Source organism: Furipterus horrens, unplaced genomic scaffold (genome assembly GCF_987537825.1).
Source record: "Furipterus horrens unplaced genomic scaffold, mFurHor1.1.pri manual_scaffold_1, whole genome shotgun sequence".
Classification (NCBI taxonomy): domain Eukaryota; kingdom Metazoa; phylum Chordata; class Mammalia; order Chiroptera; family Furipteridae; genus Furipterus; species Furipterus horrens.
In genome coordinates, this window is record NW_028327171.1 from 22,975,648 (window position 1) to 23,102,539 (window position 126,892).

The 126,892-nt window shown below is 39.1% G+C and overlaps 1 protein-coding gene and 1 non-coding gene across 3 annotated transcripts; both read left to right on the plus strand.

Moving 5' to 3' along the window:
* Nucleotides 1-5,794: 5,794 nt before the first annotated feature.
* GMPS (guanosine monophosphate synthase) lies at nt 5,795-56,252 on the plus strand. Of its 2 annotated transcripts, none has more exons than XM_090273123.1 (16): nt 5,795-5,881; nt 26,173-26,354; nt 31,984-32,098; nt 34,765-34,862; nt 37,042-37,145; nt 40,774-40,967; nt 41,216-41,381; nt 42,784-42,935; nt 43,415-43,588; nt 44,866-44,971; nt 45,847-45,962; nt 48,070-48,195; nt 50,278-50,393; nt 53,628-53,758; nt 54,713-54,885; nt 56,133-56,252. In XM_090273123.1, the coding sequence occupies exons 1-16, from the start codon at nt 5,855-5,857 to the stop codon at nt 56,232-56,234; spliced, it is 2,082 nt and encodes a 693-aa protein (XP_090129249.1). In that variant the 5' UTR covers nt 5,795-5,854; the 3' UTR covers nt 56,235-56,252. The 2 variants fall into 2 exon arrangements, with proteins under 2 accessions (XP_090129249.1, XP_090129240.1); XM_090273114.1 differs by lacking the exon at nt 5,795-5,881 and adding an exon at nt 11,127-11,249.
* Nucleotides 13,823-13,930, plus strand: LOC150020762 (U6 spliceosomal RNA). The gene has a single exon (XR_016513508.1). It is a non-coding gene; the product is annotated as a U6 spliceosomal RNA (small nuclear RNA).
* Nucleotides 56,253-126,892: the final 70,640 nt, after the last annotated feature.

Below are 126,892 nucleotides of genomic sequence, written 5' to 3' on the forward strand. Positions count from 1 at the left end.
GGCTTGATTTTCCCGAGTGCTGGGACCATGAGCTTCGAGGTCCAGTGAGGAGCTGGAACGCTCCCCAGGTGTTCCACCTGACTTTTTAAAACATGTGACTGTGCTTTCTGCTGGCCTGCTGCCGCCACCACTGCTGCTGCCACCACCACACCGCATCCTCTCTGCCCCAGCTCTGCCCCTTCTTCCTGTCTGGATGAGTATTTCTTCTTTATATCTTTGTTTGCTGGACTTCCATGACAGTTTGATTTTTCTGGAACTTCTGGTTGTCTCTAGTTTTGAGGTAGTTGTATTCCTTCTTAGTTGTGGAGGGAGACGCTGCGTGTCTGTCCACGCCTCCATCTTGGCCGGAAGTTGCTATTCACTTTTAATTTAAAAAAAAATCTCTCCTGAGGACATTCTTCCATTGTTTTTCAAGGAAGAGACAGGAAGGGAGAGTGAGAGAGAGAAAAACATCAATCAGCTGCCTCCACCTCCCGTATGCGCATGCACCCTGACTGGGGTTAGAATCTGCAACCTACGCATGTGCCCTGACCTGGAGTCAAACCTGCAACCTTTTGGTTTACATGATGATGTGCCAACCAGCTGAGCCACACAGACCAGGGCCCATTGCTATTTGTTTTGATATACTATCCCAGATTTGGCCAGTAAAAATCTTCTCAGAATGACTTCTGTGTCCCTCTGACATGCTCCCATTATACTTCAAACACTTCCTTTCTGGCACAAAACGAAAATGTTCCTGGTAATCCTGTCCTTGCCTCAGTCTTGAAATCAGCCATTTCTCTAAAAAGCCCTGGTTCCTCTTGCTGAAAAATGGTATTTAAAAACCAGTAATTGGGTGCTACATTTGCTTGTTGCTACTGGGATTATACTGCTTCCAGGACTTTCTGTGGACAGAGACAAGTGAACAGGTAAATGTAGCAGAGGGCAGTGAGTACTAATGATGGAGAAAGGGTTGTGGGAGCACAAAAGAGGAAGAGACATCTATCCCAAGACTGCAGAGTTTTTCAGAGGGGAACAGAACTATTCTAGACAGAAGATATCTAGGTTCAAAGGCCCAAAACAAGAGAGAACATGTTCTGTTTAAGGAACTAAAGCAGTTTAATACAGCTAGAGAGTAGGGTGAGGGGGTAGTGGTAAGAGAACAGGCTACAAGGTAAACAGGGGCTGGCCAATCTCCAAGTACTGATTAAGTAACATTAGAGGTTTGAAGTTTATCCTGAGACCAATGGGAAGCCATTAAAAGGATATAGGGCTAAATTTTATTTTTGAGTAGTTGTTTACAAATTAAAAAAAAAAATCTCACACACCATCCTGAAAAAAATTTGAACAACTAAGTACTTCCACATTTTGAGTTGATATCTAATATTTTTATAAGTTTTAAAGTTAATATTTTTATTAATGGGAGATTTAAAATAGTAAACATTTTGAAAGATGAAATGAGATGACCATGAATTATACCTAAAATAAATATTCAATAATATGATACACACCAAGTCTGGAAATTTCTGTCTGTGGATTTTATCAAATGTTCTTGACAACTGTGTTGCTTCTAGGAACCACACAATTACATTTATAAGAATAAGCATCACTATTCTATGTTACCTAAGTTGTTCTAAATTCAGGACAATCTTTACCCTGGACAAAAATATGTATAAGAAAGACAGACATTATAGGTTTAAGATGCTTCGACTAATCATTAAATACGGTTTCCAGACTTCTACTTCTGCCAAAGATGTAGTAAAAGGAACTGAATTTACTCTCCTGCTTGAAACAACCAAAATAACCTTAGACAAAATATATAACATAATGGTTTCAAAATACTGGATATCAAACTTCAAAGGACAGTGACTCCTGAGAGACAGGGGAAAAGGTGGTGGTGGGGGGAGAGAACAAGAGAAAGAGAGAGAGAGAGAGAGAGAGAGAGAGAGAGAGAGAGAGAGAGAGAGAGAGAGAAAGAAAGATGAGCCATTTAGTTGCCCCAGCCTACTGCCTTGAGAATCTCCAGATCATATGACGGGGGACCCCAAAAAACTAGGAATTATCTTCTAAAGCAGGGGCCCCTTGTAATATAGACTTCTCCAGCTAGGTGAGTGTTCTAGGAACCCATCTGTATCAGTGTACCAGCTGGTGTTGTTGTGAGAGTCTGTGTTTGGCTTCAGTGACTTTTTTTGAAGACTCTTTTAATACATTTGCCCATTTCATGATGGGTGATTTACAGGTGCATCTTCCCATGCCATGCTGAGTGTTCAGTAGTTTTTGACCAAAAATGGCATGATCCCTATGCCCCACCTTCCCTATTCACTAGATCTTACCCCAAGCAACTTTTATTTTGTTAGTTTCCCTGGGTGAAAAAAGTCCTCAAAGGGAAAGGTTTTACCAATGTGAAAGAGGTAAAACAAAAAAATGGCAGAATCACTAAAAACCAGCAAAATTGACAAGTTCAAAACTGTTTTCAGCAGTGGAAAAAATGTCTTGATAGGTGTATTGCATCAAATGGAGAGTACTTTGAAGGTGACTGAAGTTTAAACATGTAAGAATAAATACACAATTTTCTATAAATAAATTCCATTATTTTGGGGGGGTCGCCCCTTATACACATAATCCTGATCATATCAATATGACATTAAATGTAAATGATCTAAACACTCCAATTAAAATACAGAAATTGGCAGATCAGACAAAAAAGCAAGAGTCTACATATTGAAAGGGTAATAAGAGAATATTATGAACAACCTTATGCCTGTGAATTTGACAACCAAATGAAGCTAACAAATTCCTGGGAAGACACAAATTGCCAAAACTCCCTAAAAAATAAGACCCCCCCCCCTAAAGAGCCCTATATCCAACACCCCAAAGCCCTATGTCTATTTTTTAAAATAGAATTTGTAGTAAAAACCTTATTACAAAGAAAACTTCAGGATCAGATGGCCTTATTGGTGAATTCTATGAAAAATTTAAGGAAAAAATAAGACCAATTCTATAACTCTTCTAGAAAAATTGTACACAAACTCTCAACTTTATTCTTTGAGGCCAGCATTACCTTGATACCAAAACCAGTAAAAACATTACAAATTGATATTCCTTATGGACATAGATGCAAAAATTTGAAATCAAAATTTTAGCAAATCCAGTCCAATATATAAAACAGCAAATACCTCATGATTGCTTTAAATTTATCCCAAGAATGCAGGGCTGGTTTAATATTTCAAAACTGATCAATGTAATTTACCACATTAACAGATTGAAAAAACAAAACTGTATGATTATCTCAGTAGACACAAAGCATTCCACAATATCCATTCATGGTAAAAATTCTCAGCAAAATTAGAATAGAAGGGAACTTCCTCAATTTGATATAGGGCATCTATGAAAAACCTATAGCTTATGGATAGAAGACTGAATATTTCCCTCTAGTATCACAGTGACAGTGAGATTGGGCACAGAAATTTGGGAGCTTCTTTGTTGGGCTTGTTGAGTTTGGGGCCCAATACACCATTGAACATCTAACTGGGGATGTGCAGAGTAATATGGATCTGGAGCCCAGAAGAGAATTATCAAAACCCAGAGTCTATTAAGGCGGTTTGACGTTGTAGTCAACACCGGCAACTCCTGCGGCGCACCTGAAGCCAAGCTGTATTGACTCGTCTTTCCCTTGGACCCTTCAGCTGCGAAGAGAGGGGGGGTCTGCTGCATGGGCAACAGCAGACCCTCCATATCACCCTGCCCAGGCTCTGTAGCTTCAGCTTCACTGGAGAGGATACTCCAGCGTCATCGCAAGATGTCGATTCAACACGGGAGGAGACAGATACCGTGTCACTCCCGAGTCGGACTGCACAACCATTCTCGGCGGTGCAGATAGACTCTTAAGAAGCTACACCATCGTCTCTCGAGATGGACGGCTGCCGATAGTATTAAGGGTTTTTTAAAGCAAGTCTATATGTTTAAGCAAATGAGCCAGAGAACACAGATGGAGAGAAAGATGAGAAGAGGGTTAGAAATGGAAATCCTGAAGAAAACCATCATCTAAGCCTCCTCCAGTAGGATACAGGAAAAAGGGCAAGAAAAGGTGACCAAGAACAACCCTAGAGGTGAAAAGACACCTCTGTGATATATTTTAAGGAAAATCCAGTTTCAAGAAAGAGGGAGGGGTCCATACAGTCAAAAGTTGCAGAAGAACATAAGGTACAAAGATTTTGGTATGCGCTGATATCCTTAGCCATAAACAGAAGTGACTGCTAGAATATATTGAAACTAGACATTACCTCACATAGATGGGATTTAGCCATTTCTTAATGCTGGCTGGCACATTCCATTCCATTCCGTTCTGGTGAATGTTGATGCCAGTTGAGGCTCTCCTAGTGGTTACTACACTGTTCCCTGGATTGTTCATACAGATTTAACAAGAGAATCCAGTAACCATGGCTTAAGAAAGTGCAAGTATCAATTTTTAGGAACGCTTTCATTTAGAGGCCCGCTAGTCTTAGGCCTTTTGTTCCGGTAAATATTGCACTATTCAACTTTCCCAGATCAGGTACCCATTATCCTATACCAAGAGCAGAGAGGCACATTATCTCACTGAGCCTCTATTTCCTCATTAGTTTAAAAGTTGATAAGAACATCAATTCTACCTCACTAATTTCATGGAATTGGCTAGAATAAAGTGTGTTTTTGGAAGTCACGGTTATCTCCTTTGGGTCCTGAATACCCAGACTAGAGCCTGACACAGTATGAGCTGAGCAAATTTGGCTTTCTATAACTGAATATCTGTTCAAAAGCTTTGCTAACTGGAAGCCGTCCAAGTGTTTTTATTTATTCCCCAACCCCAATTTAGTCCCTCGGGTGACCAAATTCAAAGCAATACCTTGTCCTGACGGGTGCCAAAGAGTCGTTGGTCCTTCTCCACAAGCAATCCAAATAAAAACATTGTTTGCTGTGCAAACTGAGCTTCATGACTACTAGTCCCCTGGCCCAGCTTCCCACCTGATTGCCGCTCCCAAACCTTTTCCTTTTGGAAATTCTGTACCCATTGTGGAACTTTTGAGGGGCCTAACTGATCAAATCTCATTTTGACATCCCTTGAGACGTCACCACGAAACTCTTCGAAGCAGCCTGGGCCTCTCCCAAGTCGCCAAACCTGAGAAGTGGCAGCGAACCAGCTACGAGTTGCCCTAGCGGGCCAGCTTTTTAAGGTCCCCAACTAGGAGGCCTCTGGTAGCGGTTTGGGTTTGGTTTTCCTCCCGGGTAGGCCTTAACCGCTGGAAGGGGGCGGGGCGTCCGGACCCCTCCTCCTAGGGCCGGCTGCCCAGTGCGGGGAGTTGGGGGGGAGGGGCCGAGCCATATGGGCGCTACGGACTCCTCCTCCCAGCAGTCGGCTAGACGGGGGGGCGGGGCTTGGCGGCGGGGGGCAAGGCAAAGCGCTGCAGGTAGATCCCTCCTCCTGTGGGCGGGCAGGCGAGACTGGGCAGGTTTCTTATTCTGAGAGCCAGCCCCTGTGGCGGGGCGGGCCTGGAGGAGGGGCCCAGAGCTGAAAGCCCTGCCTCTTTAGCCGCGGCTGCAAGTTGCAGGGTTCCCGCGACCAGGCTGCGTGGCCAAACGGGCTCTGGCTCCTCCCAGTGGCCGTCCCGGGCGGAAGCAGGAGGGGGGTTAGCGTGTGCGCTGCTGGTCTCCTCTCCCGCGGAGCTGGGGCCCGCGCTCCGCTGCTGCTACTGCATTCAGCGCTTCACAGACAGACAGCTTCTCTCCGCGCCCTCCCGCTCCTCAACCAGGCCCTTTTTTCTGTCGCGGCCCGTGGCATCGACCCGGCCGGCCCTCTCCCGCCCCGTCTCATACTCTGGCTGCCGCGGCCCCGGCCCCGATGGCTCTGTGCAACGGAGACTCCAAGGTCAGTCTCTGGTGTGGGGGGTCCCTCCCTGACCGATGCCGCACGAAGGCTTGGCTCCAGGGCCGGAGAGCCGCTGCACGGGGCCCTTCCCCGCCCCCTCCGCCAAACCCGTCAGCGCAGCCCTGCTACCCTGGCAGCAGCGCGTCGGGGAGCCACCGATAGGGGCCTGTGGCACGTATTCTCCTCGAGAGTGGCAGGTGCTTTGTTGATTTTGCCTGCGTGTCGGGGTTCCTGCGCCCTCCAAGCGGCAGGCGTCGGGGAGGGCGTTAGCTCCCTGCGGCCGCGCTGCCGGCCCCGGCTCCCCCGCGCCGCTGTGGGGCGCCGAGCCCACGGAGCGCGGCCGGAGGGTGGGGGTAGTGAGGCGAGCGGGGGCGTGTGTGGGTTGGTGGGGGTGCTTCCTCAGCCCTCAGCCCGCCCCTTCAGGAGGGTGGGGGCCTTTTGTGAGATTCCGGGGCCCGCTGAAGGCAAGGCAGGGTCAGGGCCTCGTGTGCGACTATCGAGCTGGGCCATCCTCTCATCTTCCCGCCACCCCGTTTCCCGCCTGCTCTTGGTGGGGCCCGCCAGGTTCCCCCACGCCATCCTTGGGGTCCACGGCAGCAAGGCCGGCCCTCGGCGAGGCCGCCTGCTGCAGCACCCCACCCCCCACCCCAGCTCTGGACGGTCGGCTCGGGGGTCGCTTGCTCCTTCCCCCTCCCCCATCCTCCGAGGAAAGGAGTGTTTCCAACCCCGCCCCCACCAGCTCGCTTCTGGTTTTATATGTTCCTTTGCTGTGGGACCGGCTTGCGGTGTGGGGAGCTGTCTCTGTCTCCGGGACGCTAAACGCTGCCGCCACGGCGGCGGACCAGGGAGGTCGGGAGTCCGGGGGTGCTGGAAAAGTTGCTCACTCGACGTCCCATTGGGGGCTTGCTTGTTTGGGCCGTGCGGCGCTTCTCGCCACCTCCAGCTCACTTTTTCTGGAGACCTTGTTTCGCTTCTGAATTGAGCGCCCTCGCTTTCATTTCTGTATTACAATTTAAGTTGGCCTGGAGTCTTTCAGAGCCTCCCTAAGTTTCCTCAGAGGGAAACGGCAGTTTAGAATTAAGATTTACTTAAGTAAGTAAATCCTATACTGTACTCTGTTTAGGGCCTGGCTTTAAGAAACGACTTCATTAAATTCCATTCCGGTGTGTGGCATTTTAAACGTCAGATGCGAATTGGTGTCGTAAGTCAGGTAGTAACATCTTATTTAGGCGGTATTCTCTTCCAAAGTGGTGCCTAAGTGTCCCATTTTAGTGGCTCCTCTCCATGATGCTTACACATAGTATTTAGTAAACATTCAGCTAGTGTTGGTGGAACAAATGAGTCAAGATGGTAAGGTAGCTGATAAATACTTTTTTAAACCAAGGAAACCGATGCTCAGACTTGTTGGAGCTCTTTCTCAGGATTAAATATGTGAATGAAGACACTCAAACTTGTAGTTTCTAGTCTCATGACATAAACCTCATTGTGCAGCTCTTAACTGTACACGACTTAACACCATTTTTCTTCTCTTTTATTTTGAGCCTTACAACTCATTGGAAAGATTCTGCATTTTCCAGGTAGAGGAAATGACTGTATTATTAGAAGGACTCAAACCTAATTTTGCAAAAGTATGTGATGATTTGAGAAGAGTATTTTCACAAAGTAACAGAAGAAAGTTCAAGATTCAGTTTTCAGATTAGCTGCCTCAAGAACATAGAACATACTTTTTTCTTTTTCTAGCTGGTATTTTTTGTTTATTTTGTTCAATTTGAATTTTAGAGTATATGAATCAGTTTGATGTATTCAAGCCTCAGGTGAATTGTTAATTAACTTATTTTTACTTAAAGGTCCTTTGTTTTATAGCATATTCAAGAGTTTTTCTTTTCTTTTTTGACTTTTTGATTATACTAACATTAAGAAATGGACTGAATTTGAAGCATTTCAAGAGGAGCAATCCAGGGAAACTCCTATTTCATCAAATCTATGATTTTTTTTATGTACTCCTAAGGGGGAAAAAACCTTATAATTAAACCATGATATATACATTGATCACAGGGAACATTTCAAGTGAAGACATCTTTAAATATAGGAAATATTAATAATTAAGTAGGTGAAATAAGATATTTCTAAAAGATGCACCTGGAAATCTGAGTAGGCATCTATTTTCCATAGCTTACCACTGAACCACCTTTCCCTCTGGAGTGAAATACAAATACTGGACCCAAGCTTTGTACATCTGTTGTGCCTCTGACAGTTGTGTGTAAATCCTAGTTCATAAATTTAAGTGAAGAAAGAGCTGATTTTGATTCCTACTCTGGTACATTTCAATTTTTATCAGGAATTTCTAGACTTTTTTTTTTTTTTTTTAAATGATGGAAAGTTGGGAGAGACCTAAAATCTGTAAAAGCATTTGGTCTGTTTTCATTAGTTTTATCTGCAGAGTATCATTTTAGAGCTGGAAAGGACCTTTAGGCATTCCAGCTTCCTATACTGAAAAAACATAGCTGGGATTAGAACCTACTTTTTCTTTTTCTTCAGGGCTACTTTGGTTAACCATCCAAGGCAGATATTTTTGTTTCCTTAACAAATGTTATTTAGTTAGTATCTTAATATAAACAAGAGCATAGGCAGTCAGCAACTCTTTAAAACATTTTTACAACTATTCAGTGTTTATGAAAATACATGTATATGTCAAGTATTAGACATAATAACTTTTTTCAGTTTATTAAAGCAGGATTATCAGAGTTATGTTTTAGGGGTTACTTGTCAAGTTTCCCACATTTTGGCCCTATCCAAGCCTCAGACTCCTATTTGGTTGGAGTAGAAGTGAGACTTGCCCCACCACCTTCACTGATGTATTATTAACTAGGGTATATCATACTTGGATTAAGGTTGTTTTATAAATACTTATTGATGTAATAAATTTAAATGTGGTATTTTAAAGTATAAGTTTTTTAATTGAATGGAAATATGACCTGAGATATTTTTCTGGAATGCATTGAGAATTAACTGTCCTTTTTTGAAAATCCTGTAGTACATTTTTCCAAAGGTCAAAGATTTTTTTTTTTCCCTTCAGATTTTGTTCCATAAAGATCTTTAGAATGGAAGAGCTGTTACAAAAGAGATGACTTTTATTGTTTTTTGTTCTTAGACTTGGAAAGTTTTGAAATTTCTTCAGGAACTTCAGATGACCTTGCTTTTAGTAAGAGCCAACTTGTCACTTAGGAAAATAGTTGTCTTTCAAGAATTTAAAAAACAATACAAACTTCTCCTATACTTGTTCAAAAAAATAGCTTTACTTTAGTAATAATGTGATAGTAGTTGGTTTACTCGTTGGTAGACCCTTGCCATGGCTTTGGGTTCATGGTTTTGAGGACCCAGGAGATGCTTTATGTAATTATGGCTACACAATAATAGAGTCCATTATAATGTGATAAGAAGTAAGGTGTTTTGTTATAGTAGTGTGACCATATATTCTCTTTGTCTAAACTGGGGCACTTGATCATAAAAAGAGGTGCTAAAATAACTGAAATTTCTAATTGCTATAAAATAATGTTATCAAGCAAAATACATAATTGTGTATTTACACAATACATTAAATAAGTGGGAAAACTACTGTAGCATGAGTGTTCAGCTTACTCTCTTTGTACATTATGCACAGGAACACATAGTGTCTCTTTCCTGCATATATTTTACAAACACATTATTCACATTTCCCATTGACCCAACTGATGGTGGCCTAGCAAAATGGCTGTAACTCAAATGTCAGGTGCACCAAGTGATTGACAGGGGTAGCAACTTCAAACATTTGTTCTATCAGCACCCAATACTGCATAGAGGTAGCTACCAGTAGTTGCCACTGTGCAGGTAGACTTCATTTTATCAGAAAAGAGGGGTAGGTTATCAGTGGTTGGCTTTCTGACTGAACCAGAAGCTTAAGTGAGAATTCTGTTCACTGCACCTGCACTTCACACAGTACAAGACAAATGCATGACAGAAGGTGGAGGTATAAAGTGAATATAGAGCATAACAAATCCATCATATCTTACTTTCATGCAGTTATTCATAATATGTTAAAAATGAAAAATATGAGACAAATGATAAGCAGGGTAGGATGTGGGAATAACAGGTGTAAATTAGGACAGTCCTGGGAAAATTGGGCCATGTGGTCACTCCAGCTATAGATCACATTATGTCCTGATTTTGAATCTTGATTTTTCTGTTGATGTGTATTTAAAATTTGGCTAAAATTCAAGCCTAGTATGTATACATTAGAATAATTTTTGAATTAATTAATTATGCCAAGAGAGTTATTCTAAAATTCTTAAAAATTGAGTGTCAAATTATTTGTTTTCTAAAAGGCAAGAACTAGCAATGTTGAAACTAACCAAAAGGAAAAATAATGTGCTCTAATCTGTCATAAAATTTACAGAGGATGTTTCCTAAACCTTTAAAACTGCTTGGACATTTAAAAGTATTAGTTACTCCTGTTTGTCACGGGGAGAACAGAGTCCTACCTATCTCTTTGATTATAGATCATAGTGAGTATGAAGTGGTATCTGATTGTGTGTGTGTGTGTGTTTAATTTTTAAAAAGATTTTATTTTTAGAGAGAAGGGAAGGGAGGGAGAAATAGAGGGAGAGAAACATTAATACGTGGTTGCTTCTTCTGCACCCCCAATCAGGGACCAGGTCCACAACCCACGCATGTGCCCTGACTGGGAATTCAACCAGCGACCCTTTGGTTCGCAGGCCAGAGTTCCATCCACTGAACCAACACCAGCCAGGGCTTATTGTGGTTTTGATATGCATTTCTCTAATTATTCATGTTGAACATCTTTTCATGTGCTTATTACCCATTTGTATGTTTTCTTTGGAGTAATGTCTTCGGGTCTTTGTCTTTTAAATGAGGTGTAAAGTTCTTTATTCTGTTAACAAGTCTTTTTTGTCAAATAGGGCTTACTGATGTATTCTGCCATTCTGTGGTTTTTTTTTTTCACTTTCTTAATGCATAAACACGTTTAATACTGATGTGGTTCAATCTAGTTTTCTTTTGTCATGTGTTTTTTGCGTCATATCTAAGAAACATTTCCTAATTCAAGATCATGAAGATTTGTGTAATTGTCTATGTTTTCTTTTAAAAGTTTTATACTTTTAGCTCTTATATTTAGGTCTTTGATCTATTTTGAGCTATATTTTGTATATACTATAAGGTAAGGTACCAATATTATTCTTTTGTTTGTAGCTGTCTAGTGTGAGAAATGCTCACGATAAAAACCGGGACACAGGACTTGAGCAGCAAAGTGAGGCGTTTATTCATAAGTCTGCAGAGTCGGGCGCACCCTCAGCCAGAAGAATGTGCACGTCAAGTAGGCAAAGAAAACTGGTTTTATACTAACATGTTGTTGATGGTCATTTGTATTGTTTCTAGTTTTTGTGGACTTAGGTGTTCATTTCTTTTGGATAAATGCATAGGAGTAAAATTTCTGGGTCAAAGGGTAGCTCCTGCAAGAGATAAACCTTGGTAGAATACAATAAACTTTTAAAAATTTCATTATAATATTTGATAATAATCTTATAATCCTTAAGAATATTTTTAAAAGCACTCATTCAGCTGTATTTTAAGTGGTTTCTAATTTTAGATTGACTTTATAAATATAAAAATGTGTACCAGTAGAAATGAAACCCTTCTTTATATGACCATAGCAGTCTGAATTTTAAATTCAAAAGTAATTTGACAATAAAGCTGATGAAAATAAATCAAATTGGAAGTGTTCTGGATTTAACAAGTTGGGGTTTTTAAAAAATGCAACCTTGGTGTTGGTGCAGTACTTTCATGTAAAGCTATTTTTAGTTATTTGATAAGAAAACTTCTACCAATATGTCTGTGAGATATAGTATCATCTTGGGCTCACCTGGCCTAGCTCTCTAGAGATAATTACTAGTACCTCTAGTTCCTCTTCTCTGGTGTATTTCCTTTATTTAGTTGCCCCTTAAAAAAAAGGGTAAGTATACATTTATATTTTAATCTCTAAAGCTAAAGAATCAGTGTTATATCAATCTTAAAGACAAGATCACAGAGAACTAAGCATGATCATAGCCATTTTGTACAGTTTTGCCCTACATTCTTATATATTTCTGTTATATATGGCCAGGGAAAGCAGAATCTTAATATGTTATTAATTCAGAGCCTGCTGTGCCTGCAGTATTTTCAAGTTTTTACTTTAAGAGGTATTAGAAGTATTTTCAGAAAGGCCTGTGATAATCATTTCTTGCACATGAGTTTGTGGGTCAGTTCAGCATTGCTAAGCTCCATTACACTTTTCCTTCTCCTGGGACCAGTAGGCTCATGATGATTGCAGAAGCACAGGAGGCAAGTGGAAACACTGATATCTTAAGGCTTGGGGCATCATCGCTTCTGCCCTCATTACATTGCAAACAAGTGTCATGGTTAAACCAAGTGTGAGGAGTGAAGAAATATATTCTGCCTGTAACAGGACAAACTGCAAAGTCACATGATAAAAGGCAGGATATAGGGAATAGTGAGGAATAAGGGCCAATCAGGTAGTTGGTTACATATGGAAAATTAAAAAGATATACCTAATATAAGTAAAGCAAAGAGTATAATGTCCTTATCATTCAACTCAACATATGGTCCAGTCTTCCTTAATATGTTTACTTAGTTCCTCACAGTAAGGGTTACATGTACCTAGTCTCTATTTTTGTATGTTAAGATCGATCAGTTGATTCAGAGAATTGCTAACTTATCTATCCATTAACAGGTTTTCTCTTTCTTCTAATGATTTGAATAGCCAGTGCCTAGTTTAGTGCTTCTCAAAAGTCTGTAGTGAAAACCATTAAAAAACGTTTAAATCTATTGATGACTGCTATTATTATAAAATAAAATTTTAGACAAGTGAAATTTAAAAATCAAAGACAAAAAAATAGAAGCCCCAAATTTTTGTGGATTCAATAGAAATAAAATTACTGTCAACTTGTAATACAAATTTATGAATGCTTATATAAAATTTATGTACCTTTTCTTATTATGAAGTGGTAACAAACAGTTTGCAGACCAGCTCTCGTCCTTTTGTGGACCACAGTAGCTTTATTAGGGGTTGCAAAATGGTGATTTTCTATTTCTATTTTTTCTGGAATTCAAGTTTTATTAGTTCATGATTACTTGCAACAAAGTGTAGTTGCTACAACAATAGAAAAGGCCACATGTAGAAAGTCACCTAGGTTTATGAAGTATAGTAATAGCATCTTGAAAAATGGACCCTGTACTAAATATCTGTGAAATTGTGACATTCTGTGTTTAAACTTTCCAGTATTTTAAAAGATTTTTATATATTTACTTTTAGAGAGATGAGAAGGGAGGGAGAAGGAGAGGGAGAGAAACATCAATGTATGAGAGATATATCAAGGGGTTGCCTCTTGTTCACCCTCAGCCGAGCACCTGGCCCACAACCCAGGCATGTGCCTTGACTGGGAATGGAACCAGTGACCCTTTGGTTCACAGGCTGGTGCTTAGTCCACTGAGCCACACCAGCCAGGATTTATTTTTTATTTTTTATTTTTATTTTATTTTTAAAGATTTTATTTATTTATTTTTAGAGAGATGGGAAGGGAGAAAGAATAGGAGAGATTAAACAAGACAATATTTATTTTTCTGAAAGTATATTTTATTGATTATGCTTTTAGAGTAGTTCCAGTTTTTCCCCCTTTGCTCCCCTCTGCCCAGTACCCCCCTTCCCTTCAGCAATCCTACCCTCCTTAGTTCATGTGCATGGGTCGTGCATATAAGTTCTTTGACTTCACCCTTTCCTATATTATTCTTAACATCCCCCTGTCTATTTTGTACCAACTGATTATGCTTCTTAGTCCTTGCACCATTTCCTCATTTCTCTCCCTCCCCACTCCAAGACTATTTTTTAAAAAAATGTAATGCTTTGACTGCACATGTATTAAAGCTGCAATGATGCAGAGCAGTTTAGCATGGCCCCTACACAAGGGTAACACACAGATTCGTGAAGTGTTGCATGTTTTAAAAAGAAAGAAAAAATTAATAGGTCTCAGCTAAAATTACTTCTTAAAAGTATTTTAGAAATAATGATTATATGAGAGGCAAAACTGAGTCTGTTTACAAACTCAGTAGTTTATTTATTAAGTTTTGATTTAATCTTTATTGTATTTTTTCCATTACCATTTAGTCCCCCGAAACCTCCACTGTCCCCAGCAATTACCACACTGTTGTCCATGACCATGAGTCCTTTTTCCTTTTTGTTCAATCCCTCTACCTCCTAATCTCCCCTCACCAACTGTCATCCTGCTCCATCTATGAGTCTGTCTCTATTTTCCTTATTAGTTCAGTCTGTTTATTAAATTCCACATATGAGTCAAATCATATGGTATTTGTCTTTCTCTGACTGGCTTATTTCACTCAGTGTCATGTTCTTCAGGTCCATCGATACCGTCACAAAAGGGTAGGGTTTCTTCTTTTTTATAGCCAAGTAGTATTCCATTGTGTAAATGTCCCAGGGTTGTCTTATCCACTCACCCACTGAGGGACACTTGGGCTGCTTCCATATCTTGGCAATTGTAAATAACGATGCAATGAATGCAGGGATGCTTATGTTCTTTTGAAGTAGTGTTTTATGTTCCTTCGGATATATTACCATAAGTGGGGTACCTGGGTGGGAAGGTAGACCCATTTTAAATTTTTTGAAGAAATTCTATACTGCTTTCCATAATGGCTTCACCAATCTTCATTCCCACTAAGAGTGCAAAGGGTTCCCCTTTCTCCACATCCTCACCAGCACTTGTTTGTTGATTTATTGGTGATAGCCATTCTGACAGCTGTGAGATTATATCTCATTTTGGTTTTAGTTTACATTACATGATTAGCGATGTTGAGCATCTTTTCATATGTCTGTTGGCCATCTGTATATCCTCTTTGGAGAAGTGTCTATTCAGGTCCTTTGCCCATTTTTCATTGGGTTGTTTGTTTTTTTGGTGTTGAGTTTTGTAAGTTCTTTATAAATTTTGGATATTAACCTCTTATCAGATATATTGGCGAATATGTTCTCTCATTCTGTGGGTTGTCTTTTATTTTGTTGATGATTACTTCTGCTGTGCAAAAAGTTTTTAGTTTGATATAGTCCCATTTGTTTATTTTTTTCTTTTGTTTCCCTTACTTGGGGCGATATATCCTATAAAATTTTGCTGTCTGTGTTTGCTTCTGTGATTTTTATGGTTTCAGGTCTTAATATTTAAGTCTTTGATCCATTTTGAATTTATTCTTGTGTGTGGTGTGAGAAGGTGGTCTAATTTCATTTTTCTGCATGTATCCGTCCAATTTTCCCAACATCATTTATTGGATAAACTATCTTTAGCTCATTGTGTGTGCTTGCTTCCTCTGTTGAATATTAATTGACTTATAAAGGTGTGGGTGTATTTCTGGGCTCTGTATTCTGTTCCTTTGATCTGTGTGTGTGTTTTTATGCCAGCACCATGCGGTTTTGATCACTATGGCCTTATAGTATAATTTGATATTAGGTATTGTGAATCTTCCAGCTTTGTTCTTCTTTCTCAGGATTGCAATTGCTATGCGGGGTCTTTTGTGGTTCCAGATAAGTTTTTGTAATATTTGTCCTAGTTCTGTGAAATATATCATTAGCGTCTTGACAGGAATTGGGGCAAACTCAGTAGTTTATTTAGAAAGAGATAGCTCTTTGATTATCTTTCATCTCTGCATGAAAAATGTTATCTTGATGTCATCTTTAGTATACTGTAAGTATGGAGGGATGAACTGAAGAAAGGCTGTGAAGTTTGGAGATAAATCTATCATTTCAATTTTTTTTTTTTTGATGCTTTGTCAAGAACCTTTGTTTTGTTCCATGTTAACATGCTACACATATATGCACATTTGAAGTCACCTTCAAAAGAAATATATATTTTTTAAATGATGGATCTCAGTCACAACAGGAATGAAGACAGTTGGGAAAACTAAAGGCCAATATAAAGAAAAAACCTGTGAGATAACTGAACAGAGATTATCAGACTGAACCTAATTTAGAACTTTTCCTTCCAATGTTTTAATAGTATGAAACAGTTGTTACTAAGTGTTGTCTGTGTGTGTGTGTGTGTGTGTGTGTGTGTGTATGTGTGTACACTGGCAATGTTAGAAATAAGCAGGTTGATTTGGGCTGATTGATAGTGGTTTAGATTTACCTGAGTAACCTTGTTACTCAGTTGGCTAATGCTCACCATTGAATGGAAAAACTACTGGAGTAAAACTTGTAAGAATTTAAAAATCATGAGGTAAAGAGTAGTATATACTTAGCCAACAGTGCCAAATTTTCTTGGTTATTTAATTTAGAACTGGCTATGTAAGTACAGTTCGTCAACCAAATAACATTGCCATAACTTTCTAGGAAGACCTCTTTTAGGGTAATTGAAATCCAACTTTAAAGTAAGTAGTGTTTCAAACGGTTTAAATATTGATATTAGAATTGAGACACTGGACTATATTTTTATTTTCCCTCAATCTAGAAGAGAAAAATAATGTAGAGTTGTGGTTTTATTTTCTTACTCAGCATTCATATGTGGAAATTAAATCCATTAGAATTGTATTCAGTTTATCTGAGATGAAATTCCTCTTCCATGATTAGGGTTTGTGTATAAGGGTCTGCCTGTCTTTAAGTGGGTAGTAGAAGTAGTATTCGAGTCCAAGCAAAACTTTTAATTTATTGATTTAGATAGTAAATTCAGACTGTATTCAGTATGCTCTGGAGTGGTTTCCACTTGAACTTAAAAGGGGCTATTGACACCTTATAGATAAGGGTAGACATGGAATTCGAATGACTTTGAAGAATCAGGAGACATAGTAGGCTATTCAGAAGAAGATGAAATTCTAATCAGAAGTACAAATTGGTTCAGTAAAGGAGACCAAATTAAACTAGAAATACGGAGAGGATTGTGCATTGGTCCCATATCACATGCAGATACAAAATAGGATTGATGGATGCCTACTAGTTTGAAATCTCTTGAGGGAAATAATTTTTTCTATGTATGAAGCCAACAAACCAAGAGCAGTAAAAGACAGAGCTAACACTATATGTCACAAGGGACTTGTATTTCCCAAACCTATTAAATATTGAAAAAAAAAAAACACCCAGTAATTTATTGAAAGAATTCCAATAGAAGCCTATAGGTTGCATTTTTAGATTAAAGAAATAGAGAAAAATAAACTCAGATGAATTGAGTAATCAAGATTTTTGTTTGCAGCCATTGCTGGTTGGCTCAGTTGATTGTAGTGTGTCATCGCGTGAACCAAAAGGTTGCAGGTTTGATTCCATCCAGGTCAGGGTACATGCCTAGGTTGCAGGTTCTATCCCTGCTTGGGGTGCATAGGGGAGGCAACTGGTTGATGTTTCTCCCTTTCTCTCCCTGCCCTTTCCCTTCTTTCTCTCTCTCTCTCTTTCAAATCAATTAACATGTCTTTGGGTGAGGATAAAAGTTTTTTTGTTTACAATGTTAATATCTACAAGTTTGTTGAAATTATAATACAAATGGGACAAAAGCAAGTAATCATGATTTAGGCAACATGTTGATGATTGGATTGGTAAGCATTGCTTATACAACTAAATGTTTATTCGTATTGTGTATATTATTGCATTAGGAGATGTCTCATGACTTGTAGATTTTTTTCAGGTACAATACCATTTCCTGAAGACTTTTTATGCATTTGTTGCATTAAGTGAACAACTGCTTACCTGTCACCTGTATTCAGTAATTGCACTACATATATATAGTAAGAGATTTATTTAGACAGACTTTTTAGAATCACGTATCTCTTATTCACAAATAAATGATATTTACCCATATATGAAATAAATTAATTTTGATATTTCTAAACCTTCTTCATGTTTAGTCTGATTCTTCTAAATTAGCTTTTGACTTGAGTTGTCCAGGTCTTATTTTAAATTTTATACATCTTCTATACCGTCAAGAATTTTGATGATTCCGCATTTCTTGAGAGTGCCTAGTTACTTTTGGAAATTTTTCCAGGGCATTGACAACTTATTCTGCAAGTGTTGAAGCCAGCACTTCCTTGATCTTTCCAGATGATGTCAATGGAAGTGTTTTTTTGTAATAAACAGAACTCAATCCTCATTCAAATGGTTTTTAAATGTTTTGCTGACTGAAATAAATGTCAAGGGGTCACATTTATCCAATCATACCATCAGGAATAACAAGCCACTGTACTTTCTAGGGATCTTAGTCAATCTGAATCTACTTGAATATTCTGCAATGCAGTATAGCAAGTGTCAGTTAAATCAACAAGCAGAAGAGCAAAGAACTGGTAATATCTGTATAGCTCATCCAAGTTTACAAAGGCCTGTCAAGTATATTCATTCATCTGATTCATGCAAATCCCCAGGTGGGTGGGTATACCGGAAAACTCTGCCTCTTTAACTGGGCCTTATCCTAGCCAGGATAACCCTGGCTGGTTTGGCTCAGTGGATTGAGCGTCGGCCTGCGAGCTAAGTGTCGCTGGTTCGATCTTCCAGTCAGGGCACATCAGAGAAGGAAAACTCTGACTCCAAAAAACCTCCGCTGCCTTGCGGCATACCTCTTCAGGGGAAAGGCTAAGGGAGTAAACCCCGACAGAAAATCCGGAGCCGGAGTCCCTAAGGCGGTTTGACGTTGTAGTCAACACCGGCAACTCCTGCGGCGCACCTGAAGCCAAGCTGTATTGACTCCGTCTTTCCCTTGGACCCTTCAGCTGCGAAGAGAGGGGGGGTCTGCTGCATGGGCAACAGCAGACCCTCCATATCACCCTGCCCAGGCTCTGTAGCTTCAGCTTCACTGGAGAGGACACTCCAGCGTCATCGCAAGATGTCGATTCAACACGGGAAGAGACAGATACCGTGTCACTCCCGAGTCGGACTGCACAGCCATTCTCGGCGGTGCAGATACTCTTAAGAAGCTACACCATCGTCTCTCGAGACGGACGGCTGCCGCCGCCACCATCAGGAATAACAAGCCACTGTACTTTCTAGGGATCTTAGTCAAGTGTTCATAGAATACAGAGAGGAGTCACATAGATGGCGAGTTGCGTAAAGCTCCACCATGTTTGTTCTAGATAACTTTCAGCCAAGTTTACTTCCATTTCTTTCCCTGAACCCTTGGGTCGTTTCTTTGTTCTAAGGGAAATTTCCCGAGAGGCTGTGGGAATTTCTTTTCCATAAGGGATTTTTTGTCAAATTGCATGTAAGCAATGTACGGTTGTGTTGTTGGGCTAATGGAAAATTTAAGATACAGTGTAATTTCAGAGATAACTTTCAGCTGGCATGTTTGAAATTGATTCATCCATGTAGGGATTTTTCAGCCAGAGAGAACAGCATACCACTCTGACACCGTGTAGACTTGAAATAGCGGTTGGGCCAAAGTGTAGGCCAAAACTTCACGGGGCTTGGAAAGTATTTTGGATTTTATTAAGCTTTAAGGGGAAATTAGCTGTAGGGTTTAAAGCAGGGGGAGGAGTTGAATCAGATATTTTTCTCTTATAAGCACACAGACATTTTAAACAGTAGTGAAACAAGGTAACATTTTTCCTTATCATTATAGTACATCAAGAGGAGGCATGATAATAGCACCAGTATAAAACTGTTGCCAAAAAAATGTTTATTTGGAATGTAATCATGAGGCAACAAATAAATCCTGGTTGCAGGATATTCTAAAAAAAGCCGAACTTAAAAAAAAAAATTCAATGTCCTTAAAGACCCATAAAAAGGTAAAGAAGTTAACAGTTGTAGATTAAAGGAGACAGTGACATGACGATGTATGTGCAAAGTGTGTGGTTCCTGATAGAATTCTGAAATTAAAAAAAACCCCTAAAGGATGTTACTTGTAACATTTTGGGAAATAGTTGTAGGTACTATCAGTATTAAATTTCCTGGGTGTGGTAATGGTATTATGGTTATGTACGAGAATATCCCTGTTTGTAGGAGGTGCATGCTGGAAAATTCTTTGGGGAATGAAATAGCTACAGTTTACTTCCCAGTAGTTCAGGGGGTATGGGGATTATATATAAATAAAAATAAGCAAACATGACAAAATGTTCCTAATTGTTGAATTTAGGTGGAAGGCAATTTTCTGTAGGTTTAAAAATTTTTGAAATAAAAAAAAAAGGGTGGAGAGTATACCAAGCTTATGATAAGGACAAGAGCTCTAGAGAGTCTTAACTCTTTGATTTAACCCTGTAGTTGTAGCTCAGACTTCATTCAACGTTATATGTGAGAGGGTCTCTTACAAAAAACCTTCTGTGAAATTGACATTTCTAAAGTACAGTACTCCCTCACTTTTCTAGACCCTACCCCCACCCCCGCCGCGATAGGTGAAAATCCGCAAAGTAGGAACCTTACATTTATTTTAGTATTTATATATATTTTAAGGCTTTATAAACCCTTCCCACACACTTATAAACCGTTCCCACTCCCTTATTAACCTTTTCCACAGTTTTATAAACACTACTTATGTTCTTAAACATATTCTACACTCTTAAACCTACGTAACTTTAACAACATATGTATACAGTACCGTAAAATCCGCGATATAGTGAAAAATCCGTGATAAATAATTAAATATAATATTAAAAAAAATCTTGCGATACAGTGAGGCCATGATAAGTGAACTGCGATATAGAGAGGGACTACTGTATTTGCGGTTTCAGGTAGTTTTGTGAAGAAAATGTGCACTTTTTTTTCAAAATATTAAAAGTTTTTTTTCTTTAAAGCCCAATAATTTTGTTAAGAGTATGTCTTGGGCCCTGTGCAGGTAACTGGGTAGCTCAGTTGGTTAGAGCATCATCTTGATATGCCAAAGTTGCGGGTTACCCTGGTCAGGGCACATACAGGAATCAGCCAATAAATGCATAAGTAAGTGGAACAACAGATCTCTCCCTTTCTCTTTCTCTTTCTTTCCTCTCCCCTCTCCCTTCTCCCCAGTCTTTAAAATCAATAAATACAAAATAAAGTTAAAATGCCGCTATGGAAAAAAAATATGTCTTGTGATTGGTTATTCTGGGTTCATAGTCTGATATTGGTTCATATTCTTTCATGCCTTGTGTACTGTTTTTTAGCTCATTTAGAAATAGCGCATTCCAATTTTGATTTGTCTGTGTTTTGCTGTCTTGTAGAGATGTCACTCTATTCCCTCTTTTACTTTTAGTATATTTGTATGAGTTTTAACTTCTATACTTTTTCTTTTATGTGAATTTAATATTTCTGATTTTTTGGGAGAAATCTTGGTTTAGGTAACTTTTATGACTTTATAGAGCTCCCTCTTCTTTTAACATTGTGGCTGCTTATTATCTGAGGATTCCTGGCTCTCTGATCCCTCTTCTACCACCGCTTTAGACTGGCCCTTCTATTTTCCTTCTCCCTTGTCCTTGTCCTACTTAATTTTGATTCCACTCCCAGCAGTTTCTCCTCCTCGTGAGCCCTGCCTTAGAAGAGCACCCTGGCCTGTTAGTTTTGAATGGTCACAGGGATGAAACCTCTTCCACACCTTTAGGCCTTATCTTGGGTCTCTTGCCACCTGTGCACCATAGGTTGGAATAGGCACACCTCTTCTCAGTGTGACTGCTGTTCTCCATTTGGCCCCTGTGCTTTCTAGCTAGTACCCATTCGCAGTTTTGGAATTTTCCTGTTCTCAAGTTCTTAATGAGGCCTGGTTGCTTCCCACACAGAAGCTATAATTAATACCAGGGTTTGTGACTGGTAGTTTGTTACCACCAGCTTGAATTTTGAGTTCTTGGGGATTAATCTGTCATTCAGTTATAAGGTAAATGTTTTTGGTTTTGCTGTCTTGCTGTTAAGTGGTATGTGGGGATTCGGGAAGATCCAATGATGATGCCATCTTCATCCTCTCAGAATCTGCCAGATTCTTTTGCCTTAAATAGGGTGCTGAATATGGTTTTGTTTTTTCCTTAATATTGTTGTCTTGATATCTTCAAAAGGTATCTTTATGAATATTATTTACTTTATTATGATGACTTCAGGTCATTTGAGATCGATGTTCACCAGAAACCTTTAGGCTTTTATCTTTAGTTTTTAAATAGATTAAAAGAAATTATTTGTTTGTTTATTTATTTATTTTTAGAGAGAGGGGAAAGGAGAACGAGAAGGAAACATCACTGTGTGGTTGCCTCTCACTAGCGCCCCCAACTGGGGGCCTGACGTGCAACCTAGTCATGTGCCCTGACTGGGTATCGAACCAGCGACACTTGGTTCGCAGTCTGACACTCAATCCACTGAGCCACAGCAGCCAGGGCTAAATAGATTTTATAAACAGATATAATAGATTAGATTTTTCTGTCTTGTGGTGTTGAATTTCATTTGTCTTTACTACTGATGTGTGATGAATAACAGCTTCTTTTCTCATTAGGGTACTTTTTATAACCTGTTGAAGGTTCGGAAGTCTAAATATGAAACTTTACAATTCTGTGTGAAGTAGGAGTAAAGATCCAAGGTTTTAAAGGAAAAGAACTTCTACTTTTATTACTGGTGACCTTTTTGCTTTTCCCTGAGTTGTTGAAGCTGTGTGCTGAATAGGATAGTTAGTAGTTGAGGTGGAGAGAAGTGAGGCAAGGATTCAGTGTTTCCTCATTTGACCTCTGGTGTAATGTGATTGAACGTTTTTTTAAATTGCTAAGAAAACTTTGTATTAAATTATCTTTTAAAATACATTTAAGTAAAAATTAATTGATCTAAAGAAATATAGAACTGTCTATATCACTACACAATAGTAAAACTATCAATAAACATCATGTAAACTGAAACTATGCAAAGTAATTTTAATAATCAATGGGAAAATTAAGATATTTTAATGACCTTTAATATTGTATCGGCAGCCGTCCGTCTCGAGAGACGATGGCGTAGCTTCTTGAGAGTCCATCTGCACCGCCGAGAATGGCTGTGCAGTCCGACTCGGGAGTGACAATCCCTGCCGCACTTGTTACAGGTGAAGGCAGATGGCTGTTGTTGCTGCTGTTGACGCTGCTTCCGCCTCGATCTTTTCTGGACCGCCTCCTCGTTGCGCGCAGCCTCTGCACGTGACGTACCTTGCCTGACCGCGAGCCTCCAGGCTAGGCGGTCGTCTGCTTGAACTTCCCATGTGTTGAGATTGATGGAGCATTGTGTCATGTCCTTTTTGCAGATGTCTTTGAACCGCAGTTTTGGGCGCCCTCTCATCCTCTTGCCTTCTGCTAGCTCGCCGTAGAGGAGGTCTTTGGGGATACGGCCTGCATCCATTCTTCTGACATGGCCGAGCCACCTGAGGCGTCTCTCACTAAGAACTGCATGCAAACTGCTCATGTTGGCTCGCTTCAGCACCTCGGTGTTGGGGACCTTATCCTGCCAGGCGACATGCAGGACGCGTCGCAGGCACCTCATGTGGAAGCTGTTGAGTTTCCTTTCGTGCCTTGCGTAGGTGGTCCACGTCTCGCTGCCATAGAGGAGAGTGCTGAGTACGCAGGCTTGGTAGATGCGCAGTCTGGTTTTCTCAGTGAGGCTGGAATTGTTCCACGCTCGCCGGTTCAGTTTGACCTTAACTGTGGCTGCCCTGGCGATTCTCCGGTTGACCTCCAAGTCAACTGACAGAGAGCTCGAGATGACCTTTAAAAATTCTTGTTAAAACATTAACTCTTACAGTTAATTATAGTAAAACTACTATATAGTATAGTATAACTTAAAACATTAGAAACATTGAAAATTGTTTTAGTTCTTTGTAAAAAATTTATCGAGAGTACTTTAAACAGTGCTTCCCTTTGCATTTTTTCTATGCCTTTCATGGCTTTCACTTTGAATGTCGTGAAATATTTACAAGCGTCACTTTAATTTGAAGTATTTTCCTGGAGTCACTCCCTCTGAGACAGCCTTTTCATCACAGTGACTTTTCTCATTGATATTGATGAGTTTGCTTTTGCTAAATAAGTTCCTCTGGCTGCACATTCTAGAGGTTCTCAAACCACAGCAGCATTTACCATGGCCAGCTAGCTGTTTCTTCTGTAACTCCATTTACATTGGATTTGAATTTCACTTCCGGCACATCACTTTTTATTTCTTTGCTGCATTTTTGTCTTTGTTGGGAAGTTTTCTCTTTGGATTATCCATATGTGTAATATGTCATATGGATTTATCACTGAGTACAAGGAGGTAACAACTGGTACTCTTGTCTGATGTACAGTGACCAATCACTAACAGATTTTTTTTTAAAGAAGGGACATGACTGGGCACTGATCATGTGTTCATCTGTTATGTGATGATTTATGGACTGAAGAACTGGCGTTGAGTTTGTACTTTATGAAACTCACAGTTAATAATATATGGTAACGGAAATTTGAGCCGCCTCTTTTGGGGCTAGTCTAACTAAACCTTGGTATAAACCATGGTAACTGAAACTCGTGCATATCAGGATCATGCAAAGTGAGAACTCTGCCTGTAATGTTTAAAAAAACAGGTTAAACTTGGATTTGGTAAAAACTGTGAAGATGATAATGGGACTGAAATAGTCTTTCAATAATGCTTTATTCTTTGCAAAACAATAACTTATGGTTAAGGAATTTTAGTGTATTTCTTAAAGGGCATTGTGTGTGCATGAGTGTGTGTGTGAGCACGTACATTAAGACTAAGGACAGAGGTCTGGAAGGACAAAGTTTTAGCATTTTTTTCCACTAATATATTCTATAAACTGCTTCTTTCTCTGACCTTAGTTTTCTACAATTGTTTAATATTACTGTGATTAAAACCTTCATGTTTGTGATCTGAGCAATTTTTTCTGGCCTGTGGTTTGTCCTTTTGCAAATCCTCCTCCGTAGATAGTTGTGATTGTTGCTTTTTTCATTACTGTAGCTGAAGTGTTAGTGGTGTTGTGAGGTCTGCATTTACTTTTTTATGTAAATGGAAAGGTAAGTGGAATAGAAAGGGTTACACCAGTACCTAAAAGACCAACTTAGGCTTTATGCGCAAATTTATAACTGAAGGGGGAAAAGCTCAAAATATGTGTGTTGTATACATTTAGAACATACTGAAGAATGTAAAGAGAGAAAAACTGAAGATCGCCTGTACTCTCACTCAGATACCACCTTTTTAATATTTTGGTATTTATCTGTCTGTGTTTTTTTCATACTTACACATACACTCTTGTGCTTTTACACAAAATATTTAAAAATGTGACCATATTATATATGCTTCCTCCAAGTGGATTTCCAGGGTACATACAGATTTTAAAAGCTTTTTCATTAGTAAAATATCCAAAACAGCATAGAGACTAGATTAAAATGAAAACAATGTACCTATCATCTTTAATGATTTCAGTACATAAGCAGTTATGTTTTATCCATACCCACCTATACTTGCATTATTTTGAAGCTAGTTTCAGATAAATATTTCAGTATGCATAGTTAATTTTACGTTTTGTCAGATCACTTTATAGAAAAGTGTCATCAATGTATTACACAGAGATAAAACTTTAAAAACCTTTAAAACTTTAGTGTTAGGGTTAGATGCATATATATAATTTTCCTTAGATAATGCAGAGAATCCTAATAAAGTCAATTTTGGCATGCTTATACTCTGGCAGCAAACTTTACAATTTATCTCATCAGTACATCCATTGTAGGAAAGCCGTGAGTACTCGATAGGGTGATCATATAATTTATTGCTCAATTGGGGTGCTTTTGAGATTTGAAAGAGGCATTATTAATAATATGCCAGTATAAATGGCATAAATCGGGACTATTTTGGCGCAGCTGGGTTGTATGCTTACCATATTATTAGATAATGTATATAGGATACATTATACATAAAATGACTATATCATGTAGTCATTAAGTGGTAGCTTTTGCTCTGGTGGGGTAGCTCAGAGCATTGTCCCAATATGCCAAGGCTGTAGGTTCGATTCTGGGACAGAGCACATACAAGAATCAACCAGTGAGCACATAAATAAGTGGAAAAACGTCAACCTCTCTCTCTCTTTTCTCCCTCACCCCCCCCTTTTCTCTTTCAGATCAATAAGTAAAAAATTTTTTTAAATGGTAGCTTTTATTAAATAAAGTGTTTATGTATGTTGGTATGTGGGTATGTATAAAAATCTTCACTTTAAGTATTTTAAATTTACAATTTAGAAAGTCTGTTTCTGTGTGTTTTTGGAGCTGACAGTGACCACTGTTTTATATAATAGCTCTAATTTTTATAATTAAGACATTTGTATTAATATTTGCAGCTAGAAAGTGCTGGAGGAGACATTAAGGATGGCTGCCACCATTATGAAGGAGCTGTGGTCATTCTGGATGCTGGTGCTCAGTACGGGAAAGTCATAGACCGAAGAGTGAGGGAACTGTTCGTGCAGTCTGAAATCTTCCCCTTGGAAACACCAGCATTTGCGATAAAAGAGCAAGGATTCCGGTAGACTTTTTACTTATATTTTTCGGAGGAACTTGAGCTTACATTGTAGGATATTTTATTATTAATTTGCTTGGGCATTGAATTTTTTAAAAATAGGTATAAGACATGGAATGGCTTTATAAGAAATTTCCCATACTTCTGATTTCTTAAAGAAAAGAAAAATCTAAGTTCTGTTAAAAAAATTGCCTTATTTTAATTGCACAGTTATAAGGACTTATCATTTGAATATTTTATGTATTTTTTGTTTTTTGTTTTTTTGCCTTTTTAAAAATTGTTGTTCTTTTAAACTTGTCCCAATTTTTCCCCTGAATGATATTTTATGCTTTATAGAATTGCTGGGTCAGACTTAGATATTCATTCAATTGATCTCAGAACATTTGGTCTCAGGAATATATACAGTGCTAGAATACTTAAATGAAAAGAATTCTGGGCACAGAATTTTGCTTCCTATCCCAAGAAACTAATTTCTAAAATTTGAAGATTTCTTAAGTCTAATATAAGGGCTAATTTCACAGTTTGTACTCTTAGAACTAGTCCACACAATGGCCAACTTATATGTTGTTTCTTCCTTTAACAGCTATTTCTGGTTAATTCTATGTTTTTTCTTATCCAGAAGTAAGCAGCTGCAGTTTACATCCTTAATTAGCTCTTAAGCATTAATGCTGTGTTTCTTCCAAAATACAAAGTGTTTAATTTTTAAAAACATAACTGTTTTTTTCTAAGGGAAAAAATTAACTTTTAAAGATTCATAGAAATGTATACATGATCCTGTGACTTCTTGTTTCTGAATTAGACTGAACTGGAAATCAGAAAAGGCGGGTTTATTTTAACTCTGTTCTAGTCTTCAAATAGAGGTTAAAACAACTGTCTTTTAAACTCTAGAACTTTAGGATAAGAAGGGACTCTTGAGTTATCTAATTCACCTGTCTTCATTTTCCAGTGAGAACCAGTTTTAAGGGAATCGGATAAATTTGTGAGAAATCAGAATGGCTCTCTGTCAAATCCAAGCTTCTTCATTCCCCTACCCAAAACGAAACAACAAAAACATCCCCAGTAAACTAACCCAGATAACTGTTTTAGAACAGGGTAGACAAATAGTTTGCAATAGAAAAGTCAAATTGGTTTTCTTGTCACCTGATCATAAACAGTTCCTAGGTCCTGCTTGTGCCTAGAGCTTCTTTTCTGTGTAGAAGTGTAGGAACGATAGCATTGTGGCTTTTATTGCTATAATCTTTTCTGCTGAGATAAATATTTGACAACCCTTTTTGTAGAATAACTGTTAGTTTAATGACCTAAGAGGCATGTTAGCCTACCTGTTTGTAGAACCTTGATCTGCATGATAACATAAAATTGATATCTGAAATGCCTTATGGCTTATTGGGGCCTTATAATTGTCAGTTAGTTTCAAAATAATATCAAGATAGAAATAGAAGACTCAGAATGAGTGATTAGCTTTCTCAAGACTTACTGAGATTAGAATTTTCATAATTGGTTTAACTACTACTTCAGTTTTTATTCTTGATTAAGACTATTTCCTTCTCAAGTATTAAGACTCTTAAAGCATTGAGTTGTTTATCAGATTAATGAGGGATGCTGGGCAGTCCCATGGTGGTTATCCTTCATAAAACTAAATATACTGAAATTATAGAGGTTGGGACTATTAAATATGTCTTATAGAATTTAGCTGCTGCATTTTTAGGGAGCTAGGTTACATATATAACCCAAGGGCTAACCCCACACCTCTTTAGAATTGTTATCTTAAAGATGTTATATGTCCCACAACACAGAAAACAGGGATACTTAGTATATCCGCGTTGCTGACCAAGAAAGAAGTAGACCATTTTAAGGTCAACACAGATGATCTAACTGTGCTTGTGATATTGCAACAGATCAGTGACTGTCTTTATGTCTTCATATTCTTCACAAAAACAAACTGAATGGCCAATTGAGACTGCACCAAATAAACTGCCATTGTGGAGGAGGACACACTTCAAGCTCTGCTTTGAGCTATCGATGAACAGTCACCGTTCAATTGTGTTATAGATTGGAATTCCCAATTCCTCCATTAAACCATGTATGTTATGGCAATACACAAAGCCATCATCACTTCGAAAGTACTGCAGAAATGCACTTTCTCTTGATCGAAAGTACGATGCCTTCACTTCTTTTTCAAGGAAGGTTTTCTCGTGCAGTCTTGATGCTAGGAGTTCTGAAGCCTTTTTGGATAGTCCCAAATCTCGTGCCAAATCATTCAACTCATGCTGATCAAATCCCTTATGAACTGAGTCATCTTCAATTTCAAAATCTTCATCATTGCTGTCACTTAGTTCTTCACCGTACTCCTGTTTTTCAAAAGAGGGTAGTTCAGTGAAAACTGGCACTGGGATTTCAGCTGAATGAGGCACTGAGCGAATAGCTGATGGTAGACTAGGATACTCTATTTTACAATTATTTTTCTTGTTATATCCTGACCTTTTCACTATACAAAAGTAACAGATACTTGAATGATCTCTGGGCTCTCACCAAACCATAGGTATACCAAATGGCAATTTATCACGTGTTCCCTTCGTCCACATCTGTAAACTCTCCACACACAGCTTGCACACCTTGTGAGGGGCCCAAGACTTACCTTTGTTAGAAACAGGGACATAGTGACTCCCAAACCAGTAAAAAGTCATTAGTAACAAAGTGCAAATGTAATTAAAGGGTCTTAAGGGCAAACGTAATTAGAGGGTCTCTGAGAAGGGAGCTGACAGCACTGGCATATCTACAAACCACAGAAGGGGCAATTAGATAACCGTGTTAGATTGTAACTCCGGAGTAACCAGTAATGGAGAAACGGGGAAGAAGGAGAGGGGAGGGGGAGCTAGTTGCGTTAGGGAGGGGGAGCGCTCTCACTTTAGGGCGAGGAGGCTGGTTAATTTTGCTTTGCCATGGCAATTTCAGGGTGGGGAAGCCAAGACTATAAAACCAGCCATCTTTGTCTACTTGGCGCGCACATTCTCCTGGCTGTGAGGGTGCGCCCGGCTCTGCAGACTCGTGAATGAAGGCCTCGTTTTACTGCTCAAGTCCTGTGTCCCAGTTTTTATTGTGAGCATTTCTCACACCTTGATCACGAAGTTTTACTTTAAAATATGCAAAATAGGCTTGCCTGACAAATGCGCTGCTGTTTATCCTTTGGGAATGGTGAAACTGCCACAGATATAACAAACTGAATTAGGGTTGTTTAGGCACTTACGACGAGAAATAGCAGAGGCAGACATGATCTGAAGGAAAGGAAATCAGTACCTATGTAAATAAAAAAAATTCTGCTAACTCCTTGTATACAGACAAGAGCTCGGACTACACTTCAGAATACGATTCACTATATAGAGCGGCACACAACCTCTCACCACACTGTCTCATGTGTAACTGAATAGCCTAGACAAGTATGAACCTGTCACTGGCCTCCAAGGCCATCTCCCACCCCTCCCCATTCGAGGGAGGTTTGCTCTCAGCCAATAGGAGAGCACTAGTGCTTCCCTTGATCCAGGCTCAATCCAGCCTAGAGTGGTTGCATTAAGATAAGCTTTAGAGAAAAACTTGATGTGATAGAAGAAAACTAACTGCAGTTTTGAAATCAGCATTCCTATTTAAGTCTAAAACAGGTGAAAAATCAAACTCAACAGGAATTATGTTAACAGTTGTTCCCCTGTGTTATTGTTATATTTTTTTAAATGCCTTGGGTTGGGGGTGGGTGAAGAAGGTAAAGGGGGTCAAATTTATAGTGATGGAGAGAAACTAGAATTTGGGTGGTGACCACACAATGCAGTATGCAGATGATGTATTACCAAATTGAACAATTGAAATTTAAATGATGTTACTAACCATTGTCAACTCCAATAAACTTAATAAATAAGTAAATGCTCTAGCTTGCTGAGTAATTTTTGTGAATTTGACTTTTGTTATCTTACTTTTCTGGATGTACAGTATCTTAAATCTAGCATTTTAGTTTGTGTGTTTTTACATGGAAGGCAGTCACTAATTATAAAGTGAATTGTAATCCAGATTTGTTTGTAAGTAGGTTTTGGAATGTACGGGTATTTTCCTTTAGAAATACAGATAAATCAGGATTCCTCCACACTCAAATTTAAGATGAGCCTAAGAATACCTTAAATTGACCAAAGGGCCTGAGTTTGCCTGTATTATGTAAGTGGGCATGTGTGGCAAACGGGGAGCATGTATAATGTGGTGGTGCAAGTCTCTGATTCCGGTTATTTGTAGCCATGTGAGAGTGAGGACCTAGCTTTGCCAGATTTTTCCTTCCTTTTTCTTAAATAAAACCCGGAAATCTGTGTTTTTTATGTAAAATCCATAGTTGTATTTAAGTATTCTAAGTTTTTTTGAGTGGATGCTAAGGGTCAAATTTGATGTATCAGTGGCCTGGTGAGGAACATAGATCTCAGTTTGCAGCTTCCTTTATACTAATAGTTTGATTTTTAAATTAACCAATAGAAAAAATGCTCTGTGAATTATAGTGCAGCTGTTATAATATTGACCTCGATTCTGGGAGCACGGTGTTTGGGGCAAAAATGATGTTAGCTCTCTTTCCTGGCTTTCAGGGAAAATTGTTGGGAATGTAGAACAGGTTTTAAATAGGCAAAGTTAGGTAGTTTTTCACGTTCTGCCATCCTTTGTTGTAGAATATTTGGCTCTGAGTCATCCAGGGCCTTCATAATACTTTTAGTGACCTGCTTTATTTCTTGCTTCCCATAAGGGACCTATATTTTCTCTATCTCGAATTCTCATTTTCTCCATTGATGAGGAAAACACTCAAATTTATGCCACATTTATATTATAGATAGAAACATTGGTATTTATATATTTGGAAGTTGTGCGTATTATTAACAAGTGAATGTTGAATTGAGGCTTCCACACATTGTAATAAAGTGGAGTAAATATAATTAAGCTATGTGGGAGGTTACTATTGGTTGGCTAAGAAGTTCTGTTTAGTTTTTTCTGTAAAATAAAAGACACACTTTTTGTTTTTACCAATATTTTATTGATTTGGATATTTTGAGTATGTCGACTATCTCCTGCTATTGGCTTCTAGTGGGTAGAGGCCAGGGGTGCTGCTAAACATCTTCCAATGCATAAGACAGCCCCACAGCAAAGAATTATTTGGCCAAAATGTCAGTAGTACCAAGAAACTTTGCAAACCACTTTTGACACGTTCTGTCAGTCATAGCTGCTTCTCCATACACTGCACAAATCTTCTGCATTTCAGTTGTGTTTATACCTTTCTTGAAATAATAAAACATATATGCTGAAATGTTGCATATTTTCTTCCATCGTCAATATTAAAATGGCTGCACAAAAATTCACCAATTTTGATGTTTTTTTTTTAATCCATGCGGAATGACAGCTGTCACAATACTGTCTAGCAAAATTTTTCAAATGAAGTTAAAAGACAACTAAGCACTATTTGAGCCATCTTACAGGAAAAAACTAAACAAACTTCTTGGCCAACCCAATAATTAGCTGTAACAGAATCTGGATATCTCATAATATGCCAAAAACACAAAATCTGTAAATCTGTTGACTTTATATAAAAATTAGTGCTTTTCACTGACTTTTCCTTAAATCACAGTGCTATTATCATCTCTGGAGGACCTAATTCTGTGTATGCAGAAGATGCCCCCTGGTTTGATCCAGCAATATTCACTATTGGCAAGCCTGTTCTTGGAATTTGCTATGGCATGCAGGTATATGAATTTACCTTAACTGTTGACTTAATTTTATTGTTTGTGACTCCTACTCTATTAGTATTGTCTGTCTTTAGACTATTTATAATATTTAGTTGTGTGAAATAATTTGTGCATATTACAACTGTTTATGAATTGCCACATTATTATGGCAAAACTGACCTGAGTAAGAATCTATTTTCAGAAAAGTAACTGTTACTACATACAACAAAATACTGTCCATTAAAATAAAAACAACTTAGACATTCAAATTTGTATAAACGTAGCAGAAATAGTACATAGAGCTCCCGTATACTTTTGCTCAGTTTCCCCAAATGTTGACACATTTAATTACTTGAGAGTAAGTTGCAGACATGATGTCCTTTACTTGTATTTTCTAAGCACCCGGGCTCTCCTATATAACCACAGTACAACTATCAAAATCAGAGGTTTACATTGATTCAGTGTTAGCATCCACAGAGTTCATTTCGTATTTCACTTTTTCTCATTAATGTCCCTTATAAGACCCTAATCTATTCCAGGACCATTTGCTTAAGTTGTTGCAACTCTTTAGACTCCTTTAGTTTGGATCCATTCAGTCTTTCCTTCTCTTTCATGACCTAAAGAGTTTTTATTTTTAAGTTAATTTTTAGAATATCCCTCAAAAATAAATACGAAAGCCTTCTGAACAGATAGGTGAAATAGCTTTAAACTTGACTGCAAGACATTGGCTTTGTAAAAAGCCTTTAATTTGAACTTTATGGACTTTTAAATTGTGTAGAGTTCCAACAGCTTTGGTTATCTTGATCATTCAGCTGTCTTTTACTTAAGAACTGAAAATTAAAGGTGCACAAGGTATATTTTGAGTATATAGAAGTAAATTTCAGCAAATTTGAATGACTGCTCTGAGCTACCCACTTTGTTAGACCCCTGGGACTATGAAGATATCTAAATACTTGGTGGTGAGAACATTGTCTATTTTGATAATCACACTTGCTTGAATGGCTGGAGTAGAGAATGAATGGGAAGATAAGAGATGACAGTGGCCATAATGAAGTATTTTCGTTCAATATAAGGGACTTGGACTCTGTCTTATAGTCAAGGAGTCAACAAACTACGCCCTCCTGCCAATCTGGCCCAATGCCTGTTTTTTTAATAACCTATAAGCTAAAAATGGTTTTTATGTCTTTGAGTGGTTGAAACAAATTTTAAAAGAGAATTGTATTTTGTGATATGTGAAAATTAAATGAAATTCAGATTTCAGTGTTCATAATTAAAGTTTTATTTGAACACGGCGAAATTCATTACTTTTAAGTATTGTCTACCGGTGCTTTTGTGATACAACAGCAAGAGCTGAATAGTTTCTTCAGAGACAGTAGGGCCTACAAAGGCTAAAATACCTCCTGGCCCTTTGTAGGAAAAATTTACCAATACCTGCTGTAAATGCTAAAGAGCCATTGAAGAATTTAGTCATGGACTAACATAATCTATATTTTAGTAGCTAAAATTGCCATGCCATGTCTCAGAGATAGCATGGGTTTAGTTCCAGGCCACCGCAATAAAGTGAATGATTATATATATAATTGTTGCCTTTTTTTTTTTTTTTTTTTTTTTTTTTTGCTGGTGGAAGCTCTTGCCTTCAGTTAGTTTAAAAAAAAAAAGGCAACATCTATGAACAGCAGTAAAGTGAGAACAGTAAAAACAGCTATACCTGCACCAGGTTAAACCAGGTTTAGCAAGTTGCTTTCCTGAAAGGCTTGACCCAAACTTGTTGTAGGAAGGTTTACAGTGAATGTTTCAGAGGAGGATATAGAGGGCAGCATTTGGGGATGGTTTGGAAGACTATGTCACAGTGCATTATAAGAGTGAACATTTATTTAGCCTTCTTCCTGCTTTTCTGTTGGAGTTGGGGTCAGCTGGCATCATGCATTACTATTCTGGCAGATAGGATGTCTGTCGTAGAAGACCATATCAAGATGAGTGATAGTTATATCAGTGCAGATCTAATGTTTGTAAAAGTCTTGTTTGTAATTATTTGGTGTTGGCGGGTTTGGATATATGTAAATATAAATTTAAAGAAAGATTGATCGACACAGGAAGGGCAGAATGAAGAGACAGACCATTGGAAATAAGAGTCTTTAAGTATATGGAATTTGAACAAATGAGTTTAATTGAAAGACCAGATTTTTTGTAACTTATCCTGTCTCCATAGCACAGCCTTCTGCCGGCTTTCAGACTATTCCTTTGGGGCCACACATTAAACAGCTTGGAGGAATTTGTACCTGTCTAGTTTTAATACCACAGCTCTTGTTTACTCTAGCCTTTTCTAAGCTCCTATCACCTTTTAAAACACTTTTAAATTGAGCTCAGATGAACGTATTAAAGAAATCTATTTTTAGCAGATGAATTAATTAAAGTATACTAAATGGAAAATCTGCCAGTGTTTAACGTAAATTAACCTCAGGTCAGATTTTTAATCTAGTTTTGTTTTATAATGATGTCTCTTAATAACTGTATAATTATATATAATGATGTCAGGTTTCCTACATTTATCAAACTACCTTTATTTGGGCGGCACAAACATAATATATCCTGAAAACAAGGAATATAAATGATTAAATTAGCAAAAGAAAATGGGTAATTTTTTAAAATTTATGTTAACATTAATTTATTTTCTTTCCGAACAGATGATGAATAAAGTATTTGGAGGTACTGTGCATAAAAAAAGTGTTAGAGAAGATGGAGTCTTCAGTATTAGTGTGGATAACATATGCTCGCTGTTCAGGTATTACAGACATTTTTAGATGAATAAGAATGGTAGATTAATTTAAAGTTGGGATTGCTATGCTTCAAAATTAGAGACTCTAATTCTTAGACAAAATTAAGGCCACATCAGTGTTCAAAGGTATCATTGTCATAGTATTTGTCTTCCAGTTTAGTGGCAAGACAGCAGTGGAAGTGGGGTTACTAAGAATAAGGAAAGCACTTAGAACACAATTTAGAAGCACCTCTGCAGTCTTGGACACCTATTTGGGATTACATATTGTGATGCCAACATTTGTAGTTTTCCCTTTTTACTCTTTGGTGAGGAGTGTGCTTCTAAACATGTGTGTCAGATTTGCCAAATGGATACCATTTTAAACTGTCCTGCATCTGCCAAATGCATTTGTATACCTTCTCCCTACCACATTCTTGCTGGGTACTTAACAAGCCATCCATTTGTTGGACTCATTACTTGATAGGTGCTTTGTTTCACTCCTCCTAATTATCTCTACTTTGAGCATAACTGTACCTGGTATACTCTCTTTTTAATGCAGTGAATGTATCAATTGATGTATTACTGCATGATAATAGAGTAGGTGTAAAGCTTTAATCTATTTAAAATTGGTGAATGAGCTGTTCACTAGCTTCCTAGAATTATTTATCTTCTGCTTTACTAAAAAAAGAAGAAAAAAAAAAATCAGCCTTGGCCAGGTGGCACAGTTGGTTGCAGCATCATCCTGTGCACCAAAAGGTTGCATGTTGGATCCCTGGTCACGGCACATACCTGTGTTGTGGGTTCAATCCCTGGTCATGGTGTGTGTGGGAGACATCTGATCATTGACCCTCCACCCTCTTTCTTCCTCTGTCTCTAAAATCACTGGACATATCCTCAGATGAGGATAAAAAAAACTGTTGAGTTTTTATTTAGTTTTCTGAAAACCAGAAAATTTAAGTTTTAGTCACTTGCTTTCTCGTTGGGTTTTTTCCATGTTTTGGGTAAAGCCCATTTTAATGCACTGTTGGTTACTTACTCGCTTCTTTTTGACCTAGATTTGATATTCTTTTATTGCTTTATTTATAATGGAGAGAATAAATTTAAATTCTAGTGTTACTTGCTTATTTCTATTTTCTTGATCTACACGTATGGCAAACTAGTATCTCTAAAGCAAAAGAACAAACTTTCAGTTGTAAAATGAGTAAGTTCTGGGGATCTAATATATAGCATGGTTACTACAGTTAACAACACTGTATTGTGTACTTGAAAGTTGATAAGAAAGTAGGTCTAAAGTGTTCTCACCACACACACACAGAGATGATAATTCTGTGAAGTGATAGATGTGTGGTTGTCATTTCATCATGTATTTATAATGCATACGAGGTCTGTCCAGAAGGCATCCAGCCATGTAATACGAAAAATAGAGACATTTATTGAAGATACAATATACAAGAAACATTGCACATAGGACAATGACACCTAAGTCCCCTTCAAAGTAGACACCTTGGGACCTCACATAGTCCTCCCAATTGCTATTAGCTGCCCCGTTGTATTTTCCTGATCTCATTGATGGTCTAAAATCTTCCCTTTCAAGGGTGATTTTAGTTTTGGGAAAAGCCAGAAGTTGCAGGACACCTAATCTGGGCTGTATGGGGCCTAAGTCACCTGGGTGATTTGGTGTTTCGCCAAAAAACTGCAGGAAATGTAATACATGAGTGGGCATGTTGTTGTGATGAAGCAACCAGTCACCAGTTGCCCATAGCTGCAGGCTTCTGGATCATGTGAATAGTTTCCATGGAGGAATGTCAAGCTTAATGCAAAATTTGATGTAGATTCGTTGCTCTACTCAGTCATTTAGAATGTGATGGCCACACAGTACACACACTCACTCATGGCGTCTACTGCCCCCACTGACTAGTGCAGTGAAGTCGTCATTGTTCACGCATGCACATTGCAGTCCATTCTCCTTGGCTGCCAGGTTACATCAGTGTCACGCAAACATGACTGGATACTCTCTGGACCGACCTCGTATATAATTAAGGTGTACAACCATAATTATCTATATGTGTATGTAATTACCTTAAACTTACGCAATGTTATATGTTAGTTATGTCTCGATAAGCTGGGGAAAAAAACAAAGCAAAAGAACCCATTAATCATGTCTTTAAAATATTTATGCATTGTGTTTTCCTTTTTGTATGTTTAGGGGCCTTCAGAAGGAAGAAATTGTTTTGCTTACCCATGGAGATAGTGTAGACAAAGTAGCTGATGGATTCAAGGTTGTGGCACGTTCTGGGAACATTGTGGCAGGTGAAAATTCTAAAACTTTTGCAGATTTTATTTTTAAAAATTTATCTGGAGAGTCTTAAGACTGTTTCTGTATGCGGTACTGTTTTTGATTTTTCTTACTTTTTAAAGATATTGTAAGTGCCATAGGATTAATCTTTAATTTGTGAAGGGAATTTAGTATTAGAAGGATTATTTAGAAGTTACTTACTGGTTTGCTTTGAAATACTTTTAAAAATGTTATCCAAACATGTTTTTCAGACATAAAACAGCAGCTATACTTTTATAGCTCAGGAAAACTTTGCAAAACTGTCTATCTTTCTAGCATGATATATTTATAATTGCCTTTTTAAATGCCTTTCTTAGGTATATGTGGCATGTGTTTTAGCTGCAAAACACTAGATTAAGCACTCAAGGGCATTTCCCTGACCAGGGTTGGCAAACTATGACCTGTGGGTCAAATCCAGCAAGTAGTCTGTTTTTGTATGTCCAAGAACTAAGAATATAACTTTTACATTATTAAAGGGTTCTAATAAAAGAGAGAGACTATACATATATATTCCATAAAGCCTAAAATTTTTACTATATAGCTCTCTGTAGAAAGTTTGTCATCCCATGCTCTGCTTTCTTGAAGAAGAGGCATTGATTTTCTGACTGTTCGTAATCACTTGCTTACTTGATTACTGTAATGTAAACAAATCACCAGTAATCCCAGAAATCAGTATAAGAAAAAAGTGGGTTTATTAATAAGTTCTTTTTTGTTTAAAACACCATAACTAATAAATAATAAGTTGAAAAAAGATTTGTCATGGATAAAATGAATTGAGTAATCTTCCTGCAGTTACTTAATAGATTTACTATATTAGCATAAGAATGATCAAGAATGGTTTTCATATTGAAATGTTTTTACTTCATATGAAAGATCAGCAGTGGGGGATGGCTTATGTAGTTTTATTCATTCAACAAATATTTGAGTATATACTATGTACCATGCACAGTTCTAAGTGTCAAGATAAAGTAACGGACAAAATCTTTGTTTAACATTCTAGTTAAGGGGAGGAATAGCCAATACAGAATATATCAGTTGTCAGTGTTTATTAAGTGCATTGAAAAAGGGGAAGAAAGGAGTGTTGCAGAATATGTGTGATTACGGTTGTTAATATTTTATATCATATTCAGGGAAGGTATTTCTGTAAGATGATATTGGGCATGAAGGGAGTAAGTTGCAGACCCTTCTGGATATGTGGAGGAAAAGGAAAGAGGAATACACAGCTTCTTCGATGGGACCATGTTCGAGGAATAGCAAAGAGACTAGATGGTTGGATCAGAGTAAACATGAGGGAGACTGGTAGCAGTTGAAGGCGGAGAGGTGGTTGGGGACCAGAACACAGGACCTTTGAGGCCATTATGAAACCATTTGCTTTACTCAGTGGGGTGGCTACAATGAGGAGAAAGGAGACGAAGTCAAATGTAGAAGCAGGGAGAGCAGCTAGGAATCTGTGGTAGTGATTAGGAAAGGAGAGAATGGTCTAAGGAACAGTGGCATAGGTGGGAGTGGTCAGGAGCGATTGGATTCTCATAGAGATCTTATACATCTTTTGTTAGATTTATACCTAAGTATTTCATTTTGGGGGGTGTGCTCATGTTAATTTATTCTGTTTTAAATTTCAAATTCCACTTGTTCATTGCTGGTGTATAGAAAAACAGTGAACTTTTGGTATTAACCTGTATCCTACAGTGCCGCTCTGATCACTTATCATTCAAGAATTTTGTTGTTGTTGGTTCTTTTGCATAGACCTGGGGGTGAGAACATAGTCTGTTTTGGTAATCACACTTGCTTGAATGGCTGGAGTGAAGATGATGGGGAAGATGAGAGGTGAAATTAATTAGACAGTGGCCATAATGAAAAGTCTTTGTTTAATATCACGGAATTGGACTTTGTCCTATAGTCAAGGAGTCAGCAAACTATAACCTCCTGCCAAATCTGGAACTGCCTGTTCTTTTATGACTGACCTACAAGCTAGTATGGTTTTTATGTTTTTAAATGATTGGGAAAAGTTTTAAAACAATTACATTTTTGTGACATGTGAAAATTGTGTGAAATTTAAATTGCAGTGTTCATAAATAAAGTTGTATTGGAACATAGCAATGTCTATTTAAGTATTGCTTGTAGATGCTTTTATGTGCTTTAGTGACAGTAGGGCCTGCAAGGAAAAATTTACCATGCCCCGCTGGACATATAATTCACAAAAGTGTGTGGGCCCCTGAAGACTGGGTCCTTCTGGAGTTTTATTTTTCAGATTTATCCTTGCTGAGCCTCTAGCAATTCATCAGTTATATAGTAGTTCAGGTTTTTCCCCCTCAGCAGTGGTTCCTGTGGAAGTTTACACTCATGGGTTTCTGCTCGTTTAAGTTGTGATTCTCCGTATTTACCTGTCTCTCTCTCCAAGGACAGTAGTCAGCTTTTTACTTCTTGTTAGGACACTGAGGCATTTTCCAGCTTTTTATATGCCAGACTGGAAATAGGAAGGTAGACTGAATTCTGCTGTGTTTTGAAGGGAGATATAAAGGATTTGCTATCGAATTGCATGTGGAGTAGGGAAATGAGAGCAGAATCACCTTTTAACTCCCAAGTTTTCAGCCTGAGCAGCCAGAAGCTGAGGTTTCTGTTTACCTGATGAGAAAGAATACAGCGGTTGGGGTTTGCATATTTAGTTCAAGATGCCTTCTTAAACATTGAAATGAAAGTATGAGTAGGCAGTTATAGACATGAGTCTAGCCTGGAGAGAACTGGGCTGAGGTACAAATTTGGGAGTGTACCAACATATGGGTACAATTTAAGGTCATGAGAATTTGAGGTCACTTAGTATATAGAGAAGAGATTTAAGGGCTGAGTAGTGGGCAGCTTTCATGTGTGGAGATGGGTAAGATGAAGACGAATCAACAAAAGATTCAGAAGGAGCACACAGTGACATAAGTGAACCGGGAGGGTGGTGTCCAAGAAACCAAGTAAGGAAGGTGTGAGATTCCCCAGCACAGTGGAATGAGTATGAGTTTGGGAGCCTCCCAGGCCTGCTTTAACTACCTAACCCTTGAGTTCAGGCAAATGTCTTGATAGCTCATAACAGGGGTAATAACATACACATGTAAAATATCTAGCTTAACACCTGCTACATAGTTTTAATCAGTAATTGTCAGAAATACATTAGTCCAGTCAGTGAAGTTTTATTTGTGGTTAACAGTACACTTGGAATATTCTCTCTGGTCTCATATATGAGTCTCTTCTCATAGAGAAAATTAGTATCTGCATGTTGCATGTGAAAGCCATATGAGTCCAAGAACCAAACTTGAGTGATTGCATTAAATAGTCAGGATAATTGAAGCAATCTAGGTGGAGAAGTGAGGTACTATGAAATAATCTCTGTAGGACTTATTTTGCTGTCACATAGTTCACTAATTGCTACGTAAGATTTATATAAAGAAAGATCATCGTAATATGGTTTTTATTATGTTTTTCTGTTGCTAAAAATCCAACAAGTTCATATCAATTTTCACATTTCTAGAGGAAGAAATTCTGAGGAATTACTGTGAGTACTGGTTGAGTCATTTCAAAATGAAAAAAATTTAATATGTGATTATTTTCTCTGTGAAGGTATAGCAAATGAATCTAAAAAATTATATGGAGTACAGTTCCACCCGGAAGTTGGCCTTACAGAAAATGGGAAAGTAATCCTGAAGAATTTCCTTTATGATATAGCTGGGTGCAGTGGGACTTTCACTGTGCAGAACAGAGAACTTGAGTGCATTCGAGAGATCAAAGAGAGAGTAGGCACATCAAAAGTTTTGGTAAGTAAAAAATCTACAAATTAATGTCAGTAATACTAGAACTCAGAGCTGGCTTCCTCAACATACAGCCCTTCAGTGTTGTCTGAGTGATCATACGCTTTGTGAGGTGCACTGTTTCAGGGTGCTTTTTCAGTTACCATACATTGCTTTGATACAGTGTTTTTAGGTAAAGGTATTAGCTGATAGTTTTTATTTTTATGTTTTTGCTTATTATAGTCAATTTGATTTTTTTTCATTTCACCCTATAGGTTTTACTCAGTGGTGGAGTAGACTCCACAGTGTGTACAGCTTTGCTGAATCGTGCTTTGAACCAAGATCAAGTCATTGCTGTGCACATTGATAATGGCTTTATGAGAAAACGAGAAAGCCAGTCTGTAGAAGAGGCCCTCAAAAAACTTGGAATTCAGGTCAAAGGTATTGATGAACCCCAGAAGAGTTAATTTGCATGTCAGGACTTGTTTAGTCTAATCTAGCTTTATAAACCATAAACAAGTAAGCACATTGCCTTAATCAAGTACAGTTTTCCCAATAATCTCATGGTTGAAAATATTTTTTGTTTTTATGTTATAATTACTTCTGGTTCAGAAGGGATCCCAGTGTAAATTTTAAAACTGTTGATTACTCCTAATGTTATATATAGATCAATAAGGTACCATTTACTAGCTGTCATTGTTTGCTTCTACTCATTCTCTTTCTTTTTTTAAGTTATCTTTTCCCACCCATAATATTATTTATGCATGAGAATACCCAAGCCTTCCTACAACAGGTATGGTTATACAGGTTATTTTACAAATAGGCTTATCCAGAGAAGAGGACTAAAAAGTCTATAGTCATTTTTTTTTAAGGCCACTAATAAACTTCTTAGGCCATAACTACATTATATTAGTAGAAATCTTTTTTTAAAAACACAGGTGCTATTAATAGTAATAGTGAAATCAAGTTAGTAGTTTAATGATGCAAACCATATATATTACTGAATTAATTGAAACCTATGCCGAAAGTTTGAATGTAAAATGAAGACTTGTAGTTCAACAAGTGGAGTCTTTTTCTCCTCCTGAAGCTTCACTAAAATGACATTATGGGCATAAAACAAGTGTGATGCCACAAGGACAAAGAATAGAGGAAGGGATAGGGGTCTAATGGTTTCAACAAAATGTTAAAAGGTGGAAAGCAGATAGATAAAGCCAATTATCTCTAAGCTAATGAAGTTTAAATTTCATAATCCCTCATGCCCAACCTCTTCAAAATCCTGGAAGGGACCCTAGGATTACCTTTACATGATCATATGTTTTTATGAATTTACAAATGAGATATTTTAATAATTTCAGTCTTATTACCAAATAGAGATCTTTGTCAGTTTGTGAATATCTTGCTCTTAAATATAAAGGGACAGAACAGTCAAGGATCACTAAATACGTGTTCCTAAATGTCGGCTTTCAAAGAGACTAGTCAATGTGTAGTTTTGAGGATTTGATCCCTGTATATGAACCATTGCTTTTAATTCGCTTGGGGACCATGTTTTTTGTTATTACTTTTGCTTGTTGCTCTGGTGGAACACTGAATAGAAGGAAAAACAACCAGCATAATTTATAATATCATGAGCCTAGATCATTAAATGTCTAGGATTCACAAAAGAGTAAAATTTAATGAGTGTGTCCAGACTCTTATTAATCATGGGTTATTGGTAGTTCTGGAATATGTAGGCAAGTTAATTAAAGATCAAAGAATCCATCTAGGTTTTCTTCCTGTACTTTGATTTGTATGATTTTTAAAAATATACTTTTGCGTTAAAACATGTTTCTGCTCTCTTGCCCAGTGATAAATGCTGCTCATTCTTTCTATAATGGAACAACAACTTTACCAATATCAGATGAAGACAGAACTCCACGGAAAAGAATTAGCAAAACATTAAATATGACTACGAGTCCTGAGGAGAAAAGAAAAATCATTGGGGATACTTTCGTTAAGGTACCCTTGTAATATCTTCTGTGTAGCAATTTTTGATGTGGATTTTAGTATTTTTTTTTTCTTTGTCATTATGTCCAGTAACTAAATTTGCTGGTTAATTTTGATTTTCTTTTTTGCTAAGAGTTTTACTGTATATTGCTATTATATAGACCAATAGAAACTATTATATTTTTTAAAAAGTGTACTTATGTTGTGCTGTTGTCTTAACTATCTAAGAACAGATATTTTCAGTTGATATTAGACTTTCAGTGTTTTAGTGACTAGGTTTTAGCTTTTGAAGGGGAGAATGTTAGCATACCTTTTTGAATCATGTTAAAGCATATTCTTTTGTGTTCTTAAAGGGGTTATTTTGAGAATGGGTGGGTTTCATCTGGTCAGTGTGCACAAGGACTTTGAGAAATATAGCTGAAAGTATAAAATTTTGCTGTCTTTTAAAAGATCCATCTTTTAAAAGGCTCTTTTACTCTTGTTGGTGATAGATTGCCAATGAAGTAATTGGAGAAATGAACCTGAAACCTGAGGAGGTTTTCCTTGCCCAAGGTACTTTACGGCCAGATCTAATTGAAAGTGCATCCCTTGTTGCAAGTGGCAAAGCTGAACTCATCAAAACCCATCATAATGATACAGAGCTTATCAGAAAGTTGAGAGAAGAGGTAAAAACTTATGTGAACTTCCCCATAAAGCCTCTTTTCATCCATCCCTTAACCATTTTTAAGTGTACAGTTCAGTAGCATTAGGTGTATTTGCATTGTTGTGAAACAGATTTCCATAACTTTTCATCTTGCAAAACTTGCACTCTATACCCATGGAACAAGAGCTCCCCTTTCCTCCCTCTCCCTAACCCCTGATAACCACAGTTCAACTTTCTCTTTCAATGAATTTGACTACTTCAGATAGCTCATATAAGTGAAATTATACTGTGACTGGCTTATTTCACTTAACATAGGTCCTCAAGATTAATCCATGTTAAGATGTCTTTTTTAAGGCTAAATAATATTCTGTTGTATGTATATACACATTTTATGTATCCATTTGTCTATCAGTGTACATTCTAGTTACCTCCACTTTTGGTTATTGTGAATTATACTATAAATATGGGTTTACAAATACTGTATATTTCAATTCTTTTGGATGTCTGCCAAGAAGTGGGATGCTAGATCATGTGGTAGTTATATTTTTAATATTTTGAGGTGTCCTTAATATTTCCATAGTGATTATGCCTTATTACATTCCCATCAACAGTGCAATGGGTTCCAATTTCTCCACACCTTTGCCAACACTTGTTATCTTCTGTTGTTTTGATAGTAGCTATTATAATGGCTGGATTATCTGTCTCTCTTTATTTTGAGCATTGTAATGAATGGGTAGTGGCATTTCGTGGTTCTGATTTGTATTTCTTTTAATAGCTAATGATATTAAATGTTTTTTCATGTGCTTATTGGCTGTTTGTATATCTTCTTTGGAGAAATATCAATTCAGATCTTTTGCTCCTTTTTGCATTGGTTTATCTTTTTATTGAATTGAAAGTGTTCTTTATATATTCTAATTTCAAGTTCTTTGTAAGATATGATTTGCCTTATGTGGTTTGTCTTTTCACTTTCTTGATGGTTCATTTGGAGAGTTTTATTTTGAAACACTAGTATATTTTTAACCTGACTTGTAGTCTAATGAGAACTATATCAAAGATAGAGGGTAAGTTTGCTTTGATTTATTTATATTTAAAAGGTTTATATTTAAAATGTGTTTCAAAGAGAAATAAGATCACTAAAATGCTCATCTAATGACTATAAACATGTAGGAAGAAATAATGTTTTAAAAATTGATTTTTAAATCTAAGGTAAAACACAGGGAAAGCCAATAATTTGCTATTCTTTGTTTTCCATATCACTTTGGTTACTAATTTGTAATAATTGGCTTTTTCCCCTTATAGGGAAAAGTAATAGAACCTCTGAAAGATTTTCATAAAGATGAAGTAAGAATTTTAGGCAGAGAACTTGGACTTCCAGAGGAGTTAGTTTCCAGGCATCCATTCCCAGGTAAAATTAAAATGGAACTCTGTTTGATTTGTTCTTAGACCTTCATGTTGAAGAAAAGTCAGTTCAGACAATTTTGAAATAATGTGTTATCACAGGTAATATATAACCTGAGGGAAAAGAGAGGGTGGTTAGGGAATAAACATTCTTTTTAGTACTTAGTGTATATACTTTATTAAGTATTTTTCATTGTATTTATATTTAAATATTGTGTCATTCCTGTGAGTCTGGCGTATGATGTTGCCATCAGATGAGAAAACCAAGGCATACTCATATTTTAATAACATTGTTGGGATTTGTATATTCTTTCTATGATACCATGATGGAAGACAGGATTCAAACTTGTTCTCTGAAATTCTTATACTGTTGCTCATTTGTCTGAATTGCTGAACCACTTTTTTGCACAGGCCGTATGTTACTACTTCATAAACATATATAAAAATACTCTGTTTAAATAGTCATTTGCTATCACTTCAAAAAATAATTAGAGTTGATATTTGTTTAAAGTTAGGACTGAGAATCTTAACATGTTTTTATTATGAATTTAGGCAAGTCTGTACCTCAGTTTCTAGCTCTCATTATTTGGGGTTGAGTTGAGAGAATGGCCTAATTAAATTAAAAAGCAGGAATAGTTCACATTTCTTGAATACCAGTATGTGCTAGGCATTCTTCAAATATTTTACACATATTGTTTTATTTGATCTTCATAATAGAAACTATTTGCAATGGTGATATGTCAATTAGATCTCAATAAAACTGAGAAAAAAACTTTAAATGGTACATGGGTTTTAATTTTTGAAAGAATTTTATATTTTGGGAGTAGTGACATTTTTATATTCAATCCTTATATTAAATACCACTGTTACTCCTCTCTGTAGGTCCTGGTCTGGCAATCAGAGTGATATGTGCTGAAGAACCTTATATTTGTAAGGACTTTCCTGAAACCAACAATATTTTGAAAATAGTAGCTGATTTCTCTGCAAGTGTTAAAAAGGTAATTACTCACACTGAATTTGTATATTTTGGGACTGTAAACCGATTAAGCTAATCGGTACAAAGAATTGAATAGATTCTTGTTGTACTCCAGAATTTACAGTGAATTTATTTGGATTTCATTATTTGGCATTCAGAGTAATTTAACCTTTGAAATGACTATGAAGAAAATATTCTACAGAGACACTTAAATGTAAACTTTTATTTCTAGTCATACAGCAGATTGGATACCCTGAATCCTTTAAAATGCTAGATATAAAAAGACATTTTAAAGTACTTTGTATGTGTTACAAGAAAGCACAGGGATTTATTTTAGCTCAATATTGTTTCTTCTTTCTGTTCTGGGTAAATTTATTTCTTCATTTTGTTCCAAATTGTTGGTTTGAATCCTGGCTTCTTTCCCATCACTGTTGGTTCCCTGCATATTTTTCTTTATTTCACTTTGTATAACCATCACCTCTTCCTTTATTTTGTGGCCATGTTCAATCATTTCCCTGAGCATCCTGATCACCAGTGTTTTGAACTCTGTATCTGATAGGTTGGCTATCTCCATTTCATTTCATTCTTTCTCTGGGGTTTTGTTCTGTTCTTTCATTTGAGCCATATTTCTTTGCCTCTTCAATTTCTCTGTGTCTGTGTATTGGGTAGAGCTGCTTTAACTTTGTGTCTAGGTAGTATGGCCTAATGTAGTAGGTGTCCTGTAGGGTTCACTGGCACAGCCTCCTGTATCACTTCAAGCTGGGTACTCGAGGTGCACCCTTCATGTGGGCTGAGTACACCCTCCTCTTGTGGTTGAGCTTTGGTTGCTGTTGGCAGATCAGTGGGAGGGATTTACCCAAGCCGGTCATCTGTAAGGACTGGCTGTGACCATTAACCACCAACCTCGGCCCTCCATGGAGGATCAGCTATGCAGGAGCAGGGTGGTGGTACTCCAACATGGTCTGTAGCTGTCCACTGGGTGTGGTGGCCTTGGGGTTTCCTGGGTGATGCAGATCAAGGTCAGCCCCCACCTGTGTTTTGCTTAGGGTACTCTATCTGAGCTATAAAGCAGTCTGGGGTAACTGCTACTTGGCTTGGAGATTCCCAGGCGAAGCTAAGCTGTGAATCTAGGCTGGCTGCTGCTAGTGCTGAGCCTGAGGCTCACTGAGGCCAGCTGTTGTTTGTTTGATAGTATTTAGGAAGTTGTGCAGTAAGAGCCAAGACCAGCCATTCATATGGAAAAGCATCTTGGGTGGGCTCCTAAGTTGGGTAGGGTGGAGTCTCTGGGGTTCTCCAAGGCAGAGAACCATTGTATTAAAGGACTGACTTTAGGAGAAGTAAAAGAATTCCAGGAGAAAGGTCTGAGATACAAGAAAAAATGGTAAACAAAGAAAGTGGTAGATGGTTAAAATTCAAGAAAGCATGGATATGTAATTAAAATAATGATCTATAATTTTTGGTGTTTATTTAAAAAACACTGTAATAATATATAGCTAAAATAGCATGTAAACCACAAGGCGATTGATTGGATTTAAGTGCTTGTATTGTTTGCCAGGAGGCCAGAGAGATTAATTCTCTTGTTAAATATGCATGCAAACATTTAATAGGAACTACTAAAAGAACAAAAATAGAGGGTTTAATTTGAAAACTAAGGGGAAATAAATGAGCTAGGAGAATTCATCAGTTCACAGTGTAAGAAAGGAGAAAGAAACATAAAAAGTGGGACAAATAGAAACTACTGAATAAAGTGGTGGAATGAAATCAGCCATATCATTAATCCAAAATTAATTAAAAGGACTAGTATCTCTACTTAAAACAGAGATTATCAAACTAGATTGAAAAGTAAACTCTAACTCTAGTCTTTTTACCTATGAGAAGCTTATTCAGGTTCCACTGCTCTTACCATCAAAATGAAAGTTGTTTTCATTGTTAGATATTTAACTTCTCATAGCCCTAGCCCTCAGGAATGAAATTCTGATTTACTGTATGGCATGCACAAGTCAAAGAGAAATACCCAGTAGGATCTATTGCTATAAAGTAGTAAGTGTAAATACGTAAGGTAGTAATGGATAGAAAAAGAGTGAGTGCCTTATTTCTTGAAACTGAAGAAACATCTCTGGTTTTCTCAGCCGCATACGCTATTACAAAGAGTCAAAGCCTGCACAACAGAAGAGGACCAGGAGAAGCTGATGCAAATTACAAGTCTGCATACACTGAATGCCTTTCTTCTGCCAATTAAAACTGTAGGTGTGCAGGTGAGTTGTATGTTTTCATTGACCTGTGACATAACTTTGTGCATATGTTCTTCCCACTAATACTGAAATAAGAATGGCTGAAGAATATGAAAATATATACACCAAGTATAGAAATGTAAAAAAGATAATGTTTTATATGATGTTTATGGAGTGAATAAGGTTATAGGAACTCAATATTCAGGCTGATATTCTGTAGTTTTGGAACACCTGTCATCGCTAACCTAAAGTAAAAATTCAAAGAATGATTTGTTCTAGGATTAGCTTGTTTGCTTCTGCCTTGAAGGATAGTCACCAAGAGGTCATGTTCTTATTTATCCTTCTTGGTATGAAATATACTGTGGCTTTAGAAGGATCTAACTGCAAGAAGGCCCCCAGATGAACATGTTACACCAACACGTTATACCACATAGATCTTGTTCTCAGCTTGTGTATTTTTTAAACCAGTGCTCTTTGTTTCTTTCACATGTCTTTTCTCTTTTAGCTGTGATAATGTACAAATCACATTTTTTGTATTTATTGTTCTGTCCTTTCAATTTTAAAAGCATGTGAGAATAATATAGTTTTCACTTTTAGAGTGCTGTTCATAATTAGATTATATTAAGGTCTTTATTTCTGTGATTCTCAAGTGAGTTTCTGGGGGAAAAGCTTTAGAGGGTAGAGAAGAGGAAGGTTTCTTTTATGTTATTTAGAGTTTGTAGTAGAATGAAAACTAGAAAAGGTTTCAATAATTTAACTTAAAATGGTATTTCAGTCCTTGGATTAATGTGTTTATAATGGCCTTGTAGAGTAGAATTATGTGTGGAAAGAAATGAACTGTTTTAGAGATTATTCATGTAAAATTTAATAAATATTTTCTTTTTCCTGAATGTGCTGGATGAGTGACTTTGTAAAAAAATGAAGCTTATTCAGGTTCCACTACTCTTTCCATCAAAATGAAAGTAGTTTTTGTCGTTAGATATTTAACTTCATTCTAGTTTCTTAAGCCTTTGGAGAGCCTTGAGAGCCCAGTAAAAATTGAGATACATTTATAGCAATGAATTTTATTTTCTAAATACCAAAGTAAACTGTACTTATAAAAAAAATCAAAATACAGTACAGTTAAAACTAATTTTTTCTATTCTTGGTCTCCAGTTGTGTTGTGCGTGTTCTTCCACGTACATTTATTTTAAAAAGAAAATACAGGAGAATAATACACACACATTGTTTTCACCTTTTTTTTTTTAACTGAACATTATGAACTTATCTTTTCATGCCAGTACAAGTGTATTATTATTATTTTAACTGCTGCATTATATTCCATGTATGGTTATATCATGCTTTTAACCATTCCCCTACCTATGGACATTTCATTATTGTAGGCATTTTAGCAAGTAATGTTTTATTTCTTTAAGCAGTTACTCATGCACTTCTGTAAGATCATTTCCTGGATTAAAAGCATGTACATTTTAAACTTTGATAGATACTATCAAATTACCATTCACATACTCTTGAGTTCTCATTTTCTCAATATTCTAGGTATTAGATAGTTATATAATGACTTTTAAAGTTGCTTTTCAGTTTGATTTTTTTTTTTTTTAGAAGAAATATAATTGGATCAAGCAGGACAAAGAAAAAGAGAATCAATATTTTTACCAGTTTTATTCACTTGTTTTAACTCATTTTAAAAGAAATGGATAAAGTGAATGTTTATGAAATTATTTTTTATCTCTGACCTAAGAATCCTTTATTCACCTAATCATGGGCTGATCTCGCCTGCCAGATCAAGTGCGCTGGCTGTCCACAGTTGAGCAGATACTTGGAATGAAATCCCAATGTGCCTCTGGCATGTGTTGAATAATTCTTAAAATGACCATGAAACTTTTATGTCTGAACTGATTTAGGTAGAATTTAATATGAGGTTTTAATTTAGGATTTATTTATATTATTAGAGAAGTGTCCATATATATTTTTATAAAACAAGTTTTTGTTAAAAAAAAAAAAACAAAAAAAAATTATTAATGGTGTCACCATGCATGAAATGTTTCCCAGTCCATCTTTCAACTTCTGTAAGACCATTAAAATTTATTGCATTTTTACTTTCAGGGTGATTGTCGTTCCTACAGTTACGTGTGTGGAATCTCCAGTAAAGATGAACCTGACTGGGACTCTCTTATTTTCCTGGCTAGGCTTATCCCTCGCATGTGTCACAACATTAACAGGTGTGTTCTGCAGTGAGAAAGGGGGTGAGGCGTAATGGAAAGATGTGCTTTTTAAGGTTTTTCCACTATTTAAGGACCCAAAGTCTCAAGCATAGATGCAGGTACACACATAGGTCACAATTAAACAGATATTTAATAAGATCTTGTATTTTGTTCCTTCAACAATGCAGTCATCTGCTTACTTAAAATTTTTGTCTATTTAAAGGAGAAATAGTAAAGGTTTTTATTTTAGTATAAAATATTAAAGACAGTTTTAAAACATGCCTTCCAAATTGGCAGCTTAACACAAGCTATTGGTTTTATGGTAACATACTTTATTCCAAAAGGATTGAAAACATACCTGAAGGTTAGATGGTTAATTTAATAATCTCAGGGGAAATCAAAGAAAAGAAATAGACATATGCCAGGTATCATTAAAATAACTATATGTATAATTTATTTATTTATTGTTTTCCTATTACAGTTGTCCCACTTTTTCCCCCATTGCTCCTCCCCACCCCGCCCACCCCTTCTCCCACAGTTAATCCCCACCCCATTGTTCATGTCCGTGGGTCATTTATACCAATTCCTTGACTAGACCCTTCCCCTACTTACCCCCGTTCTCTCCCTCCTCCCTTGTCACTCTTTTTAATTTAGGTCTTTAGATTTATTTTTCCTTTGATTTACACATTAATTTTATGTTGGATATAGCAACAGCTGATTTATAATCTGTGTGTAATACTTCATTGCATTATCCTGTATGTACACGCAGTTAAAAAATCTCAACTTGTTTGGTACGAGATTGCTCATTCAATATTCTTATTTCACAGTTCACTCTTTTCTAGTTCTTTTTTTTCAAATGGGGATTAGGTAGTTTAGAACCAAAAAGAACTACTTGATGATTCAATTTATTCAAATTTGATGCAGAAATTAGAAATCTTCCCATTGGTATTTATTTAGCAGGTTGTGTATAGTTCTCTGCCTGCTGATGTGGCCTTCAAGACTCGGAGTCACAGGGAAACCGTTTTTTTATTGGGGGAATATGCTTATGAATAGGCTTACTCAGATGAACCTAAGGCCCCCACATACAGACACACCTTTAATACACTGAAAAAAATGAATTCTAAATAAATAATGGTAAATTTTTGATTGCCTATTTTGAATGGAGATCATTGTTTTGGTTAAAATAATGATTCATAATTCATGTTCTGAATAATTCTAATACTTAAATTTATAGGCCATACAGAATATTCCCTTTTCATAAGTTCGACTTCGCTGCTTTTACTGTGCGAGTAGTATGATTTTAATTTTACAACATTGTTACAGTTTTAGCTCTCTCTACTTTTGCCAAAGGGCACTCGCCCTTGTTTAAACTTTATCTCTGTCCTTTTTCCTGCTGGTTTTTCTTTCTGTCTTTTCTTTCTTCTCTGTTTTTCTGTATCTCCTTTTCCAACCCTTTCTCCCCCCACCCCAAAAGAAAACAAAATATAACAGCTAAACAACAAAAACCCACTACATTTAAAAAATATGAATCTAGCAAGCCCTTAAAAGAGTTTTGGTAAGTTTTAGATTTCTTTGTCAGGCTCCTGTTTTGGGAATTGGAAATAAAATTTAAAATTGTTTCCAATTTTTGCTAGTTTTCCTCCCTAATATGCACAATGCAGTCTTTGTACAGAAAGGAACTGCTCCAGTATTACTGTTCTATACCTTGTGGAGGACCACCTATCCCTGTATATTTTAATGATCACTCTTGTTTGTAAGAAATTAGACAAAAAGCAAGTTGTGACATTGTCTTGCCTACTTGCTTTTTTTCTTGAAGGGTTGTTTTTGAGCTCTAGGGACTAGATTGCTAAGTAGAACTGTGTCTTACTTCCTGTGGGACAAAAACCTTCTTCCTACTACAGCGTGTTTGGGGGAGGCAATGAAGTTGTCGGCGGTAGTGCTGGTTTGCTTCTGTGTGTCTTATTCCAAGTACATATTAAGAAAAAAAACACATTGCTAAACTTAACCATGGTAGTTGCCAAAGGAGATTTATTTTCTTTGCTAAAGCCAGAGAGGGCTAAGGAAAGGGACACTTGCCTTCTGGCTAGGGTTAGAATGAGGAGCCTGGGCGTTACTCCTCTCTCTCCCCGGCTACTCTTGTTTTCTGAGGGAAGGTTGTACAACAGGTCCTCCAAACCAGCGGTAAGATTCCCCCTTGAGTTGTTTGATCCTAATTTCTGCATGCTGTGTTCCAAACCCTACTTTTATTAATACCTGCAGTGGTGTGTCTTCGTATCTTTCCAATAGATATTTACTGAAAGCAGTACTGAGTTATCCCTTTTAGGAGGAAATAGTAGGATACCAAGTTTTGGTGTCCATTTTGGCGACATTTTTAATAAAGTGGAAAGAAGAATCTTCCTTTGGGATCAGTGTTTCCCAAAGTGAAAAAAATATTGCGTGGTCAAATTAGTTTGGGAAATTCACTGTAGCTTTATCTTAGAGGTTTCCAGTGTATATTATTAGCATATTATAATTTCTGAAGTTCTGTTGTAAAACAACCTGTTTACTTGTTCAACTCAGTGTTTCCCCAGGCTCATGAGTATTAATTTCTTGGAGCTTCCATAACAAATTACCACAAACTGAGAGGCTTAGAACAAGAGAAATGCTTCTTTCACAATTCTGGAGACTAGAAGTCTGAAATGAGGGTGTCAGCAGGGCCCATGCTCTCTATGGAGGCTCTAGGTCCTTTCTTACCTCTTCCTAGTTTCTGGTACTTGCTGGCAGTCCTTGGCTTGTTTCAGTATAACTCCAATCTCTGTCTCTATCCTCACACGGCCCACTTATGTCTGTGTATGTTTATGTTCCCAAATTTCTCTCTTTAGGATACCCAGTCATTGGATTAACGGCCACCTTGATGCATTATAACCGTATTTTAATTTGATTACATCTGCGAAGACTCTTATTTTCACCACAGATTTCAGATGGATATGAAGTTTTGGGGACGCTCTTTAACCCAAGACATTATATGAAAAGAGGATTATGATAATTACATATATCTTTGCACATTCTGAGATATTAGTATTCTAGAGAATATGCTCTGAGGAAGGTACATAGAACACAGACCCATCTATAATTTTATACCCTAACCTACCCATTTGGGGATTTCAAGTGGGTAGGAGAAATGCTAAGAGTAAATGGAAGGAATGTTATTCTATGTGTCTTGCTTCTCACACTAATTGTAATTCTCTGTAATTTTCTCCTCCTCTCTTCTAGAGTTGTCTATATATTTGGCCCACCAGTTAAAGAGCCTCCTACAGATGTTACTCCTACTTTCTTGACAACAGGGGTGCTTAGTACGTTACGCCAAGCTGATTTTGAGGCTCAGAACATTCTCAGGGAGTCTGGTAAGTTGCTCAATTTGTTTATCTCTGTGTGCTGTAACTAGAATTTGAAAGCTTGGCCTTTTGACTTCTTGTAGGCAAATGCAACTTTTAATTTTTAGGTACTTTCATTTTTATGAATAATTCTATGATATTACCTTCATATAAAATTTATTCACCCTTTGGTCATTTGCTGACATGTATGTGCACAGTGGCAAAAAGCTTTAGTTGCCCAACTTGCATGTTCCCAGCTGAGGTTGAACAAGGCAGCGTTCATCTTTCTTGTTTCAGTCCTCTCACTGTAAACAAATGTCCTTTTTGTAGTCTATTTAGTGCCATATTTTTTGCATTTTTGTGCTTTCTGTTAGTGATTTCACTGCTTAAAATATGCCCCAAGCATAATGCTGGGTGCTGTCTAGGTTTCTAAGCACAGAAAGCCTGTGATGTGCCTTACAGAGAAAATATGTAGGCTGTATAAGGTTTGTTCATATATGAATTATGGTGCTGTTGGCTGTGCATTCAGTGTTAATGACTCTACAGTAAATAATAAATAAGGTGTCTTTAAACAGAAACACATAAAACAAGGTTATGTACTGATCGGTTAATGAAAATGTAACCATAGGCTTGCAAGAACTTAGCTGTATTTCCTCTAGAAGCAATGGTTTAGTGTTTGTAGTATAGATCATAACTACCATGAACCACAAGAATAGACTTTATATGTTTATGCGCACACACACACACACACACCAAGTATCATCACTATAACATATTACTGCAGTCATCAAATTTTATTACTTGTATTTGTGATTGAGTTTACTTAAGATGCTAGGAGAGTAGCTGGAAACAATGCAGAATGCATGTCCTAACTGTGGTGTGTGTATGTATGTGATTTTAGATACTGTCTGGGAGGATTTTATTGAACTGGGTCAGCTTTTCATGGATGGTAGTAGGCTCTACATATTAACTTCCTTTCTGTAGGGTATGCTGGAAAAATCAGCCAGATGCCGGTGATTTTGACACCATTACATTTTGATCGGGACCCACTTCAGAAGCAGCCTTCATGCCAGAGATCTGTGGTTATTCGAACCTTTATTACTAGTGATTTCATGACTGGTATACCTGCTACACCTGGCAATGAGATCCCTGTAGAGGTAATTTATATATTTTCTTTTAATGTATATTTTCAATACCTCGTACATTTTATAATATGGTGACTGGAATAGACTGGGATAGTGTCGATACTTCTGGGGTTGGTTTTCTATTCATAAGACAGGCTCTTTATATCCCCACACTTGATTGTTTAGTACACTGTAATAGAAAAAGGCCTTAAATTTATATCCCTCTAGATGTCTGATTACTAACTCTAATCTATAATTTCATTTAATTTTGCCAACTAATCTCTACTTTATAAATAGAATTCTCCAAGTAAAAAAGAAAACCCTAGGAGTGAAGAAGAGTTTATTAGAAGTTAGGATGAGAACTGATGGCATTATGACCAGAAACCCGTGAATTGCTCAATGTTCTGCCTACTAGCAATTTCATTTTTTTTTAAAGATTTTACTTATTTATTTTTAGAGAGAGGGGAAGGGAGGGAGAAATAGTGAGAGAAACATCAGTGTGCGGCTGCCTCTCATGCGCCCCCAAATGGGGACCTGGCCTGCAACCCAGGCATGTGCCCTAACTGGGAATCGAACTGGCCACCCTTTTTGGTTCACAGGCTGGTGCTCAATCCATCCAGGGTGCAATTCCATTTTTGATTAACATCTCCCTCTCCTATTATTTCCAAAGGATTCTTTTGCTAATTAGTGGGTGAAAATCACAGTGAGCCTTTGGACCACTGCTCTAGTACTCTAGTGCAGGTCTCTGGGTATAGCTGCATCGCTGGGTTGGGAAATGTCGCATATGGTCTGTTTTTCCTGAGGCTCAGATTTTTCCAATTTTTGTTCAGTCAGTGACCAAGGCTTCTCCTCCTGTACACTTGGCTCTGGTTATTATTATAGTGCATTATGCACCACCATGATAGCCTCAGCTGTATGTTTCAGCCACTGAGAACTTGTGAAGAATTGGCTTCAACACATAAAATCGTATGTTTAGATGCCATAGCAATGCCAAATTGCCATAAATGTTTCTAAACACTTGTTGTGGACCTGTAACACATATAACTTTCAGGCTGGTACCTGTTTATGGACTGTACTTTGAGTAGTTCTGAATTTAAGCCACTTAAATATATGGAGGGAAATAAGTTCACTACATAAAATTAATCAGAAACCATCCTATATACATAGAGGACAACAGTAAAGATAAATCATAATTTCAAATTGCAAATACAAGCCCTCTAGGTCTTTTGGGCATGCAGTGGGTTCTGGCTCTTCTATTTGTACTCTTTGTTTTATTACAGGTGGTGTTGAAGATGGTCACTGAGATTAAGAAGATTCCTGGCATTTCTCGAATTATGTATGACTTAACATCAAAGCCCCCAGGAACTACTGAGTGGGAGTAATAAACTTGTTCTGTTAAAGTACTGTGTGCAGTTTAACTTGATTAGAAACCATTCCCAGTATTGACATGCAGTGTTGTGAGGAGTACAGGAGCGGCTACATCACATCTGAATTCTTCACAGCAAAAATCTATGGCCTAAGGGCTGCTCTGGGGATAACTAAAAGGGATTGAAGAATTTGTACGGGTATAATCAAAGCATCATTGCCTACACTCAGACAGATTGACACTGCATTTGCCTTTGCTTCACTTGTTCTTTATGTATAAACTCAATGTTGCTATCGATGTCTCTGTTAATGAAGATGTATGAAGGTGGGTGATTTGGGGGTAGTAATGGGATTCTGTTCCCTTACCAGTTTCTAGGCGCTGTTAGAAAAAACCCATTATTTAACAGTGTGACTTAGTATGCATACCTGTCAGAGAATCTGAGTTTCCCTCTAAGTAACCCTATTTCTCCGAAGGTTGAGGGAAGTGATAAGCAAATCTGGTAAAGGTGTGCGTGGGCTAATCCAGCCACTTGAGCAGTACACGAGGTTACAAAATGTAAGCTAGCTTCATATGGAAAGCACCAGGAATTTGTTGAGGTACTTTAGAATTTTATGCTGTCACAGCCATTAGTGAGGAGCTTTATTTTCATTAGTAAGTAGCTATCCCCTCCCTGCCTCCTATTCCCTGCTCCAAGCAGCCTTGCATAGGAAGTTTCTCTTCTCTCCCTCAAAGAGACTGTCCCCGGTGTAGCATAAAGTTTGAGCGTTTTAATCTTGTTTGGTCAGAGGGGAAGCTCTGAGACCATGAAAACCATCACACATACCCGCAGCTTACAAATGCATGCCCACAGTTTACGTCATCTAGTAAAGAGCTGTAAAATGAACTCTTAGATGCAATCTGTAGACAGGTTTATTACTCACTGCCCGGAGACTGTGACTAGCCTTGGCCCATGCAGGCTATTGCCAGACTTTGTAACCCTACTAGCTGTGAGCAAGAACTGGTGTAGGACTTGCTGCCATTGCCACCAGTTTCTGCCAGATCCTTTATAGCATTTATAGAAGCACTCTAAAAATAGACAGTATTAGATGTAAATTCTACAACCATTTCTCAGTATTTTAGCAGATGTTACTATTGAAGAATGGTACCATGTTTTTCTTTGTTCATTTTTTAATTGAGGTGTAATCAACATATAGCATTATATTAATTTTAAGATATCCATGTTTTTGTCATACTGTTTCCATCTCAGGTTGCTGCCTCTTATTTTCAAAATTCTGTATTAGTCAAAATAAGATTTTTGTATGGGATTCAGTGTTAGATAAACAATAAAATTATGCGTGGCAGATGCCTTTATTCTGGCTGGTCCAGAGGACAAGAACACTTGCTGGAACGTCATGGGAAGAGTTCTGTCTGTTGTAACAGATACCCTTACCTGAGACCAAGGAGTCAAATGACTTCTACAAAACTTGAAAAGTTCATTCTGTCCTGATGGTGAGTTATTCATAATGGCCTTTTGAAAAGAGGATATGTTAGTGATCTGGCCTTAACAGGTCTGGAATCATACTGTTCTAGAGCTGGAACAGACAGCCTATAAAGGGTTTACAAACATTAATGTTTATGTGAAAATTTTTCTCTTCTAACAAAAGTGTCTTACGATTTTGTTTTCAAGCAAATACTAGGAAGAATATGTATGTAGTAATTGTAATAGTGTTGTCGTCATTTTTCCCCTAAAGTGTGTTCTAGGGAGCATGGCTCCACTGCAGCGGTCTTCATGAAAGGGTTAGGTCACGTCAGTTTGGAAGGTGTTGCTCACTTGTCCTTCCACCTTGGAGATCTGGGGGACTCATGGTCCATATTGTATTCAAGGCTCTGAGAAATTTTGAAGTTAAAAACAATTGTTAATTATTTTAAACTTAATGTTTTCCTGATATTTGTTCACTAAACCCCTTCTTATATATTCCTACTTAATCCTGGAAAAATGGTTTCTCCAAAACACACCTTGACATGATATAGAAAAAAAATCAAAATAGCTGAAATTCAGAAATTTCCTGATACTTGGTACCCTCTCTTCTTTTGCAAAGCATTTTTTTTATTTTGTGCCATACAGTATTACACTATACCTTCACAGGATTTCATTTGAGCAGCAGAGAAATGTTAAGATTACAATCACATTTTACTCTTAAAAAAACAAGCTCAGCTTAGTAATGATTACCTAATGAGCTTCAGAATTAGCTATGATCCTTGGTAGATTATGACTGCATTCCCATCATTCACGACCTCCCTGGGACACACACCTCTATCTATATAAATATATTTTGTTTCTTTTTACCTATTAGAAGGAGGGTGGCAGAGTGGTGAAAGCACCGTTTATTCCTAAGAATTTATAAGAACCGAACACCCAGTCCCACCTTAATGGTTCCACCTGTGATTGTCTGCTGTGTTAGAAATAACATAGCTGACCTAAATTCTGAAGGGGGAGTCTTTAGATATATCTGGGAGACAGGTGTACAGTTTCCCCATATTTTGCTGCCCTCATCCTGAAATAGCTGCATGCGTATAGCCAAACAAGAATTGTAAAGGTTTGTTTTCTTGCTGTGTTTTGGCTTGTCTCCTGATAGCTTGTTTTACCAAAATGCTTGAGTCAAACCTCTAGAGAATGAAGGCATTCAGATTATGTAGGTGGGAGTATCCATCCATCTTTAGTGTGTTGTCTTGCCATTGAAAAGCTGTGTGAACTTGTTCAAGTCATTTCTGTTTCTTTATCTGTACGATGGATCCAGTGCTAAATTATTACTTTATAAATAATAAGAAAAACCATTGCAGGAGAAAAGGAGTAGTTTTTTTTTTTTTTTTTTTTAATATCAGTCGAAGGTAAACATCAAAATACACTGTAAACTAAAGTGTTAATTACCTTCCACTCCGTTTTTTGAAGCTATGGTATACATAAGCGAGGTTTGAACACTTGAGAAATCTGTTGTGACCGTGACAGTTGGAAAATACCCATCAACATGTACCCAGTGGCGAGCTCTTTATTGTGTATTTTTGAGAAAGTTGATAGAATATGCTTTTGCTTTGAGCTAATGCAGACTCTCCCATAATCAGTTACAGTTAATTGTTGGCAGAGCTGGAGTTAGAATCCAGGCTTTCAGCTTTCTGCCTTGAAGGTAATGCTCGAAGGCCCTTCAAGGTAAGGCCTAACAGGAGGTTCTCAGTGTGTAATTGACCATCAGGGATAAATGTATTTTCAAAGTGTTAATCATCTCCTTACTGACAATTAGTGATTAATTTCTAGAGATACTGCTTTCAGAAATTCCACTTGACACTCAAGCCCAGTGTTACACACCTGTCTCTATTTTCCACACTAATCCCCTTCACTGTTCTCCACATCCTGTTCCTCTCTCTCCCTCCTGAATTCTCGTTGGAATGTGGTGATGACACACCTCAGTGGATGCTTCTTTCATTGGCCCAAATGAAGAAAGTAACAAGTAACTGAGTACAGGTTGGTTGTCTCCTTTTGCCTCTACTGTGGTAACTTAGCCACACAGGTGATGGAGTATTTTTTTCATCACTGTAGGACTTTGACAATGGTAATGTTGGCATTCGTGGCTCTTATATTCCTGAATGTTTCATTTAATTACAAAAGATTTGGACTCCCCCAAAGCACGCCAGAATGCCAGCTCCCAGCCCTGGTCTTAGATATGGAAGAGGCCCAGTGGTTCTCAAACCTGGATGTGTCTTACTACTACCTGAGGAGTTAAGTCTGTGTAGTACCCAGATGTCACAATCGAATCAATTGAATTTGAATCTTGGTGGGGCCCGAGCATACACAGAAATCTCTCCACTGGAATAAATTGCTAATGAGCATACCTGGCCTATTTACTTAGGGTTTTAAATCTTAGACATACCTATAGGTGAGAAGAGAAGGCCATAGATATTGCCTTGTGGAAGATCTCATAGCTAAATTAGTTCAGAGCTAGGGACCAGACTCTGGAACTGATTCTACTAGTACTATGTTATAGCTCAGACACTCCAAAGGTCTGTTTGATAATCAGGGCAGCTGACATATGTTGCCCCTGTTGAGGTCTTTGCAATAACTAGACTGGCTTCTCTCAACATACTCCTTTTGCCCTGTTTTTTTTTTTTTTTTTTTTGGTCAAAGAGGAGAAATCTACCGCTATGCTGCAGTCAGCTCTCCAAATCTGAGTCTAGCCAGATCATGAAACCGATACTGTACCCAGTCAGAAATCGTTCTGGAGCTGTGTTGTTGAGATAATTCTCTAGAGAGCTAAAGAGAGATTACCTACCTGTAACTTAAGTTCCTTGAATGAGAATTTTTTTGAGCAACACCATCTTAATTTGCCTATCTATTAAGGTATTTGTTCACTAATAATACCTGTGTCATTTTTTGGCCTTGTTAAGAGCCCTTTGAGTAGCAAAATCATGAAACTTTATGGGGAGTTTGGCTATTTCTTGGGTACACAGAGTAATTAAAGTGGAGTATATGCTTTTAGAGAATACAGATGTTTAAGGTAAGTAATTTTCTGTCTTTGATCTATGATCTTAAGATATTAACTGAATAAGTGAATAATCTTTTGAATAGACTTTTCAAAAGAAATATTTTGTTAATTGGAGTCAGTAATAGTTGTGAAATCATGTATTCTGAAACGTATATTGACACTGAAACGTATGTTGTGACAATATTGGCACAAAATCACTTTGCTAAATGAATGTGAAATGACTTTAATGCCTTTTGTCTTCAATATACTTCATAAAGGAGGAAATGACTTATAATTTGTCATTAAGCTTTAGTGTCCATGAGAAAATCAGAAGCAAGAGCAAAGAGGACAGACACTATCAGGATATGGGAAATAAGAAATTGCATATACTGTTAGGGGTTTTTGTAATATAAACATAATCTCATGTATGTAAGAGGGTGGGCAGCATTTTGCTCAGAATGTTAACACTGAGCATAGTGGACATAATATACTGGGTCGCTTTTTATTTAAATGACTAGCTTAAAGAGTCACACACTTATTTGATTTCCATATTTATTTATATTTGACCAAATTCGTTCTCAATTTCTTGATCAAACCCATCAAAGTAAATGTTTATATTAGTGGGTTACCAATACAAAGGTTAGAAGAAATAACCATGTTCAGAAACTGAATTCAGTAATTACTTTGAGGTAGCTACATTGCTCTGGTATGTTTCCTTTCTGGCCTTCTGCTATCTGAGAAGACTGTTTAATTCAACTGTATTTTGACAAGTTTTTATTGTTTTAACATGGCTCAAAGTAATACTGAGTTTTTATCTCAAAAATCTCATTCCTTTTTAGAAAATATTACTATTATCAAAAGCTATATTTTATACCATAGCTAAATAGGTTTTTTTGTAGATAGTGGGTTATTTTAGTGACATCTACATTAGATACTAGAAAAGCAGCTAGGAATTTCACTTTAACCTCACTGTTATCCAGACACTGGGTTGAATTCTAATTAAGTATGTTTTCCATATTTCAGAATGCCATTCCATATGCAGTTTTATATTTTTCTTTTAGGCAATATGTAACCTGCCAACACATTCTTTTTTAGAAAAATTAACACCATAGAGAAAACGATATTTTAAAAATTTCCACTTAATGAGGCTATATTAAATAGTGAATAACTGCCTTTTGTCAAGATGCCTTTACCTAATTGCATTAGGATAATTGCTATTTGCTCTAAATAAAAAAAAAAAAGTTTCAATGGACTAAAAAGGTAGCTAAGTGCAAGAAAATTTCATCTGATTCTTCTGGAAAGCAACTTCTTTTACAGTGTGGTAAGGCTGTAATGTTATGAATGCAACGATAGTGCTTTTGTTTTTTTTAAGGAAAAAGTACTAGGAATTATATGCTATGACCATTGTGAGTTCAAAAATTACCTTAAAATTCTTCAAGCATACACACCTAGCATCCCATCTATTTTCCTATTACTTAGATTCAAGAATTAGTACTTTCCCTTGATGATTGAATAAGTGATGTAGCACATTGTAAGATTTCCCAAAGGTTGGCAGTGAGTAATCAGAGATTTAAAATAAAAAATATCTTGGAGTGTTTTATAAAATAATTCAGTGTTTTTGCGCCTTCCTAGCCTGTTTCTCATCAGATTTTTGCTTTTGCTTAGAGTTATTAAGAGTATACCATTGAATGGGAAACATTTTGAAAGATCTTTTTTACTTTTTTTTTCCTGGTCAGACTATTAATGTACATGACACAAACTTATTACAGAGGTCCCCAAACTTTCTCCTTTCACAGTTTCATTCGTAATTTTTTGAATAGTGAAATAATTCCACTTACTAAGTGATAGTAATGTTCAAACTAAAGGTAATTATGTCCTAATAACTAGTAGTTGTTTCAAGAAATATTACACCAAAAGAATATATTCTTAAATAACTATCATTAACTATTAATGGTACATATGTACCTGTTGAGCATTGTACAATGTATTAAACTTAGAGGTCGGCTGAACACTGCCATCCTCATTGCCCCGTGCTGATTTTTGCACAGTGCTTTTTATCACAGCAGCCACTGAAACCCAGCTTTGCTAAGATGAGACGTCACTGAAAGGAAGGTAGCATGACCCTGTTTAACTGACCTACAAGCTGGAGTTCACCTGTGTCTGTCAGTTTGCTGCAGTGGCTGGGGGTGCCTTAGGAGACGCTTTGAGAGCCGTGGTGTATGAGTATTTGATTTTTTTTCTTTCTCAATTTAGTTGTCTTAACTTGGAAGGTATATCTAAAATACACTTGTGTCCTTAATAATGAAAGTTACCTTTCTTGGTTTTGAGAAAATACAGATATTTTAAAATCTCAGTGTATCTTCCTAAGAGTGGAGAAACAGTTATACCGTATGTAACATAATGTACACATATAGAATGTGCCTGGAACCAAGTTTTTTGTATACTTAGATTCACAGCAGAGCTTCCTTTGTCAGGTAAGTGTTGTTACTACAGAGGCTTAAAACGATCCTATACTTTTTAAACCTATACTATAGAAGTGACTTTTGATTTACTGAATTTACACCATGCCTATGTGTTATCTACACATTTGTTACTATAGGGGAAACAGTCACATCACACACATTTTTAAAAAAATTGTTAGGCAGCGATGGCCATCCTTTGAATGTGTTTTCTGAATTTAGAGATGTGTTTCATTAAGACAGAGAGAGAGGGAGTCAGTGCTGCTCACATTAGTTTGGGACTAAATTAAACTGGAAACTTACTAAAGGAGCACAGTTATCTTAAATATAGTTTCACCTTTGTGTGACTTCACTTTATCCTGAATCTCGAGAGAATCATTGTAGAAAATGTAGTTTTCTCTCTTGAGAAATAGGAATAAGCATCTATTCTGAAATCTTAAAGAGTACTCACGACTTAAAGTAAGATTCTTAGTTTAGTTGTTAGGTATGTAATTTTGTGAATGTATGTTAGAAATAATATTTGTTCCTAATTCTGCTGATGAAACAACCTGAAATCCAATAAACTTGATTGATTTCTGACTCCATGTAGCTGTGTTCCTTTGGGCAAGGCACCATCTCCTGGGCAACAGTTAACTCAAATGTAATGTGGGACTAATACTGCCTGTGTGGTCAAGTGAAAGTATGAAAAATGTATGAGACTGCTCTATCTGTGAAGTGCTGGTGTGAGCATGGTCTGTTGTTGAAAACATGGCAGTGCAGACAGAACATGATGTGGAATTGGTAATCCCGTTGTGCTTAATTAGCTGGGACAGTTCAGGTGAATTTGCACTCTGCTACGTCTGCAGAGTTTGTGCATGGAGTGGGATAATTTGCTTTCGGTGATACAAGGGCTCTGTATGCATCTTTACGAAATACGTGCCACATGATATTATCCCTAGCACAGAGAACAGAACCCATTGTCTCCTGCCTCCTGATCTCCAGTCTTGTATTCGGAAAAAAAAACATTTGTCCTCTTGCCATTGGGGAAAGAAGTTTGGGACAATAATAGATGTGATAAATCAGCATGTGAGTAATTGCAGAATAAAATATTCAGGCAGTACTTCCCACAAAATGTTGAGAGGTGAGGGAGAACACAACAAGCTCATGCGATGTTCAAGTGTGTTATGTCACTCTTTGGATGGGGAGCTGAGTCTTGGCAGGCCTTCGGCTATGGAGAGGTAGGAAGTGTGGAATATTCCAGGAAGGTGCGTGCTAAATAGAGCTGCAAGTGTATAAACTGACTAAAAAGAGACAGGGGAAATAAAAATACATGTTAACCATATTGTACCCTGGCTGGTTTGGCTCAGTGGATTGAGCGTCAGCCTGCGAGCTAAGTGTCGCTGGTTCGATCTTCCAGTCAGGGCACATCAGAGAAGGAAAACTCTGATTCCAAAAAACCTCCGCTGCCTTGTGGCATACCTCTTCAGGGGAAAGGCTAAGGGAGTAAACCCCGACAGAAAATCCGGAGCCGGAGTCCCTAAGGCGGTTTGACGTTGTAGTCAACACCGGCAACTCCTGCGGCGCACCTGAAGCCAAGCTGTATTGACTCTGTCTTTCCCCTTGGATCCTTCAGCTGCGAAGAGAGAGGGGGGTCTGCTGCATGGGCAACAGCAGACCCTCCATATCACCCTGCCCAGGCTCTGTAGCTTCAGCTTCACTGGAGAGGACACTCCAGCGTCATCGCAAGATGTCAATTCAACACGGGAGGAGACAGATACCGTGTCACTCCCGAGTCGGACTGCACAGCCATTCTCGGCGGTGCAGATAGACTCTTAAGAAGCTACACCATCGTCTCTCGAGACGGACGGCTGCCGACGACGACGACGGATGCAGCGTAGTAATGAAACCAACCTTGGTGTCATTAGAAAACAATGTAAAGTTGGGGTTTTGTGGGACCCTTCAGAAGTCGGGGCCCAGGGCGCGTGCCTGGTGCAGCCGCTGTTACATTCGCCTCTGGCCCCAGGCTCTTCTGTCCCACTCTGCAGTCTATCCTCATCGTCTGTAGTATGGAAGATTGCTTTCCAAGCTCCCATTGCCTGTCAAGGAATTCCATGACGTTGTTTATTACTGATTTCTATTTTACGTGTTTGTATTTATTTTCTTCAAACTAAACTAAACTTCCTGAAAGTAGGTTCAATGATTTTTTGTCTTTGAACTCTTATTAGAGCCTCGTTCATAAAATGTAAAAACGAAATGCTGCGAGAAGAAGACAAGGCTTAACGTCAAAGGAAAAATGTCCAGTAGGAGAATTCCACGCATCAGACACGTAGGTGAGGAAGCTAAGCTCAGGTCACCTCGCCTGCACCCATGCTTCCCCGCCTGACATCACCAAACAGGAAACCACTTACATTTTCCCCTTCGTGTGACTTCAGCCCTCTGTGCGAAAGCCCCAAGTGCAGAGCTGTGTTTATAAAAACCATTATTATTTTTTTAACTCTGGGCAGACAGTTTGGTTGTTTGGCAAATTCTGTTTGAATTGTAGATTAAAATAAGAATGCTTGGAGCATAGCATGCCATTATTGGGGATTTCTGTTCACTTTTCATGAGGGTGGGTGGTAAAGGTCCTCCGTGCCAGGGAGGCAGAAAATCACAGCATTCAAGGCAGGGGGTGATAGTCCTGGCTTCAGGTGGTCTGAGCAGTTTCCATGGTGCTTATGCTTAGACTGGCCAACTGGCAGTTCAGGTTTCCTTTAGAAACTGTTCTTGTGTTCTTCTCTGAGCCTCTTGTAAGTACTCTTTTTCACCAAGATAAAAGGAGAGTTTAAGCAAAGAAGGTTAGGTAATTAAATCTCAATGAGGATTTCAAAGCTGTTTTTCAGCTGTTCGTGCAGCAGGGAAACACTATTAGTTCATTACTCAGAAAAGTGAAGAATAAATCCTAGGAGGTTTATTTTTGAACACCGGCGGGCTGCTGAGAGGCCTGGCAAATGTGAGGCAGCCATAGGCTGCATTTATTTTGTGGTTCCACAGTAGAAGAGTGAGAGAGATTTATTATCCATTGTGATTACCATAAACGTTTTACACTTATTCAGTAAGGGGGAGGTACATGCAACTTGACATGTATTATCTTCCCAGCGAATGTGAGCACATATATGACAATGACTATTGATTGACACCTGTTTTGTGCATGGCATTGTGCTGGACTCCAGAGAGCAGACTCCGAGCCTAGAGGAGATCATGTCATGTTTGATGCCTCTGGCTCCCTCACCATTCCCAACCTTCCATGTGCATCTCTGATTTGCTTTTAGGTGGCCACTCCTTCTTCTGAGATGTCTCTTCAGTCTACTTCTTTCCATTTCTAGCTCCCACCACAGGGCAGGCCCTCAGTTGTCTATGTTCTGTCTGACTGCAGTAGCAGCTGAGGGTTTTCTCAGCCTCTGGGCATCTTTCCTCTCCAAGTTAGTATCTCCATTTCACATAGATTGTGGACTCATGGAAAGTTCTGGCTGCCTTCTTTGTCTGTTCCAAACATCAATAACCTCCTGTGTCCATGGAATAGGCCCAGACAGCTTCACCTGGCATGTAATTAATTTTCCAGCTTCAACTTCCAAGAATATCTTCCAGCCACTCAACCTTGAGGCATCTCCCTGCCCCTGTCTGCGTGTCCAGGCTGAGCCCTATGTGCCTGGGCTGGTGTGAAGTCAGCTTGTGCTTAAAGCCCAGCTTGTGACCCCTCCTAGAAGCCTCCCTCAGTTCCTGTAAATCAGAGCATTTGCTCTCCTCTATGTTCCTGTAGCACACATGCGCATCGGTCTTACCCCACTGAGTCCGTCTGCCTTGCTTCGCAGTTGTTTGCCTGTCATTCCCATTCTCGGTTGTAAACTCTGTGAGGGAACAGAATGGGTCCTGATTTTGTGCCGCACCACTGCCCACAGTTATGTTTGGCTTATAGTGGCTGCTCATCAAATGCTTAATCAGCACTATGTTCCATACTTTATGGTTTTTCTGTATATTTTATTGATTATGCTGTTACAGTTGTCCCAATTTCTTTCCCCTTTGCTCCCCTCCACCCAGTGACCCCCCTCCCTTAGCAGTCCCATCCCCCTCAGTCCATGTCCATGGGTCGTACGTATAAGCTCTTTTCTAATCCCCCTCTCTATTCTGCACCCTCCTACTACTTAATTCCTGCACATTTCCTTCCTCCTCCCCTCTTCCCCCTCCCAGCTGAACTCCCCTCCACGTGCTCCCCCTACCTATGATTCTGTTCCCACTCTGGTTGTCTGCTTAGTTTGTTTTTGTTTTTATTTTTTAGCTTCTGTTGTTGATAATTGTGATTTTGTTGTCATTGCACTTTGTTTTTAATTGCTTGCCTTTTGGTCAGAAAACTCTTAGTTTTCGTAAATTACTGGTAGACTGGACCTCATCATCTGAACTTACAGGGAGGGGTTGGGTAAGGAATGTCAAAGGTAGTTTGTCCATGACAAGCGGGTCAGCAGCAGAGAGAAGTAACACGGGTAGAGAACCAGATTTCTTGAGGCCGTTTCTCTAGCTTCATCAGTTGTCGGCTGTGTAATCTTGGACAAGTTAATCTTTCTGAACATGTTCCCTGATGTACAGTGAGATGAAATTAGTACATACCTACTAGGATTATTGTAAGGACTAAGTAAGAGGTTTTATTTTTGATGTAGCCCCTAGTGCAATGCTGGCATGTGACAGTTTTTCAGCAAATGGTAATCACTGTACACGTGGCCTGCTCTGCCCACAGCCTCTACTGCTTCAGCTGACTTGTTTTTTTTTTTTTAAGGTTTTGTTTGTTTATTTTTAGAGAGAAGAGTATAGATAAGAAAGACAAACATTGATGTGTGAGAAAGAAATATTGATTGTTTGCCTCTCATAAGTGCCCCAACCAGGTACCAAACCCACAACCCAGGCATGAGCTCTGACTGGGAATTGAACCAGTGACCTTTCGCTTTTTCACACAGTGTTCAACCACCTGAGCCATGCCGGTCAGGGCCAGGCTCGTTTTGTTTTGTATGACCCTACACACTCCTTGCTACAACCGACAGCAACAGACAAGGGCAACCTGTTCATAGACTGGTTGCGATCAGAGACATAGTAGCCTGGCATTAAGGGCCCTTTCTAGATAGAGTTGATTATAATTTCCTGCATTGGCAGTATAAACTGGGGGATTCTGAAAGAATTTAATTAGAGTTGGATCCTGAGAGGCTGTGTTGACCCTATGCAAGGTGAGGTTATGAGTACGCAGGGGAAAATAGGTGAGAACTGAAGAGATTCACAGAAAGGAGCAGGGATAATGGGAGGGGCAGGAGGATAGGAAGAGAGGTGGGTAGATAGAAGGTAGACTCAGTTCTTAGTAGCACTTAGTACTCTTTTCCAGATGGTATGAGTGGCCCTTTGTGTCTTTCCACAGAAGACAGAAGAAGTGGCACCATGTGGTATGTGGGCTTTGTTGCTCTTAGCTGCCCTCCTCCTAGGGCTGGGGCAGTCCAGCTAGTCAGGCCGGCCATGCATGTCTGCAGAGCTGACTCCCAGTGTGCTTCTCCAAACAAGCAGTCCCCAGGGAATTGTCTGCAATGTGATCTCCTGGCCCCCTCCCCATAGGACTGGGTCCTTTCGGCACTGGAGAGTCGTGACAGGAGTGGTCTTTGTTCTACCTGGGAGGCTCAGATGCAGTCACGTGGGGCACCAGAGTACAGGGCTGGTAGATCCCAGTCATGACTCCTGCGATAGACAGGAGTTTGGCATCAGGACCCAAAAGAACCAAACCAGAAAGGGAGATTGGGGGTCCACAGATCATGCAATTTTCAGTTGAAGTTAAAAGATCAAAACGGTGCAAGTATTGAAAAAATTTGAGCAACGAAGGGAAGAAATCTTAGTTGAGTTTTTTAATTTAGGCAGTGAGACTCTGGACTAATAAAATTCATCAATCTTGGTCTAATAATTCAGAAAGGATGTTAAAGGGCCCCCTGCACAAGGGTTAAACATTTCCCAAATTTCTTGCTGCCCCCTCCCTCTCCTCCATGCCCAGACTGAGGCACAAAGCACATTACCAGCTTAGTTTCTGATTCATTCAGGAAAAGAGTTCCTATTTTAATTGGTTTCTTTTCCTTTTCATTCTTTACCACTAAAAGTTAGACTGTCTCATTTTGACACACACTTGCGACCAGATGTCTGAAAAAAAAAAAAATGATATGAGGTCAGCTTTCCTTGGTTTTAAGCAATTACCATTTATTACTCTTCTGGAAACTTAGTTTCTAGGACAAAAACCCTTGTATGACTTGGACAGTGCAGGCTGTTGGAGCTCACACAGAGTGACTTGGTCTAACTATAATTTAAGTTCAGAATGCTTTCTGATGCCTTTCCATCCCTCAGCCTTGCAAGCCTGACTATTTATAATGCCCCCACCCCCCGTCTGCTTGCTGTCTGATTTTAGCTATTGAAGCTCCCCTTATCGTCTCGATGGTTGGGATGGAAAGAAAAGGAAAAGGCATGGAAACACAAACTGGTTAGTTTTATTTCTTGATAACTTTGGCCTATACAGAAGTTTAGAAAGAAGGGAAATACTATTGGCTTCAAGGTTATTTGAGGCTTAGCTCTAGTTTATTCATATTCCTAGAAGATGAGACCTGGGAAAACAGTTGTATTTTATCCCAAAGGGCAACTAAGTTTCCAGCGGTGGGAAGATTGCACAGCTGGTTAAAGGTGGAGCTGCACAGAGGACTCTGGTCCTGGGAGCACTTCTTTCTACCCCAGTCTCTTCAGCCCCATAGACCCTAGTGGTCAGGGGCAGACCCCACCTCCTACCTGCCTACCATCACACCTGAGAGCAAGTGTCTGTTCCCATTAGCCTTGTCTTTGTCTTGGGCAACTGAAGTGCCATTTGAGGCTTCCCCATCAAGTTTAGTTTAAAACTAAGAAACCCATCTGCTTCCTTCTTGAAAGAACCAGGACCACAGTCCTTTCAGCAGAGAGAACCATCACCTGCAAGATCTTTTCCTCTTTTGAGCTAATTTGTATTGAATTGTGCAGATTAATTTTTCAATCTTGAGAGGTCTTTTTGGAAAGCAGAATTTAATGCTTGAAGAAAAGTTGTCTGATGCCCTCAAAAGCTAATTTATTTAATAATCTATTCAAACAACATTTGAATGCCCACTCCATGCTTAAATCTGCTCATGACACTTGAACAGAATGATAATATGGCTCTTAGATACTTTGATTCTTTTTTTATTTTAATCTAGCTCCAGTTAGAGCTACGAAGGAACTAATGCTTCTTTTTTTTAATCTCATGCAGCTTTTCTTATGAAGACTCCTGAGATCTCAGGCCTGGAAGAGACAGAGATCAGCTTCCAACATGAGGGCTGGGATGAAGACACCTAACATGATTTAGGACAGCCCACCGCTCACGTGTCTGTGAATCCCAGTCTTAGTACGTGGAGGTAATCCCAGGCTGAAGCACCACCCATCTCTGTCAGACAGGATGCCTGGTAACCAAATCCTTGGACATATTATGATCCATCCTCACTCTGACAATCCTTAATTCCTCTTCAAAGCTTGATGTTCACCTTACTAACAATTTACTGTTGTAATCTCTCAAGTGTCAGCCCTGAGCAATGAGTGAGCCTTAATTATTTTTATCTCCAGTACTTAGCTTGACAGATAGTAGATATTGCATATTTATGAAAAGAGGGGGGAAAAGGCAGGAGTGAATGAGAAAAGGGAAAGAATAATTTACCTTAATTTCTTTGTCTGACCCTGTTTTTCTCTTGCTTTTTGCCCCTTTTCCTTCCATTTTCAATACCACTTCTCTATCTCCTAGTGTGCATTTTTCTTCTCTTTCCCTACGTCTACATTTCTTTCTCCATTCTTCATGTCTACTTCAGCTCTTTGTTTGAAGCGTCCGCTTTCTGTGCGACAAACTCTTGGTCTGTCTCACCAGATTATCTTTAAATTTTTTTTTAAATGATAAGAATTAGAGTTCATGGAAAACCTCCTCATTTGACCACTCACAGGGGCAGGACCCACTGACCTAACAGATTTAAGAAATGAGTTGGTTAGCCATCTAGGTTTTATCCTAACCCACTTTCTCTTTAGGCTTCTCTCTCATTACCCTAAAGCTCTTCCAATTACCATCGAACTAACATTTTCAGGGGCCCAGACCCTCACCTAGTGTGGGCACTTACTAGGTGGTCCCTGTGTATACTTGGCCACCCAAGTTTTGCCCTACTGTTTGACTCTAAATATCATTAATTGCCCTAGATCTTTTCCAATTACTATCAACAGAAGAACCAACATTTTCTGATATCTTGTTCCTCATTCAATGAGGACACCACCAGATTGTCCCTATGAATAAAAACATTGGCTAAATTTTATCTTATCAAAATTTTTACTGCAGGATGTTCTACAGTCACTGTAAAGCACTCCCAATTATTAACAAAAGAGCTAACATTTTCCAGGGCCACTTCATCACCCAATATGACCACTACTTGGCTTGTCCCTATTAACTAAGATTTGTCATCCAAATTTTGTTGTACCACAGTTTCACTGAACATCCCTTTGTAGCCTCTTTTACACTCCTGCAATTATCGTTAGCAGGAGAGCTGACATTTTCTGGCGTTTAGTCCCCACTAATGTGGGTCCGACCTGGCTCTGTGGATTCATGCTTACTATTACAAAGAGGCAACTCCAGGACCCAGTTCTTTGTCCTAGCTCTCTACATCCTAGAGAGAGAGCGCTGTCCTACACCATGGCCTCTGTCCTTAATTCCTATCTATTCCATGCTCAGAAATCAGCCCACCAGTGTCGACACTTGTCAGTTCAATGTTCCCAGATCTAGTCTGGATTCCAAACTTCTGGATGTCCTCCCAATAGCTCCAGAGGTGGTACTCAGTAGGTAAAACTAGGACCCTTGTTAAGTATCCATTGTCTGGCAGCTTCTCCCTTCCCTTGTACCCTCTTATCTCATTGCTTTTTGACACTCATCTCTTCTTCTTTTGTCAACATTGGTTTAGATGTGATGCCAGAGAATCCTTCCTGTTAAGAGTGATTCAACAGAACAGCTCCTCTTGCCCTGATCCCAGCCTTAGAAAGAAGTGGCTAATTCTCCGAAAGTTTATTTTGGATTACTTCATGCTTCACCTTGTTCCTTGTGGTTTTATGGCCATGTGCCTTCCCCCAACACCTTTCTTTTTATTACAAGCAAAGAAAAAACAGAGGTACTCCATCTTCCCTCCCAGCTGAGCCCATTCCCACTGAATATGCAATTATCCTATAGCCCCCTTCCATTCCCTGAATCCACCTCAGACACTTGAGAAGCTTTGCGTTCTTGAGGAGAAACCTGAAGATTCTGGAGCATCCGTCCCCTGTGCCCCGTCCTTGAGGCTGACCACACTTTCTTTCTAGGAATAGAGGAGCCTTTTAACTACACCATGTGCAGTGTCTCACCTTTTTTTATGTCTCGATGCCTAGCTCAGCCCTCAGAAATTTTCTTCCTCCATAAAGGAGAGGTACCCAGAAATCTCAGCTTTCCAAGGTAAATATCTTACAGTAGCCAGAGGCAGAGCAGCTAGGTTAGAAACTGACCATCACATCTGTACACACCCTGATAACCACATTAATTGAGATTACAATATTTTCCCATGGATTCGGTATTTTTTCATGAGTCTCTTTTCCCCCCAAACAGCCTCCATTGTACTCTGGGGATCTGGGTCGGTCATGCTATAGCTAGTTCTGACCACCTTTACCAGCCCAAACCCCATACAGTTTCGCAGTTGGATATGCTGCCTCCTTCCTTCCCACCACCATCTGTTAACTAAAAAGAAATCAATAATCTCTACCCCTTCAGCTCAGCAGAGATATCAAGACCTGCGATGCTTCAGTCTTGAAGCCTGCAGGGTTCCTCCTGTCCACAGCGCCCTGGCTTTGCAGCAAGAGTCTGAGAGATGCCTGCCAGGGTTTCCAGAGCTTCCAGGCAGGGGCTCCAGGGCTTCCCGAAGACCTGCCTCAGCAGGTGGTACTGGGGAGAAGCAGCTCACTCATCAGGAAAGCATTTGGGGTGCTGTCCTCAGTAGCTGCTTTCCTCAGCCAGCTGCCTCGCTGGCATTCATTCAGCAAACGTTTAAGGGGCCCTCACCAAGCACAGTTCCGGAAGATGATTATGAGATGTGGTGTCCGCTGCTCCCACACACCTCGCAGTCCCTTCTGGGAGGACTTTCTCCTGGAAAAGTTGGTTTTCAAAACATACACCTGCCTTTAGTTCCCAGGGAGCAGCATTCCTCTGGCTGCTGCGATCCAGCAGACCCCACAATGCGATTCCTCTTTTAACTTCACACGGCTCGGTCCCCTGGCAGTGGTCCCAGCGCAAGCTGCTTCAGAGAGTTTATTTAGTCTCTTCTAGATTGGCATCAGATGAGCAACCACCTTTCAGGTTTCACTTTAAACTTTCCTTTTGCTGTCCTCCGAGCCAAGAGAATAGATCCCCACATTATTTTTACCTCTAGGGAACCCTCATGTTCCCAAAGGGGTGCTCCAGGGTCCATAGGGTAGAGCTCAAGAAAACAGTTATGGAACCCTAAGATCTACAGTGACCTCCAACGTGGGAACTTGGAGGTCATCAACCAGTCACCAGCTCTGCTTAGCCCCACCCATTTGGCCTATTTATTCTCCACCTCTTTTTTTTTTAACTCTGGGTGTGAAATTCCACTGACAGTTACCTAAAGTGCGTGGATTCTTTGAAAGAACACTTCGTTATTCAAAGCTCTTCTTCATTATGCTATGTAATTTTATAATCGGTGTAAAGAAGATATAACATTAAATAAGAAAAGCAAAATACAAATGTATATTTACTGCACCATCATGTCCGGATAAAATTATGTTTCCTGCATCCTCAGACATGGACACCAGTGGGCCACATCTGGAAGGGAACACAGAATTTACCTGTGTTGTGTGTTAGGGAACAGGGCTTGTGAGGGACTGTGTTGTACATGTTTATTGTTTTCTTCTTGGGATTACAAGTTTTCACTAAGTTATGCAAAACATACACAATACAATTAGAAAATAAGAGGGGGGGGGGATTGGAACAGAAGGAAGAGATCAGGAGAAATGTTAAGTAAGGCTGCCGTGGTGACCGTGGCAGCTCTGCAGACCCGAGCAATCTGCTGATAGAGCCGATGGAGGAGGAACAGGAGGCTGTTCCTGGAAGGTGTGCGTTGGAGCCCCAGCAAAGGGAGAGAGACAAAAGCAGCCCCTGAGAGCGGTGAGGTGGGAGCTGCCCTGCACTCCCCACTGGGCTGCGCGGTGTTGTTGAATGAAAACAATTTCACAAAACATCAGTATCTCACGAGGTCATTCTGGGTCTGTGATGGCTAAAACAGGAGCGCTCTGAAATCATGTCTGAGCACAGACAGAAACAAGATCTCAGTGCAAAATGCAAAATTATCCAGCCTCCTTTCATCTGGCTCACACAAGGGACCACTGCTTCTCTGCCAAGTACAGCTTTAGCCCACCTCTGTCCTTCCTGCCTGGGAGACAAGAACTAGCCCTGGAAGCCTGAAAGAGGCAGGGCAGGATTCTGTGGGTTTTGTTTGTTTCATGCAACCTATTTCTTTTTCAGCTTTTTCCTCTCTTACCTTTAGAGTCCCCATCATTGTTTCTGTGTCCCTTTTCCTTCCCTCCCCTTCTTTGGTCTCGTCTCTGCCCTTCCCTTTCTCCCCTCTCTGCCTGTGGTGACTCATTTTTGTTAATGTTGGATAGTTTCTTTGAGTTATTTGGTGACCTGAGTTAATGAAGTTTGGCCTTTATACAGTGACCATCTTTATTAGTTTGCTGGGGCTGCTATAACAAAGCATCCCAGAGTGGGTGGCTTAAATAACAGAAATTTATTGTCTTGGAGGCTAGAAGTTCAAGATAAAGGGTCAGCAGGGTGGGTTCCTTCTGAGGACTGTGAGAGTACTAGGAATTTGTACAGAGATAGCGATAGAATAACTAAACGGGCAGGATTAGGAACAGGTTAAGAATATTAAGCTGTATTAAATAAGTGTCTAGAGAAAATGCAAAGCAGTGAAAGCAGAAAGTATTGTTCCAGCAATAACCAGAATACAAAGCATCCGAAGTCTTGTCAAACCGGTAAAGAGATACTGTGACTTAGTGGTCATGCTGATGGCTCACAGGATGCGTCTGGGCTCATATATGTGTTTTGTTTGGGCAACACTATGTTTTAAATATCAGGAGATGTTATGCAGAATGAATCAAGGTTTTTGGTTTCTCTTGAAAAAAGGGAAAGATTTGTGATTTTTTTTTTTTTTTTTCCTTCCTGGATGGCAAAGTTGGCTGTAGCTGCATTGCTGTTGTCTGCTTGTGTAGTAGCATGAATAGCTAGTTCTCCACATTGAATCTAGGCAGGTTAAGGAGCTTAATTTGAAAAACAAAACTAAAGTTTATGGAAGAAAAGGCAGGAGAATATCTTTGTTATGCTGCTTGAGGACAGATTTTTTTTCTTCTTTTAATCCTCATCCAAGGATATGCTTAGAGAGAAAGGGAGAGAGAGAAAGAGATCGATGTGAGACAGAAACACCCATCCGATGGCTCCCGTATGCACCTGGACCGGGGACCGAACCTGCAACCTAGGTATGTGCCCTGACTGGGGATCCAGTCTGCTACCTTTTGGAATATGGGACAATACTCCAACCACCTGAGCCACCCAGCCAGGGCAAGAACTGATTTCTTAAACAAGACTCCAAATAGTTTACACTGTACACTTAAAATTTATTTTTATTGAAATTAATGGTTCTTACTCAACAATGGTCATCACAGAGAAGCAATCTACAGGAAAACAAATTGGAAAAGCTATTTGCAAGGTATAAAACCAATAAGGAATTACTATCTAGAATATTCAAGGAACTCTTGAACATAATTTTAACTTATAGCAAGAAAAGTCAGAAACATAGACTTTTGGTAAGTAATTAATAGGAAGGGAAATTTGTATAATTATTGAATATCTTAAGTGAATGCAGTCAGAAAATTCAATTTAAAATAACGTGACTCCATCTTTCCACAATCCAGCTGGCAAAAATTATGAAGTCAGATAATATCAAATGGTGGCCAATGATATGAGGATCCTCATATGCTGCTGGTGGAAGTAGAAACAGCCCTTCCAGGGAGCTCTGTTGGCAGCGCAGAGTGAAATGAGGATTATGTATATACGGTGCCTGGAAATGCTGTGCCTGTGGTAATGGCAGCAGCCATGCTTTGGCCCGACTTAAGGGGTTCCACTGCCAGACACTAACGTAGCTGCAGTTTCCTGTCACCCAGGCACGCATTTGTGGTCTTCTTATCTTGTTGGTTTCAGTGTTTATCTCTAGTCACTGAAGTCCTGCTATGCACCAAACTGCCAGACGTCCTATTCCACCTTTGCCTAAGCAGTGCTTTTCTACCCAGCAGAGGGAAAATGCCTGCAATTGAAGCTACCTTAGTGCTGCTGGCTCTGAAGTGGCAGATGGTGGTTGGATTTTACAAGGCCCCTTTCCCCTCCTCCTTCATTTTCAGCCCACGTGTTGTTAATCTTGTCTATGCAGACCTTGCTAAGTGCGTGAAGCACCCTCCATGGAACTGTGTTAGTGAGAAGCTCAAATCTGGATCTCGGAAGAGTGATACGTACTGCCTTCCATTTGCAATCTGGGAAGCCCCTGATGGCCTTTGCCATATTGACGTTTTGTAGCAAATGTGATATTTAGAGAGGGCAGGCACGCAGGATGGGGCTGGAGGGGGCTTGACAGTCTTTTCAGGAGAGGGCCTCCAGCGGGCTGAATTTATGGGATTTTTCACCTTCCTTCACCATTTGGATTTCCAAATGCTTTTTACGAGTTCAGTCTTTAAAGATGAGAAAATCAGCTGAATTGTACCAGAGCACTGCAGCTTTCATCCCAGAGGGCCAAGAACAGCTGGGGAACTCTTCCAGCTTTCCCGCACAGCAACACCTGCTTAAGCCTCCTGTGCTTCCTTCCTCAGACAGAAGGACATCACACAGGGCTGGGACTTCTGTGACTAAAAAAGAAAAGCGAATCTGTGAGTGTATCTTAGACCTCTGTTTTTTTGATAACTTATGCTTCATGTTAATATTTCTAGTTTAGGAGTCACTGATGTGAGTAGCTTAGTTTTGAGCCATTCATTCATTCAGTAAGTACTTTCTGAACCCACGTGTTAGGTACGTGGCTCTCACTCTCACCAGGTAGTTGTTAGGTTGTTCTCTTGCTTTGGTGATGAAATCACGTATTGTGTGTTTTGGACTGCTCCACTTTTGCTACGTGGCTTTTCAAATTGTTAAATAGGGAGTTGATGTTCTGGAAGATGGAAGAAATATTGGTGTCTTCTAACTAACTTAACTTCTCCCTCAGCAATTATCTGGACTGTTAGGTTTTAGTAAACATCACCTGCTTTTTACCCTGTGCTAGAGTGAGGCATTTTATGGTGTGCGGTGGTATAGGATAACATGATATATTACAGTATATTACACTACACTGTAGGATATGGAAGTACCTAATCAAATATCAACTTTGCTCTTATTTAGCCTTGTGATCTTGGAAAAGTGTCTTAAGTTTCTATGTCCCAGTTTACCTAAAATCATAGAAATGTTTGTGCTTGGAATAACTTAAAAAATTAGATGAGGTACTGTAGGTGCTTAGCACATAGGAGATGCTCATTCAATGTCAGCCTTTCCTATGGCTCCTAAGAGGGTAGAAAGCCAAGGGCTAGTTCTCAGGAAGTAAGAGTCTAGTGAGGAAGATGAGACCTAGCCTCTATGTAAATTCACCAGGGAACCAGCCTCTGAGAAGAAATCAGACAGCATGAATTAACTCGCACATCATTACACCAATTCTGAAAGTGAAAAATGGATTTTTCTCAAAAAGTGTATTTGTACTTGATGTCCAGAAGTCTTTTTATAAACCAACAACCCTTTTGGGAGAAGTGAAATGCTTGAGTTTTGAATTAGGCTCAAACAAACACACATGCACATGCACAAATATCATAATGACTTAGGGATCCATCAAGACATTCAGCAGAAAGTTGTGCAAATGTTTTACCCATGTGGTGACAGCTCATAGAACATTATTTTTCATGTTTGCAAATAACTACCTAAATACAAATCTATTTGAAGAAGAGTCTATTTAATGTATATACACTGAAAAGCAATTTCTTCTGCTATATTTTATATTAAAAGAATTGAAAACTTTACATTTACATGTCTGTAAGCTTTTTGAGGTATAGGTCATGGAAGTAGAACTTAAATGTGTCATTTGATAGTACTAGGTCAATGTGGGTCAATTCTAGGTCAATGATCTCTAGCAGGGGCCTCTTTTGAAATGGTTATTTAAAATCCTCATTGGTCTTATGCCAGCAGATTCAGTGGAAAAAGCAAGAGCTTTGCAGCTAATGAGATTTAGGTTCTGATCCATATCCCTTCGAATGAGGTATTCAAAATTTGCTGGAACTGGAGTGGTCACATTTCATAGGAGACATGGAACCTGGAATCAACGATTGATACTGTTCTCTTCCCATATGAAATGCTTTTAAAACATCTCTAGCCCTGGCTGGTGTGGCTCAGTGAATTGGGTGCCAGCCTGCAAACTAAAGGGCTGCAGGTTTGATAACCAGTCAGGGCACATGCCTGAACTGCAGGCCAGGTCCCCAGCTGGGGGCAAGTGAGAGGCAACCGCACATTGATGTTTCTCTCCCTCTCTTTCTCCCTACCTTCCCCTCTCTCTAAAAATAAAAATAAAATCTTTAAAAAAAAAGCATAAGTATTAAAAATATCTCTGATGATCAAACTAGTCTCAGATGGTGAGCAGTATAAGATAGACCACTTGGGACCTTCCCAAAGGACACTTACCAGGAAGGTGAGTCCCAGCACCATGCCCTGCTTCAGTTATCTTAGGGAAGAGATAGTTCTGGAAACAGCTTGTATTTGAAGTTGGAACTTCAAGGCTTATTCTTCAGTGGCGAGCTTAGTAGCAATTTGGAGGAAGTCGTGATGACCAGCTGGGGTGTCTGCTGACTTTATCTCTCACAAAGTGGCTGGTATCACACACAGGAGCAGTGTAGCTGCCGGTCCTTTGATCACCTTCTGGGGTGGTTGTGCTATTCTGAAGCCTGAAGGTGGCACTTGTGAGCTTCAATTCCTTTAGTGAACATGGAGGATGGGAGATGGTGAGTGAAGGGTTGGAAATAAGGTGACTCAGGGTGGGTGACAGTCAAAAGAGGGGACTAATGGAATGTGTTTAAAGGAGTCAGGGATTGGGAACTCCTAATCACTCCTCCCCTGGGAGATGCAATCTGCATATAAATCAATAGCAAAGTTGGGACTTGAATACAGGTCTTGTTCTGCCTCCAGTCCTGATTGTCTCTCCAGTCTGACCATGCTGTGGACCTACAGGAAATAGGAGTCACTTATTCAGCTAGCCTTTCCCTTGATGCAGGATTGCCCACAGCTCAGGCGTCACTGGCTACTGTTCCTGAGCCCATGCTCAGCTCACTTGGAGTGCCTCTGTAGGAGCTCCTGCACCCCAATATATTTTTTGGTAAATGTAAATTTTTGGCTCTTTTCTTTCCCTGTGTTGATTTTTCTCAGAGGCGGAGAAGTAAGAGCTCTGCACAGCATTATTCACAACTCCCTGAATGAACTTGGCTAAGTCTTAACCTCAGTGGGCTTTGGGGACAAAAATATTTATTTTATTTGCTTTACATGCTTGATGTTAGATTAAAGTGGGAAAATGCATTGCAAGACTCTTTATTCAAAATGGAAGAATATGAAGCATACAGAGAGAAGCATTTTTAAGGGTTCCTAGAAGATCAGAATGAAATTTAATAAACTTGAAGTAAATAAGATATTTTCTGTTAAAGCCCACCAACAAAAGACCATCAGGATCACACTGTAACAACAAGAAATTAGGTTTATTTTCTTGCTGTGGCAAGACTGCAAGCACTCCAAAGGAACCATGAGGAGCTGGGAGAAGCTTCTTACAGGATGTGGGTGCATGCTGGGTGATTCAGGGTGAGCCTAAGGTCGTGGAGGCCAATTATGGGCCAAATGTTTCAGGACCCAGCAGTGGCTTTGTGATTGGAGGACGGTCAGGAGGACCAGGGTCCTCCTTATTACGGTAAAGGAGCAGCAGTCTCTCCTGTTAAACAGAAGAGGGGGCTGTTTCACCATTTTTGTGGTCGCAGAGTGGCCTTATCTCTGTCTTATTCCAAATACGGTCATGGAGCAGCCCTGTTTAGACGTAGTTTCTGTGTTGTGAGTGTGGTTTCTATTCAGTTGGGAACAACGTGGCCTAGATGCTGGCAGGGCTGCTTTCTCACCTGGTTTTAGGTATATTAATGTACCCCCTGTTCTGGATGGCAAAGAATAAAGTCATATTCTAGAAGAGTGCCCAGGCTGACCACTAAGACAGAGGGTCTCTAACTGGGTGTTGTAGGTTGTATAAAAAATAAACGAGAATTAAGATACAGAACCAAAGTGGGGAACATCAGCCACCACAAAGCCCCCAGAAGTGGAGCATCAGGCAGCATGGGTGACTGGAGGGTGGCTGGATGGTGGGCCTGAAGCCAGTCCAGAGGCGGAGTGCAGCTCCTCCCTCAGGTAGTGTCTGCACACGAACCCAAGACGAGGCCATGAAGGTGTGCAGAATTCCTGTTTTCTGATTTTAAATCCAGCGACCAGACCCCTCTCAACACCAAGGCAAACTTATCCCTTGTCCCTCCCTGTTACCTTCCTGTGATTCCTTTTCCACAGAGTCTAGATCCATAAATACAATCTTCATTTTACTCTTTATTTTATCTTAGAAAAATGTGAGTGGTAAACTAGTAACACTGGCTACTTCTGGGACACCTAAGGGTTTAGGGAGAAGTTGTCACTCTTTGCTTTATATCCACATATTATTTACACTTTATGGATTAATGAATTTTCATTAAATTATTAAAAATAAAAAGTGGCAGGGTGGTGGAATGTGTGATTTGCCACTGGGGATATTCTCTGAGGGTGATTTTAGAATTAATATTTCCTTTTTTTGGAAGGGAAAGTCAACATTTCCTTTTGGTAAGGGGCTGGTGTAGGTGTTTTGAATCTGTTTAAAAGATAATTTTGATAAAAAGCTAAAAATCATGATTCTCGTACAAATATAAAATGAAAAATTTTTATTTCATTTGATTCATTAGTTAATGGGGAACCAGTTAGAGAATTCAAAGAGTAGACACCCATCTAGACAACAAGGAATGTCGAAATGAATTTGCTCAATAAATGTAAAACTGGCTTCTTGGAGAGAGATGGATATCAATTTGTACTGACAAAACTCATTTGCCGTATGGGCATTGCTGTCAGTGATCCATGTGTATAGAGCAGTAGACTAGACATAACCCAGAGAGTTGTCTTGGACTGGATGCCCAGGAATGTTGGACCATTTCAAAGTTTTCACATCTTTCTCCTGTCAGCTCAGAAAAACATTGTTAAAATTCATGGGTTTCTGCCTGAGATCTGTACTTACAATTATGCATCTTTAAAAGAGAAAAGGGAGAAAATTTGTCATAACTTTATTCTGATATTTATATTCTGGGTGATAAATGACCAAATCAAAATTACTGTAAAAAAAAATTTACTGACTTTAAGAATTACATACTAATGACATAATTACCAGTGAATTGCTTTAAATTAATTTTTATTTTCTATTTTATCTTTTAGAATAAAGCAGAGAGCAAAGTATCTATTGTGATAAACTGTATAATACATTTTTTTAAACATTCAACTTTTTTAAATGATGGTTTCTTCTTTTATTTCATTGGGCATGTTTTTCAGAAAAAAAGTTGGTACACTACTCACTAAAATAAATTACTATCCCTATTTTACCTGATGCACTTAACCAGAAGAATTTCTTTCTTTCCTAGATACAAGGATTATCTGCATCAGTTTACTTGGATTTTTAAAGTTCACACACACACACACACACACACACACACACTTCCTTAAAGAAAGAAAGCTTAAAAACTTTAAATCTACAATTGCAGTCAGGAAGGGTAAGCAGGGGAAGGGGGAGTAGGACTGTTGAGTGAATCAGAAGTGAGTCATAAAACTCTGCTATGTCCAACTGATTTCTTTGAAAAAAAAAGTGATTTTATTTTTCTCACCTGTTTTTCTATCCCTTCTTTGTCATTTCTTTGCTATTTTTCATGTCAGTGCAGGTTATGCATGTTGGGTGCTCTAATGTTTGCATCTGTGCTGAAAATTAATGGAGTTTTATTTGGAAAAGTTAAAATTTGGGGGAAGGAGTGAGAGAGAAGAAAGGCAGAAGAAATTTCATAATTTTTAAAGAGGGTAGCATTAGCTACTCTTCTCCCACACCAAAGCAAACTGAATAAATTGACTACTGAACACAAGGAGAGGAGCCTCAGAATTCCTCCTGGTTATGGAAATAAAATGGGAATTTAATAATGTAAGAATGACATATTGGAAGTAATATCAGTCAGATTCTTCCCTGTATTTACTTGCTGCAGTGGGAGTTTCCCCATAACCTGGCGTACTGGGGAGGGAGATGCTATGACTTGGGAGAGGCAGTAAAGTCTTTATCAAGCTCTCTCTTTTGTTTTGAAAGAACTGCCCCCCAACCACCACCATTCACTAGGCAGAATATTGTTTACATCGCCTCCTGTGTAGACTCAGCAAAACCCAAAGAGTAGGCAGTGTCAATTATGAAGAGAGATATCCTTCAGGGGACTAGCTCTGCCTCTAGTTCTAAATGCTGTAAAATCTCCATAGTTCAGGGTTAATTCCATTAAGAATTCCATTCTTAATTCCGCAGGCATTAGTATGAGGTTTGCTCTGCCAACTCTTCTTCATAGATGGTGGAAATTAATGCAATAAATAAGACTCTGATAATGTCTGGGATGGTAGTAGTGATTTATATTTATATTTATAAGAGCAACTATATTCCAGACATGTTAGAAATATTATTTATATATTTAGTTAAATTAAACACACATTTATTATTTAGACTGCCAAGTTCTGAGAGGAAAAATTATGCATTCTGGTATGAGTTAATGAAATTGCAAATCTGGCTTGTTTTGGTGATCTCTCTCAACCGTCGTATGAGTGAATGAACCAATGAACAAAGACATATTGCAGTCCAATTTGAATTATTATGTGTATCTCACTAAATTAAATTAAAAAATTTATATCCCAAATCTTCATAATGGTAGTTTCTAAGGAATTATTGGTTCAAGGTAGTTGTGTGATAACATTTTTTTATTCAGCAAACTAACTGACAGACCATACCTGTGAGCCAACTAAATTTATTAGCTTGTTTCACTGAATCACATTTGAATGACTAGATAAATAATTTACACCAGATTTCAGAGTGCTTCTGATCCATTTGGAAGTGACTTTGACAATCAAGTCACAGTAATCAGATATTACTGAACACTTGATCATTGTATACAGAAAACTATGTACTGATAATAGCACTTATTGAAGTATAAATAAAGACATTTTTTAATGCTAATAAAACAGATAGTGTTAAACAGACCATTTAAGATGTGCAAATACCTTTTTTAGATTTATCTTCTGGCTGGTTTTTATATGTATGTGTGTAACAGAACATTTTAACCGATGATTTTATCAGGATGATTTGAACTATGCCCTCCCTTTTTCAGAAAGCCAGGACCCAAATTCTAAGGTCTTAATGAATTCTTCCCAATGTAACAATGGCACCCAGTGGCAGTCAGGCATCCAGCAATGGCATTCTGTAAGAGAATCTATAACACTGAAGGTGGAGTTTTATGGGAGTTATAGGAAAAGAAAAGAATCCATATCTTTTCTTTGTTTAGTGTTCCTTTTCTGCATATGAAATTCAATAGCTTAAATAACTACCTTAATAGCTAGGGGGACAAAGAAACATTACTAATTTCTAATGTTATTAATGTTAGCAAGGCACTTAATTTTGTACCAGTGTCTCTACTGAATACTACATCTGCTTTTTCACAGTTATGTTTAATTTTCAGAATAAGCTTAGTATTATCTCTCTATTTTACATATGAATAAACTAAAGTATAGAATTGTTAAGTGACTTGCCCAAGGTCACACAGTTAGTGGTAGAGCCAGGCTTCCAAATCCTGGAGACAGCATCACATTTACTCCCTGCTTTGTAAAGAAACTGAGATATTTGAAATAATTTCTAATATATTACTTGACTTCAGGTAATTAAAAAAAAATTTTTTTTTTCTGTAGTCCTTCTACCAGCAGGGCTAGATCATGAAGCTTTTTGTGCCAAGGAAGGAAAAGCTACCTACCTGTAGAGAAGAAACTCACAGGATTGGTAAGGAGGAAGCCATGACATAAGGAGAATTACTTCCACAAGGGGAAGAAAGTAGAAGGTACTTCTGGTGCTGGAGGAGGGAAGGGGCTGAGACAGAGAGGTCCAGATAAAAGCGTCTTGGCTTCTGTGTGCTCATGGTTCAACATTTAAACAGGTTTGGGCTGGCAGGGAGTGTCAAGGCTGGGGAGACCATAAGCTGTTGAGGGAAGCCCTGGTTTTCTATGGTACCTGTTCAACATGGCGCCACTGTATGGGCTCAGTTCAGAGGTGAGATTAAGGAGAGATATTTTCATGGAGGGCCTAAAATGGTGCCCTTCTTCTCTGTGGTTTGTGCCATGGCACACTGGAGAGTCACAAGTATTTTCAGACCGTGTGGGAATGGAGAAGAATGTGGAGTGGAGAAGAACATGGAAGTGGAGAAGACAGATAGACTAGAAGAAGCCTAGAGTCATAGAAAGGAGGTCACAGAGTGAAGGGCCTTGGGAACAAAGGTCTGACTAGAGGTCTGCCACCTTGTTGGTGGGTGTTAACATGATAGCCGCGAGAATGATCAGAAGGGGTGAGGCCAGGAAGGACCAGAAGATGGTAGGTGGACCACAGGCTCTTTCCCACTTTGTCATGAACGTTCCCTTGAACTGAAAGGAAAGAAAATTTGGTTGGGGAGACTTATTAAGAGGAAAGAAACCCCCCAAATGAAGAGTCTACATCTGAAATACATTGGTTATTTACTTTAGGAGAGCGTTTAAAATGAAAAGAAATGGTATTACCTTTATTCGGCAGAATCACTGTTCCTCCCCAATATCACCCCAACTTTCCCTCAATGGCCATCAGGGAAATGAAGCCGGAGAAAGCTGGAGCAAGATGAGAACAGTTTTGGAAAATAAAGTTACATGTAGTGCACATTTGAATCACTACAAATTCTGACTTTGCTGTGTTGTATTGATGTGTGACATAAGTATAGGAAGTCACTTCTGGCAAGTTGAGCTGTAAGTAGCCTACTTCCCTTAAAAACAAACTGACTAGCATGACCCTACAGGCATTAGAAATTTCTTGAACCTGCTTCCTCCCCTCTCCTGGGCCATAACCCCAACACCATCCCCTCCTCAGCCCCACCCCAGTCTTCCCAGCGAGGATCCTGCCAGCTGGGTGGTGGCCTGGAACAGAGTGGGGGAGGCCACCTGAGACAGGATGGCTATGACCTGGGACGTGGAAACTGTGACTCCCGCGTCATTGTCCCCGTGGCCCTCGCATTGTCCTCTTCCTCATTGTGTGTGCTGCCGTGGAGGGCTGGAGTTTGGGGTTTTTTTGTTTTTTGTTTTCCTCTTGGTTTTCCTCCTTTTTCAAAGACGGGATATTCGCCAGAATTGCCCTCCATATGCTTGGAACTGGACGGAAAGACTTTGGAGCAGCTGTGGGGGGTGGGGTGGGGGGATACCAACCACCACACAGACACGCTGTTTCCAGTCCTGTTTTTATTTTCAAAAACGGACACACGACAGTGGAGCCTGTCCCCTCCCTGGAGGGGTGACTCGGCCTCCCTCAGCCCAGCACACCCAGTGGAACCCTCTGTGTCTTGCCCTGGAGACACCCGAATTCTTTGTACACTTTCTCCCTCCCCCCTGCCCCCACCCCCGCAGTTGGCTTTGTTTCTCCCCCTTTCTGATTCATATATATAATATTGTGTGAGATATCATCTGCCTCAATAAAGACCTTGTGCTGATTATTGTGAACATTGTGGCTGTTTCTGTGTTTTTTCTTACTTTGTAGTCTGGTTCTGAATTAGGAGAGGAAAAATAAAGGAATTATGATACATTGTCATTTGTGTATGATATACATTGATAATGTTTTATTAAAGGGACATCTTTTTTACGCCAAAAAAAAATTCAGCAATTTCTGGCCACATCTTCCTCTTCATTGGAAATCCCCACTAGACAAGGGCAGAGCCAATGGTAGTGTTTCTTGTTTTTTGTTCTTAAAGATAGATAAGCAGCAGGGATATGTGTACTCCCATGGGTAGGTCACTGACTAGGACATTCATCAAAGCCACTAAGGACCCTTGTGTGACCTTGAGAATATTGCTTACCTTTTCTGAGCTCCAGCTTCTTCATATAGAAAGTAGAAATAGACATAAAATAGTATTTGCTGCATATAGTTTTTGTAAAAGTTGGTGAACAGAGGCGAATATACCGTGGAATGTAACACCATTATTGTTATTGTTAGTATGATTATCATTGATCTTCCAGTCAGGGCACATCAGAGAAGGAAAACTCTGATTCCAAAAAACCTCCGCTGCCTTGCGGCATACCTCTTCAGGGGAAAGGCTAAGGGAGTAAACCCCGACAGAAAATCCGGAGCCGGAGTCCCTAAGGCGGTTTGACGTTGTAGTCAACACCGGCAACTCCTGCGGCGCACCTGAAGCCAAGCTGTATTGACTCCGTCTTTCCCTTGGATCCTTCAGCTGCGAAGAGAGGGGGGGTCTGCTGCATGGGCAACAGCAGACCCTCCATATCACCCTGCCCAGGCTCTGTAGCTTCAGCTTCACTGGAGAGGACACTCCAGCGTCATCGCAAGATGTCGATTCAACACGGGAGGAGACAGATACCGTGTCACTCCCAAGTCGGACTGCACAGCCATTCTCGGTGGTGCAGATAGACTCTTAAGAAGCTACACCATCGTCTCTCGAGGCTCTGTAGCTTCAGCTTCACTGGAGAGGACACTCCAGCGTCATCGCAAGATGTTGATTCAACACGGGAGGAGACAGATGCCGTGTCACTCCCGAGTTGGATTGCACAACCATTCTCGGCGGTGCAGATAGACTCTTAAGAAGCTACACCATCGTCTCTCGAGACGGACGGCTGCCGACGATTATCATTGCTATTACTGTTGTTATTAATTGGTTTGGGAGACCCTGGTGTGAGTACATAACCTGAGCACATGCGAAGCTGTCCATCTGGTTTTATGAAACACCACATCATCGTTCTCTTAGAATCTAAGCTGTATAACTCAACCTTTTATTACCTACTGCCTCAGTTTCTAATTATTTTACTTAGTTTTGATGATTATCATCATTGAAATGTTCATTTCCTGACAGACATTGTGTCTCATGGCACATATATACCCATCCCTATAGCAGTGATTATCACATGACGCATATGGCATCTAGAAAAGCTATAAAAACGTGAACTGGAAATTAGAAGTACTCATATTCAACCAGCTTCCAAGATGGAAAAGCTATTGAAACAGTGCTGACCAAATGATACAGGAAAAGCGGAATGCATATAAATTAGAAATTAAGAAATCAAATCCAATCAAGCTTTTAAAAAGTCCAATTTTTCTCTTTATTTTCTTGTTTCTTTCATTGCTTAAGTTTATTTTATTGCTTTTTCTCCTGTATTATTACAAAAACAATTTAGTCTGAGGCTCACTGAAGATTAAAAGAGATCAGCATATGGAATGACCATAGCCTATGCACTTTATTAACTTCATAGATAGCCTTCCAGATCCCTTTTAACACATTTTTAAAAAATGATCAAGCCACACCTACTCTTTTGAAAATTATCAGAAGTTTTGTAACAAATTCCATCCTGTGGACATTTCGGTTGTTTCCAACTCGTCCCTTTTATTGGGTATTAGGGTATTTTCCAACTTGTTATGGTATGTAAGTTATATCTCATTAAAGCTGTAGGATTTTTTTAAATGGCCTTGAGATTGGCATGATCATAATGTTTCCCAGCCCTAGTCAATTGCTTACCATTCTCACCATTTTTGTTACGGCCACAGCACACGTAGCTACGCAACACACGATGCGTCCGTGGGGAAAGGATGCTTTAGGTTCTGTGTGGTAAGAGTTTGCTGCTCAGCATGTCAGCTAATTTAAAGGCAGGGGATTCATCAGGCTGTCAGATTGTTTCCCTGCAAATAGATGTAGCAGAAGAGATAGTGACCTGCGGCTTCCTCAATTCAGCAAGGCAGCTGTTTAAAATGTTTTATGCGTACAGTGTCACGGCCTCTCAGTGTCTCTCTTCTTGGCTATAATTGAAGGCTTTCTCTATTGAGACACACATCTGTGCTGATGTGTTAAAAAAACAAAATGCTGTTCCTTACATAACCCAAGGCCTCTCATCAATAACTTGCACTTCATATAACAATACACCTGTGAAAATTGATTTGTTTTTAGTCTTTCTTCTCATGATAAAGATTCAGTTAAGCTATAATGTCCTAATGTCACAAAATTTAATACAGGTAGTAAAAATTTAACTGTTAGAGACATACATTAAAAAATCATATAAAGTAAAAACAACAATTTAAACACATATAACTAGATGTTATGTTCATTTCTCAACTGTTCAGAGGACAGTTCTGGCTTAGGGAGTAAGAAAATGACGTAGGTTAGTGTATCCAGTCATCTGATGGTATGACGTGGGTAGCACCTAGGATTCTAAGTGATTATAAAGCTGAGGGAATGACAGAGGAATATAAAAGCCAAGTAATATCTGACAAACTTTGCCTGACCAACAGACTATAATCCAGCCGTGAGTCCACTGCAGTCGCCCTAAGGCTTGGGACGTGTTCCTCTGCTGTTGATATGGAATTTGAGCTTTTCCTGGAGACCAGATAATAGCCTCAAATACTATTTTATGCTTTGTTAGTAAGATGGTTCTCATAACCTTCAGGGGCTCAGGTGTTTTCCTTTGCTTGAAGGGAAAGACCTGTCTGGACAGAATATGTTATTGTTCCTGGAATGAGCCTGACCTTCACCAGGGCCCTTGGGGAAAAGCAAGGATCCGTATGGGGGACGGTGGGGAAAACACAGCTCACAGATGCAGATCTAGAAGCCTGGGTGTGGACACGTTGGACCGGTGGGATTAAATACCAACGACCATTTGCACCAACATTTCTCTGGTGTCTTTTGGTTTGATTGGGGCTCTTTAACTCAGACTTGTGGGAATGGTAATTAGGTTCAAAGCAAAATTAACAAAACAGCATGCTACTGCTTGTTCTGACAGCATGTTATTAAGCTCTCACCGTACTTGAGCCTTGAAAAGGCTCATCCAGAATCAGAGCATTACTGACTCCTTTGGATTCATAGATTCCAAAAAAGGTCATTTTGTCCAAACTCCCCTGTTCTGGAATAAGGAGCTGGTGGTCTAGAATGATGAAGAGTGGGCTAGAGAGCAAAGAAGCTGGATTTTAGAATCCACCCTTCTGGACACGGTCTGTGTCCTTCCTCTCTACTGCAACACATCAGAAAGGACATGGGCTTTGTATGTGCAGATTCATACATACCAGCCTTGTGGACTTACATGTCTTTATTTGTAAAATGAACAAAAGAAAACCGGTCATGTATGGTGTTATGAGGGCAAGATGAGGTGTAGAGCATCCATTACTGTGAAATTAATGAGAACCCTCTGCCTAAGAGAAATGATTTTTTTCATTCTCTGTCTCTCTTTTATGAATTCTACTATGTTTGGAAGATGTAATCACTGTGGCCCTGGTCAAATATGCTCTCATCCTGGGAATTACAAACACACTGGGTACCAGATGCTGCTGCACAAATCAGAAGCCTCATCAACACTGAGTCCAGTTCCTGACCTGGTGGAAGAATAATGTACGTAAAAACAATGTGTAAAATGTAAAATGCTACAGAAATGCTAGTTTTTGTTATTATTGTAACTTAATATAATTTAATGATTTTAATGGTTCCTAGCACAGGTTTTGCCCAGATAATTACAAGTCAGCTTTGGTGGTAAACATATCTTTGCTCAAGGGTAGCCCTTGGGAAACCAGAAGGGTAATTGCTTAGAAACAACTGCCTTCTTTTAAGAAAGAGAGAGCGGGAAAAGGGGTGAGGAATAGTTTCAGATAGTTTCAAGAAAGGCTGTGTACTAAACTGTAACAGCCCAAAGGAAGGGTTTTCAGGCTATTGGTGGGTCTGATGCTCAGAGTACCATTTTGTTTGGATGAAGCCAGAACTGAAGCTTACCTGGGAAAAGATTCTCCCAGGAGTAGGTCTTTTTCTTTAAGTCTGACAGTAGAACCTGTAAACCATGCACATTTTAGAGAACTGAGATTAGTCAGTCATGTGACAGACTGAGCTATCGCTCAGGGAGGTGCCAGGGCTGTGTCACCTGCTAGCTCACTTGTGAAGGCCTAGTAGGCTGTGGGAAAACTGAGGCAGGGGCTTGCAATTTCGCCAGGGAAGTAGTAGTGAGAACCTCTCTTTTGGGTTTCCCCAAGATCAGGTAGAGATTACACTTAATCAACAAATGTGTATTGGAAATCCTTCAGTGGGGATGAGGTGAAGAAAACGACTGTGTGGAAGGATTGGTGGAATCCACGTGACTGATAATGCTAATGATATTAGGGTGGTAAATATGTGAAGTTTATGTGGTGGGGGGTGTTGGAGTTGAGTGTGCATGGGTGAAGGAGTGGTAAAAAAGGAGTGATTTTTTAAATTTTCAGTAGGATTCTTTCTGTTTATAAAAGCAATACAAGAATATTGTACATGTGGGAAAATATAGAAATATATAAAGAAGGAAATTTAAATTACCTACAATCTACTACCAACAAGTGATTAGAAACACTGCATGGTGTCAATCTGGACTGGAAATGAACATAGAAAAATGACAACAATTGGTTTGTTAAAATAGTGGGAAGTGGGATTTTTGTCTTTCTTTTTTCTTCATTTGAGTTCAATTTGCAATGTTTTCTTCTAGAGCATTTAATGGAAATATATGGTTGCAAGAGCTATAAATTTTATAAATTTAGATTGCAGTTGTATATGCTGCATTGTTATCTGCATCTTTAAGCATATTGTAAGCTTTTCCCTTGTGAGTAAGTATTTTCTAAAATGTGATTTAAATGGCTTTTCTGTATTCCATCATGTGAATAGATCATAACTGATTTTAGAAATTCTCTATTGTGGACATTTAATTAGCTTCATTTTTTACCATTATAAATAAAACTCTATTTAATATCCATACACATCATGTTTCTGTGGATCTCTGTTGTGTCCTTGAGATAAATACTGCAAAGTAAACTCATGTGATCAAGAGGCATGCATATTCTTCATGCTCCTGATACACATTATGGGATTGTGTTCTGAAAAGGCTCTGAATTTATACTCCTGGTGGGAAGTTTGAGAAGGGACAAAGAGGGAGTCTGGGAGACTGGGAACCCAGATGACCTGAGGAAAGGGACTGAGAGAGGCTTCTGAGAGGGATCTAACAGGAAAGTCATGAGAGGGGATTCTAAAGGAAGAACCAGCCATTCTCAGGGATTTGTGCCTGAACCAGTGACAAAGTCAGCAAAGTGAGTTGAGGGCAACACCTGACCTTCAAGAGGAAACGAAAGCAAATGATGTCCATGACAAACGTCCCTTGAACTCATGGGCTTTACAAAATCTTTCTAGAGTAAGCTTATAATCATCCTAGTCACTGAGGAGGGACTTGCACAGAAATTAAGTGACTTCCCTACCATCACACTAATACAAGCAGCAGAACATAGCTTCAGAATGATTTCTGGTAGTCCAAATCCCCCATGGCTTTCCTCTTAATTTTTTCTATATCCCTAAGAAAAGAACTTTATACTTTGTGATAAAACAGAATGTCCTTTCCAACCTTCGGAGCAAGAGCAGCTCCCACAAGGGAAGTGAGAATGAATGATGCTGATGTCCAATGAACAAGAAAGGAGCAATTTCTGCAAAATGAAATGACTCTAAACTCAAAACACTATATTTTTAAATATATTATTATTAAGCTCAAAAGAAATCTTCGTGGGGCTCTTTTAAAAAGGATTAGTCAGCTCCGGATGCAGATCCACAAATTGCAGGTGAGTTTGAGCTCTGTGATTTACTGAGGCATGACAATTAATGTGGCAAGTAGTGGCAAGCTGAGGCCACTGGGACCTGGCATGTGCTCACCATAACACTCAATCAGGGGGCCTCGCTAACATTTTTAATACTGGCCATTTCTCCTGAACTCACCTTATTAAAATGACCAGCAGGAAGAATTGCTTGGCTCTAGGATTTCTTGTTGTTTTTTTTTATGGGCCGATTTGGGCTTTGAAGCAAAAAAGAGAAAGAAGAACAGACCTGTCATTTGCTGAGCAAGTTTGATTTGGATGGGTATATAGACGCCAAAAATCATTCACTGGTTATTGGAGGACTTTTTCCTGTTCACTCCAGGATCATCCCAGCAGATGAGTCTGCTTTGGAACCAATATCAGCAAACTGTGAAGGGTAAGCCACTTTTGTTTGTCTTCTTTTTACATCAATCACATGTTGAATGTGGGGGTCAGAGCCTGGACCTGTAGCCACGATGTCAGCCCTGACGCTGACACTATTTATTTGACAAAGGGGAGGTCCTTCCTGTTTCTGGGCCTCAGTTTCTCCAAGGTGCAGATTCTAGGATTTCTTAGAAACAAGAAAAGCTTTGTGTCAAGCGGGTTCTTTCCCAAGTCTATACCAAAAAAAGGAAAAAACAGGCTTTGTATGATCTGGAACATTGTTCCTCAGAGTGTGGTCTGTGGACAGGCAGCATGAACAGTACCTAGGAGCTTGTTAGAAATGTGGAATCTCAGGCTGCATCCCACGTCTGCTGCATCAGAATCTGTATTTTGACAAGACCTGCTGCTGACTTGTGTACACATTAAGGTTTGAGAATCACGGATGCAGAATTATGCAGTGGTGCAGCTTTATCATGAATTGTTATTAGACTAAACTCTTCTCAGGTGAGAATGCAGTGTGGGAAGACTGATATATTTCTGAGTTAATATTCATAGCAAGATTCCTTCAGCTGAAAGTCTCCTGCCCTACGCCCTTCTCCCCAAAATTGTCATGTCATGGAATGGAATCCATGACTGATAATCTGAATTTGCTAATAATCCATTCTAAGAAAGGCAAACACGGGTTAGACTTCTGGGTGTGAAGTGTATGTGTGTGGAAAGGAAAATAGCTATTCACTATTTTACTACAATACCAAAGCAGCTCTTTTCATTTTTCTCTATTATTTTTTCAGTTCTTTATACAAATGCAGCCATAATTTGTGTATAGTTGTGACCATAGCAGGGACACAATTTTACATTCGGCATTTTACATTCTATAGTAAGCATTTCCATGATGATTCACACTAATAATGTCTGTAAATGCATGCTGCAAAATTTTTATCAACTTCTTTCACAATTAAATGTTGACTGGTTACAAGTGTTTTCCTTTGATCATATTTCATGCTACATATTAGAAATATCATTAGAGTGATGGATACACTATAATGTTTGCGAAAGGAAAGGATTACAGTTATTTCCTACCTGCCTCTTCCCTGGACCTTCTAATTCTTTTGTATTTTTACAGTAAATCAAAGGAAAGAGGGATAAGAAGGGCTTTTGCTAACAGCTTCTTCATTATTGTGGGTAAGTTCATAATCACAGAAGTTTTTACTTAATCCCCAATAACATAAAATGAAAACTAGAGTTTGTCATTTTATAGTGCACTAATATTTTTGTAAATTGAATCACTTAATTTGTCATTCACCCTTCACTAGAACTTCTGAAGGTTATCTTTGTTACAAGGTTAAATAAAAAGCCAATATACATGTTTTTAATAAAAACTCAACACTTTCATTAAAATAATAATTTGGCATATCTATTGTGATTGAAATAGTAGTGAGAAGTCTGTCCCATTTAAAAAATAAGTCACTCAATCAGGGGTGTTTAGATTTCTCTGCCTAGTTCACCTGTTCTTATTTAATCTTCAGAGGAGTCTGGTAGTCTCTTTATATGTTCTGTCCAGCAATTTTAATTGTAATCAGTGGGAGAGATACAGTGGCATGTACTTACTCTGTCTTAACTTTAACTCAAAGCCTGAGGAGTCTTAGAAAAGATTTCTTTAACATCTTCTGATTTTCAGTGTTGCTGCTGAGAAGTCTGATGACATTATGATTCTTGATATTTTGTATGAATCTTGTTTCATGTGGTCCAGGGCATCTAAAAAGCCAGTTCCTTTTCCTAAATGTGAATAAAAAATGCAAGACCTCATTGTGGGTGCTCTGTGGTCTCCCAGTCTGTTTTGGCTAAAACTTTCCCCGGCACTTTCATCCATCTGACATATACCTATATGTTTTGGATATTAACAACATTCAATATTTTAAATTTTTTTATATATTTTAATATTAGAGCTATATAATTTATTTCCACCCATAACTGTCATCAGTTTCCTCCTAATATGTACCCAACCCTGAAGTTCTCCAAGCCTTTTATGTTCCTCCACGTAATGCGAATTACTCTCCCAGTAGGAGAGCCCTCATGGAAAGCCTGACCTAGGTGGTATTCAAGGCCTAACGAGATAGAATTTCCTTTTGGCATCATTAACCTTCACCTAGAACTGATCTAGAAATTCAGGTTGGGGTTTGGAGGAGTCTCAATTGAAACCTACCATTTTAATAATATCCTAGTTGTTTTTGGCCATCAGCTAAACTCTACTGAGTAGGAAGCTATTTTATTTTTTTTGAAAATGTTGTTCAGAGCAGAGAAAGACAATGAAATGGAAGGAGGATGAGGGTATTTTAATTCTTGTTTTGGTTGATTTAAACAAAGTTAAAATTTAGAAAAATTTTCTGGTAACAAAAGGTATGCATTGTACAATACTGACAATATCATAATGGGAATCAATGAATGAAAGAGAAACATCCAGATCCTAACCTTCCAGTGATTATACTTTGCTCATTTAACATTTTCCCCTGTTGATACTTATCCAGATGTTCATATAATTTACATGTAGTTTTAATTATAATATGGAAGCAACTTTGCATATGGCCTATTTCACTTAATATTATAAGCATGCTGCTGTGTAATTTTACTAATTATAGCTTTTTAATGATCAAAAATATTCCTATCAATGTTCCATGATTAATTATCATTGAGTATGTAAGTTCTTTCCAATTTTTCTATATTCTAAATAATTTTGTGATGGACAGTTTGGGGCATACGTAGCTTTTTCCTTTGGGAAGAACAGTCTGTTCAGATAAATTTTCAGCGGTAGAATGATTTAATTCAAAGCAGGTGAGCAACTTTCTAGCTTTTGCAATGTAATGCTATATTACCTTTAAAAAGATATTGCTGTATTTACTTCAACATGTATATTTGAATGCATATTGTGACCTATGTAAATTTGGAAACCAACTATCTTAGGATGATGAAGCCTTCATGTTTTGGCACCTCTGGGTCTCCAGACTCCTCTTCCCAGCACCACATGCACTTGTACTCCACCCTCCAACCATACTGGCCGTCCCACTGCTGGAATATTCCATGTTCTCTTCGTGTCCTGCCTTCACACATGCTCGTCTCTCTGCTCGCAACATTCATCTCCTGTTTCTATGTCATCCTTCAAGCCTCAGCTTGGCTGTTAAATCCCTCCAGGGTGAGGTCCCCCTATTTTGTATCTCATGGTCACTGTGTCTACCCCAGTATTGTTTTTTAAAAGTCAATTGGTGCATCACTTGGCTATTTTCCAGTTTCTTCACTTCAACACTACAGTGCCTACTAATTCATTGTTGTATTTATAGTGTCTAGCACCAGTGGAACTGAATAACTGCATATTAAATGAAAAACAAAGCTCAATTAGATGAATTAATCAAAAAGACATGGAGGAGAAATCCAATCTTCTATTTGCTGTTGCACACTTAATTAAAAATATTTATCGAGTAGAAGATATGGAATTAGATACTATAGATACAGAAGATATTAAGAGAAAAAAATCTTGAAGTCTTTGTTTTCAAGTAGGTTAAAATTTGGTTTAAATTGGGAAGAAAGAGAGTTAGAACTAGAATAATTATTTTTTATAGAGAAGAAATTGAAAAAATGTGATGAGAAAATGAAAGGGAAATATTTTCTTCTTTAACGGCTAAGGACTGGAAAGAAAGAGGCATCTTATTCATGATTATATGGGAGAATGGTAGGAAGGAGACTTTTTTCAATTCAAAAATCTCTCAACATTAACAATCAAATCATGGCAGGAAAAATTATTAAATTGGAGTCATGGTATATATAGTCAATAAGTTTTATGTACTGCTTTGATGTATTCCTAAAATAAGTATTTTCATGTATTTACATAACTTTTATTATTATAATTAATGTCCAGAAGAAAATAAGAGAAATCTATAGGAAGCTAAGAAGGAGGGAATGGAGATTCATAGGGCATCAGGAACTTCCAATGAATGGGGAAAATATCATGAGGGGTTATTAGGCATGTGTGCTGGAGAGAATTGAGACTATAAGAATATTTTTGTGAAAAGAAATAATTGGCAGTTTGGGGAGATTACATCATATGAAAGATACATAAAGCAAGACAAAATCCCAAAAGTTACTTCATGACCTGAACCAATCAATAATGAATATAAGTCATACATGAAGCCTTAAAGTTTGCAACATCATTTATGAAATACTAACATGCTCAGGCAAGTACAATGCCTGCTGATATTTTGGAAAAATGCTATTCACACCAACCCCAGCTAAAATCTGCTCTTCCCCCAACAAAGATACACCCCAAAAAGCCTGACAAAAGCTATTTCCTTTTTCAGGTTTAATTTTTGGGGATTCCGCTGGATGAAAACCATGATTCACATGATCAAGGAGATTAACAAGAGGGAAGATATTTTTGCCCAACATTACTTTGGGCTATCAGATCTTTGAAACCTGTTTCAACACCCGCAGGTCTGTGGAAGCAGCTTTGGTATTCCTTACAGGGCAGGAAGAAAACAAGCCCAACTTCAGAAACAGTACTGGAGCATATCTGGCAGGAATTGTCAGAGCAGGTGGATCGTCCTCATTGATTGATTCTTTAAGAGTTCTTGGGCTGTATTATATTTCTCAGGTATCTCAGAGTGTTTTGTTAGCTACTAATTTCTAAAGAAACACAAGCTCTGCTTGTGGACATTGTAGCAAACAAGAAGGAGCGTAGGCGAACTGGGATAAGTTGCAGAGACAAACAGGGACGGCGGTGCTGCTGCTGCCCCTGATTACTCTATTCGATTCTGCTTCAGCAGGTGTGACTTGATGCCTATGTAGAGGTGATTTCAGACTCTTCTACATTCCTTTGGATCCCTCATTAATTTTTGGCTTGAGGCTGTGATCTAATGATGTGAATGTTAACATCTCACTAGGTAATACACACTGTAGCATGGGGTGAAGTCCAGAGTAGGTGATGGAATACTACTTGGTTGATTGGCTGATTGATGGTATAAAGAACACATTTTGTTTCCTGTCTGTATTAATGCTCATTACTCATGACTCTTTTTGTTTTATACACTAACGTGCTGAAATGAGCCTGGAAATTTCACAAGATAGCTAGAGCATTGGGAGGCTAACTTGACGGATTATTTTAAATTCAGAGACAGTGACACATTTCAACATAAGAATAGATAATATTAAGAATGGATTATTAAGAAAATATAAATAAAGTTCTATAATTATTTCTAAGGATGGGTCAGTAAAGTATCAATAGTGAAGATGTATTAATGTGAATGATAATTAAGCTTATTTGTGTTACTGAGTAATGAGAGAATTTGAAATAATTGTGAAAAGGAGCATTTATGTAGTATTTCTTGTAAAGCTGCAAATTCAAATGCAGAAAGAGCAGGAAAATATTGAGACACAGAACCGAGAGAGGGGGCCGAGTGACACAGCAGATGCCGCGGGTATGGAATTCATGTAGCTCAGGCTGTGGCTGCTGTGAGCTCTACCTTCCACCAAGTCCCTCTGGCCCTGGCACCAGCCAGATTTTCCCATTTAAATCTTTGTAGTAAATCTGCAGAAAAGGTAAAAGAGATCTTTTATTCAACACTTTTACGTTTGTTGTTTCAGTTATGATACTGAGTATATTAGATCGTTAAAATATATAACATGTATTTTATATAACAAGTACATTATTCTTTATAATATATTGAGTATATATTGAGTATACTTAATATACTTGAGATATAGATATCATTACCCTGATTTTACTTGTAGAGAAACTGAGGGTCAGAAGGTTTAAGTGACTTGTCTACAATCTTATACTAATTATGTAGCCAGAATTAAAATTCAGGTGTCTTTGCATGCTAAACAAGATTTTCCCCCTATATAAGGCTTGCCTGATGTTGCTGCTTATGAGTTTCCAAAGAATGTAAACCTTAGCCAATAAAGTAAGAATAGGACAAAGGATAGAGAAAAGAGAAAATATGAGAGAATCGACAGTCATGAAGCCATGGAGTTATAATATGGAGGTCCTGTTGGAGGTGGTGTATGAGTTAATAACATGGAGTGGAAATGGGATGGGTTGGGGGAGAATGTGAACTAAGTTCTTCATGGTAGCATCAGGGAGGGTGAGGGTAAAGTTCATCAGAAATGCATGTAGGACTGTCAGGAATTCATGGCACTGAATTCTTAAGTTCTCACTGATGAAACACACACACAGGGATCACTGGCAAAATAAGAAAAAAGTGCTTCTCTATTTACTAGGCAGTGCAGTACCTATAAAATGAGGGCGTCTAGTAACTTGGCTGAACATGACTCAGACCTGAGAATGAAGTGGTGCTTCCTACCACCTTTCTCTCTGAGTCTTGTAACCTAAACATTCAAAAGTCCTGGCAGAGAGAAAAAGGAAAGAGGAGGGGAGAAAAAGAGGGAAAGTATTGATGGAGACAGAGAGAGAGACAGAGAGAGAGAGAAAGGAAGGAACAGGAGAGGGAGAGATAAGTTAGATCTGAGAGAGTCTGGATGGCTTCACTCACACACCCATTCTCAGGAGGATATAGATGAAAAGGCAGATGAACTCCTTTTCAATGAATGCGGTGGCCCCACCTGTGAAAGTGGTGCGTTGAATGCTAATTACCTTAATAATGTCTTCCTCAAACTCCCTTGGGTGGGATGGCAAAAGAATGGATAAGGAAGCCCAGAGTGTTCCCCCAATAGTCCCCACCCACTGAGTAGGGAGAGGGGTAGAAGTCTTTTTCTCTATGGAAAGACATGAAAATAAAGGGAGAACTGTTAAGTTCTTTCCCTTGCCAACAAAAACATTCAGAGGTTGTGTAATTTGAGATTGCACTATTGTTTTCTAATAACTGCATGAATATTTTCAATTGTAGGTGGGCTACGCTTCTACCTGCTTAATGCTTAGTGACAAATACCAGTTACCGTCTTATCTTCGTACAGTAGCCAGTGATAAGTTCCAGCTGGAGGTCATGGGAAATCTCATCCAACACTGATTGGGTCTGGATCAGCACTATTGCAGCCGATGATGATTATGGAAAATGTGGAGTAAAAATTTTTAAGGAAAAAATGGAGCATGCCAATCTCTGTATTGCATTCTCTGAAACCATCTCAAAAGTCTATTCCAATGAGGAAATGCAAAAAGCTATAGATGCTATAAAGAAATCCACTGCCAGAGTCATTGTACTTTATGCTTCTGATATTGAACTTGGTCCTTCTGTGCTGGAGATGGTTTACTATAACATAACTGACAGAACATGGATAGTGAGTGAAGCCTGGATTACCTGAGCCCTCATTGCGAAGCCTGAATAGCCCATATTTTGGTGGAAACATTGGATTTGCAATACAAAGAGCTGATATACCAGGATTAAGAGAATTTCTTTATGATATTCATCCTGGCAAGGATCCAAATGATGTTCTGACCATTGAATTTTGGCTAACTGCTTTTAATAGTACTTGATGCAATAGTAGTGTTCCATACAACATAGACCACAGAGTGATGACTGGTAAAGAAGACAGATTATATGCCATGTCTGATAAATTCTGTACTGGAGTAGAGAAGTTGGAAGATCTTAAAAATACTTATCTGAATGTGTTTCAGCTGAGAATTACAAACAATGTCAAACAAGCTGTGTACTCTATGGCTTATGCCTTGGATGGTCTAAGTCCATGTGAAAAAGGATATGGACCATATATTACAGGAAATCACTGTGCACATATACCTGACTTTGATCCTTGGGAGGTAAGCTGTTGTTTGTTTACTTCACAATATAGTTTGACATGAAAAGAATGCATGCTAATAAAACCTCTGATTTGCTTTTGTATTTAGTAGACGTGATTTTATCACATGCTCATTGAAAAGAATGGCTTTCTTGTGTGACCTAAATGGGCATTTTTAAGTTCCATTTGTTAACAGAATTATTTTTAGGTTTATTGTGACTTCTGGAGAGAGGACCCCCCCGAAGTAATGCCTTAAGTAAGATAGGCTTTTTTTTTTCTGTGTACATGCCCAGCCAGGGACAGAACCCACAACCCAGGCCTGTGCCCTGACTGGGAATAGAATTGGCGAAAGCTTTGCAAATGACACTCAATGCATTGAGCCACACGGGTCAGGGCTGGAGATTAGCATTCTAACATTCTAAGACTGAAAAAGTGGCTTATGGATCCAGGTCCCTCCTACTTTTTCATTGCACTGTCCTCACTATGTGGGATCACCTCACAATTTCAAATGGCTACTTGGGCTTCACCATCATGTATACAATTTAACCAGCAGGAAGGAGAAAGAGCAAAGATATGTACATCTCTCCATTTAAGGATATTTCTTGGAAATTACGTACAATTCTCCTTATATTCTATTAGCCAGAATTTAGTTATATGGTCATGTCTAGTTCAAGGGAAACTGGAATATGTAGACTCAATGCAGGATGGGAGGGGTCACACAAGGGCATGAGGCCAGGAGGTGAAGATTAGTGGGTGCCATTTTGGAGATATAGCTTTCACATCCCCTGTCTCAGGTCTTATGTCTCAGCCTTCATGTTGAGACACAGTAGCCCGAATGATCCCACCAAGATGCACTTCTAATCAGAGGGCTCCTCTGCTTACATCCTTCAGTTCCTCCCCTCTTACTAGAGAGCATAAAGCACACACATTCCCGGTCTGGTGCTGTCAGCCCTCCGCCATCTGGGCCCTGTCAGCATCTCTGATTTTATCGCTCCTTTTGTGACCCTCAGCACTTTATTCCCCAACAACACTAAATGCTTGTCACTCCCAAGAGTCCACAGTAGCTGGAACCACTGCATCTTCCTTTGTATTTTTATTTCCAAATTAATCCCAATTGCATTTAGTCTTTTGTCTCTTTTAATAATGTGGCAAGAGTAAAGAATGGACCTTGTTGCTCTTCATATCTCTAGCACTTGACATATAGGGAAGGTAGTAGGGCAGCTGGTACATAAAAGTGGAAGAAATCTAAGAGGCAAGTTCAAATTAACTTTCTCCCCTAGATATGCAGGTATGAGGAAATATTAGGCACCACTTTGCCTTTGTATGGATTGGTGCTGTCCAATAGAAATATATGAGCCACGCAGGTAATTTAACCATTTCTAGTAGCCAAATTAAAAGAATAAAAGGAAACATAAAAATAAATTTAATTATATTTTATATAACCCCCAATGATAATTTAACATGTGGTCATAATTTACAATATAAAATATTAACATGAAATTATTAATGAGGGTTTCATTTTCTTTGAACTAAGACTTTGCAATCCAGTGTGTATTTAAACTCACAGCCCTTCTCAATTTGGCCTGATTCTTTCTTTCTTTTTTTTTGAAACAAGTAAAATTAATTTTATTTATTTATTTTTAGTTGTATTTTTTCCCCTTACCATTTAGTCCCCTTATACCACCCTCCCCCCACTATCACCACACTGTTGTCCATGTTGCATGAGTCTTTTTTCCTTTTTGCTCATCCCTCCACCTCCTACCCTCCCCCCAACTTAGCTCTCATTCTGCTATTTGAGTCTGTCTCTGTTTTGCTTGTTAGTTCAGTTTGTTCATTAGATTCCACATATGACTGAAATCATAAGGCATTTGTCTTTCTCTGACTTGGCCAGCCATTTTCAAGTTTTAATTGCCACATGTGGCTAGAAGTTGTCATATTAGACAGCTAAGGGAGAGAAAAAGGAAAAACATCCGATCTCATGACTTAGATTAGTTTTGAGATTATTGTCTTTATAGACCCTGTTTTCTAGGCAAATTTTTACAAATTGCTTTTCTCTCTGTTGTTTCTCTTTTGTTCTGTAGTTAATGTAGTATTTGAAGACACTTAAGTTTACTACCTATAATGGAATGAGAATAGAAATTGATGAGGTGAGCTACAAAATGCAATTCCTGGAGACTACTTTCTATTTTTCTGATTTTATGTGGCTCACATGATCCCCCTTTTCCTCTAATGCTCTAATAACATTTCCTTCCTTCCTTTGCTTCCTTCCTTCCCTCCTTCCTTCTTTCCTTCCATCCTTCCTTCCCTCCCTCCTTTCTTCCTTCCTTCCCTCCTTCCCTCCTTCCTTCCGTTACTGAAAGCTTGGTGTGCACCAGATTCAGAGTTTGGCATAGAAGATGTTTGAAGACAAAGCTTTGTCCCCCACTTCCTGGTACTTACCATCATTTAGGATGATAGGTAATAAATTGGCAATTATCTTATCATGTAGTTTTACTTTTTAACATTTAGCTGTTTACTACATCTGGAATTTCTTTCTGTGTGTGTGGAGTGTGGCTGATGTAGCTTTATAGTTGTTTAAATGGTTAACCAGTTGTTCCAATACCCATTTAACTGAAGGGCTTATACTTTCTCCACTGCTTTGAAATGCTATATTTATCTTTTACTAAATGTTCATATATCAGTGAGTGTCTTTCTGGATTCTGATTTTTTTTTCTGTGTCCTATTTTTCTAAATTTCTGCTAGTACCATACAATTTTTATTTCTGGAGACTTTCATATGTTTGCCATCATGCAGAGGATTTCTACTGTGGTAGGTCCTGTGGAGAGGCTCACGCAGCACCCATTCCAATACTTTTCAAAAGTGGGAACACTGACAGCTACAGTGCACAGAGGCTCTTGCCCTTGCAGTTCTGTTTGAAATTTAACATTTAGAAGGCAAAGTGGAATACAGTGTTTTGGAGACTGCTCTTTGCCATCCTGTCTAGTGAGTAGAGAGGAGAGTGCCTTTGATTTTCCTACAGCTATTGTAGCAGAGGTGCCATGTTTGGCCCCTATCATGGTGAAGATTGTGACAAATGTGGGACATTTGAGCAGTCAGTAACTTCCTGACTCTGTGAGGAACAGATGTTCTATTGGTGGCCTAATTCTGTGTTGAGGTTTGGGGAGGTGTTCCTGGAAACTCAGCCTAGATTCTTTTTGTTTGCCTTTCCAATGAATCTGGTACAGAACTTAGTATCGACAACAGTTCTGCTTGTTGGGTCTTGTGTCCTGAAAGTGGGCCCTTACACAGTACATCTGCCATCATATTTATTCTGTATTGCTTGAGAGGTAGTGCTAGAAGGAAGATTTAATGGTGATATGCTCTTTTGTCCTTTTGGTCTTCTGCACCAATGTATGTATCACCCTATTCTAATAATGATGATGATTGTAATAATAAAATCCAAGTTCACAAAAACATTTCTGAGTGATGCGAATTCTATTGTAGATTTTGTAGGGAGACAGATTAGACTAGTGTTTGCATTCCTCTTGGCAAAACTTACTTCTCCTCCAAAAGTTCTCAGTTGTCGCTTCCCAAATTTTCCAATTTTTCATCACAGGTCTCTTTTACCTTCTGAATATTTCACTTTCTTCTCCTCTTCTCACCTGTCATTCTAATAATTTATTGTAATATAAAAGCACTTTGGCATAAACAAATTCATAGAGAGCTGTTTCCTTGGGCACTGTTTTGAGTAGCTGGTGTTTTGCAATAAAAGGTGTCGAATTCTAAGCAGTAGTTGAAAAGTGTTCTTCCCAAATTTGCAGAGAAAGACTGAGTCCCATTCACCTTGCCTGGAGATTAAAGGAAGCCAAGTGACTGAATTCCTCAGTTATTAAGGTACTGTCTTTAAGATCCAAACCTACCCTTGATGCTTTGCTTTGTGATGTCAAGGCTGGCTTTGCAAATCACATTTCTGCCTTGCAAGCGGACTCTCTGATAGACTGCGTTAATAGGGGGTGCTAGAGGGAGCCTAAATGCTGGAGGATGGAGAAGGACTTGCTTCCTGTTTGCCTTGGGATTCTGAATATCATCCCAGCAAGCTTCTTAGCAGGAGTTCATTCCCTTAGCAGGCCGAGTCCAGTTTGCAGTTTTTCTAACACATATAAAACCAACTTCATTTTATATTCCCCTGATGCCCCCAGGGTATTGTCCATCTGGTTCACTATGGTATCTCCAGAATCTAGAACAATCTTTGACTATATAAGGTGCCTAATAAATATTTTATGAATGAATGAATAAGTTCAGAAAGACCAGAAATATGGTGGATTTCAAATGTCAAAAGAAATTCTCTCCTCAGACCCCCAAATCCAGACACTATTTCAGGGACTCTGCATTAGTCTTACCAAAGTAGTCACTCAGTTTTCCATTTTTAGATGAGGAAATTGGGGCTGAAAGGCTTTAGTAGTTTAAATAACCAAATTCACTATCCTCATACACAAAAGACTTGGAATTCAAACTCTTATATCTGAGTCCTAAACCTAAGCTTCTTTCCCTCTACCCTGCAAGCATTGTGATATTTTACAGGCCAGTGGGGGTAGTCATTGACAAAGTATAACTATTCTGATGTTGCACACGTATACACCAAAAGTGTGTAACCGAGGAGAAAACATTTATTAGAAATAGTACTGTTATAATTTTCATATATCTAATGAAAACATGGAAATTGGTATTAAAATATGCTTTATAAACTTTGTGAGAATGATCAGCAATATATATTCTGGGGAGTCAGGAGACATAGACTCTATTTCTGGCTCTGCAGCTAATTAGCTCTATGACCTTGGGTGTGTCTCAGGACCTTCCTGTGTGTCACTTTTCTTATCTGCAAGGTGAGGCAGCCAGTCTCTGAGACTTCTGATGCACATAACATTTAGCCTTGTAATCTGTAAATTCTATATATAATATAAAAATGAAGCAGCTCATCCTATGCAGACAGTAAGAACCATCCAAATGTAATTCAGATAATAAATAAATGAAAGCATAGACCCACTATTTTCTTATTAAAATGTTTATATTGCCACACATGAAAATCTATTCTTGCAATCTATGATTTTTGCTCTAAAGGGAACTTACAAGAACATTAAATAATGTAACATTTTTCCTTTTTAAAGCTAGCTTGAGGATACAATGATTTTTTAAGGTCTGTTTTGTTTAGAAACTGTTTATTTTTCACATTGAAAATTAAATAGAGGATTCTGTTTTCTGTTCTGGGATGATGAAAAAATTTATTGAGAGGTTTACCTAGTTAGGGGAATGAAGTAAGGCTTTCTATTTATTTGCCCTTGAATTATTTTTAGAAGGAGGCACTAGAATAGTCTCTCTCCTCTTTGTGGCTTTGTAATTCGGTTATTATTTGGGGAATGCATCAGAAAGATTTTTAAGAAATGACTCAACCAATTAAATAGAATAGTTGTATCACAAATTAAACTCAATAAAATCTCTGTCCATTACTTGAGTGTCTGGGGGAACTTTGACATTCTCACAATATAGGGATCTCTGAAACCTATGACCATTGTAGTGTACAGGTAATAAAGACACTATCTCCTTTCCCCCAAGGCTGCCACTTCTCTCTCCCACCTCCAAGGGAGACAGTGAAAGAGGGAAAGACAGAACATCAGTGTAAAGAGCCCTGGGCTGGGGCATGGCAATGCCAAATTCTAGCTCTATCCTTGCTAGGCCTTTGTTGTTACTTTGGGTAATATGACCCTCTTTCTCTGGACTTCACCTGTAAGAGGAATATTGGAGCAAAATATCCCTGAGACTCTTTCTGTATTTAATTCTATGACTTCAGGGCTAAATTTTGTGGGCATCCATGGTCCAGAAGAGACTGGTTGAAGAAATTGCCTCAACAGAAGGCTCTTAGGAGTAAAGACTACTGGAAACTGACAGACCAAGAGCCCCCCAAGAGGGCACCCTCCTCCCAGTGGCTGTGTTTAGATCCCCTGGCAACAGGCCCAGCACACAGTTACTTTTCATTAGTGTCACGTTCCAGATACACAAGGCCGACTTGGGGATTCTAAGGAGGCCTAACTAGGTGTTTTCAGAGGAGTCAGGAGAGGGTTTTAATCTGGCACAGGCTGTTTGGCTAATAGGCTTTGTGCAATAGCCGAACAAGAACCAGAAGAACTATTTGTTTGAATAGTTGTATTTAATAACCGAAGACCTCCAGGGACAGAACTGATACAAGAAAATGTTATTTATTCTCCCTTCATAATCCGAAGTGTCACATGCTTCTAGGTCAAAGCTGTATTTTAATAGCTTCCTTTTCCACCGGATTTTAGAGCAGATAGTTTCTATTTCAGTAAGCTCCAAGAATCCTACCTACCATGGAGAGAAAGAGAAAAAGGGACTATAGAAAAAATTCCTTAGGTTACACGTTTTCAGTTTACATATTTATTTGGGGGTTGATGCAGTAAACTGTGTCTAAATAATGGTCCTTTGAATCTAATGTTGTACTATAGTTAGTCATGTTGAAGAGGCCTGGGCCTAGGGGACCTTCATCAGAGACAGTCTAGTCCATGGTATGCTGGTAAACTAGCTCTCTGGAAACAAGGGTCCAGATTTGTAGCTTTTGCTCGTGTCTGTGGTATAAATACTCTCATGTGGTCAGTTTCAAAGTATCAATGAGATGTCACTTGATGTGGAGTCAGGAAGAGATGCACATACTGCCTCTCGTGTTCTGGTAAGGGCTCATTTCAGCACAGCTCTGAACTCTCCCAATGAACAGGTATGCGAGGAATGCAGAGGCAATATGATGTGTTATTTGGAGGGCAGCTAAAGGACTCATATGATTTAAGGAGTGGACAGATTCCTGGGAGAGGACTGTGGGGAAATACATGATCTGAATACGATTGAAATGAAAGCTGCAAAACTAAGCGAGTATGCGTTCCTGGGCCCAAATCTGTTAGATGTCATGTTAGGCTAGTAGGCAGATGAATGGAGCCAAACTGCCCAGAAACAGATGGCAGTACACGTAACGCGTTTATATATGTATGTACCATATGATGAAAATGGTATTTCAATGAGGGGGGAAGGAGATATACTCGTATAAATTAACTACATATTACATATACTTATAATATATAGTATATCTGTTTTTTATTCCTGTCTATGCTGGAAAATTTTCCATGTGCACTTGAGGAAAATGTATAATCTGTTGCTTTTGGGTAAAACATCCTAAAAATATCTGTTAAGTCCATTTGGCCTAATGTTTCTGCATGGATTTTTTTGTCTGAATAATCTATCCATTGATGTCAGTGGGAGTTTTCAAAATGATCACATGTTGCTTTTATAATTAGAAAATAAGAATTTTTTGGGTAAAGGCAGACACTTGCACCTTCCTCTAAGTAATTTTTGAAAAGGCTTTCCAAAGAGCCATTTTCTTTACATCCCAGCCCTCAGCATAAAATAATGTAAAATATGAAAAACAATATTTAAAACTACATGGATGAGAGGTTTCTCAAAAATGTTAAAAATGAGTGTCTCTTAGACCACATATTCCTTTGACATTTTTTAAAAAGGCTAACATTTTTAGTAAGCTATCAAATGACATAGCTCCTTGTCTGACTGAGCAGCACTGGTGTTGTGCTTTGCCCTTTCCAGTCACTGTCTCCCTTCTTTGTTCATCCTCACGACACTCCAGGGCAGGAATAATTATGATCATCTCCAATTTACCCCCAGAAATCCAACTCAGGGCTCTAAGGTAGTAGAAACATGATTCCAATCTGGATCTTTGCTTGAGAAATCCCAAGATGACACCACTGTACCATACAATTTCTCCACAGTTTTCAAATAATCCAGTAGAATCCTGACAGTAGAGCATCAATGTGAAATAAATTTTTGTTACAAGACTTTTTAGGTTTGAAGCTCTGTTTTAGTTTTTGAGAATGTGCTGCCATCTGGAAGTGGGATCCCATTTGAAAGCTGAGACAGTGATTCATGATTTCCTGACCCGTATATATTGTTTACTATATCATTTTATTCTTTCTTCTCCCTAAGACTCTCTCTACCACACAGGAGTGAGATGGCTGAAACATGGCGCTATGCAGGGCTGGTGCCTGGCACAACTCCAAGAAGCACCATTCACACCCCTGTCTATGTGAATGGCACCTTCTGGAATTGTGACGGCCCTGGTGACACTGATACATCCTGCCTTTCATTGTGGTTCTTAGTTCACGCAGTGTTAGTCCCAAGGACGATGGACAACGCAGAGATCTAAATTCTTGCAACCTGAATGTCGGCCTACCTCCTATGGCCATAGCACCTCTCTGAGTTCTGGGTGATATATGTAGCACAGAGGATGTTATGAGAAAACAAATGTTTTGTTATTAGCTAAGCTACAATTCCTTTATCCTGACTCAGTGGTTCTTAACCCTGGGTACACTGGCAATGTCTGGAGGTATTTTGGGCTGTGACAACTGGGTATCCAGTGGGTGGAGTCCAGGGATATACATCCCAAAGAGCACCCTCACAACAAAGTATTGACTGACTCAAACGGCAACAGTGCAGACCCCTAAACGTACTATCTTCTTGATGAGTTGGGCTCATTTGTTTGTAATCCTTGAGTATTGTCTTGGCTTGTTCTTGGTTCTTTTTTGTCCTCTGTGGAAGAAGGCTAGGGGGCTCCTTTCCGTAAATCCACACCAGGCAGCTTTCTCTTTGGGAAGAGACAAACAATAGTCTTTCATGAGAGAGAAACAATAGTCTGTGTGAGAGAGAAACAATAGTCTTTCATGTGGAGAGCTTTCCTGAGCCATTTACCCAATACCTTTTTTTCCCTATAAATTTTGGTGTGGCAGGGGGTGTGAAATATTTCTTAGGGAGGGAAGAAGTGCAGAGTTGGACCCCAAAGTATGAGCCTTGAGTGCACCTGGAGAGTTCTCACTGCCTCCCTCCTGCACCCCTACAAGTGGACAAGAAAGAATTCATTCTTCTGAGGAAATGGAGAACCTAGCTTGAAGCAGGCCATTGTCATATCTTTGCGTTCTCTCATTTTATGTTAGAAACATATGTGAATTTTTATCCTACTCTGTAATAGACATGTTAATTTTCTAAAATTATTAAATACTTATCTCATTTTATTTTTCCAGGTCTTTGGATATAATTGAAACTTCATGAACATGAATGCATTTGTCCTGTTGCTCTGCTTATATGGCCATGTAGTTTTCTCTGTTGTCCGTCTTCATGGGGCTTGGCAGATAACAACCCTCTTTCTGTAGTCAATGCTGGAAATGTTGAACTGTGCTGCGGTCTCGAATGAAAAGGATGGTCCATCAGGAAATTCCAGCTCTTAGGAGTAAGGTGTTAAACACGCAGGTGGATCCATCATGAATGACAAAAGGGTTCTGAATACCCTTCCAAAGGAGAGGGATGAGGGGAAGACTGACCTAGTCTTAGGACTTGAGTTATAATGAGAGTGTGACAGAGTTTCTACTGGAAAGCTAGGACTATGTCTTGCTGGGTAAGGTACCAGACTAGTTTCTGCAGAGAATTCCAGGGGGAGATGCCAGGAAGCTGGCCTTTGGAGGGAGGCAGGTATCCTGAATCATCTTTCAGCCCCCTGAGGGACATAGTAAAGTTGGTTGAATGTTAAGAAGCATTAGATTTGGTGAAATCTACTGAGATGCTGACCAGATGCCTTGAACTTACAGTAGGATAAGCACTGTGGCCTGTGCTAAATGTTACCAGGTGATAATGGGGGTGGGAGGAGCTCAAAAAATGTACCCATGAAGAGTAGAGCACACTAAGAAAATATTACAAAGAAGAAATATCTCAGAGACAGAGAATTCGAGTGGGTTATGGGTTATGGAGAACTTTCAAGATTCTACCTGCTGGAGGTCTGCATGTTTAAGGCCCAAATCCACTGGACCCAGTGCCTTCCTAGGTTGGTTTAAAGCAAATCCTTAGGGAATTTTTTTTTGTTAGGCAGAGGAAAAGGAGCTGTGGAACATCTCATAACGGACTGGACATGCCAGTGCAGGTGAGAGCTGCTTGTGGCCAGAGCTTAATTGCTTTCCAGCTATAGGATTGGCCTGACAATTCTCCCTTTCGTCACAGTTCATGGTGGGTGAGGGTGAGACTAGAGGGAAGTCAAGGCAACAGAGGACTATAAGAAAGGTATGGAAGATCAGGATAAGGTACCCCCAAATATGCCCCATTTGGCATAAGGATTATTTTGAGCTGAAGACAATTAAGAAACAGCAGATGCCAAAAAATATCCTCTGCCCTCCCCAGTCATTTGCCTAAAATCAGGCTTAGACTCTTAATCACTGGAAAGAACACTGGACTCAGCCCAGAGAAGGCACCAAAAGGAATCTATACAACAAACGCTCCTAAATTAACCCTTGTCTGCCATTAGTTTCTCTCCCTACATATTTACCTTCCCCCAGTTTGCCTCAGCTACTTTGCTTTTGTCTTGTCCCTTTACAAATTTATTGTTATTTGTAAGGATGCTATATAAACCCACGTTCTAACCATCTCTTTGACTTACTCTTCACTGAGTTTTCCATGTGTTTATGGGTGCTGCCTCTGTTAATTAGACTGTTTTTCTCTTGTTAATCTGTTTTTTGTCAGATTTAGCAGGATTCCAAAGCCACTGAATCTAGGAATATAGAGGGGAAAGGTTTTACCACTTCCCCTCACCCATAAGAGGAAAGCAGAGGATGCATGTAAAACTGAGCTCAGACTTGAAGGCTGAGCTTGACATAGCCCTAATGAGGTCCCAGATGTGGAAGAAGATGTGCAGAGGTGGTTAAGAAATGAGTTTAGGTCTCAGGATGGAGCTAACTGGGCTCCTATGTCCTGCGGCTCTTCTTCTGTGGCCACTTTTAGACCCCTTCCTATACAAGGGCTGCTCAGCATTTCAGCCCTTCTTCTTCTTTTTTTTTTTTTGTATATTTTATTGATTATGTTGTTACAGTATCACAATGTTTTTCACCTTTGTTCCCCTCTGCTCAGCAATCCCACCCCCCTTAGTTCATGTCCATGGGTTGTGCATATAAGTACTTTGGCTTCACCCTTTCCTATATTATTCTTAACTTCCCCCTGTCTATTTTGTACCAACCAATTATGCTTCTTAGTCTCTGCACCATTTCCCCATTTCTCCCCCTTCCCCCTCCCAGCTGATAGCCCTCCAAATAATCCCCATACCTATGGTTCTGTTCCTATTCTGGTTTGCTTAGTTTTTTTTTTTTTTATATTTTTTTATATTCAGTTATTGATAGTTGTGAGTTTGTTGTCATTTTAATGTTAATAATTTAGATCTTTTTCTTAAGTAAGTCCCTTTGACATTTCATGTAATAATAGTTTGGTGATGATGAGTTCCTTAAGCTTTACCTTGTCTGTGAAGCACTTTATCTGCCCCTCCATTCTAAATGATAGCTTTGCTGAATAGAGTAATCTTGGTTGTAAGTCCTTGCTTTTCATCACCTTGAATACTTCTTGCCAGTCCCTTCTTGCCTGCAAAGTTCCCTTTGAGAAATCAGCTGATAGTCGTATAGGCACCCCTTTGTAGGTAACTCTTGGTTTTTCACTTGCTGCTTTTAAGATTCTCTCTTTATCTTGCACTGTTGGTATTTTAATTATGATGTGTCTTGGTGTGGTCCTCTTTGGGTCTAGCTTGCTTGGGACTCTCTGTGCTTCCTGTGCTTGTATGTCTATTTTCTTCACCAAATTTGGGGAGTTTTCCTTCATTATTTTTTCACATAAGTTTTCAATTTCTTGTTCTTCCTCTTCTCCTTCTGGCACCCCTGTGGTTCAGATGTTTGCATGTTTAAAGTTGTCCCAGAGGTTCCTAAGCCTCTTCTCATTTTTTTCAATTCTTGTTTCCTGATTCTGTACTGATTGACTGCTTTTTTTTTTTCCTTATGTTTCAAATCATTGATTTGAACCCAAGTTTCCTTCCCTTCACCACTGGTTTTGTATGGATTTTCCTTTGTTTCATTTAGCATAGCTTTCACTTTTTTTCTTACACATTTGCCATACTTAAGCATATCTGTCAAGTCCGTGAGCATCTTTATCGCCAGTGTTTTGAACTCTGCATCTGTTAGGTTGGCTATCTCCTCATTGCTTAGTTCCCCCACTGGAACCTTGATCTGTTCCCAATTTGGGGCTATATTTTCTGTCTCCTCAACTCGACAGGCTCCTGTGTTTGTTTGCCTCTCTGTTACACCTGTTAGGTTGTAAAGGGCCTCTGCCCTTCTTTCCTATTTTCTCCTCCCACCCCTTTCCACACCAGTGGGATAGTAGCTGCTCTCTGTCATCCTCTAAGCAGGGAAGTAGCTCCCTCATTGGATAGTTCAATAAAGGGAATTTAGATTGAGGAACCAGTTAATGAAGTTTTTGGAAGAGCTGTATGTCTAAACAGGAGACAGGAGGAAGTCCAGAGATTAACATTGGCAGGAAGCTACGACCCTTAGGTTCAAGTGACAAATGGGGAAAGTCATAAAGCCCAGGAGGCAGGGCTGTCTGGTGGAGGCTGGAATCCTGGAGATGAGACTATGCTGCTGGGGACCCTACCCAAAGCAGAGAGAGAGACAGAGGCGGGGACAAGTATCCTGGCTTCTCCCTTCCTTTGTCCCAATGTCTCCCCCAACCCTTCCTGCAACCTCAGGTTCTCACTGACTGAACCCAGGAGGAACTCAGTAGGAAGGGAGCCTGAGAAGTGCAGTTTCCAGGTGTCAGCCTCCTGCCATACAGAACAGCACTGGGGGGTGGGGGAAGAGGGATGGTGGGGGTTGGACATGAAAGCAAAGGGAGGACTGGTCAGCACAGAGATGTAGATGTCAGGATAGAGAGAGAGCACTGGGCATGAGTTCTCAGGACCTATGGATTCTTTAGTTAGTCTATGCACAGACCCTTACAAGATCGTATAGGGTAAACCTCTGTACTTTGAGTGTCCCCAGACCTGGAATGCCTATAGGGCATTGCAGCAATCTGCAGAGCCTTGGACTCAGCTTGACTGGTGAGCACAGATATGGCCTGGCCTGGTATTAAGGAGAACCAACCTTAGCATGCATGCACTGTACCCAGGACCCATGAACTAGCATGTGCATCACATGGGGGCCAGGAGGCTCAGAGGGACATTCCGATGAACTCTGGCCAACAGACACTCAGGATGGGCCTGAGAAATGCAGTGGCTTCGGTGACTTCCCTGAGCCAGAGGAATGGAAGGCCAATTAAAATTGGAAGCTTCTAAGCAGGAGTGAGGGATGCAGCTTGTGAAAAAGAGATGCAAGTTTGTGGAAAGTGGAAAGAGTTATATCACTCTGTGGTTTTTGTTTGTTTGTTTGTTTGTATCTTAAAGCAGCACTGCTCTTCAGAAGTCAATGATACAGTCTGTTCTTAATCTCACAATGGCATGCCAGGGTCTGGAGTGAGATAAATCGTTCTGAATTTTGGCTCTGCCATTTACTCCCCCCATGACCTCAATGAAGTTATCTAGTCCCCCATAAACCCAGCCTCTTGTCTATAAAATGGGAACAATGTTAATAGCTCCTAAGATTGCTGAGATGACGCATGTAAAATTGCATCATGATGTTGCCTCATGCAACACCGTTACATTTTATTGAGTACTTACTGTTTGCCAAGCAATAATTTTGTGTTATTAATAGCAATACTTAGAACAATAATTATTATTGTGCAGGTGTTATACTGTTATACATGTTAGCTCATGGCTAGAGTAGGGCTTTTAGAAAAGATTCACTCTAGTCTTTTATCTTAAGGAGGCTGCTGGATCCCCTTGGGAGATAACATAGGGATCACGTCCTCCCCAGCATCCAGGCCTAGCAAAGGAGGACATGTCTTTGAATGTCAGTCTGTAGGAGAGCGACAAGATGCAAGCTGTAAATCCTCACACGGCAGCAGCTGTGTTTAGGGAGAGAGGTTTCAAACACATGATGTCCCAGCTGCCACAAGAGCACTCTGAGGTCCTTGGGGCCCATCTGCCTAGGCTGTGAAGCTCCAGCTGGAGGTGGTATTAGACTCATCTAGGAGGCTCAATGTTATGATAAGATCCCACCCAGCAAGGTGGGCAGTCTGGTATATTGCAAAGAGCAGGGGATTTGAAGTCAAAGCATCTGGGTTCCCATCCTGGCTGCATGGGATTTTAGTCTTAATAGGTTCTGAGTCTCAGTTTTTTTTATTTCTTTATTTGTGCAATAGTAATCATATAATCTGTACTCTACTTAACCAGAGTTTTGTGGAAGTGTTTTACAAGTGAGAAGCATTTACATGTGTTGATATCATCATTTTATGACACTGATGCCCATATGAGCATATAATTAAAAGGGCTCTTAATCTATACAAATATAGAAAAATAAAAAATATACTATAGGGATAGGGAAGGAGTAGTTTTATTCATAAAGTTAGAGCAAATCTGATTCAGCTAAAAAGCTTTTGCCCACAGAAAAATGAATACTGCATGATATCACTTATATGTAGAATCTAAAAAAATTGAACTCATAGAAGCAGAGATTTGAGTGGTGGTTGCCAGAGGCAGGTTGCAAGGAGCAGGAGGTATGGGGAAATGAAGGATGAATAAGTTCTGGGATCTAACGTGCAACATGGTGGTTATAGTTAACAATACTGTACTGTATACTTGAAATATGCTGAGAGTGGATCTTAAGTGTTCTCAACACACACACACACACACACACACACACACACACACACACACAAATGGTAACTATGTGAGGTGACAGGTATATTGATTAGCCTGACTGAAGTATTCATATCACAGTGTAAACACATATCAAAACATCACCTTAAACATATACAATTTTTATTTGTCAATTATAGCTCAATAAATCTGGAATAAAATTTAAAAAATTAATTAAAAAGCTTTGCATAGAAGAACGGGGTCTTCCCAGTACACTGGAGTCTGTGTAAGGGTGCCCTTCGCCCCACAGAGTTGTGCCAGCTTGCTGTCCTCATTGGGGTTATGCCAGCTAAGAAGTAGCTTCAAAAAACAAGTAGCTTCTGAATCACAGGAACCATAAACTCTGCAATCTGCCCAGCACTGTGACTTTCTAGGATGTGAAATGTCTCTCAAGACATTTCTCCCATCAGTTGGGACTAATGCTTCTCAGATCTTTTCTTGGACAACTCAATTGGAGACCAATATTTTGATGGCCTATGTTGGGTAGGCCCACTGCTGTCAGTTAAGAAAATGCCTGTGTTCAAATCTAGATGACTAGATCTGTTTTCCCAAAACATTTGCTTGGCTTATATAAAGGGGGCTAGATGGTATTCATAATGGAAACTTAAAAGTCTGTGTGGGCCTGCAGGCTTCTTTCTTCCTGTAAGAGGCGTAAAGAAGAAATGGAGTCAGACTTACGTTATGTCTTAAATCAGTCTGTGTTGGATGGTAGATGAGTCATTTGCTCACAAGATATCAATGTAAAGTGGCTTTTCCAACAGGACATCAAGCAATTGCTTCTCTGTGAATTTTCCCATAGTTCTTACAAATGGACAGGCTCTTCTGTTCGAACACCTGTCTCTCTTCTAAATACTCAGGATACAGGCTAGTTTTACATCCTTTAATCAATAACATGTCCTTTGAAGTTAGTTGTTATACAGAATGATGTCTCATTGTACCAGGTGTCAAACCTGGAATAGAGATCATGAAGTCAATATGAAGTCACATCAGCATTCAATTCAGTTCTTTTTCTCTAAAATTCAGTTTGGAATGAACAGAAGAGCTTATCTGAAATTATAAATGACTATGAATACATTAAAGGGCTAAAACTAGCCAGCTCTTTGGAAAAGGGCAAAAGATAAACCAGTCAAGAATTATATTAAAATATCAATGAATGGATTAAAAAATTATGCTTTTCATTTTCTTTGCCATTTTATCAAATTTGTGATCCTTTTATGTCTTTTCAGCTTTAGACGCTCAGGCTTAAAAGAGTAGTTTCTTCTGTTGTCTTGATAGGTTTTTCTTTAGAGACCTAGTGTAGTCTTTCTCTAAGTATAACCTTCTGTTAAATTTGGCCTCCAAAGTCTAATAGTGGTCTAGAAGATATGAAGCTTATAAGAATTGTGTAAACTTCACATGTACGGATACTTTGTTTTAAGAGTCTTTCCTCTAAAAAAGATCCAAATCAAGTTTACAAGAACAGCCTGTAGCTGTGGCCCAGCTGCACCAGCACAATCAGCTTATCCTCACCTTCCTCTGCATTTCCAGATTGTTCTTTCTCTTTCTCTAGACCTGTGCTCCATTTTTTAGGCTTCAAACTTGATAATTGGAAACGTAGGCTTCTCTTTTTTCTTTTTGTCCCGTCAATCCAATTAGCCACCAATCCCAATTCCTGCATTATTTTTCTAAATAACAATTGTGTTGAAGTCACTTTTCTGAACAAAAAACATTCAATGTTCCATATTGCTTACAGAATAGAGACTGAACTTTTCAACCTGGCATTGTAGCATCTTCATGTTTTCATTCCAGCCCATCTTTGGCCTTATGTCTAATTCACTGTATTTATTTTATGCTTCTAGGAAAATTTAAGAGATTTTCTAATTATATTCAGTGCTAAATCATGCTAATTTCTACCATTATTTTACTTTAATTAAAAAATGATATAGTAACACATGGTGATTTTTAGAAAACAGAAAATACAGATGAACAAAATGAAAAATATAAATATCTATAACAAACTCTCAGAGATAATTACTATCCACATTTTGCTATATTTTCTTTCAGACTTCTTTCCTTGCATATTTATACATATATGGATTTATAAAAACTAAATTTTACCATATGTACCAAAATGTAATTATTTCCATAAACATAATTCCATGTTTAAACTTCCATATCTTAGCTATGAAATATACGGATGTTTAATTATCTGATCTATTTTGATCACTTAGGTTGTTTTCAGTTTCTCCCCTACAATATAAAACCATTTTCCTGCAAACTTTCTTATAGGAAACATTTGCCAAAACTTTCAGTAAATTTTTATAAGTGAAATTGTTTCTTAAACATCTATCATGTTTTCTTATCACTCCTATTTATGGCTCAGAACTATTAATCTAAGAAAAGATCTGATCAAATCTAAAGACGAGAGAGAGGTGAGTTTCTGGCTCTTACAGTTCATAATGCTCGCTAATGCCAACCAGAATTATACAAGCTGTTCATGTAACAAAACTAGCTCTCAAAATGGTTCATGTTTAGTTGGCCTTTCATCCTTTTGTCTGACCTAATCAACTCAGTCACTTCCCATAGTGCTCTTGACCCAGTTTTTTTGTTATTGTGATATAAACTCTAAGTTTAGGTTTGCCTGGCTAGCTGCCAGAGGCTGTTTTCTCAAGGGCACTTGGTCCATTATTCAGGTACTTCACCACTGAATGGTTGTTCATTTGATTCTGTCCTAATTCACTGAAAAAACATTTACTGAGCCCCTTTGGTGCAGAGGACTCTGAACTAGGTTCTGGGACCCAGTGATGAATAGGACAGTTTCTCCAGGAGCGCAAGGTCTAGTAGGGATGACCAGAGTTCTTCACAGTGACATGTGCAGCAATAGAAACATGTGCAAGATGGAGGAGATAGTAATTCCAGTTAAGAGACAAGTAAAATTACTTATGAAAAAATGAAGAGTGATGATGGTAGAAAAGAACAGATGCTGGACCAGGGAAGGGGCCTAAGGGGCTTGACTGGATGCCACACTGAGACAGGACTTTAAAAAGGAGAGCAGAGTGTTGAACGAGTCAGGAGAGTTCAGTGGAGAACCAACACTGAGTGCCAGTCATGCTAAAAAGAAGCATCAGCAGGATAAGATTGAGAAGCAGGCAGAAGCCACATCAGATACAGCAGGCTGGGCCTGGGAATACCGGAGAATAAAATCAGTGAAATTTCTAAGTAGAACAAGCAAACAACATCAACAGGGGTATCCTTAAATAGACCGCAAAGTCAAAATTTCCTCCAACCAGAAAATCGTAAAAATGCCAGCTAAGAGACATCCTTGAGGAAGACAAATGTGAACTGCTTCCACAGTCATTTTGATCTGGAGGCGACGATCTCATTTAGAATGAAATATTAAAATTTTGTGGGAATCTCGAATAGACACTCAACACTTCTCTTTTACTGGCTTCTTCACATCCCTGGCAAAGAAGGCCTTTATATACTTGTCTGTATCTTTTACTGGGGTTAAAGAGGCAAAATTCTGTCATTTACCGATGCTGAAAACCACCCCTTTAAGTGCTAACATTTACCTATTTCCTCTACTTTTCCGTAGGTGACATTTTGCCTCTTTTTGTTTGGGCCATGTTCTAGTTACATAATGCCGTGTAAACAAACCTTTTTTAAACTTAGTGTCTTGCCCTGACTGGTGTGGCTCAGTTGGCTGGGTGTCAACCCTCAAATCAAAGTGCAACGGTTTGATTCTCAGTCAAGGGCATACGTCTGGGTTGCGGTTCCACTTCCACAAGAGGCAGTGGATCGATGTTTCTCTCTCACATTGGTGTTCTTGTCCCTCCCTTTCTTCCTCCCTTTTCCTCTTATGAAAAATAAATAAATAAAGTCTTTAAAAAAACTTGGGGTCTTAAAATAACAACAATATTTTACTTAAGAATCTGTAACTTAGCCAGGGCTTGTCTCCAGTCCATTTGATGTTAGCTTTGGCAGCTTAAAGGCACAAGCATGAAATTATCTGAATGCCTCCCACTCGTGTGTCTCGTGGCTAATGCTAGGGAGACTTGGACAGATGGGGTCTGGAACCCTGGGAGCTCCAAGGCCATCTCTAACAATCTCTTTTTTAAAAAAGAATTATTTATTTATTTTTAGAGAGAGGGGAAGGGAGGGAGAAAGAGAAGGAGAGAAACATCAATGTTGGTTGCTTCTCGCAAGCTCCCCAACTGGGGACCTGGCCCACAACCCAGGCATGTGCCCTGACTGGGAATCGAACCTGTGACCCTTCGGTTCACAGGCTGGCGCTCAATCTACTGAGCCACACCAGCCAGGCCATCTCTCACAGTTTCTATGTGATCTCTCCAATAAGGTGGCTTCAGGGTAGCCAGACTTCTTAGCCAGCCCATATTCACAGGAGGGGAATTAGACTTCACCTTCTGTGGGAAGAGTGTCAAATTGTTTTAAAACCACCACAATCTAAATGAGGGATTATTTGCAGAGGAGGAAAGGAGACTTAATTGTAGCCATAGTTTGGCTGTAGATCCTTTATTTTAGAGATTCTTACTGGAGACTTTTTGACTCCTACTATACTCTATTTGGATTCTCCCTTAACCCAACCTTTCCAAGTTCCAGTCTCCAGAACTTCCAATGGTTCCAAAGCAGCATGGTACAGTGAAAAGAGCAGGTGTTAGAGTCAGAAAGATCTGATTAGTAATCTCCTGGTCTCAGATGTGCTACTGACTAGCTGTAATTGCCTTGTGACTCAGGCTTCCCACAGTGAGTAGGGGTGTTTAGTTTAGACCACAAATAGTGTGCTTTTTTCTTTAGTTAAAAGCAAGCATACAATTTATATGTGGAGCAATTAACAAACTTTATTGAGTTTTTTTTACATGAAACATATTATATTAGTCTCTGTGGTCTCCCTTTTGCCCTTCAGGGTTATTTGTGACTTTCTACACCCCCATTCCCTGTGCTTGAGGTTGACCAGAGGTCCAGGAGCTTTAGGACTCATGCATGTGGGGTTATTTCAGGGCTTTATGGCAGGTCCCTGGTTCTAGAAGGGCATCAGTGAGCAGATAGCTTCTATTGGCTAGCATGGTATTTTTCTTGTAAAATGACATGAGATTGGGCCACTAGAATAGTGTTGTTATGCTGTTTCTGAGGTCTGAGAATCTGAATCTCTAACAGGTTTCCAGGAGATGTTGATGCTTCTGGCCCAAGAATAACTGAACGAGTGTGTGAAACTGTATGTCTTCTGAGCAAAACACGTTGCATTTTTTAACCCTCTGAGAATTTTTGTTCCTACATTCTGTGTTATTGGTAAAATACTTAGTTTAAGAGCAATACAGGTCTAAACTTCCTCATCCAAATACTAAGTATACCCAATGGTACTGACTTAGGCATGATCCTATAGAATGACCCTCTGTAAATGCCTTACCTGACTGACCTGCACAACTGGAACTGCTCAGTCAGTGCAATGGGTTTCTCATCTGTGTGGTTCACATAAATGTGGTATGTAACAGGCCATGTCTACTTGGCTTAAGGGCCAGAAAGGTGGATCTGCAGCTCTGGGACCACTTAATTCTTCCTGTGGCTGAATGCCATAGGGTTGAGTATGAGTGTGCCTTCCTTCATATATTTTCCTAAATTTTTGGTAAAAATGGGATTTCAAAAAATGAAATCTAATCCATGTTTTCTGGAGAAGGTAGCTCTTCAAAGAAAAATTATAATGGATATTTTGGGTAGGGAGCATTGCTTTGGGAGTTTGGGTTATAAAGAGGGGGCAAGGTTTCTGTTCAGGTCAAATGAACCCTTAAGGGATTTAAGACTTCCCCAAAACATCTTTAGTCCCTGTGATTGGAAACAGCAGATCCTCAACAGCCAACATGTACTGAATGATAGTTGAACATCAAGCCCACCCCAAGATGTGGGTTCTGCAGAATGTATAGGGCCCTGAGAGGTGTGTGTGTGTCAAAGTGGAATGGAGTAAGGATTCCCATATAAGAACGTGGACCTTCAGTGTTAGGGTGGTCGGTGACACAGGCTGTGAAAGAATTCACAAAGGGAAGACAATGTAGAGAGTCAAGTTCTTATTCACTGTCCAAGAAAGGAGAGGGGCATGATATAGAGAGATACACCAGCTTTGAGGGGTGGGGGCTTTGAGCTATTATTGGATTATAATTGGATTTAAAAAGGGTGGTGGTTGCTGTTGTGTGGCCCCTGGGCTGTTGGGGATATTGTAACACAGGAGGTTTTGGGTGGTTTAGCATTATCTGCAGTTTGCTCCAATGTTACCTTTTGCCTGATGCTGTGGGGGAGCAGTTAGTCACGTTCTGCTCTTGCTTTCCAGTGATTTCCAGTCCTGAGGACAGAAGCTCAGAAGAGTAAAAAGGCGGTCGTGTTTAAGAACGTGATAGGCCTGCTCAGCAAGTGCTGCCATGATACCAAATGACGCTGACTTGGTCCTTTCGTTCAGGAGGGTTATTTATTAGTCCTCTTTGAAAAGTGGGAAACTAGGACTCAGGGACTTGCCTAAGACCCTGCAGCTAGTATTGCAGAGCCAGGACTTAAATCATCGGCACACATATGGTATATGTAGAAAGGGGTCTTTAGAACAGGAGATCTGTGCCATATCATCGCTCTACCATCTACGAACTGTGGTCTGGTCTTAATCTCTCTCTTAGTTAACTCGTATAGAAAATAGGGTTGTTTATATAAACTAGGCTTGCTGAGAGGAGAGAGACAAGAAGCAGAGTGCCTAGCATGGTGCTGGACACAAAGTAGATGGTAAAAAAACGTTGGCAGCCCTGGCTGCTCTGGCTCAATGAATTGAGCGTCGGCCTGCGAGCCAAGAGTCGCTGGTTCGATTCCCAGTCAGGACACATAACTAGGTTGCACGTCAGGTCCCCAGTTGGGGGCGCAAGTGAGAGGCAACCACACAGTGATGTTTCTCTCCCTCTCTTTCTCCTTACCCCTCTCTCTAAAAATAAAATAGATAAACAAACAAATAAATAAATAATTTAAAAAATTAAAAAAAAAACAAAACAAAAAAACGTTGGCTTTCTTCCTTCCCTTCTCTTCTCTCCAAAGAGGCCTCAGGAGGTGGCTCCACTGACTCACGAGGAGGCACAAAACAGAAGTTTTTTTTCACTCAAGCAAGTTACTTACCCTTCAAGCCTCAATTTCCTCATTTATAAAATGGAGATAATAGTACTACTTCCTTTATAGAGTTGTGGCATTTAAATGAGCAAACGTATGCTAGGTGCTTAGCATAACTTACCGCACGTGGTTAGTGTTGAATAATAGGTGAGCTCATGTTAATGATAGATAATAATAGTGGAAATGGAACAGTCGAGTGTCTAAGGTTGAAGGAGTCGGAGGAAGGGGGAGCGTGGTGTACCTCTGTTATGTTCTCTGTCCTGGGCACATCCTTTGAAGCTGAGCTGGAGCAGGCCGAGGACCAAGAGGAGGCTCCTGGGGGCCTGAGGAGGAAACTGGGGCCCTGTGAGTCATCAAATTTTATTTACCGTGCATGTGATACATCTCTTGCCAAGGAGATGGCAGGATATTCCTTCAAATAAAACTGAATTTTGCTTAGTCCTCAGAAGAATTTTTCCCCCTCTGTTGCTGAACTGAGCTTCCAAAGGGCTTCTTGCCAAAATGTAGAGTATGAAATGCTTGACTTTTTTTTTTTTAATTTTTTAATTTTGGTTTTTCAATTACTTGACTTTTTGACCACAGCCTCTGACTTAATAGTTAGATGTTCTGGGAATAACTGCTTTGGCAGAAGTCAGCTACATTTTAATTTGACTGTGAAGGAGTCTTCTATTTTCTTTCTTTTTTTCTTCCTATTCAATTGTAATGATGGAAGAGGTTATTTGGAAGCCTGGAGTTTTTGTAACACATTTTACTGTTTAAGGCCATGATGTAGGCTAAGATTTTCCCTAAAGGTCACAACTAGAAATACTTTATTGTTGTGAGATCATAAGAAAGGCTGATTTCCTATATATTCAAACCAGTGTCTACAATACTTGAGAAGTTTTCAAATTTAAGCTACAGAACAGCTCTTTTCAGATTTTCATTCTCTCTTTGCAGCAGGAAGCAGGCACTGTGCAGTTTAAAGAAGACTGGGATGCTTTGGGGCAGAGAGGCCAAGGCACAGGCTCCCACCCGGCTGTATACTTATCTCTGGCAAGTTGTTGACATCCCGTCATGCTGAGTGTCCTCATCTAGAAAATGGCAGTGACAGACCCACACTGCAGGATGATTTAGGGGATGAGGAAATGGAAGTAAATCTCACAGAGTGTCACATATGGTAAGAACTCAATACATTTCAATAACTTCCCCTTACCTCATCCATTGCTTTTCTGTTTTAAAGACTTTAATTTATTGATTTTTAGAGAGAGGGGAAGTGAGAGAGAAAGAGAGGGAGAGAAACATTGGATGTGATTGCCTCTTGTGTGCCCCCAACTTGGGACCTGGCCCATAACCCAGGCATGTACCCTGACTGGGAATCGAACTAGAAACCCTTTGGCTCACAGGCCAGCACTCAATCCACTGAGCCACACCAGCCAGGGAACTTCCACTGCTTTTTTTTTTTTTAAATAATTTATTTGTTTATTTATTTATTTGTAGAGAGAAGGGAAAGGAGAAAGAGAGTGAGAGAAACATCACTGTGTGGTTGGCTCTCACTCGCGCCCCCAACTGGGGACCTGACGTGCAACCTAGTCATGTGCCCTGACTGGGAATTGAACCAGCAACACTTGGCTCACAGGCCAATTCTCAATCCATTGAGTTGTAGCAGCCAGGGCTCCCACTGCTTCTTAATCAGACAATCATAGGTGAGTCTCTTAGGAGAGCCTGGTGTCAGTATACCCAGGCTCTGAAAGGTCTATGACTCGGTGATTCTTAATGTTGTCATCATTCACTCACAAGTTGCTTTGACCCTGGACTGAATCAGCTCTGAGGTGAAAGGTGGGATGACCATAAGTGGCTCGGTGGCTTCTGTGGCCTCCAAGGCAGAAAGACACTTGAGCTGGGCCTGAGGGAAGCAGCAAAGCAGAGGTTAGGCAGACTGCTCATGTGAGCCTCAGGGTGGCTAATCATCTGAAACTTTCTGGGGACAAGAGACATTCAGAGAGGCTCGGCCCAAACCCTGCTTGGAGTTCTGAAAGATTGGCCAATTCCATAGCCCAGCGAGGCATTTCTGGCAGGTCCAGATTACTGTATTTTGACCTTTTGCTGAAAAGCAGCAGAAACCCCGTAAAAACCAGCTGAAATCCAATAAAAAGCTGCTAAAAGAGATAGTTGTGGGAAAGCAGGAAGTCTAAGGGCTAGACCCATGCATGGCTGGATGAGGGGCTCAGATGATGCTCTCAGGCAGTGTTTTTCCTCTCTACAACTTTCAGCTCTTGTTTTCTTTTTGAATGTTGGCCTTTTAGTGTTCTCTACCTGAGAGCCAGGTTAGACCCTGACAGACCTAGGCTTTCAACCTTTGGCTTACAATCCAATAGGAATAGACTCCACCTCTACGTGTCCATACATCAAATCCTGTGCAAGGGCCGAGTGCACTTTTAGTTATGGCTCATTCCTTGCTGAGCACAGGGTAGCAGGTAAATGGTACACCACTGTGCTCAAAATACAAAGTCCTGGCTGATGTGGCCATGTGATTTCTAGTCCAGTGATATCTACATAGAGCAGAGGAACTGCTCTTTACCAACGACAAAAAAAGATGTGCTAGGCAAAAAAAAGCAAGCACAACTCAAAGAGATACCTGTGACTGAAGGACCAGTGAGCAGAGTTAAACCCCTGTGTTGGTTTCAGCCTCTGTCTATCCAAAGATGCACTAACCTTTCAAAGACTGAGAAACACAGTGCTACACCTGGGCCTCGCCTCCATGAACTTGACCTTCTTTTTTTTCCATCAGCAGCTTCCTCCTTCTAATTTCTTATCCACAGATCTGACACATCATTATTTTTCACGGCTGCTTTTCCAGTGTCAATATCCTCACCCCTATTGTGCTTCCAACTGCATACCTGAAAAACCCCAACTCTGGGTCAACCAAACTACCCCATTTCTCCACACTTGTATGTGAACTGCTTCAACCCCCAGGCCTGCACTGGTAAGAACCGCTGTAGATTCCTGGCCTCCAACCTCCCCCAAGCCCGATTCCGAGGCAACTCTGATCCATCCTCTGCAGTGACCATTCCAAATGTTCTCTACTTGCTGGTTATTTGCTGTTCTCCTACGGATGGATTCTCCACTTCTGTTTTTCTGCACCCTGATTGTCTGATCTAAGATCCTTGCTCTCTGGCTTTGTGCTGGGTTTGGTCAAGGGAGGTACCGGTAGAAGAATCAGAGGGCAGAGGACAGGGAAGGTGGGTTCACTGTTTTTCTGCTCTCTCCCTGCCTCGCCATGGGCCTGGCAAGGGCTGGGTCCCTCTGACTAATATGTCTATTGGGTAATTCCCCTTTTGTGGCTCCAGCTCTCAAGAGCTCCCTTCCCTCTTCTTGCCCATGGTTGCTTGTTTCTGGGTGTTTCACATTCCCTATTTGTTCCCTTAACCCAGCTCACATCTATTTGACTTACTACTTCATTAATTTCCTCAGTTAAACCCTTTTGAGTGTTTTATCTGTTTCCTGCTGGAAAGTGACTGACTACATCCACTCTCCTCATACACATGGACTCTCTGATGACTCCTTCTTCCCCAGGAGTAAAATGATCCCTTCGTTCACACATCACAGAGAGAACAGAGGCCACTAGAAAGGAATCTCCTGAACTTTCTTCCATTAAGCCTGAACCGTCCTGCATCTGCAATCCTCCTCCTCCTCCTACTTTGCCTGTTATACTAACAGATTGCTCATTATCATTATCATGAAATGACACTGAATTAAATGATGTTAATTCAGGATCTACTGTACTGGGCAGTCACAGTATAAATCAGCTTTTAGACTTAAAAAAAATGGGTAAATGCTTCAATTATGTTTATTACATTTAAATAAGGCATGGGTGGATGCTTTGACACATTTAAAATACACTCAGTATTAAAGTAAAATTAATATAACAATAAATGAGAAGGTGTTATCATAATATTATCCATAGTTATATTGAGCATTTACTATGTCCAAATCCTCATACACACACGGTAATCTGTATATCCCTCTTGTGCCAATGGGAATGCTAGGTCTCAGCTTGGATCCACTCACCTGTCTGATATACAATCTCATCAAATCACTTCTACTTCTCCAGATTTAAGTGCCCTCTTAGGCTCCCTTCTCATTCGACAACTGTTTCCTTAAATACATGTCTTGTTTTACTTTGGTCATTTATTTTCTCATTCATAATATTTGTGGGTTTTATTAATGAAGCTGCTCCCAACTTCAGGTAATGTGATCATCGCTTTGGAAAATGCCCATAAGAGCCTTCTTCAAAGTATTTAGTTGAGTTTAATCTTACACAAAATAGTATTCCTGAGGATCAGTACTGACTGGGAAATGAGCCACTGTTTCTAGCAGGCAGCAAGGTAGTGTTAGTCAATGAAGTGCCTAATTAATGCATCAGCAATAAGAGCCATTATTTGCTTTTCCAATGTGGTGTTGCAGAAATCTTTGAGTTCATACCAAATCACACAATAAGAGCCTCAGTGGGTGATTTGTATTGTGAGTGATTGAATTGGAGTCAGCCCCTAGGATGGGAACCGAGGCAACGGGACCTAAACAGGAACATGACCAAAGTCATCACAGCAGCAACACTTCAA

Coding starts and splice junctions, on each gene's coding strand:
- GMPS (XM_090273114.1), top strand. CDS start 11,142: ATGCTCACGATAAAAACCGGGACACAGGACTTGAGCAGCAAAGTGAGG. Junction 11,250..26,172: donor CAGAAGAATGTGCACGTCAA/GTAGGCAAAGAA, acceptor TAATATTTGCAG/CTAGAAAGTGCTGGAGGAGA. Junction 32,099..34,764: donor GAATTTGCTATGGCATGCAG/GTATATGAATTT, acceptor CTTTCCGAACAG/ATGATGAATAAAGTATTTGG.